The sequence below is a fragment of the Bos taurus genome, chromosome 18 (genome assembly GCF_002263795.3).
Source record: "Bos taurus isolate L1 Dominette 01449 registration number 42190680 breed Hereford chromosome 18, ARS-UCD2.0, whole genome shotgun sequence".
NCBI lineage: Eukaryota > Metazoa > Chordata > Mammalia > Artiodactyla > Bovidae > Bos > Bos taurus.
The window spans coordinates 59,313,062-59,434,983 of NC_037345.1; the positions used below are offsets into that span (position 1 = coordinate 59,313,062).

General features: G+C 43.6%; 4 protein-coding genes across 23 annotated transcripts in view; all 4 read right to left on the reverse strand.

The window, feature by feature from the left end:
• The window catches only part of LOC100139996 (zinc finger protein 701), a 15,231-nt gene extending 8,205 nt beyond the window's left edge, over positions 1 to 7,026 (reverse strand). The window contains exons 1-2 of the mRNA XM_024979470.1: positions 6,813 to 7,026; positions 3,613 to 3,721 (exon numbers count right to left, since the gene is read on the reverse strand). Coding sequence (XP_024835238.1) covers positions 3,613 to 3,721; positions 6,813 to 7,026 — 323 coding nt within the window. The remainder of the gene's footprint in view (positions 1 to 3,612; positions 3,722 to 6,812) is intronic.
• A 33,162-nt stretch (positions 7,027 to 40,188) lies between these two features.
• LOC100335553 (zinc finger protein 415) lies at positions 40,189 to 52,897 on the reverse strand. 10 transcript variants are annotated; one of them, XM_059877198.1, is made up of 6 exons: positions 52,857 to 52,897; positions 52,000 to 52,204; positions 49,939 to 50,011; positions 46,284 to 46,410; positions 44,938 to 45,048; positions 40,189 to 43,183 (listed from the first exon to the last, which is right to left on the reverse strand). In XM_059877198.1, the coding sequence occupies exon 6, from the start codon at positions 42,991 to 42,993 to the stop codon at positions 41,734 to 41,736; it is 1,260 nt and encodes a 419-aa protein (XP_059733181.1). In that variant the 5' UTR covers positions 42,994 to 43,183; positions 44,938 to 45,048; positions 46,284 to 46,410; positions 49,939 to 50,011; positions 52,000 to 52,204; positions 52,857 to 52,897; the 3' UTR covers positions 40,189 to 41,733. The 10 variants fall into 10 exon arrangements, with proteins under 10 accessions (XP_059733181.1, XP_059733177.1, XP_059733176.1 ...); XM_059877194.1 differs by having other exon boundaries at positions 44,918 to 45,048; XM_059877193.1 differs by lacking the exon at positions 44,938 to 45,048 and adding an exon at positions 47,818 to 47,926.
• A 1,491-nt stretch (positions 52,898 to 54,388) lies between these two features.
• LOC101902926 (zinc finger protein 665) lies at positions 54,389 to 101,144 on the reverse strand. Of its 11 annotated transcripts, XM_059877189.1 has the most exons (7): positions 101,043 to 101,144; positions 92,897 to 93,193; positions 79,039 to 79,109; positions 75,677 to 75,803; positions 68,420 to 73,929; positions 67,925 to 68,022; positions 59,723 to 65,060 (listed from the first exon to the last, which is right to left on the reverse strand). In XM_059877189.1, the coding sequence occupies exons 6-7, from the start codon at positions 68,001 to 68,003 to the stop codon at positions 62,704 to 62,706; spliced, it is 2,436 nt and encodes an 811-aa protein (XP_059733172.1). In that variant the 5' UTR covers positions 68,004 to 68,022; positions 68,420 to 73,929; positions 75,677 to 75,803; positions 79,039 to 79,109; positions 92,897 to 93,193; positions 101,043 to 101,144; the 3' UTR covers positions 59,723 to 62,703. The 11 variants fall into 11 exon arrangements, 10 of the variants coding, with proteins under 10 accessions (XP_059733172.1, XP_059733171.1, XP_024835057.1 ...); XM_059877188.1 differs by having other exon boundaries at positions 67,925 to 73,929; XM_024979289.2 differs by lacking the exons at positions 67,925 to 68,022; positions 68,420 to 73,929.
• A 2,191-nt stretch (positions 101,145 to 103,335) lies between these two features.
• On the reverse strand, positions 103,336 to 113,106 carry LOC101907570 (zinc finger protein 616-like). Its single transcript, XM_024979314.2, has 2 exons — positions 112,617 to 113,106; positions 103,336 to 106,612 (listed from the first exon to the last, which is right to left on the reverse strand). The coding sequence occupies exons 1-2, from the start codon at positions 112,651 to 112,653 to the stop codon at positions 105,735 to 105,737; spliced, it is 915 nt and encodes a 304-aa protein (XP_024835082.2). The 5' UTR covers positions 112,654 to 113,106; the 3' UTR covers positions 103,336 to 105,734.
• Positions 113,107 to 121,922: the final 8,816 nt, after the last annotated feature.

Below are 121,922 nucleotides of genomic sequence, written 5' to 3' on the forward strand. Positions count from 1 at the left end.
GCGTGCCCAGCCCACAGTCCTAGTGCCCATTGCACAGTCCTAGTCCTCACCCCGAGAGTGAAATGCTGAAAGCATCCTGGGAGGAACAGAAACACGGTGCACCCTCCATGAAGGGAAAACAGGAACCACTCCAAATAATTAAAGGAGAAGGGCATGCTTGATGAAGGTGATACAGAGGCAGTAAACATGGCTAACTTGACAGTGAATATCAGAAGGAGATGCGGAGACCTCGCTAGCCTAGAGCTGAAGGAACAGAAAGAGAAAGAGCCACGGTCACAATTTAATGACCAAAGGTAGGAGAAAAACCTAAGATCCGAGACAGAGAAGGTTTTGGTGTCTATGAACAAGGACTACATAAATGTGACCAGGACAGACTGACCATGAGAACAGGGTCAGCTCCCAGGATGAGGCTGGAGACCCTGGCAGCGACCTGAGGATGACAAAGGGCTGTGGAGCCACCTGAGGAGTCAAGATGCTGCTCTGAGGACACCGGGAAGCCAGTGGAGGTGGGAGGCCTCCCTTCACATCGACCTTTATTCACAGAAGACAGCTCATGATTCTCTCTGACTCTGAGCCTATGCTCCCATCTCCATCCTACAGTTGTCCTTTGCATTGTGGAAAACTGGGATTCATTTCAAATTCTAATAACAAGTGGGAACTCCCTCCAAGAAAAACTGCCACACACAGTCACACACCCAATTTGGCCAATCATTTCAGGAGTCACTTTTGCTCAGCTTCTGGGCCTGAGTAAATATCAGATGAACTCATAGCTCACTAGTCACCAGACCACATGAAAGAGAGGAAAACAGACCATCATACTAACTGGTTAAATTTGGTCCTGATTCAAGGAAAAAGATCACTGACATCCTTATTAAGTACTCATCAAAATAGTTTACAATTATTTACTAGTTACCAAAAAAATGTTTCCAAGATAGAATGTAAAGAGAAGACAGGAAATGGGCTTCAAATAAATGTGAAGCAAACCTAAGTTAATCGGCTTATTAAAAATTTTTTCATTGAAAAACTCTGGTGCAAAGTGGAGAAAAATAAAAACCAATTGATAAGACAGCATATTTACAAAAGAATAACATGAACTAATTTCAGGAGACCACGAAATCTTTTCAGATGTGAATACTTGTTTACAACAAAGTAGATATTGAAATGAACTAATCTTTAACCCAAGCTAAAAAAGAATTAAATGTAAACAAAGGAGAAAGCAAAAAGGAGAGCCATTACTAAGAACATGTTTAAAGTTCCTTGAAAAGGTACCATGCCGTAACAGTCTGTCAATTCTTTAACCACTTCTCCTCTCCCACAACCTCTACTCCACACCAGGAAAAGGGAAGTGAGTGACCCACCTCTGTGAGTCAAGTCACTGCCTTACTCCCCAATTCAACCGACTCTGCACATGGATATTATCTTTCAATACAAATAATTACAACAACCACAAGCCTTACAGACAGAAGTATTGCAATTCCCATCCTCCTCTGTATAATTCAAAGGAGCAAGATTTAAATTTATTAGATTGTAAAGCTAGAAATCAAGATATCATGACTTAATTCTTTATTCAATTGATTCAGCACTCTTCTGGATTTAGTCTGCACCACCACCTGCACACTACTTATTTTCACTTCATTTGGTTTATCTGTTTCCCTATTTCTTTCTCTGTCTCCCTTTGTCTTCTCCTCGGTTCTCCTGCTGTGCCTGGCCTCTTCTCTACTTCTTCCCTGACTCCCATCTGGCCTCTCTCTGCCATCTGTTCCCCATAAAGATGCTTTCTCTCCAACCTCCCTGATAATCCAAAATCTCCCTGTATTTCTGCCTTTCTTCCTCCACGTCTGCCCTCCGCTTCTCCCAACTCTTTGGCACCTCCAAGTGCAATGCTTCCTTTCAGCTCACTTTCTTTCTCAGCTCCTCCAATCACTCAGTTCAGTTGCTCAGTCGAGTCGGATTCTGGGACCCCATGGACTGCAGCATGCCAGGCTTCCCTGTCCATCACCAACTCCCGGAGTTTGCTCAAACTCATGTCCATCCAGTCGGTGATGCCGGCCCTTTCTCCTCCCACCTTCAATCTTATCCAGCAACAGTCTTTTCCAGTGACTCAGTTCTTCTCATCAGGAGCCGAAAGTATTGAACCTTCAGCTTGAGCATCAGCCCTTCCAATGAATATTCATGACACATTTCCATTAGGATTGAGCCGTTTGGTCTCCCTGCAGTCTAAGGGACTCTCTAGAGTCTTCTCCAACACTACAGTTCAAAACCATCAACCCTTCGGCGCTCAGCTTTCTTTATGGTCCAACTCTCATAACCACACGTAACTATTGGAAAAACCACAGCTTTGACTATAGACTTTTGTCCGCAAAGTAATGTCTCTGCTTTTTAATACGCTGTCTAGGTTGGTCATAGTTTTTCTATCAAGGAGTAAGCATCTTTTAATTTCATAGTTGCAGTCACCATCTACAGTGATTTTGGAGCCCAGGAAAATAAAGTCTGTCACTGTTTCTGTTCACTAGTACTCTGCCAGCATGATATTGTCTGTAGATCAAGGTTCCAACTCTTGTATCCCCTTTTCCGGCTCTCTGTGTGAACTGCCTCTCCCCTGTCGCCCTCTTTAGGATACGTGATTTACAGCCCGTCTCCCTTGAAGGTTATGGAAGGAGCCGGCAGAGGGTCAGATAGGTTACACAGCATCCCTGGACATGAATTTGAGCAGACTCTGGGAGATACAGGGGTCGCAAAGACTCACACTCAACACCACCATCTCCATATGTTGCTCACCTTTAACTTTCTGGAGATGCTGCTTTTCTTATCTAAACTTCTCTCCTTTACCCACCGTTACCGTCAAGGCTCTTTCATGTGCTATCTCTTCGCAAGTCCCTCACCAATCCTCTTCATTGCCATCGCTTTTCCCTCATGATATTTTCAATTTTCTATTTCCCTCGAGGTCGCCGTCTGCTTCTCCTGACCCACCCTGGCCTATTTGCAGGGATGGCAACTGAATAAGAAGCCCCCTCCCGCAAGAGCCAAATTCCAGCGGGTTTTATTTGGGACACAGAACCATGGGTGTCACGTGGCTGGCCCAGGAACCTCCCCACACGGGGTCGGGGGAAACGGTCTAAGAAACGAATGCCTGAGGGACAGAACTACCGGCCAGATGAGACGCGACGGCTGAGCGGCTGGGAGTTTCAGGAGCGGGGCGGGCTCTCCAGAATCCCGGGACCTGGGAGAGAACCGGGCCTCTCCGGGAGCAGGGGCCGGCGCGGCCTCTTGGGAGCGACAGCGCGAGCCTGGGGACCGCAGAGCGAATAAACCCACATCGCCCAAGAGAATTTCACGCGGTGCAGGAAGGGCAGAGGAGTCACTGAGATCAGAAATTAGTTTTAAGCAGCAAAGAGTTGCGAAATGAGACGTCTCAGGGAACAAACGCCGGCATCCGCTTCAGAGCGAGTTTAAAGCAAAATGGAGGCGCCTCTTCGCCACACAGGGAAATCTGAATTTGCTGGGGGTGGTGGGACGGAAGCGGAGATTTAGATGCAGCAGCGACCCTCAACCCACGGTACAGAAGAAAGACAACTGCGAGAGGAAGTCTTGACTAGAAAAAGAGAAACTCACTTTGCGCTGAGACCTCTGCTCGCTGCACTCCGCTTCCGGGTGTGTGACGTTGTGCGCACGCGCAGTGAAAAGGCGGAGCGGCCTGGAGGCGGGGCCGAGCGGAGCCTGGCTGTCAGGGGCGCGGGGCCGGTGAGAAGTCAGGCCTGTGTGGGGACAGTGGCAGGGTGAGGCGGCCAGGGCCTCACTGCTGAAGGTGGCTGCAGTCAGGAAATGAAAAGACGGCCTGCTCCTTGAAAGGAAAGGTATCATAAAAGTAGACAGTGTATTTTAAAGCAAAGGCATCACTTTGCCAACGAAGATTACTAATGCCAAAGCTGTTGTTTTTCCAGTAACAGGTAGAGATGGGAGAGTCCGTCCATAAACAAAGTTGACCAAAGAATTGATGCTTTTGGATTGTGGTGATAGAGAAGAATCTTGAGAGTCCCTTGGACAACAAGGGGATCAACCAGTCAGTCCTAAAGTAAATCAACCCTGAATATTCACTGGAAGGATTGATGCTGATGCTGAAGCTCCAATACTTTGGCCAATTGATGCAAATATCGGACTCACTGGAAAAGACAATGATCTGGAAAGACTGAGGGCAAGAGGTGAAGGGGGTGACACAGGATGGTTAGACAGCATCACTGACAAAATGGACATGAATTTGAGCAAACTCCAGGAGACAGCGAAGGACAGGGAAGCCTGGCATGCTGCAGTCCATCGGGTTGTAAACTCTGGACACCACTGAGCGAGGGAACAACAGAACACATATACATATATCCATTCTTTTTAAGGTTTTTTCCTCCGTATAGCTCATTACAGAGTATTTAGTAGAATTCCCTGTGGTATATAGTAGGTTCTCATTCCTTATTCACTTTATGCATAGTAGCGAGATGAAGTGAAAGGTCTGTTAATCCACATCTCCCAATTTATTCCTTCACCTCTCACGCCCTGATAACCATACCTTGTTTTGTATGTCAGCACGTCTATTCCTGTTTTGTAGAGAAGTTCATTTGTACCCTTTGTTTAGATTCCACAGATAAGTGATACCATGTGATATATGTCTTTCTCTTCTGCCTCTTGTTGACAGAAAAGCTGAAGTCTCCCAGAACCCAGTGACACACAAGAGAAAGGCTCAAGCACCTACTGGTTAGAACAAAAGAACCACAGACTCAGCGTCTAATAAACACTTCTGAGTTCTTTTTTAAGACATTTGTTGATTTCGCTGCATCAGGTCCCATGACTTCATGGCAAATAAACGGGGAAACAGTGGAGTGACAGACTTTATTTTCTTGGCTCCAAAATCACTGTAGATGGTGACCACAGCCATGAAATTCAAACACGTCTGCTCACCTGAAGAAAAGCTATACAAACCTAGACAGAATATTAAAAAGCAGAGTCATTATATTGCTGACAAAGGTCAGTATAGTCACAGATATAGTTTTTCCAGTAGTCACACGTAGATGTGAGAGTTGAAATATACAGAAAGATAAGCACCAAGGAATTGATGCTTTTGAACTGTGTGTTGGAGAGTACCTTGGACGCAAGAAGATCCAACCAGTCCATCCTAAAGGAAATCAGTCCTGAATATTCATTGGAAGGATTGATGCTGAAGCTGAAACTCCAATACTTTAGCCACTTGATGCAAAGAGCTGACTCATTAGGAAAGACCCTGATGCTGGGAAAGACTGAAGGCAGGAGGAGAAGGAGACAACAGAGGATGAGATGGTTGGATGGCAAGACTGACTCAATGGACAAGAGTTTGAGCAAGTTCTGGGTCATGGTGGAGGACAGGGAAACCTGGCTTGTTGCACTCCATGGGGTTGCAAAGTGTGGGCCATGACTGAGCAACTGAACAACAACAGCATCATAAGCAATCACCTAATGCTACCATTCCAGTAGGAATTTTCTCTTAGGCTATAAAACTTGGCTGCAAGCCTGGGAAAGTGTTCCACTCTCCCTTGAGCTGACCTTCTGTGCTAACATTGTCATCCAGTCTAATAAACTTTATTCTCCTGCCTTTCGGCCTCATGTCTGGAAATCCTTTTTCAAGCTGTGCACGGACCGTGACAATCACTCTGAAGCACTGGCCTGTCTTACGGGGGACAGAGTCACCTTGAACTTGGTCACACCACTAATCTTGGAACATACCCACTGCCACGCATGGGGCTCAACCAGAGGCTCACACTTGCTTCTTCCCACAGCTCTCCTGCAGACCCCAACACTCCCCTCTACTTTCTCCCATTTTTCACCAGTTTTCATGCACAGCTGAGCAACAGGGCTACACGGCAGAGACCACTGGGCATGGGCATTGCAACAGAAACACACAAGCTGCAACTCCGAGGACACTGGGCACTCAGTATGGAGACCAAGAAGCTGGTCCTCCGGGGAAAACCTGCCAGCAACTGGGGATATCTCAAAGTTTAGCTCCCTGAGATTTGGTTGGATTGAGCTCAGTGAAGAAGTCACAAAGATAGAGAGGCCCCAATGTCACTGCCCAGTGTCCTCCCCCACTTAGACCTAAATGGAAGATACTCCAGCTCTTGAAGGACAGGGGGGCCTCCTTCATAGCCCCTTAGATTCTAAAGCTTCTGGCCACTCTAACCACAGTAAAATCAGTATCCTCCGCTCTGAGCAGATAAACTGCTGGAAGCAATGCGTGCAACAGCCCTCATATGAAGTCTCCCATTAACAGGAATACCATTCCTCAACAGGCTTCTACTCTACAGATCTTTTATTCAATCCGCCAACATGTTGCACACCAAGACCTGAGTCTATTAATAACCCTGTCTCTACATCCCGCACAACTATGTACAGCACTCCTGTTATCATCTTCCCAATTCTAGAACAATCTCCCTTCTCCAATTAATTTTAATTAATGAAGACAACCCACTCCTACTCAACTCCATCAAAGCTCTATTAGCTGGAAGCATTTTCAACGATTTCTTATCTCTGATAGAACGGGTGGGGGAACAAGGAGGTCCGAGGTGACCCAAGACCACGGATATGGAGGAGAGGGGGATACCGCAGGCGCAAGTTAAGAAAAATAAAACATAAAACTACCTCACGATTCCTGGGGCGACCGCACCTACCAATAGCTGGCTTCAGAATTTGCTGTAAACTCAGCAAACTCTACACCCTGCGTCGTGTAGAGACGCCAAAATCTCCTCCTGCCTTGTTATCAAGACTAAAGCCTCAGCGAGGGGCGGAGCGTACGGCACTGGCCTGCCTCTGGGCGTATGAGGGACGGAAGTAGGACAGGCTTGCGTCTAGATCGTGAGGGGCGGGGCATAGGACCCCCACCCTGCGTCTGGGGTTGCGAGGGGCGGAGCCGAGCGGGGCCGAAGTGGCCCGAAATGAACCGAGCGGGGACCAGCCGGACCGAGCGGGGCCTAGAGGACACCAGTACGGTTCTACATTCGGTTCCCGAGGCATCTTATCAGTGTTGAGAAGTACCTGAGGGCTTCCTGGTGGCTCAGACTGGAAAAGAATCTGGCTGCAATGCGGGAGACCTGGGTTCCATCGCCGGGTTGGGAAGATCCCCTGAAGGAGGACGTGGTCATCCACTTATGTTCTTGCCTGGAGAATCCCGATAGACAGGAGCATGGCTGGCTAGAGTCCGTAGCGTCCCAAGGAGGCGGGCATGACTGAGCGACTAAGAACTCACACGTACACAGAGGATTTTAAACGTCTTGGGTTGCACCATAGATTCTTCATTAGTTTAAATAACTGTAACAGTTTTAAAGTAAAAGCGTAAAATTCTGTGGGATAATTACGTTTGAAACGAAGAAGGTTGTCTCTTAACAATAGGATTCCTGCGGATGAGGCTGAAGCGATTCAGAGGTCAGGGAACTGAAACCTGCTGTGGCCGCACGGCTGAGGGTGCGTGAGGGTTGATGTGAGGCGGTTGTGGGGGTGGGGTGGGGGTTGATGTGGGGTGGTGGCTGGACCCAGGAATATTCCTGCTATTAGAATTAATGTAAGCAGTTTAAGTAAAGAAGAACTGGATTTGTGTGGGAATGACAAGCTAGAATATAAACCACACAACTCTTAAAATGGGCTGGCTGCTTCATACTAACACTTCTAGGGAGAAAAATGTCTTGACATACCACTTATCCAAGGATCAAGTTTAGTAGTCACTGCAGTGGCCCAGCGACAGTGCACCCTGACGGAAATGCAAGATTGAGAAAAGCAGGCACCATTCTGTGCTTCGGACATTCTGGCCTTGGCAGACCTGGAAGGGCCGCTTGGGCCCATCCTCCGCCTCAGCAGGTCCAGATAAGTTTAGAGAATTGTCTCCTGGTTTTTAGATCACCCAGTTATTGGTTGAGGACACCAAATTTTATATGGCAATGTATTAACTTTGGCACCCCACTCCAGTGTTTTTGCCTGGAGAATCCCAGGGATGGGGAGCCTGGTGGGCTGCTGTCTCTGGGGTTGCACAGAGTCGGACACGACTGAAGCGACTTAGCAGCAGCAGCAGCAGTATTAACTTACATCAGTTCAGTTCAGTTCAGTCGCTCAGTCGTGTCCGACTCTTTGCGACCCCATGAATCGCAGCACGCCAGGCCTCCTTGTCCATCACCAATTCCCGGAGTTCACTCAGACTCACGTCCATCGAGTCAGTGATGCCATCTAGCCATCTCATCCTCTGTCATCCCCTTCTCCTCCCGCCCCCAATCCCTCCCAGCATCAGAGTCTTTTCCATTGAGTCAACTCTTCGCATGAGGTGGCCAAAGTACTGGAGTTTCAGCTTTAGCATCATTCCCTCCAAAGAAATCCCAGGGCTGATCTCCTTCAGAATGGACTGGTTGGATCTCCTTGCAGTCCAAGGGACTCTCAAGAGTCTTCTCCAACACCACAGTTCAAAAGCATCAATTCTTCAGTGCTCAGCCTTCTTCACAGTCCAACTCTCACATCCATACATGACCACAGGAAAAACCATAGCCTTGACTAGACGGTCCTTTGTTGGCAGAGTAATGTCTCTGCTTTTGAATATGCTATCTAGGTTGGTCCTAACTTTCCTTCCAAGGAGTAAGCGTCTTTTAATTTCATGGCTGCAGTCACCATCTGCAGTGATTTTGGAGCCCAACAAAACAAAGTCTGACACTGTTTCCACTGTTTCCCCATCTATTTCCCATGAAGTGATGGGACCGGATGCCATGATCTTCGTTTTCTGAATGTTGAGCTTTAAGCCAACTTTTTCACTCTCCACTTTCACTTTCATCAAGAGGCTTTTGAGTTCCTCTTCACTTTCTGCCATAAGGGTGGTGTCATCTGCATATCTGAGGTTATTGGTATTTCTCCCGGCAATCTTGATTCCAGCACTCCTGCAAATTCCCTTAACCCTTCAAATTCGTCTGATAGGACAAAGACCTCACTTCCCACCAGAGGGACAATTCAAGATTTTTATCAGCTGATCTGCTCCTGATATCAGAGTCAATTTGAGCACTATTTGGTCTATATTTTAGCTATAAAATTATGACTACAGAAATGAAAGATAACTTTGACACAGGATGGCAATGATATTCTTTAGACTCCGGAGAAAACTGGTTAAAATGAAATTTTTTTTTTCTTGGAAACTGCAAAACCGGTTCTTTTTGTGTATGCAATTAAAAACAAATAGCTTGTTAAAATGCCTTCCTAGGGAAAAGCTTGATGTTAACCTTTTCCATGTCCTTGAAATACATTGCCCACTTTTCCTGAGACCTCCGCTTAGGGCAGATTAGAACTTTAAGCCAAAAAAAAGAGAAGGTGAGCGGGCATATCAAACATTTTAAATCTCAATCGGAAAACTATTAGATCTGTCCGTCTGTCTGGATTTGTGTATGTCTCAGTGTGTGTCTTTGTTTGTTTTTTTTTTTTTTTTATTGCTGAAATTCTAAATGAGTTCAAATTTAGTTGGCCTAAAGACAACTAAGTGCTTACAAATCAGACAATTCTAAATACAAGAGAAATTAACCTAAATGAATATCATGTGAACTGGGAAATATTCAATATTAAATATCTAGTATTAATGTTTGTTTGCTAATCTAATATAGACATGTCTAAGAGTCATTAACATTAAGCATAATATTTTCATTGTGCCTAGGTTTATTATAAGTTAAATACTGTTATATTGTTATATGTGTTACAAGTTTCTCAGAAAGGAAAGTACCTCGAGTGAAGACACTTCAAAAAAAAATGTAAATGAGATATGAGTGTTAGGCAGGTAGAATAGGGAAAAGGAGTCCAAAATGGCGGTGGTTAAAAGACAAGGAAGGTCCGAGGACCAGAGTGAAGACCTCAGGCAGAACAAACAGAACAAACAGCACTCCTGGCTAAGCCCAATTGGCATAGGGCAGGCCCAGGTGGAGGAAAAAACATATAAAAGGAGGAGCCAAAGCGCTTTCTCTCGGACTCTCTCTCCCACATGCATGCGCGCTCTCTCTCTCTCTCTTTCTCTCTCTCTCTCTCACTCTCTTGCTATCTTCTAAATAAAATAGAGCTGTAACACTGATTTGCCTAAGAGCTGTAGCACGGTTTGTCCAAGACCCAAGAGCTGTGACGTGCTGAGGGCTTTAATGTCCGTTGCTCCAAATCTTTGTTGTGACGAGACAAAGAACCGAGGAACACACACTCTCGTGACATGAGCATTTAGATAAACTCTATTAAGAATATTAGACTTTAGAAATGTCTGTCTAAAACAGCCTCTCTAGATTTTGATAACCTGAAATTTCTAGGGTTGTGCTAAACTAAGTGACAAAGTTTATTAGAAGTTTAATAGCTAGATCATATTCAATTAAAATAAGGTTTTGAAACATTAATTACTAAACACTAACTTCCTCTTACAGAGAAACTAAAGATTTTGGACTATTCATGAATAATGTTTGATGCCAACCTGAGATGTTCTCTATAAGAAAGCAATTTTTTTTTTTTTTTTAGAAATTATCACTGGTATTTATGTTCACCAATCTATAGAATGCTAATATAAGGGTCAGTTCTTGGTTGCTTAAGGAAAATATGATGTGTGTTTTCAGTAAAGAAGGTATGAGGAATGAAATTACATTTTATGAAGGGAAAAGGAAGTAGGTCTGACTTATAGGTGGCTCTTTCAAGATGGGAGAACAACGTCATGGGTACAGAAAGTGATAAGAAGGTTTGACAGAAAGTGTACCCCAAGGGAAGAGTTTTGTGCATAAATACAAGTTTTCTTGAGATGTTGAGCTGCCTTTGATAATGGATTGTAAGTTTCTTTACCTCTGAAGTGATCTGTTCTATGTTTACTTTTGAAATCTTCTTTGTTACTTTGGCTAAGTGAATATATTGTTTCACAGTGATCTATATGATTCTATCTGACTGAGTGTTATAAACCCTTTTGATATTTATTGAAAACACTTCCTAAATCATTTTCCTTCTAGCTAACTTTGGGATGCTTCAGAGGGCCCCTGAAACATCCCAAAGAGAGATATTAAATTACCTGAGTTCATTTGACATGTTAAATTACATGGGAAGTATTGTTGGAGGAGTGATGAATCTTCTCAGGTTATATTGTATGGCTGATGTTACTTACATAGATATCCTAGAAATTACAAAAAATAAGCCCTCATGGTTAGACTTTTGCTATCCTGATGTCCTTAAAACATGGCAACAGTCTACTCCTAGGTCGGGCATTAAAAATGGGTGAACAATAGCTATAATCAAAGAGTCAGGGCTATGGAAAATCCAAAGATGGCCGCTTGGATTTTCCCAGTTCCCTGACAAACCTCATTTTTTTTTTTTTTGATGGGTTAAAGCCTTCCCTGGCCACAGGGTTAATGCTCTCATAATGAAAAAATTATGTTTCACTGAATATTAAGCTTTGTTAATTGTTAAACTAAGTTTCTAGTTTTGTTAATCAAGGTATTAGTGTTTACTAAGACTCACTTCTGAGATAGTTCATTGTTATGTTACATTGCTAAAAGATTTAATTAAGTTATTAAAACGGACACTCTATGTTTCTAAAGCTTATCTCAGTAAGCAATCTTCGGATAAACATCCGATGCTCCATGATGTACAACCAGGAGATTAACACCAGTTCAGTTCAGTTCAGTCACTCAGTCGTGTCCGACTCTTTGTGACCCCATGAATTGCAGCACGCCAGGCCTCCCTGTCCATCACCAACTCCCAGAGCATACCCAAACTCATGTCCATTGAGTCAGTGATGCCATCCAACCATCTCATCCTCTGTCGTCCCCTTCTCCTCTTGCCCCCAATCCCTCCCAGCATCAGAGTCTTTTCCAATGAGTCAACTCTTTGCATGAGGTGGCCAAAGTACTGGAGTTTCAGCTTTAGCATCATTCCTTCCAAAGAAATCCCAGGGCTGATCTCCTTCAGAATGGACTGGTTGGATCTCCTTGCAGTCCAAGGGACTCTCAAGAGGCTTCTCCAACACCACAGTTTGAACACCAGGGTATAGTCATTTAACAAATGAAGTCAGATGACCTAGAGTATACTGGGCTATACCTAATGAAAATCCTTGACTTATAATTCTTACTTATGGCCTTACTAATAACTGCTAGCTATAGCTATATTATTTTCTATGTCACTTGTTTCAGAAGATTGTTTCTTACGTTACTAAATGTGTGACTGAGTCTGTGATAAAATGTTGATATGCAGTTCCATATGGTATCAATGATTGTAATAAAGTAACTCTAGATATGGGAAGAAGCAACAAGAGGGAATATTTTCCTGAACCAAGAGGCTAGTAAGACAGGTATGGTCCAGAGACTTCTGCTACTCGCAAGGCCTGGTCCAATAATAGCACACTGAGTGGCCTGTCAATGGAATCTTCGTTAGACCTGTGAATGAGCCTTCCCAGCACCGTGGGACACAATGGCCATGAAATGCCCCCAAAGCATGGTCAAATATGTGGACCCTGCTGACTGGAAGCTGGCACTTGCCAGCTGCCTCTACAAGAATTACATTGTGACCACTGCAAGCTGCTGACCTTCAACATCCCCTGAAAGGAGTTCAGGGTGGAGATCAGAGCACTGTGATCTGGGAAAAACCCACAAGAACCGGCCTTCAGATAGTCAGATGTTTTCAAGTAAAGGTTTTATGAGCCCAAATTCTTGCATCTTCTCAAACCTAGACAAACATTAACATCACAAACCAATGTCTAGTCCTGATTCTCCTGACTAGCCCCTGAGCAGCTTTTCTATTTCTATTAATCTTTGGGCCATGTACCTTTAAATTTCTTGTTAAGTTTCTTTCTTCTAGAATACAGCAAATCTCCAAGTGATAGTTTGACAGGAATATTCCCTGGCCAACACCCAGACAGTGCTGGAACAAGCCACCTTATCATTCCATGGACTCTCATCTTCCTCCATAAATGTACCCTGAGAGAGAGCAGGCAATGAGAATCCAGAGCCCCATGACACCCCTGTACAGCCTGAAGAAGCCAGAGTGGTCATGGCCCCCTTTTCCCTGAGACTGGGTTCCCAAATGCTTGAGAAGGGAAATAGGTAGACAGTTAGATGAGCAGGGTATCAAAAGGGGCCAAAGAATTGGCCCTAAACATAGAGAGAGGGACGAATGTGGTGACCCAAGGACAAAAGAGCAGATAACCAAGGAGGGTCTTGGAATGCAGGAATGGAGAAACCAGACCCTTGTCGTCCTTCCCTTCTCCACTGTAACTATTAATAGAACAGTATAAACTGTCTCCCCTCCTACCCCATAGGGAGGAGGTATTTTGCCTTACTCTTCCCCCTACCCAGTATGCGTGCGTGCCTCATCCAATCAGCAAATGACCTGCAAGACCCCTATCCCACTCATTGTACCCTAGGTATAAAAGTGGACTAAGGACCCCCATTCAACATTCAACGTAGGTTCTCCTTTGAGCTGTCCTGCTGTTCTAACAGCGTCTCCCACTCTAATAAACTTTATTCTTCTTTCATTCTGTCTCATGTCTGGAAATTCTTTTCCAAACCACTCCCAGACCACCACAACTATCCAGCCAGGGGGAAGCCACGCCCATTCGTAAAAGCCACATATCCAGTAGGTCCTGTTTGGTGCAAGACAGCATGGCTGAGGGATCCAGTCCCAATCAGTGCCTGGCCAGGCAAAAGGAGGGCCTGAACTGAGACTGGAAAACACAGGAATGATTACATTGCATATTTCTTGAGAAAAAATCCCAATTGTTTCTAATCATTATAATCGGTTGTCAGCTAACTTCTGGGGTTGGTTCTATTTGTTCCCTGCATATGGGAGCATTAGATAGTAGGCGTCCCTTTTTAGGAGTTAGCCATATGACCTCATCCCATATTTGATAAACACGAAGTAGAAAACCACCAGATCTAGAGCCATTTACTTTCTTAGGTGCAGCAAAATAATCATTAAACCAAGGTAATGCATAATCAAAGTTGAAAGCCACATTATCTCCATAGTTAAGATACAGTATGTTATACCAGTCCATCTTAGGCTTCTTAAATGTTATCGCAGAGTTGAAGAAAGTCCTTTCCTTAAAGTAGAGAAACGCACCATGGGAAATCTTCAATTGATGAAGAGGGAAGTGCTCTGCAGACCCAGCAATTAGACAGATTGTGGAATGCAACATAAGAATGAGTCCAGGACAGGAAGGCGTTGTCTTGAGGGTCAAAGGCAGACTCAGGATTTTTGGAGTCAGCAAAAGCAAGCCCACCTAGATTCTCAGGCCCATCTTGGTTCCTGGCTCAAACAGTGGCTGCTCCTGCTGCTGCAGCTAAGTCACTTCAGTTGTGTACGACTCTGTGCGACCCCAGAGACGGCAGCCCACCAGGCTCCCCAGCCCCTGGCATTCTCCAAGTAAGAACACTGGAGTGGGTTGCCATTTCCTTCTCCAATGCATGAAAGTGAAAAGTGAAAGTGAAGTCGCTCAGCCGTGTCCGACTCTTAGCGACCCCATGGACTGCAGCCTACCAGGCTCCTCCGTCCATGGGATTTTCCAGGCAAGAGTACTGGAGTGGGTTGCCATTGCATTCTCCCAAACAGTGGCTAGTTTTACTAAAAGGCTAAGTCAGGAGTTAACCTCCTGGTAATGTCTGTTGAAAAGCTAAAAGCTGAGTCACATAGTTAATTTTAAAGCTTCAGGATCTGTGCATAAAAACAGTCTGTCATAGACAGAATACGTTCTTAGTGGCAGTTCAAGTCCTCATTAAAGCTACGGGTAGAACTTTAAACCAACTGTCATGTGTTTCCTGAGTTACCTTACACAGATGCCTCTTAATAATGCCATTAGCCTTTTCAACTTCTGAAGATTGGGGTCTTCAGGAACTGTGTAAGTGATATTCTATTCCTAGAATTTTTGACAACCTTGAGTTATGGAAGCTTTAAAAACGGAGCATTGTTGCTCTGAACTTTAGAGTTTAAGATCCCACTTACATCATGAGAAGTCAGTCCAGTAAAATTTCACCCATTAGTAAACTTTTGAGCTTTATGAATTAGCAAAACAATAGTAACAATTACTGTTAATGTGGCCATAACCTGGTTTTCTTCAGTAACAAACTTTGATCCTATGGGCAAGCTCAAAGTCAGGGCCTGCAAGAGAGCAGTTTAAAGAGACTTAAAAGCCTTTTGAGTCTCTAGGGACCAAACCAGCTTGTTGGTTTGGGCCTGCTGAATCCCAGTTATAAGTTTATGTAAAGGACGGGTAAGTCCCCATAACCTGGAATCCAAATCTGGCAGTAGCCTGTAATGCCCAAGAATCCTCTCAATTGTCTTAAAGTCATAGATAGAGGATGATCTAATATAGGTTTAACTCTAGAAAGCATCCTTCAAATCCATGGTTGAAATAGATTTGGCCCGTCCAGACAGCCCCATTACTGTAGTAGATCAGGAGGAAAGCAGATCAGGGGCTTTAAGGAGCAGAAAGTTGCCCTGGTGTCCAAAAGAAAATCGACTGATTGGCCCTCCAGTTATTAATACCTGGGGTTCCTCAGGAGTTAAAAATTGGGAGCTTGTGTGGGGACCCCTGGACACCTTCAGTCCCGGTTGTCTTGAGAGTCCGACCCCTGGGACCTAAACCTCAAAGGGCAGTCTCTTCTCCAATTTGGTCCCTTGCAGACTGGACATGGAGCTGGGGGCAATTCTGCTTGAGATGCCCTTCCTTCCCACAGTAATAACAAGCTCATCCCTTTTCACCTGGGTCCCTCTGGGCATTTTTCTCAGGCTATTTCAGAGCAGGTCTAACAGCCATTGTTGGGGCTTCAATCTTTTGCCTGGTTCTTTTTTTTTCTCCTATTTTCCTCCTTGTATTCTCTACCATAATATACCATCTGACCCAGTTGCAACAGATTATCTAAAGACTGATTTGGTCCATACCCTGTTTTCATAAATTATGGCAGATATCTGGAGCCGACTGAGAAATCGATCTTTTAAGATCATTTCCCCCTCTGTAATTTCGAGATCAACATCAGTAAACTTGCGGAGAGCCTCCTGTTAGTCTATCTAGGAATTTACCATGACTTTCTCTCCCTCCCTGTTCTATGTCTCCCTGTTCTTTCTCTCCCTGTTCTATGTCAAACAACTTAGCATATGTCAGTCTTAGCACATGCTCGCTTGAGTCCTTCAAGAATACATCTGACAAAGTGGCTCTGTTATAGGAACTGCTTGGCTCCTAATAGGAAGGAGGGCTATTTCATGTTCCCTCTTTCCCTTGTTTTATGTTCAAGCCATTCATCTCCAAAAGTAGCATCTTCTCCAAAACTCAAGTTTTCGAGTCAGGAGTTAGCGTCTGTCCCAAGACATACATTACATCTCTCCAAGTAAGCTCATAAAGTAAAGTTAGTCCCTTAAAGTCTTATGTGTATTTTTTGGATCCTCTCGATAGTCTCGACTGCAATTGGTACTATTTGAATTTCTACCGAGACTGAGGCAACCCCTCCTGGAAGGGTGCCCTGACTCTCAGCCTGTTCAGTTGGGAGTCCCAGATACAGGAGGAAAGTAAGAAGACGGGAGGGAGCTGAAGGTTTTACACCCAAATCTGCACCCTTAGGGCACAAGTCTGGAATGTCTCGCAGAAAAATAAAGCAACACATATGGCACTTCTACCCATTTCTCTAGTTTTCCACGGAACCGGTCTAGTAAAACAGTATCGTAATTAAGCGACCCTTCAACAAGCCAGCGTCCCCAGTTTTCCAAAGGATACTATGGCCATTCAGTATCACAGAAGAAGATCAGGCATGTCTATTTAAACTCTGGGGATCAAACTTGTCCCACTTTTAAAAATACATTTTAAATGAGTGGTTATGGAACTGTTAGCTCCCATCTGTGAGAGAGAGAAAAGCAGCATCCAGAGCCATGGCTTCTTTCCACCGGAAGCGTCCCTCCCTACTCTAGATGGGGGTGTAAAGAGACTCTCCACTGAAGCTTTCCTTCCCTGGTCGGACATAGTCTGTCCCTGACGCAGGCATCTTACTCGTCCCTCCCAGTTCTACCACCGAGGCAGACTGGAGATGCACCAAGGGTAGACCTGATGGCATCCCAGATTGATTTTCAGTTCCTTACCACCAAGACTTTTATTTGCCAGAGTAGTTTCCCAGAATGTTTCCCAAGCTAGGACTACTAGGGAAAGCATCCGTCTTACGTGTGCCCGGGCACATTCCCGAATACAGTCCTGACCGCAGTAGAAGCCATGAGTCATAAAGGGATGAACAACAACCAAGATGTCCCTTCTGAGTGTCACCACTCCAGTATATTTGATACAAAAGAGGTGGTGGAGGGTTTGCCGGTGAGTAAAAAGTGATTTTTGTCCTCAAGCTACTAGGGCCAATCCTTCCAGTTCATTCCCAGATTCCACAAAAAGAATATCTAGGGAGTTGAGACAAAAGCCACCAGAGAGCCTCCTCTGATCCACTAACAGTTACCACTACCAAAGGAAGAAGCCCACTGTACTTCCAATCTCTTCAGATCCTGCAACTACCGATCTGCATCCTCAAAAACCTCACGGTCACCAGCAGTGCTTCTATCCATACAGATAGGAGGCACAGCCATGACAAAGACTCATTTTCAGGTCGCTGGCCCCTTAGGCAGGCAGGCAAGAGAGACCTCTAGCCTGAGAGACATTCCTGGAGCTCTAGTTCCACCTTGCTCCATATGTGCTCCTAGTAATTTTTGGCTCCTAGCAAGGCTAGGCGCTTCCATACTTGGGGGTCTAAGTAAAAGTACATAGTAACAGCATGGATCACAAGTCCCTTGGAAGTCTATGATCCGACAGTTGTTCTAATTCCCCAAGCAATTACAAAATGGTCAAAGAGACCAGGAAAAGACTGAGAAAGGAAAGTTCAGTCCACACGCTGTGCCCATCTCTGGCCTCTCCCCTCCCAGGGATGTTGGTTGTCTCTTGGCATTGGCAGGTCGATACAAACCCCCGACAAGGCTTCCCTTTTGGGGGCTGCCTTCAGTCATTACGAGGCATGCAAAACCACAGAGCAGGGCTCATCACTCTTCGTGCAGGGTGTGTCATTCATTCACACAGTACACGGTAGAATTAGTAAGGTAAGGCAGAAAATGTGTATACTGAGAAAGCAGAGAGTCTAAAGCTCTGAACGTTCTTACCTTTTCCTGAAGATCCAGGACAAGCCTGCAGGATGATAGCTTACTGTGAACTGTGTCGGATTTTCGATCTCTGAAGAAGATTTAGCTTTGAGAACAGGGACCAGGCTTATTCATTCAAGAGCTTTTGTGCAGCAGAGTTTTATTAAAGGATAAACAGGGACAGAGAAAGCCTCTGACATAGACATCGGAAGAGGGTACAGAGTGTCCCCCTTGATAGTCTTTAGCAAGGAAATTATTTACTTTTTCGGTACAGTTCAGTCGCTCAGTTGTGTCCAACTCTTTGCAACCCCGTGGACTGCAGAACGCCAGGCTTCCCTGTCCATCACCAACTCCTGGAGCTTACCCAAACTCATGTGAATCAAGTCGGTGATACCATCCAACCAATTCATCCTCCGTCGTCCCATTCTCCTCCCGCCTTCAATCTTTCCGACCATCAGGGTATTCTCCAATGAGTCAGTTATTCTCAACAGGTGCCCAAAGTATTGGAGTTTCAGCTTCAGCATCAGTCCTTCCAATGAATATTCAGGACTGATTTCCCATAGGATGGACTGGTTGGATCTCCTTGCAGTCCAAGGGTCTCTCAAGAGAATTCTCCAACATCACAGTTCAAAACCATCAATTCTTTGACACTCAGCTCACATCCATACATGACTACTGCAAAAATCATAGCTTTGACTAGACAGACTTTTGTTGGCAAAATAATGTCTCTGCTTTTTAATAAGCTGTCTAAGTTGGTCATAGCTTTTTTTCCAAGAAGCAAGCGTCTTTTAATTTCATGGCTGCAGTCACCATCTGCAGTGGTTTTGGAGCCCAAAAACATAAAGTCTGTCACTAATTCCATTGTTTCCCCATCTATTTGAGATGAAGTGATGGTACCGGATGCCATGATCTTAGTTTTCTGAATGTTGAGCTTTAAGCCAACTTTTTCACTCTCCTCTTTCACTTTCATCAAGAGACTCTTTAGTTCTTCTTCACTTTTTGCCATAAGGGTTGTGTTATCTGCATATCTAAGGGTATTGATATTTCTCCTGGCAATCTTGATTCCAGCTTGTGCTTCATCCAGCCTGGCATTTCACATGATGTACTCTGCACATACGTTAAATGACCAGGGTGACAATATGCAGCCTTGATGTACTCCTTTCCCAATTTGGAACAGTCTTTTGTTCCATGTCCAGTTCTAACTGTTGCTTCTTAACCTGCATACAGATTTCTCAGGAGGCAGGTCAGGTGGTTTGGTAGTCCCATCTCTTGAAGAATTTTCCAGTTTGTTGTGATCCATACAGTCAAAGGCCTTGGCATTGTCAATAAAGCAAAAGTAAGTGTTTTTCTGGAACTGTCTTGCTTTTTCCATGATCCAACAGATATTAGCAATTTGACCTCTGGTTCCTCTGCCTTTTCTAAATCCAGCTTGAACGTCTGGAAGTTCACGGTTCACGTACTGTTGAAGCCTGGCTAGGAGAATTTTGAGCATTACTTTGCTAGCATGTGAGATGAAATAAATTGTGCGGTAGTTTTGAGCATTCTTTGGCATTGCCTTTCTTTGGGATTGGAATGAGAACAAATCTTTTTCAGTCCTGTGGCCACTGCTGAGTTTTCCAAGTTTGCTGGCATGTTGAGTGCAGCACTTTCACAGCATCGTCTTTTAGAACTTGAACTAGCTCAACTGGAATTCCATCACCTCCACTAGCTTTGTTTGTAGTGATGCCTCCTAAGGCCCATGTGACTTTACATTCCAGGATGTCTGGCTCTAGATGAGTGATCACACCATCGTGGTTATCTGGGTCATGAAGATCTTTTTTGTATACTTCTGTGTATTCTTGCCACTTCTTAATATCTTCTGCATCTGTTAGGTCCATATCATTTCTGTCTTTATTGTGCCCATCTTTGCATGAAAATATTCCTTGATATCTCTAATTTTCTTGAAAAGATCTCTAGTCTTTCCCATTCTATTGTTTTCCTCTATTTCTTTGCATTGATCACTGAGGATGGCTTCCTTATCTTGTTATTCTTTCAAACTTGCATTCAAATGGGTATATCTTTCCTTTTCTCCTTTGCCTTTTGCTTCTTTTCTTTTAATAGCTGTTTGTAAGGCCTCCTCAGACAACCATTTTGGCTTTTCGCATTTCTTTTTCTTGGGGATGGTCCTGATACCTGCCTCCAGTTCAATGTTACGAACCTCCATCCATAAATCTTCAGGCACTCTATTAGATCTAGTCCCTTAAAACTATTTCTCACTTCCACTGTATAATCATAAGGGATTTTATTTAGGTCATACCTGAAGGCTCTAATGGTTTTCCCTACTTTTTTTCAATTTCAGTCTGAATTTGGCAATAAGGAATTCTTAATCTGAGCCACAGTCAGATCCTGGTCTTGTTTTTGCTGACTGTATAGAGCTTCTCCATCTTTGGTTGCACAAGAATATAATCAACCTGATTTTGGTATTGACCATCTGGTGATGTCCATGTCTAGAGTCTTCTCTTGTGTTTTTAGAAGAGGGTGTTTGCTATGACCAGTGTGTTCTCTTGGCAAAACTCTGTTAGCCTTTGCCCTGCTTTATTCTGTACTCCAAGTCCAAATTTGCCTGTTACTCCAGGTATTTCTTGACTTTCTATTTTTGCATTCCAGTCCCCTATAATGAAAAGGACATCTTTTTTGGGTGTTAGTTCTAGAAGGTCTTTTAGGTCTTCATAGAACTGTTCATCTTCAGCTTCTTCAACATTATTCATCAGGGCACAGACTTGGATTACTGTGATATTGAAGGGTTGCCTTAGAAACGAACAGAGAAGATCATTATGTCTTTTTTGAGACTGCATCCAAGTACTGCATTTTGGAGTCTTTTGTTGATTATGATGGCTACTCCATTTCTTCTAAGGGATTCCTGCCCACAGTAGTAGATATAATGGTCATCTGAGTTAATTTCACCCATCCCCGTCTATTTTAGTTCACTGATACCTAAAATATCAATGCTCACTCTGGCCATCTCCCATTTGACCACTTCCAATTTGCCTTGATTCATGGACTCACTGCAGGTTAATTCCTTGATTCATTCCAGGTTCCTCTGCAATATTGCTCTTTACAGCCTCGGACTTTACTTCCATCATCAGTCACATCCACAACTTGGTGTTGTATTTGCTTTGGTTCCATCTCTTCATTCTTTCTGGAGTTAGTTCTCCACTGATCTCTAGTAGCATATTGGGTACCTACCAACCTGGGGAGTTCAACTTTCAGTGTCCTATCTTTTTGCCTTTTCATATGGTTCATGTGGTTCTCAAGGCAAGAATACTGAAGTGGTTTGCCATTCCTTTATCCATTGGACCACGATTTGTCAGAACTCTCCACCATTACCCGTCCATTTTGGGTGGCCCTACACAGGATGGCTCATAGTTTCATTGAGTTAGACAAGGCTGTGGTCCATGTGATCAGATTGGTTAGTTTTCTGTGATTGTGGTTTTCAGTCTGTCTGCCTTCTGATGGAGAAGGATAAGAGGCTTATGGAATATTCCTGATAGGAGAGAATGAGGGGGAAACTGGGTGTTTTTAATTAGTTATTACAATAAATAAAAAACCAAGTTTGTGAAAATTTCACCAGAACCACACCCACAATTTACATTTTAGGATAATAGGATTAGAATTTAACAATAGAAAGATCCTACCAGACCCACTCGCATAATATATATTCTAAGATATCAGGATTAGTCAGAAGGTTTTCAGGAAGAAGAAACTGTCCTCAAGCCGGATACTTTGTTGTTATATAATCCCTAGGACAGAGTTTAAACTGAGTTGTATGATCATCAGTTCCAGGCTTGAAGAAGAAGAAGAAGAAAAAAAACAAAACTGTTTTATGTGACTAAGACTGAAGAAAGCAGAGAGGAAAAAAAAAAAGTTTGTCCTTTCCTCCTCCTTGAGAATTCCAGATTCCTAGCTCCTCGTTGAGAACCCCAGATCCCTTTCTCCTCCTGGACCCCAGACTTCTTATCAACCTGCCTAGGAACTGACTCTCTCAATAACATGTGGACAGAAAGAGAAAGGTAAGGAAAAACTTTTTTTCACTCTCCTCTTTCATTTTCATCAAGAGGCTCTTTAGTTCTTCTTCACTTTCTGCCATAGGGTGGTGTCATCTGCATATCTGAGGTTATTGAGATTTCTCCCAGCAAATCTTGATTCCAGCTTGTGCTTCTTCCAGACCAGCGTTTCTCATGACATGCGCTGCATATAAGTTAAATAAGCACGGTGACAATACACAGCCTTGACGTACTCCTTTTCCTATTTGGAACCAGTCTGTTGTTCCATGTCTGGTTCTAACTGTTGCTTCTTGACCTGCATACAGGTTTCTCAGGCAGGTCAGGTGGTCTGGTATTCCCATCTCTTGAAGAACTTTCCACAGTTTATTGTGACCCACACAGTCACAGGCTTTGGCATAGTCAATAAAGCAGAAATAGATGTTTTTCTGAAACTCTCTTGCTTTTTCAATGATCCAGTGGATGTTGGCAATTTGATCTCTGGTTCCTCTGTCTTTCCTAAAATCAGCTTGAACATCTGGAAGTTCACGGTTCACATATTGCTGAAGCCTGGCTTGGAGAATTTTGAGTATTACTTTACTAGCGTGTGAGATGAGTGCAATTGTGTGGTAGTTCGATCACTCTTTGGCATTGCCTTTCTTTGGGGTTGGAATGAAAACTGACCTTTTCCAGTCCTGTGGCCACTGCTGAGTTTTCCAAATTTGCTGACATATAAAGTGCAGCACTTTCACAGTATCATCTTTCAGGATTTGAAATAGCTCAACAGGAATTCCATCACCTCCATTAGCTTTGTTCATAGTGATGCTTGCTAAGGCCCACTTGACTTCACATTCTAGGATGTCTGGCTCTAGGTGAGTGTCAGTGATCACACTATCATGATTATCTGGGTCGGTAAAATCTTTTTTTGTACAGTTCTGTGTATTCTCGCCACCTCTTCTTAATATCTTCTGCTTCTGTTAGGTCCAGACCATTTCTGTCCTTTATTGAGCCCATCTTTACATGAAATCTTCCCTTGGTATCTAATTTTCTTGAAGAGATCTCTAGTCTTTCCTATTCTATTGTTTTCCTCTATTTCTTTGCATTGATCGCTGAGGAAGGCTTTCTTATTTCTCCTTGCTATTCTTTGGAACAATGCATTCAAATGGGTATATCTTTCCTTTTCTCCTTTGCTTTTTGTTTCTCTTCTTTTCACAGCTATTTGTCAGGCCTCCTCAGACAGCCATTTTGCTTTTTGCATTTTTTTCCCTTGGGGATGGTCTTGATTCCTGTCTCCTGTACAATGTCATGAACCTCCATCCATAGTTCATCAGGTACTCTGTCTATCAGATCTAGTCCCTTAAAACTATTTCTCACTTCCACTGTATAGTCATAAGGGATTTGATTGAGGTCATATCTGAATGGTGTCTAGTGGTTTTCCCACATTCTTCTGTCACGCGAGTGTATGTTCCTCGGTTCTTTGTCTCGTCACAACAAAGATTTGGAGCAACGGACATTAAAGCCCTTGGCACGTCACAGTTCTTGGGTCTTGGACAAACCATGCTACAGCTCTTAGGCAAATCAGTGTTACAGCTCTATTTTATTTAGAAGATAGCAGGATAATCCAAGACTTGAAGAGAAGAGAGTGGAGGAGTGCGTGGGGAGGGAGGGAGAGAGAGTGAGAGAGAGAGTGAGAGAGAGAGAGAAAGAGAGATAGAGCACATGCACGCTGGAGAGAGAGTCTGAGAGAAAGCGCTTTGGCTCCTCCTTTTATATGTTTTTTCCTCCACCTGGGCCTGCCCTATGCAAATTGGGCTTAGCCAAGAGTGCTGTTTGCTCTGTTTGTTCTGCCTGAAGTCTTCACTCTGGTCCTCGGACCTTCCTTGTCTTTTAACCACCGCCATTTTGGACTCCCTTTCCCTATTCTACCTACCTAACACTTCAATTTAAGTCTGAATTTGGCAATAAGGAGTTCATAATCTGAGCCACAGTCAGATCCTGGTCTTGTTTTTGCTGACCGTATAGAGCTTCTCCATCTTTGGCTGCAAAGAATATAATCAAACTGATTTCAATGTTGACCATCTGGTGATGTCCATGCGTAGAGTCTTCTCTTGTGTTGTTGGAAAAGGGTGTTTGCTATGACCATTCAGAAATCTAAGATCACGGCATCTGGTCCCACCACTTTATGGCAAATAGATGAGGAAACAGTGGAAACAGCAGCTGACTTTATTTTTTGGGGCTCCCAAATCATTGCAGATGGTGGCTGCAGCCATGAAATTAAAAGATGCTTACTCCTTGGAAGAAAAGTTATGACCAACCTTAGACAGCATATTAAAAAGCAGAGATATTACTTTGTCAACAAAGGTCCGTCTGGTCAAGGCTATGGTTTTTGCAGTAGTCATGTATGGATGTGAGAGTTGGACTATAAAGAAAGCTGAGCGCTGACGAATTGATGCTTTTGAACTGTGGTGTTGGAGAAGACTTTTGAGAGTCCCTTGGACTGCAAGGAGATCCAACCAGTCCATCCTAAAGGAAATCAGTCCTGGGTGCTCATTGGAAGGACTGATGTTGAAGCTGAAACTCCAATACTTTGGGCACCTGATGCGAAGAGCTTACTCATTTGAGAAGACCCTGATGCTGGAAAAGATTGAGGGCAGGAGGAGAAGGGGACAGGATGAGATGGTTGGATGGCATCACCGACTCAATGGACATGGGTTTGAGCAGTCTCTGGCAGTTGGGATGGACAGGGAGGCTTGGCATGCTGCAATTCATGGGATCCCAAAGAGCAGGACACGACTAAGTGACTGAACTGAACTGAACTGAACTGAAAGAAAAACTATTGAAAAAAAAAAAGAAATAGGGTGACATGATTTGAGAGAATAGCACTGGAACGTGTATTTTACCATATGTAAAATAGCCAGAGGGAGTTTGATGTATGACACAGGGCACTGAGAGCCACTGGTCTATGAAGACCTGGAGGGATAGGGTGGGGAGGGAGGTGGGTTCAGGTGCGAGGGAACATATGTATGCCTATGGCCGATTCATAGGCATATGTTCCTGTACAGCAAAACCATCATAACATTTTAAAAAAAAAGAAAGAAAATTTATTACAACTGACAATGAACCAAGGAACATCTTTATTTCTATAATGTGACATCAACACTTTAGTATCCTCTGGAAAACTAGACTTCTATTTAGTATTTATTATCTAATAAACACGACTGAGCGACTGATCTGATCTGATCTGATCTGAAACATTTCCAAACATATAATGTTCATTCAGTTTCAGTTCATTCACTTAATGATCTCTGACTTTCTGCGACCCCATGGACTGCAGAATGCCAGGCTTCGCTGTCCATCATCAACGCCCAGAGTTTCATTCAAATTCAATGTGTATAGAGTCGGTAATGCCATCCAACCTCTGTCGTCCCCTTCTCCTCCTGCCTTCAATCTTTCCCAGCAACAGGGTCTTTTCAAATGAGTCAGTTCTTTGCATCAGGTGGCCAAAGCATTGGAGTTTCAGCTTCAGCATCAGTCCTTCCAATGCATATTCAGGATTGATTTCCTTAATAGATTGGTTGGATCTCCTTGCAGTCCAAGGGACTCTCTTTTTCAACACCACAGTTCAAAAGTATGAATTCTTTGGCGCTCAGCTTTCTTTATAGTCCAACTCTCACATCCATACATGACCACTGGAAAAACCATAGCTTTGATTAGATGGACTGTTGTTGGAAAAGTAATGTCTTTGCTGTTTAATATGCTGTCTAGGTTGGTCATACCTTTTCTTCGAAGGAGCAAGCATCTTTCAATTTGATGGCTGCAATCACCGTATGTAGTGATTCTGGAACCGCCAAAAAATAAAGTCTGTCACTGTTTCCATTGTTTCCCCTTCTAATTGCCATGAAGTGATGGGACCAGATGCCATGATCTTAGTTTTCTGAATGTTGAGTTTTAAGCCAACTTTTTCACTCTACTCTTTCACTTTCATCAAGAAACTCTTTAGTTCTTCGCTTTCTGTTATAAGGGTGGTGTCATCTGCATATATGAGATTGTTGATATTTCTCCCAGCAATCTTGATTCCAGCTTGTGCTTCATCCAGCCTGGCATTTTGCATGATGTATCTGCATATACATTAAATAAGCAGGGTGACAATATGAAGCCTTAATGTACTTCTTTCCCGATTTGGAACCAGTCTGTTGTTCCATGTCCAGTTCTAACTGTTGCTTCTTAACCTGCATACAGATTTCTCAGGAGGCAGGTCAGGTGTTTTGGTATTCCCATCTCTTGAAGAATTTTCCACTTTGATGTGATCCACACAGTCAAAGGCTTTCTCATTGTCAATAAAGCAAAAGTAGATGATTTTCTGGAACTGTCTTGCTTCTTCCATGATCCAACAGATATTGGCAATTTGATCTCTGGTACCTCTGCCTTTGCTAAATCCAGCTTGAACATCTTGAAATTCACATACTGTTGAAGCCTGACTTCAAGAATTTTGAGCATTTCTTTTCTAGCCTGTGAGATGAGAGAAATTTTGCGGTATTTTGAGCATTCTTTGGTATTGCCTTTCTTTTGGGGTTGGAATGAAAACTGACCTTTTCCAGTCCTGTGGCCACTGCTGAGTTTCCCAAATTTCCTGGCATATTGAGTGCAACACTATAACAGCATAGTCTTTTTTTTTTAATATAAATTTATTTATTTTAATTGTGGGCTAATTACAATATTGTATTGGTTTTGCCATACATCAACATGAATCCGCCACGGGTGTACACGTGTTCCCCATTTTGAACCCCCCTCCCATCTCCCTCTCCATACCATCCCTCTGGGTCATCCCAGTGCACCAGGCCCGAGCATCCTGTATCATGAGTCGAACCTGGACTGGCGATCTGTTTCACATATGATATTATACATGTTTCAATGCCATTCTCCCAAATCATCCCACCCTCGCCCTTTCCCACAGAGTTAACAGCATCATCTTTTAGAATTTGAAACAGCTCAACCAGAATTCCATCACATCTGCCAGCTTTATTCATAGTGATGCTTCCTAAGGCCCACTTGACTTTGCATTCCAGGATGTCTGGCTGTAGGTGAGTGATCACACCATCGTGGTTTTATGGGTCATGAAGATCTTTTTTATAGAGATATATAATGTTCATTAGGCTACTGTAAAAATACCTTAGGCAATAGATAGTAAATAGTAATTTATCTATTTAGTAAGATAGATAAATATTAAGCCACTACCATTTTCAACAACCGTATGAACAATGGAACATATGTGTACCATAAGGGAATGTTATAAATTCATAGCATGAGTAAACATTCAGTGTTTTCTTACACAGTCTCACTGTGGTTTTTCCATGTTTGACTCCTGACTCCTTTAGACTTCAAAAACAACCACTTGCTGTGCTGCCTCTCTGGGCAGGCTGAGACAAAAGACTAAGTCCCCCTTCCTTTGATATCAACTAGTAGTTCACCAGAGCAGGAACCCTCCCCTCCTTGCCATCCAGTAATCATCTTAGCACTCTGAGAATGTCACCATTCCTCATTAGTCAAGTTTTTTTTCCCAACAGCTTGGAAGTCTACTGTGCTCCCATTGGAAATCTTCAGCAGTTAACAAACCTTCTTATCACATTTCAGCATATGCCTTCATCTGTCTCAATATCCAAACCAAACTTTGGGTTTGGTTTCATTTTCTTCTTTTGGTGACTGCAAAGTAACAAGAACCAACATGTTGGGGACTGAATATATGAAATTTCTAGTTTATCAAGCAAAAAGATTTCCCATCATATAGTGCGGATTCTAAACTATTTCTGGGGCTTCCCTGGTGGCTCAGTGGTAAGGAATCCGCCTGCTAAGAAGGAGGCATGGGAGAGACCCCTGGTCTGGGAAATTCCTACATCCTGTGGCATTATCCTGTGAGCTACAACTATTCGACCAATAATGAGTGAATAATAAAAGAATAAATAATTTATTTCAGAATGCTCCAAGTTCAAAAAGAGATATCACTTAAATCTATTCAGGGTTATGGAAACATGATACAAATTTTATTAGGGCACAAGACTTAAGCTACATTCTGAACAAAACAGAGGCACAACATAAATGGCAGCAGTTAATGATGAAGCAGATACACACTCATATTTTTCTGTTTGTTTTGACTCAATTTTTTTCAAAAAAACTTCTCTCTTCAATTTCCAAGAATCAGTTCAGTTCAGTTCAGTCGCTCAGTCGTGTCTGACTCTTTGTGACCCCATGAATTGCAGCACGCCATGCCTCCCTGTCTATCACCAACTCCAAGAGTTCACTCAAACTCACGTCCATCGAGTTGGTGATGCCATCCAGCCATCTCATCTTCTGTCGTCCCCTTCTCCTCCTGCCCCCAATCCCTCCCAGGATCAGAGTCTTTTCCAATGAGTCAACACTTGGCATGAGGTGGACAAAGTATCGGAGTTTCAGCTTCAGCATCAGTCCTTCCAACGAACACCCAGGACTGATCTCCTTTAGGATGGACTGGTTGGATCTTCTTGCAGTCCAAGGGACTCTCAAGAGGCTTCTCCAACACCACAGTTCAAAAGCATCAATTCTTCGGCGCTCAGCTTTTTTCACAGTCCAACTTTCACATCCATACATGACCACTGGAAAAACCATAGCCTTGACTAGATGAACCTTTGTTGGCAAAGTAATGTCTCTGCTTTTGAATATGCTATCTAGGTTGGTCATAACTTTCCTTCCAAGGAGTAAGCGTCTTTTAATTTCATGGCTGCAATCACCATCTACAGTGATTTTGGAGCCCCCCAAAATAAAGTCTGACACTGTTTCTACTGTTTGCCCATCTATTTCCCATGAAGTGATGGGACGGGATGCCATGATCTTTGTTTTCTGAATGTTGAGCTTTAAACCAACTTTTTCACTCTCCACTTTCACTTTCATCAAGAGGCTTTTTAGTTCCTCTTCATTTTCTGCCATAAGGGTGGTGTCATCTGCATATCTGAAGTTATTGCTATTTCTCCCGGAAATCTTGATTCCAAGAATAAGTTTCCATTAATTATTTATATTCAACAGCAATTGCCAGTCAAGGGAGAAAATGACCAACATTTCCCTGGTACAATTTCTCCCATGTAATCAGTCTCCACTAAGCTGTCAACTCTCCTCCCATGAAAAGCCGAACTCCCTTAATGTACAGTGTGCTCTTTACATGGTACAGCACTCAGTCCTATAACCATGGTGGCCTGTGTACAGAAGGGCATCCTGAACATAATGAGCATGCTGAGTCATGTCATGGTTTGACATGGTTCACTGTCCCTCACTGATCCTAATTCACACTCCATTGAATTTGACATTTTAGTGTCCCTGTTTACCCATGAAAGATGGATATTAATGATCCACATCTAATGAAGTCTGCCTCTCATTTTACTGATTTATTTGCAGAAACCATCGTGAAATTCTCTAAGTTTTCAAACCTTGTTGAAATGGCATGAAAAATAATGCTGCCTTCTCAAGAAAACGCAAGTAATTAAATACATACTAAAGATTAAGGGTCATTTCCACAGGTCATGAAGTTTCAACATACTTAACATAATTATACTGCCAGAACACAGTAGGTTAATTGTTGGAAAATTAGATTTATTTATTCCTAAAATGAATCATCTCGTGTGATCTGTTGTAAGAACTGTACCAAAATTTTACAAAAGTCATTACAATTCTAAGGATTCTCCCCAATATGAATCTTGAGTGGAATCTTGAGGAAGTACATTTTCTTAAATGTGTTTCCAAATTCAGTGTATCTGTAATTTCTGACCTGCATAAATCACCTCATTATGCCCAAGGCGTGAATATCTCATGAAAAAATTCATTACCTGTGTAAGCTTGCCCTCCATATAAAACCTCTCATGTTCCATCATTTTGATCTTTGTGTTACAGCTTTAGTGTGCACATTACTTCTGTGTGGTTTGTCTGAAAGACATACATTCTGAAGTCTAGTGCACTCTGAAGCCTGCAGAAAGCCCTTCCCCATCCAATTCCAAGACTCCTCTTTACTATGGAGTCTTGTTGTCTAATACTTCAACTCAAGCTGAAAGTTTCTCCACCTCCATTGCATTTGTAAAGCATTGTTCCAGAATCTTTTCCAACTTTGATGTTTGGGTAAAATTCTTTCCACAAATATTGTATTAGTGTGGTTTATCTCCAGGATATATATTCTTAGATGCCTAAAGACTGAGCAGTAATTGTGACAACTGCTATAATAGTAGCATTTCTAAGTATACGGTATTTGGTGAACACTGAGATACAGGGAGCACCTAAAAGCCTTGCCACATATTCTACACTGGTAAGGTTCTCTGTAGCATGGATGATCTGATGGATGGTGAGACGTGATCCCGAGTAAAGGTTTACGTACTCATGTCACTTGTAAGCTTTCTCTGCAAAATGATTTCTTTACTGAAGCCTGACTTCAGATTGTTGCCTAAAAACCCTGACACAATTATTACATTGATACAAGTTTTATCTAGTGTGAATATTCTCAAGAAGCCTAAGTTGTAAACAAGAAACCTGGCCACACTGATTACATTTGAAAGGTCTCTGGAGTATGGGTCACCTGATGTCTTTTTAGGCCTGAATGCCACCTGAAGGATTTGCCACACTCTTATATTTTTAAGGTTTCTTTGCATTATTAATTCTCTGATGATGGGAATGATTAGCCCATTACTGAAATCCTGGCCACACACATTATATGATTTCCTCCACTGGAGTAATTGACTGTGCTCTGAATGTATGGATTCTCACCAGTATGTATTTTCTCATGTTTTGTAAAAAACTGAATGCCCTCCAAAAGCCTTACTACATGCATTATGAGGGTAAGATTTCAATTCAGAACTATCTGAGGATTAGTTAGGTCTGAATACAGAATCAAGGCTTTGCCAAATCTACCACAGTTTTCCTCCAGTTTGACTTTTCTAAAGGCCAAAAACTTCATATACCTTACTGTATTCACTACATTTATAAGTTTTCACTGCAGTATTGATTTTCAGATAATCTGCAAAGTCATTCTTTGTGACTGCAGGCTTTGTCATATAAATTCCATTTGTGTGGTTTTGTTGCAGAAACCAGTACTCAAGATACCAAGCACCACATTCAGAGAGTTGGAGAACTCAAGTTTATTACTTTGGCAGGCCCGGAAGTTGTAACACTCTAAGCTCTGAGCCCTGAACAAAGGGGTTAGAGTTTTTCTACACGGACAGGCATGATTAAGTAGGTTTGCAGGGGCTACGGCAATTGCAAAGAGCAGGACAAGGATGAGAGAGATAAGCTCCAGTTCCTAGAACTGTGAGTCCCCCCTTTCTGAGACCTACATGATGTAGACTTTGCAAGGAGCAAGCTGAGTTACAAAGGCAGGAGGAGAAAGGGGTAAAATTTTAACTTTTCCTCTTCATTGCCCCTTCTTGATGCTTCTATCACTCATTGTACAAAGCATCATCTCATGTTTGGTAGGGCATTCAGAGCTCTCCATTGTTTAGGGGGGCTATATCGAGCTATTGCTATTTGTGACTTTATGGATTCTTTCTGAGAGGCTATGAACTGTGTAATTGCATTGAGAATACAAGGGCCAAACAAGGGCACCACAAAGAACATGAAGAGAGGACTGGGTAAAGGGAGAAGCCATGATGCCCCAGCTCCAGATACTGTTCCAGTTAGCCTAAGAATTCGCTAGTTCCTGTCTCCTTTTTTGATTCATTCCCTTAGCCGTTGGGCTATGTCCCTGACCATTCCTGATTGGTTTACATAAAAGCAGCATTCTTCATTCAAGAAGAGGCAGAGTCCTCCCTGTTCGGCTGTCAGTAGGTCAAGCCCTCTCCTATTCTGTAAAACCACCTCAGCCAGGGAATCTAGTTGGTCTTGTAAAGCCACTAAAGATGTGGCTACTCTCTCAATGTCTTCTGTGAAATCCTTGGTCAGTGTATGGTAGAAGGTGGTTGATGAAGCAATTCCTCCTATTCTTATAACTATCCCAGCCATAATTTCCCAACCAACTAGTAGGGGTATAAACTGGATGGCTCTTTTTGACCACGGATGTGCTGTCAGAGGTACGACGAGAGTCTGGTTGTTAGGGACAATATTCATCTGGGGAGTGAGGTAAGCTAAGGTGCAGATACCCGTCCAATTGATTGGTAGACATAAGTAAGCATCTGTCCCACAAACAAAGAAAAGGCCTTGATGGGGCGGCACCATATTGTGTCTGTGGGAGGACGAGTTGGCCACTCATCCATGATTACATTGGTCCCTGGCTAAACTGCCTACAGGTTCAATTCCCCCATCATTTAAAGCATTCTGGAACCTTTTGAGTTAACTCCATTGCCCTTAATGATAACCCCTGTATGCGAGGCAGCAAAAGAGACACAGATGTATAGAACAGTCTTTTGGACTCTGTGGGAGAGGGCGAGGTTGGGATGATTTGGGAGAATGGCATTGAAACATGTATAATATCATATATGAAATGAATCACCAGTCGAGGTGCGATGCATGATACGGGATGCTTGGGGCTGGTGCACTGGGATGACCCAGAGGGATGGTACGGGGAGGGAAGATGGTGGGGGGTTCAGGATGGGGAACACATGTACACCCATGGTGGATTCATGTTGATGTATGGCAAAACCAATACAATATTGTAAAGTAATTAGCCTCCAATTAAAATAAATAAATTTATATTAAAAAAAAAAAAAGACTGGCCCTTGTAAGGGTGGATCTATAGGAGTTCCAATGGCTGTTGCAATATTCAATGGTACTGGTTTAGCTAAATACCGTGGAGCTCCTAAGGACGAGCAAAGCCAGCAATCCCTGGCCAGCTGGGGGTTGGTGTCATTTAGAAGGTGATGAGTTGCATTGAGAACCTGGTACAGACAAGGGTCTAAGGGGGAGTTAACTCTGTAACCTCGGTCATACTACTGCCAACTGGCAGAGGCTGATTTTTAGGGCAAAGTTGGTCCGTGATTTCATTTGTCTGCATTATTGTCCTTGTCCAGTAGGTTTTTCCATTTATTTGGCAGACAGAGAGCTGTTCTGTGTGTAACATCTTAGTGGCATTTGGGGGTAGATGGAGGTGTGGGGGCATGGTGGCAATGCCATGGTGTCAGAATACCACCCAGGGTTTGGATCCTCTAGTGGGGGAAAGGTAGCAGCAGTGGTGGCATAACTGGAAAACATTTTTGGCACCAGGGCCCTGGATAAACATCACATGGTTATGAAGGCAGTAGGTGATCAGCCTATGGGATTGGCTATCTATACATTGTTTTAGCTGATCGTTAAGTAAGCGATTTTCCAAGGGTTGTCTGTAATGTTGACAGGTGCATGATGGATAAGGAACGGCACCATCTGTTACAGCAAGGGACATCAAAAGGCTGCAAAACAACCTGCACATAACAGATAACTGAACATGAGAAAAAGGTTTTCTCTGCATCTTTGGGTTGTCATGGCTATAGCAACTGAACCTATTGTGAAGGGGGTCAGTTATACCGTGGAGCAATTTAGTTTGGAGAATTGATCATAAGAGACATCTAATAAGAATGAGGCTTCCCACTATGATGAGATAACAGAGCGCTAACTGCAGCTTCTGACCCAAATCCCAGTCCTGGGCTGTGACTGAAGCCAGTCCTGTAGCAAAGAGCACAGCAATAATACCAATCAGAGATAGAGGCCAGGGTTGACAATAAATATCCATTGATATTTTGATAGCCAGATCCTTAAGCTTCTGCCATGCGTTGACCAAACAGCTGCTGGAGTGTGGCTGGAGCAAGGCTGAAGAAGCCTCAAGCTTCTGCCTTGCGTGGACTAGTCAGCTTCTGGAGTGACTAGAGCAGGGATCAGCATCTTTCATAAGTGAGGACCATTGCTTTTGGAACCAGACCTTGAGGGGATTTTCAGGGTCCCGAACTGTTTTCTAGGTGTCCTCATTACAGGAAGCCGCTGCCTTCTTGACTCTGGTGTGGTGGATCCAAGGGATGATGCCTGTAACTTTAACAGCAGTAGGGCTTGCCAGGACAACCGTGTGAGGGCCTGTCCCAACTTGCTGACGTGGTTGTTTTTTCCTATCTTTAACCCATACCTCATCTCCTGGGTGATTGGGATGAACCCAGTTGCCCCAAGGAATGGGTGTCCTTTCTAAGGTTTCTCAGGCAACACGGTGGAAGACTTTTCCCAGGATCCGGAGGTGTTGGGACATTTCCAGGTCAGCTAGTTGTTGGGGGTTTCCCTTGAGTTTTCCTATCCCTGGGGGTTTTCTCCCATATAAGATCTCAAAGGGAGAATAGCCTGAGGACTCAGGGTGTATCGGGCTTGGAGTAAGGCTGGGGGGTAACATGTCGATCCAAGATAACTGGTCTCCTGAAAGAGTTTAGGTAATGTAGTTCTGAGGGTGTAATTCATGCATTCAACTTTCCCTGAGCTTTGTGGCCTGTAAGCAGTGTGAAGCTTCCATTTGATTCCCAGTGTCCTGGATAGAGTTTGGATTATCCCAGACACAAAAACTGGCCGATTGTCAGACTCTGTGGAGAGAGGCAGCCCATACCTTGGGATCATGTCTCTTCACAGGGCCTTGGCCACTTCTCGTGCCCGTTCAGTGCACGTGGGGAAGGCTTCAGCCAATCCCAAGTAGGTGCAGACTACCACAAGGAAATACTTATGGCCCCTGCAGGGCTTGACTTCAGTAAAGTCCACTTCTAGATCTTCAAAGGGCAGTGTCCCAATGGTCAGCACCCCAGGGCTGGGTCTTGGTTGTTGCCTGGTGTTGTTTTGCACACAAGCCACACATCTAGCACTGATCTGGGCACACAGGGTTGGGAGCTTAGGAAAGAAATAGTGGCTCAGTAAGCTCTCCAGCACAGTTTTTCCTAAACGAGTTTTCTCATGATGTTTCTCCAGCTGGATTTCTGTATTGCTGGAGACAGAGTCTTTGGTGTGGGAGCTTCCATCAGCCCTCCTTTTCTTTTATTCCTCCCTCATTTAGAGCCCATTGATGTTCTTTCTTGGTATATCTCGGGGATGGAGGCAATTCTGGTGCCAAGAGGACCTTAAAGATTGACTCGGGGCCCACTGTGGGGCTCGGATGGGTTGCTGCCTCCTTGGCTGCCTGGTCGCCAACCGATTCCCATTGCTGATTGGATCAGTTCCTCGCTGATGGCCTTTACAATGGATGACTGCCACTTGGGAAGGCTTCCAAACTACTTCTAACAGCTGAAGGATTTCTTTTTTTTTAAATCTCCTTTCCTCCCGCTGTCAATAGTCCCCTTTCTTTATAAATGGCTCCATGTACATGTAAAGTAGCAAAGGCATACCTTGCCTCAGTATAGAAGTTGACTCCTTTCCCTTCGGCGTGCCATAGTGCCTGGGAGAGTGCCCATAGCTCAGCCCGCAGCGGTGACCACCCTTGTGGAAAGGCCTCGGCCTTCACTACCTCGTCAGTTGTTGTTATGGCAGAGCCTGCTTTGTGCTGCCCGTCTTGGATGAAACTGCTTCCGTCAGTGAACTGTTCCAGTTCTGGGTTCTGGAGGGGTGTCCGTCAGGTCCGGCCTGCTCGAGTAAATTTCATCTATGAGCTCCTCACAGTTATGATTGAGAATCCCCGCTTCTGTAGGTAAAAAGGTGACGGGGTTCAGTGTCCGCACAGTCTCGAGTTGGACCTGTGGGTTTTTGCAAAGCATTTCTTCATAGTGAGTCATCCTGGAGTTGGTCAGCCACTTATGCCCCTGGCTATTCATCAGGGCAGTAACAGCATGAGGAACCTTTACATTTATATTTTGTCCTAGAGTAAGCTTATCTGCTTCTCTGATCAAAACCACAGTGACAGCTAATGCCCAGAGGCATAGCGGCCATCCTGCAGCCACTGGATCCAGTGGTTTGGACAGGTATGTGACTGGGCATTGCCATGGCCCAACTGTTTGTGTGAGGACCCCCCAGTGCAGTGTGACTTTTTCATGTACAAAGAGGGTAAAGTCCTGTGTCACATCCGGTAGCCCTAATGCTGGAGCACTGGTCAAGACTCTCTTTATCTTCTTAAAGGCCTTTTCCTGTTCAGGTCCCCACTCCAGGGGGTCCATATCAGACCCTGCTGTGGCTTTAAACAAAGGCTTGGCAATTTCAGAGAAACCCAGTATCCAGACCTGGCAGAATCCAGCAGTCCCAAGGAACTCACTGATTTCTTTCTTGGTGTTTGGCCGAGCTATTGAACAGATGGCTTGCTTCCTCTCATGTCCGAGGGCCCGATGCCCTTTTCCCATGATACCTTGTACCCTGTGGTGGAGAGTAGAGCCAGGGGGCCTTTGGTGCCTCCAGCAGTTCCCTGGGTGGGACTGGCTAGCAACGGCTCATCGACATACTGGAGTGGGGTGCAGTTGAAAGTTTTTCCGAGAAATGCAGCAAGGTCCACAGCCAGAGCTTCACCAAATAGGGTAGGTGAGTTTTTGAAGCCTTGTGGCAGTCGGGTCCAAGTCAGCTGTGTCTTTCTCCCAGTGTGTGGATCTTCCCATTCAAAGGCAAACAAGGGCTGATTGGTTGGTTGGTCGGAGCCAGAAGAATGCATCCTTGAGATCCAGGCAGGGGAACCAGCTTGTCTGAGCCTGTAAGAGACTCAGGAGAGTGTATCGATTTGGTGATGACTGCATTGTTGACAGCGCAAAGGTCAACAGTGGGGGTGGGGGTGGGGGTGGGGGTGGGGTGGGGTGGGGGGCGGTAGTCGTTCTCTCCAGACTTTTTGACTGGTAAGAGCAGAGTGTTCCAGGGAGACTGACATTCGATTAGGATCTTGGCATCTCATAGGCGCTGGATGTGGTGCTGAATTCCCAGGCGTGCCTCCCGTGGTACTGGATATTGTTTCTAACAGGAGTGGCTCCTGGCCTCAGGTCCACTACAATGTGCATATACTTTCTGGCCAAACCTGAGCCCCTGCTGCCCAGACATCACGGAATTCTTTTAGCAGTCGGGGGATTTATTTGTTCCCTCCCTGAGCAATAGAGATGCCATTCATCTTCCCTGGGCATGGTCACAGCCATCATCAGAGCCGACTGTCTCCCCAAGGTCAGGCTTGCAGGCTTTCTGGAGGCAAAGGTGATTTCTGCCCTCAGTTTTGTCAGTAAGTCTCTACCCAGCAGGGGAATGGGGCATTCCGGGAAGTAGAGAAATTCATGAGTCACCAGATGGCCCCCTACCTGACACGAACAGGCCCTGCAAAATGAGCAGGCTGCTATGTTCCCTGTGGTCCCAACAATAGTTGCTGTTTGGCCTGTGAGGGGAACCACAGGTGTGATTACCACAGTGTTCAGCTCTGGTATCCACCATAAAAGTCATTGATTGGCCCCCTAATTGCATTGTGACCGTGGGCTCCCGGGGGCCCAGGATAAGAGAGCCCGGTCTTCCCTGGTCTGATTCTGCTTCAGCCAGGCCGAAAAGGTTTTGGACAGTTGGCTCAGGCTGGTACCTCTCTGTGCTGGGTCGACTGAACTTCTTCGACCCTTTAGATGTCCCTCTGCTATGGGGGCACTCATTCCTCCAGTGTCTGGTCTCTTTGCAATAGGCACACTGGTCGTGGCATAGAGGTAGTCTCTTCTTAGTTTCCCCTTTCCATGAGGAAACTGTCTGTTTCACTTGATCTGAGCTCCTCAGTGCCACTGCTAGCAGGGCTGCTTTCTGTTTCATTCTTTTATCTGCTTCTTGTTGGGCTTCACAGTCTGGATTCACAAAGACTTTATTTGTTACCTCCAGGAGCTGTATGGCATTCATACCAGCCAAACTCTTCCAGTTTTTGGAGCTTTCGTTGGATGTCTGCACAGGATTGAGCCACAAAGCCAGGGTCAATCATTCATTGATTCTCAGCTGTCTCAGCGTCGAACGGGGTCTATGTCTGGAACACTTCACACAGTCTTTCACAGAAATCTGTGGGGGTCTCATCCACTTTTAGGATTATCGTTGTAATTTTGGACATATTGGTGGGCTTTTTGACTCCCGCTTGAAGTCCATGTAGAAGGGCATCACAGTAGCAACCCAGGGTTTCTTGTCCTTCTCTGGTATTGAAATCCCAATAAAGCCTCATCTCTGGCATCACTTCTTATGCCCATCCTTCTACATCTAAGCCCTCTGCGGGGGCTTGTCTTTGGAGCCATTTTCGGGCTTCTGTCAAAATGCACCACCTTTCCTCAGTGGTGGAGAGACATAAGGAGCTGATAACAGTCGTCCTATGTAGACTGATTAGTGTGGAAAATGGACTCCAGGAGGTCAATCATAGCCTGTGGTTTATCAGAGTACACTGGGTTATGGTGTTTCCAGTTTAGGAGATCAGTAGTGCTGAAGGGCTGGTAATAGAAGATGGAGCGGCCAGGCTGGACTAAGCCATCCTTGTTCACTTGTTGAGGACATTGAGTTTCTCGCAGCAGCATCTGACGGGCCGTGGCCAGCTGGTTAGATTGTTCGGCTGAGCAGAGCTGCTTCCCTGCTGGCTCGGGGCTGGAGTCTTGCTCATGAGGTGATGCAGGGGGACACGGAGGGAGGTGGACTGTCTGGCAATGGGCCCGGCACTAGCTGTGCCAGGGCTTGTGGAGTCAGGGGAATGCATGGTGGGGGCAGTAGTGGGTGTTCCACTGGATCTCCCTGGAATATAGGGTTTTTTGCTGCTTCTTTTTTCTGAGTGGTTGGGCCACAAATATCCTACTCTATTCCTGTACGTTTGTGCAAAATCTTGCCCATGGGGCCAGGGTCTGTGCTATTAGAAGCCAGGAGTCTGTGTATGGAAACTGATCTGGATGTCCTGGAGTCCCAGTGACTACCTGGTGCACTGCTTAGACAGTGGGCAGGTCGAGAGTGTTCTCTGGCAGCCATCCAATGTCAAAGGATGGTCAATCAAGCTCACATGTTATTGAGCTTCCTGAGGGTCATCTTGACTCCGTAATCTCCTAAGAAGCCCTTCTTAAAATTCTTTATCATGCAACCTAAAACAGTTGGCTTATAGGAACTTCCATCCATGTTGACAAATCTAATCTACCTGGCAGTGTTTTGAGGAAAATCTAATCTCTTAGATGTTGGCTCAAGGAGTCAGTCGACAGAATAACCGGTAACCAATAATTTTTTCCTCCCTGTGTATCCCACCCTGAGTCGGTGGCACAGAGACAAACAAGGGTGGGTGCCCCCTCAAAAGAGACCATTCGGATGCCCATTTGGCTGCGTCCCCAGGGGGAACTTAGGTGCCTCTTAGCATTGGCGGATCAGTATAAACCCCTGATCTGGATGTGTCTCGCAGGCTGACACACTCTTGAGCCATATGAGGTCGCCATGAAACTGCAAGCTAGGGCCCACTTGGACTCCACAGCCATGAAGTCCATGAAGCCACACAATCGAGCCTGAAGTACCAGCAAATCAGGTCGCACAGTCGTTCACCTTCATTTTTTGTCCACCTGGCCGCTCTCCTGAGGGAGACTTAAGACGCCTCTTATCACTGGCAGGTCGGTATAAATCCCTGACCTAGACCAGCCTCACAGGGAGGGATCAAATCCCCCAGAGACTGGCACCACCTTTCAGCCTTTTGAGGTCGTCATGGAACCACAGGTTTTGGACCCTCTCAGACTCCATACTCTGAGGACAGTGGAACTCACTTTTACTTCCTTCAGTCAGCAATCATGCATACACAATCACTCAGTTTATCACAATATGTCCCTTTTCCCAAGTCCCCAGGTCTCCCTATCTGATGCTCCCTTCCCAAGGATGTGACCAGTCTCCTCTTCTACCCATTGGGGTAGGACCTCCTAACTGGGGACCGGCCCTGAGGCCTTACCTTACCCTGTGGCCATTCCTGGTGAGTCTGGTTGGGGTTTGGCCATCTGGAGAGTCGGAATGCCCATCTGAAAGAGAACCTGGAATACTATCGGGTGGTGCACCTCCTCATTTGACTCGGGGCTCCTCTACTCTGACTCAACCAAGCCACCAGTCCAGCAACTCATGGGGCCAATGTGGGTGGAATCTAGCTAGGGCCTCCAGAAATGCTGCACAAACCAGTACTCGAGAAACCAAGCACCACACTTTGGGGTTGGAGAACTCAGGTTTATTTTGCTGCTGTGCCCACTCTAAGCTCTGAGCCCCGAACAAAGAGGTTAGTTTTTCTACATGGACAGGCATGATTAAGCTGGTTTGCAGGGGCTAGGGTGATTGCAAAGAGCAGGACAAGGGTGAATGGGATAAGCTCCAGTTACTAGTATTGTGAGTCCCCACTTTCTGAGACCTACGTGATTTAGACTTTGCAAGAAGCAAGCTGAATTACAGAGGCAGAAGGAGAAGGAGGTAAAATTTTAACTTTTCCCTCTTCAGTTTCTCTCCTGTATGAACTGCCCAATGGTCAGTTAAGGCTGAACATGAAATAGAAGCTTTGCCACATTCATTTCATTTGTATGCTTTCTATACAGTATGAATACTCTGATGAATTATAAGGCCTGAACTCTAAAGTCTTTGCCACACTCATTACATTTGCACTATTTCTCACAGTTATTCCATATGTAATGTTTTTCTCTACTATGAATTATCTGATGCTTCCTATGATGGTCATTTCAAGCACCAGCCATACATCACATTTCTATGCTTTCTCTCCTGGATGAACTGCCTGATGGTGAGTTAAGGCTGGCTGTGCACTAAAACCTTTGTCACAATTCTAACATTTGTAAGGTTCTGATATCATGAATAGTGTGGGATTTGTGATCTCTGAAGATTTAGCTTTGGGACCAGGGACCAGGCTTGATCAATCAAGAGCTTTTGTGTAGCAGAGTTTTATTAAAGTGAAAAAGGGACAGAGAAAGCTTCTGATATAGACATCAGAAGGGGGATGGAAAGTGCCCCCCTGCTAGTTTTAGCAAGCTGTTTTATGTCGGTTAGAAAGTTATTCATCAGATAAGAGAGATACCTCAAGGCTGAGGGAGTTTCAGTAGGCCCCTCTCCCACAATATGCATTTTTGAGATAGGATGGCAAGAGGTGTGTCATCCCCTAGCCATAAAACTGATATGAATACTGTTTTGTTGAGCTATCATCAGCCCATGGTTTGATGATAGTCTTAGGAGGAATCATTTTGAAGAAAGGCCAATTCCAAAGCAAATATATAGTTTAATTAACATAGCTTAAGAAAAACATTTCTGTAAGAAAAATGCTTGAGGTTTAGCTAGAGGTTAGAGAAAAGTTAAGTTCAGGTGGAACCAGGTGTCATCATAGCAACACAGAATTTTAAGAGACACTTGCAGCCTATTTCCTCTGTTTGGAAACCCCTGTCCTTCCTGCATGTTACCCTCTCAGTTTCTCTCCAGAATGAATTCTTCGATGAACTGCAAAGGATGCAGTTTGTCTAAAGGCCTTTCCACACACAACACACTTATATGGTTTCTCTCCAGTATGAATTCTTCGATGAACTGCAAGGCTTGCATTGAAACTAAAGGCCTTGCCACATACATCACATTTATATGGTTTCTGTCCAGAATGAATTTTCCGATGATATGTAAGGGCTTCCATTTACCTTAAAGGCCTTACTACATACATCACATTTATATGGTTTCTCTCCAGTACGAATATTCCGATGAGATGTAAGGCTTCCATTTACACTAAAGGCCTTGCCACATACATCACATTTATATGGTTTCTCTCCAGTATGAACCCTCTGATGAATTGCAAGATGTGTGCTTCGAGTATAGCCACGGCCACATACTTCACATTTATATGGTTTCTCTCCAGTATGAAGGATCTGATGAACTGCACGGCTTTCTTTGCGAGTAAAGGCCATTCCACACACATCACATTTATATGGTTTCTCTCCAGTATGAACCCTGTGATGAATTGCAAGATGTGTGCTTCGAGTATAGCCACGGCCACATACTTCACATTTATATGGTTTCTCTCCAGTACGAGTTCTCTGATGAACTGCAAAGTTACCCTGGAACTGAATATTTTACCACATAAATTACATTTACATGCTTTCTCACCTGTATGAACTGCCTGATGTATATTTAAGGATGACAGTGTAAAAAAACGTTTGTCACAGCTATTACATTTGTAAGGTTTCTCTTCAGTATGAATTCTCCGATGAGTTCCAAGATGTCTCTTTCCAGTAAAGCCACCGCCACATACATCACATTTATAAGAATTCTCTCCAGTATGAATTCTCTGATGAATTTCAAGTTTTGACTTTCGAGTATAGCCACGGCCACATACATCACATTTATATGGTTTCTCTCCAGTATGAAGGGTCTGATGAAGTGCATGGCTTTTTTTGTAAGTAAAGGCCTTTCCACACACATCACATTTATATGGTTTCTCACCAGTATGAAGGATCTGATGAAATGCACAGCTTTCTCTGCGAGTAAAGGCCTTTCCACACACATCACATGTATATGGCTTCACTCCAGTATGATTTCTCTGATGAACTGCAAGGCTCACATTATCATTAAGGGCCTTGCCACACACATCACCTTTATATGGTTTCCTTCCTGTATGGATTCTTTGATGTCTAGTGAGTTCTGAGTCCTGAAGAAACATTATATCACACTCATTACATTTGTAAGATTTTTTCTTGTGTGATTCCTGGTCTGGTGCCAGTTCCGAGGAATGCATAACAGCACTCTCATGTTTATGAGAAATGCCTTTATGGACACGACACATTCTCTGAGGTGGCAAACCTGAGGCACTACTGTTGATATTCATCACAACTTGACTACATTCAAAAAGTGTCCCTTCAGACTGAAGCATCTGCAATTCATCATGAAAGCTTGATATGTGCATTTTAATAGGCTTATCTCCTACATCATTTCTACTCTGATGATCTCTTCCACCAGTGAGGTTTCTGTTATGGGATATAGACATTCCTTTGTCATTTCTTTCAGCAGCTGTCCAGAGACTCTCAAAACCATGCACAGTTTCCTGTTCTTCCTGAGGAAAAAATCTTTTGTTTCATAGGTTTCAGCTCTTCCAAACATCACTCTTTGCAAAATTTCTCCTTTCCCACTGTTTCCTTTTGCTTGTAATTTCTTGGTCATATGTATACGAGACAAACCTACAAGATATAAAGAACCATAGGTATCCTATTAATTACAATTCATAAATAAATTCTTTTATGTTGAGCACATGATATTATACCAAAAGTCATACCCATCCTGAACAGAATTATTAATCTTCCCAATTATTAACTTAAAAATATAAGGAACACTAAAGGAATAGAATTCTTTAAAAAAAAACAAAAACAAAAACAGCAATCACATAGAATTCAAATTAATTTTAGGGTAGCCAAGTTTCAAAGACAGAATCAGGAAAACATTCATTTTATGCAAACTCATGTCAGGCCTCAAAGAAAAAGGTATTTTCCCACCATGACCTCAAAGCTCATTCTACTTGGTAGTAAATACACTTCTGTCTCATAACTGAGGAGAAAAAACAGTAAAAATCCATGGACAGGGAGACTGGAGGGCTACAGTCCATGAGATCACAAAGAGTCAGACAGGACTGAGTAAGCAAGGATCAAAGAGGAAATACAGTGTAATGGTAAATAATCCAAAAGAAATATTCTAATGAATATTGTAAAACATAAATGGCAGTTGACAACATAAAATAAAGAATTTGTTAAAAAAGTCTCCCTGCCCCCCTACATCATGGGGCTTATGAGATCTTAGTTCCCTGACCATGGATTAAAACCAAAATCATTGCAGTGAAAGTGCTGAATCCTATCCACTGGAATGTCAGGTAATTCCCAATTAAAAAAAAAAAAAAAAGAAAGAAAGAACACTTTTCTAAATACCTCCTATAAATCTATCAGTAGATACACATACAGGCATTTTATAACTAGAAGCGTTTCATGTAAGTTATACTGTGTAAAACATAAAGACCGTCATCTTTAAATAACAAAGAATTAATAAATGAAACATTATCTGCTTAAATAATGGCCATTCAATATTGCAATTGCTGTTCTATACAGTAACTTTAATTTACTCAGTTCATTGGCTCCAAGATACATGTAAAGGAACAAGTTTTGGGGCCTCCCTGTGGCTCAGAGGTGAATAATCTGCCTGCTGATGCAGGGCACACACCTAATCCAGGAAGTTCCCACATGCCTCGGAGCAACTAAGCCCGTGGGCCCCAACTGAAGATCCTGTACTCTCAAGTTCAGGATTCACAACTACTGAGCACACGCACAGAGCCCACATACCACAAAAAGAGAAAGCACTGACATGAGGGGCCCACGTGTGCAACTAGAGAGTAGCCCTTATAACTTATGCCGAAGCTGAAATTCCAATACTTTGGCCACCTGATGCAAACAACCGACTCATTGGAAAAGACCCTGACGTTGGGAAAGATTGAAGGTAGGAGGAGAAGGGGATGACAGAGGCTCAGCTGGTAAAGAATCCTCCTGCAATTTGGAAGTCTGGGTTCGATTCCTGGGTTGGGAAGATCCCATAGAGAAGGGAAAGGTGACTCATTCCAGTATTCTGGCCTGGAGAATTCCATGGACTCTATAGTCCATGGGGTCGCAAGGAGTCCAACACGACTGAGTGACTTTCACTTTCATTTTATGTACCTCATGGTAGGAGAGAGAAGGATTTAGCCTCTCATCCAGCAAAGCAGATTCTTATCTTTTCTCAACGAGTGAGAATCACAAACATTCAGTAACTTCTAAGGGTACAGCCCTCTTTAATTTAAGGTTCCAATTCTCACACCATCCAGTGAGGACGTCCCATGTATTAGATAACTAGTAGAAAGGCAAATCTTTGCATTAGGGAATAAAAACTTCATCAACCTTAACCTCTTTCTTCTTACAGAGTGGCATTTTGTCTCACAAATACTGCTCACAGGGCCAATCAAAGTTTTGCAGAAGTTGTCACTTTCGTCTCAGGTTCAAAGATTTGTTAACAAAATAAGCCATTCATTCTGTAGAAATAAATAACACAAATTCTTATTATAGAATTATCTAGCTAACTTTCAATATGCTAACAATAAAAGCAAAGAGAAGTAGAAACAGCAAGATACAACACCAAATTGGGTTCTGACCAACATCCAGACTCAAACAGCAGTGGGAAGTCCTGCGGTACAGCGCAACTAGAGACCAAGTGAAGAAAAGATCCCAGGCAGCCTGTTACAGCCGTGGGTGAGACTTCAAAGATTGCAGTTTTGGGTTCCCATTTATAATCCCAGGACACTAACTGATATCATCAGGAACCTGTGAGCAAATAGCAGCTCTGGTTGCATGTTAATGCTATTTGTTTGTCTTACAAAACTTACAATATTGCTAAGCCTGCAGCTAAGTAGGCCAGGGCCCCCCAAGGGCTCGACAATCTCAATATTCGTCCCCTGTCTTATCTCTGGTGCTGCAAGCCTTGCACTCACAGCAGGCAGTCAGGGCACTCACAGTCAGGGCAATGTCCAGCCAAACTAGAAGCAAGCTCAGAGGCCTGCTTTAGAGAGGACCTAGACCCTGTGCCTCCTGCATTGCTAGGTGTAGAATCCCACCTCTTTCGTCAGCCAAGAAGTGATGGACATTACAGATGGACAGAAAAATATTCACAAATTAATTTACTATCAGTGTCCTTCTGAATGCACAGGAAACAGTATAATATAAAGTATAATATGCAGATACCTGGGCTTCCCTGAGGCTCAAAGGTAAAGTGTCCACCTGCCATGCAGGAGATGTGGGTTCTATCCCCATGTGGGGAAGATTCCCTGGAAGAGGGCATGGCAACTCACTCCAGCATTCTTGCTGGGAGAATCTCATGGACATAGGATCCTGGAGGGCTACAGTCCACTGGGTTGCAAAGAGTCAGGCACGACTGTACCAACTGAGCACACAGGCATCCATGTATCTAGTTCCTTTCCAGGAACTACTGAACCAAGAACACAGGAGTAGAAAATAGGGAATTGGATATTTCAAAGATCGAAATCAGCTTTATAAATACTCAAGCTGTGGAAGACTGTGTATCATACAGTGGGTAGATTACCTGAAGAAAGGACAAGCTTAAATTCCTGATGCCAATCAGGAAATTTTTTGAAGTCTGAATCAACAAGGCTACGAACTCAGTCAAGCAAAACAGGGGCTCCCAAGAGACACAGAGGGAAAATGCAGAGATACCCCAAACCAGATTCCAACTTCACAGGGAAGTGATCCTCACCCACAGACAGCAGGTTCCTGTAGGTCTCCACCATCATGTCCCAGTACAAGGCCCTCTGAGCAGGGTCCAGGCATTCCCACTCTTCTGGAGTGAACTTGATGTCTACATCCTTGATGGTCAACTGTGTCTGAAATGAAAGCACATTTCACTAACAGGCGCTGAGGAGGATTCTTATTTTCACATGAAATGAGAAAAGGTGAGAGGGATAAGGATCAATTCAGGTAATGTAATATTATGACAGATCCATTAAAAGCTATTTGGAACAAACTGTCGGTCTCTAATTTCCTGTTGTTGCATAAGAGTATGACATCTTCCAATCAATATGAATTTGTCACTTGTGTGGACAATACATGAAGAATATACAAATAAAATTCAATCAGTGAGTTGTCTAGGCAGAATTGTTACACTCTACACACTAAGTGATATTCACTATCTAGATGAGTTATAACAAGACTGGTGTCTTCAGAGACGACAAAGTCCACAGTGGCTTTAAAAGAACACACACTGTGATGATTATGACATCATTACACTGATGACAGGTGTTTCAACACTTTCTACACACTAAGCATTACTCTAAAGACTTTACACGGACGAACTTATCAACATGACAGCACATTAGAGAAAGATCCGTGTCCATCTTACTGGGGAGAAAACTTTGTCATTCTAAGGAATTGCTCAGATCAAACAGTTAAGAAATGAGGCAACAGCACCTGAGGTCAGGTGGTTGGGAGAGACAACTGAATCTAAGGAACCAATGAGTCAAGTACTAGAGCAGGAAAGTGCATCCACAGAGAGTTTTCTGAGAATACCTGAAACAAGTTCAAGAAAGCTGAACAGCAATGAAGGTGTAGAATCCTAGATCTTTTGTCAGCCAAGAAATGATGGACATTGTATACAGAGAGAAAAATATTCACAAATTAATTTACTATATGCCTTCTTCTGAATGCCAGGGAAGAGTATAATATACAGTATAATATGTAGGTATCTGGGCTTCCCCAGAGGCTCAGCAGTAAAGAATCTGCCTGCAATGGAAGTGACATGCGGCTGATATCTGCATGGGGAAGATCCCCCTGGAGGAGGGCATTGCAATCCACTCCTGTATTCTTGCCTGGAGAATTTCAGGGGCAGAGGAGCCTGAAGGGCTATGGTCTACTGGGTCGCAAAGAGGCAGACACGACTATCAGATAAATGGTTACTGTATAGGGTCACCCCCTCTCCCCACCAACCCACACAATGTCAATAATCTTACCACTATTTCCATCAGTCATGTGCTGAGGCAGAAAAAACTTAAGGCCGTGGAAAACACTTAAGATACAATTTCAACCGCTACAAAGCATAAAACGTACTTATGAGATGATGTTCTGTAATAAAACCATGCAATTACAGATCCATGCACTCACACATGCACACATAAACACACAACTGGTTGAAACAAGGAAGAGTTGTCTTTACTTTTTTCTTTCAATCAAAATTTACTGAGCGTCAACTCTGGGCCCCAAAGTGGGAATATAGCAGTGAACATGATGGAGCTTACCATCTAGCAGCCAGCCGGCCAATTACATCCATAATTTTAACATCACTATCGTTATATGTGCTCTGAAACAGGCCTGGTGCTGAGAGAAGATTTAACAGAAAGTCTTGACCTACATCAATAAATCAGACAAGGTATCCGTGAGGGAGAAACACTTGGATTGGCAAGGTGGGAAGTGGAAGACTGATGCAACCAGGGAGTACAGCCTGAGTGCTGGCTCTGAGGCAGGAAGGTATTCAGTGAACAGAAAGCCAGTCAGTCTGACTGGGACACAGCAAAAAGAGCGGTGATGCCAGGTAGAGGCTGCTTTCTACAAGGTCTTTGGATTTAGGACTTTATTCCAAGAGTACCTGGAAGTCACTGAAGAACCTGCAGGAGGTAAATCAGAGGTTTAGATTTGTTTTTCAGAGCTCACTCTCCAGTGTGTGGAGGTTTTTGTTGTTTAGATACTCAGTCATGTCAGACTCTTTGCGACCTCATGGTAGCCTGCTATGCTCCTCTGTTCATGGGATTTTCAGGCAAGAATACTGGAGTGGGTGGCCGTTCCCTTCTCCAGAAAGATGCCTTTTGACACATTCTGGGATGATACTCCTGTCTTCTTTTATTCATGTGTATTTCAGCATCTTTGGGACATTAAAAAGGAATCAATTAAACTTCAGTAATTTGTCAGCATTCTCTGTCTTTTTTAAAGCTTACTTATTTTGGTTTTGCTGGGTCTTTGTTGCTGTGAGCACACTTTCTGTACTTATGGCTGCAATGCCCGGACTTCTCATTGCAGTGGCTTCTCTTGTTTTTGAGCACATGCTCTAGAGTGTGCAGGCTTCAGGAGTTATGGCTCCCGGGCTCTAGAGCACAGGCTCAGCAGTTGTGGCGCATGGGGTTAGTTGCTCTGAGGCATCTTCCTGGCCCTGGGGTGGAATCCATGCACCCTACACTGGCAGGCACATTCTTAGTCACTGTACCACCAGGGAAGTCCTCGACATTATCTTATGCTAGCTCAAAAAAAAAAAAAAAAAAATACAAGCAGAAAATAATATACAGATTTAAAAAATAATATGAGTGGCCCCTGATCCGATAAGATCCCACATGCTGAGGGGCAACTAAGCCCATGAGCCTCAATTTCTGAGCAAGAGCTGTAGAGCCCAGCTGGTGAAATTACTGAAGCCAGCACGCTCTACAGTCTGTGTTGCAAGATAAGAAAAGCCACCGTAATGAGAAACTCATACACTACAACTAAAGAGTGGCCACCACACACCAGAACTAGATAAAAGCCACTGCTGCAATGAAGATCAGTACAGCCGATATATATTTTTTAAATATATTAAAAAAAATAGTAATATGGTTTTATCCTTAACGTAAGGGATGTAGTTATTAACAAAATCCAATGTTTATCTTTTTACTCCATGACCAAATATTGCGTGAAGACTGGGAAAGTTGGGGGAATTCCCTGTCAGTTCACTGGTTAAGATCCCACACTTCCACCACTGGGTTTCGGGTTTAATGCCTCCTCAGGGAACTAAGACCCTGCATCATATGGCCAAAAAAGAAGAAAAAAAAATTAGCAAACTATATTTCATAGTTTAAAGTAGACGCTGTAATAAAACACTCTCTACATCTGAGGTTTGTTTCTGAACTTTCCATTCCATTTCCAAACACTTCAGATTTTCAAGGAGGTCCTCATTTAGTTTTAAATGTCCTATAAAAATTCAGATCTGATTTCCCCTTGTTGGCCTCTTTTCCAGATTTTAGCAGGTACTGTGCATGTTAATACCTTACGTCTAGCGTGCAGCTTCCTTATCCTGGTTGACAGAAGGCAGACAAGGAATCGAGATGGACCCTAAGCAATCGCTGCTGCCCAACAGCACTGAAACTCCATCTCCAACCCGTGGGTGAGAAGCCCTGCCCAGGACAGCGCCCAGGGGAGCCTCCTCACAAGGGCCAGGTCACCGGGTCATGGGGAGACGAGATCTAAGTGGAGACGACAAAGCCTGAGGGAAAGGCCCCGGGTGAGTGTGCATGTATAGGACTCAAACAGGACACTTCAGAGTCAGACACGATTAGCGAGTCCAGGGAAGGGCATTTCAGGAAGGACAGACTGAGAATCCACTGAGAATACAACCTTACCTGAGAAAGAGCCATGCCTGACTCCTATTCTTTCCTCTTCCTCCTCTTCTGGGCTTCCTCAAGTAACAGGAGTCTTCATGGGGTATCAAGAAGGTGGAAAACATGCTATTTAATGTTTAGACCCAACCACACACACAGGGAAGCCCCCACCATGGGGAACAGACAGTCCTCTGTGCCCACTGTCTCAGGAGGTACTCAGGACAGCCAACTCCCGCACAGAGACCAACACGGGACTTTCCCACACTTTCCCTCGGATAACACTCGCCTCCTGGTGAGGCATCATGCACACAGCAGCACGGTCACCTCCGATGACCACATGATGCCCTTCAGGTCACACAACAGGCCCTGGTCCAGCCCCACTGAGAGCAGAGCGCCCTCCCCTCTCCCAGGGCATGATCTGAGTCTCAGAAGTGGAGGCTAAGAGCCCTGGTGCTCAATGCAGGATCCAGATCGGAATCATCTGCGGCCTGTGCACATTCTTGGGGCGAGGCCCCACACGAGAACCTGAGGAGCATGTCTGATGGGGGAGGAGAGTATCTGATAGGGGAGAAGCATGTCTGATGGGGGAGAAACGACTAATGAAAGGGTTATGTGTACATATACCATACACCCTGTGACACGTGTACACCATGAAATATTTATAACAAACCACTAAGCAACACATCCATCACGTCCAAATCCCCATGTTCTATCTGTGGTGACAACACTGACGAGGTACTCTCCTGACAAATTCCCAGCATGCAGTAACAGAACAGGATTAACTATGGTCAGCGTGCTGCACACACCTCCCCAGGACGCACTCATTTCACAACTCAAAGTCTGTAGCTTTTGACCAACATCTTGCCATCTTCCCGACCTTCCAGCCCCAGATGACCACCATCCTACCCTCTGGTACTAGTGAGTTTCATTTTTTTTACATTCCATATAATGGAAGGACATATAATACCAGTCTTTCCCTGTCTATCTTAATTCACTTACCATAATATTCTCTACATTCATCCAAGTTATCCCAAGTGAGACAAATCTCCAAAATTGTTTACAAGAAAGTTGCTATTGAACGAACAAGTCTTTATCCCAAGCTACAAAAATAATTAAATGTAAAGAAAGCAGAAAGCCAAAAGTAAAACCATCACAAAGAACATGTTTAAAGTTCCTTGAAAAGGCATCATGTAGTAAGAGTCAGTCAGTTCTTGCCCCATTTCTTCTCTCACATAACCTCTACTCCTCACCAGGAATAGTGAAGGGGGTGACCCACACCTGAGAGAATCAAGTTACTGCCGCAGCCCGCACCTCAACAGGCTCTACACATGCATGCTCTTTTAATACAAATAATTACAAAATACACATGCCTCACAGACAGAAGTTTTGCAATTCTCATTCTTATCTGTATAATTTAAAGAAGCAAGACTTAATAATTCTTACCCAACTGATTGAGCACTCTTCTGGATCTAGTCCCCATCATCACCTGCACACTAGCTGTTTCCACTCCATTTGGTTGATCTGTTTCCCTACTTCTTTCTACGTCTCCCTTTCTCTGCTCTCCTGCTGTGCCCGTTCTCCTCTCTACTTCTTCCCTGCCTCCTATCCCCCCTCTCTCTGCCATATGTTCGCCTTCAAGTTACTTTCTATCCAACCTCCCTGGTGATCCTCGGTCTCCCTGTATTTCTGCCTTTCTTCCTCCATCTCTGCCCTCCCTTCCTTCCAACTCTCTGGCACTCCCAAGTGGCTATGCTTCCTTTCGGCTCGCTTTTTTTCTCAGCTCCTCCAATCTCTAGGAGTCCCCTTTCTCTCCCACCAGGATATTGTTGCTCTGTAAGCCAAGGTCCCAACTCTTGTATCCCCTTTGCGGGCTGTTTGTGAGAACTGCCTCTCCACTGTCGCCCTCTTTGGGACCCCTGATTTACAGACCCTCTCCCTTGAAGGCTATAGAAGGGGGCGGCAGGGGATGAGATGGTGAGATACCATCCCTGGACTCAACAGACAGGGATTTGAGAAAACTCTGGGAGATACAGGGGTCGCAAAGAGTAGGAATGAACAACCACACCTCCCTATGTTGCTCACCCTTAACTCTCCGGAGACCATGCTTTTCTCTGAAGTTCTCTCCTTTCCTCACCCGCTCCCTTCAAGGCTCATTCTCTTTCATGAAGCTGTCTCTTCCAAGTTCCTCACAATCCTCTTCACTGCCATCGCTTGTCCATGCTTTTCTCAATTTTCCATTTCTCTAGGAGTCGCTGTCTCTGCTTCTCCTGATCCCGCCTTCCGCCCACTATTTACAGGGTAGGAGACTGAATAAGAAAGGCCCTCCCGCAAGAGCCAAATTCCAGCGGGTGGTATTTGGGGCCGAAGAACCATGGGTGTCACGTGGCTGGCTCAGGTCACCTCCCCCGACCAGGGATCAGGGGAAAGGTCACTCTGAAGGGCAGAAGGACCGGCCTTAGGAGACGTGAGTATAGAGCGCTGGGAGAGAGGGTGTCTCAGGAGCGGCGCGGGCTCTCCAGAATCCCAGGACCCGGGAGAGAACGCGACCTCTCCCGGAGAGGGGCGGCCGGCGAGGCCTCCAGGGCCCGAGAAGGAGGGGCTGAAGAACGCGGAGCGAATAAACCACCTCGCCTAATGGAATTGTATGTGGTGCAGAAAGGGTAGAGGGGTCCGTGAGGTCAGTAAACGGTTTTAAGCCGGAAAAAGGTGCGAAACGCAGAGTTTCGTGTTTCAAAAGCAGGAACCGGCTTAAGTGCGGACTTTAAACCAAAAGCCAGGCGCCCCTTCCCCGCTTCCGGAGACGTCTGAATTTGCTGGGGGTGGTGGGGCGGGAGCGGCGATTTAGATTTAGATTTAGAGTCAATAGCAACCCTCAGACCCGGATTACAAAGAAAAGGAGACTGCGAGAGGCAGGTTTGACGCCAAAGACAGAAACTCACGCTGCGCTGGGACCTCCACTCGCCGCTCTCCGCTTCCGCGTGGGTCACGGTGCGCGCACGCGCAGACAAATAGCTGAACGGCCTGCAGGCGGGGTCAGGCCGTCAGGGGGTCGTTGGTGAAGGGAAGCCGGACCAGCATAGGGCCTTTGAAAGGTGAGGCCGAACCTCGCTGCGCGGAGGGGCGGGGCGCCCCGGCGCGGCGGGAGGGGTGCGGCGTCGCGGCGCAGCGAGCGGAGGAAACAGTTTAATACTGGAATCACTGCTAAAGGTGACTGCAGCCAGGAAATAAAAAAAAACTGCTCCTTGGAAGGAGAGTTATGGTAGAACTAGATGGTGTATTAAAAAGCAAAGGAATCACGTTGCCAACAAAGGTCCCTATAAACAAACTATGGTTTTTCCAGTAGTCAGCTAGGGATGTGATTAAAAATGTGATGTGAGAGTTGGTCCATAAAGAAGGCTTGTTGCAGGAAAGGGGACCCCTTCCAGGGCCTGAAACTGGGCTCTTGTCTAACACTCGGAAATGAATTGTCCTAGGAGACACATGTGCTGACAAAGCAAGAGATTTTATTGGGAAAGGCCACCCGGGTGGAGAGCAGCAGGGTAAGGGAACCCAGAACTGCTCTGCCGCGTGGCTCGAAGTCTTGGGTTTTATGGTGATGGGATTAGTTTCCGGGTGGTCTTTGGCCAATCATTCTAATTCAGTCTTTCCTGGTGGCCCACGCATCACTCAGCCAAGATGGATGCTAGCGAGAGGGATTCTGGGAACTGGACGGACATGCAGTGTCTCCTTTAGACCTTTCCTGAACTCTTCCGGTTGGTGGTGGCTTATTAGTTCTGTATTAAGGCATTGGCACCCCACTCCAGTACTCTTGCCTGGAAAATCCCATGGATGGAGGAGTCTGGTAGGTTGCAGTCCATGGGGTCGCCAAAAGTCGGACACGACTGAGCGACTTCACTTTCACTTTTCACTTTCATGCACTGGAGAAGGAAATGGCAACCCACTCCAGTGTTCTTGCCTGGAGAATCCCAGGAACAGGGGAGCCTGGTGGGCTGCCAGATGTCTATGGGGTCGCACAGAGTTGGACGCGACTGAAGCGACTTAGCAGCAGCAGCAGCAGCATTCCTTATCAGGATCTCTTGTCATAAAACAACTCATGCAAATAGTTACTGTGGTGCCTGGCCAGGGTGGGCAGTTTCAGTGTGCTTCCCCTAACAGGCTGAGCATAGAAAAATCGATGCTTTTGGATTCTGGTGCTGGAGATCAGTTTTGAGAGTCCCTTGGAGAACAAGGAGATCAAACCAGTGAATCCGAAAGGAGACCAACCGTGAATATTCATTGGAAGGACTGATGCTGAAGCTGAGGCTCCAATACTTTGGCCACATGATGCAAATATCGGATTCACTGGAAAAGACCTCGAGGCTGGGAAAGATTGAAGGCAGGAGGAGAATGGAATGATAGAGGATGAGACGGTTAGATGGCATTACCAACTCAATGAGTCTGAACCAACTCCAGGAGATGGTGAAAGACAGGGAATCCTGGCGTCCACGAGGTTGCAGTGAGTCAGTCGTGATTGAGCGACTAAAGAACAGCCACAACAACACATCACTGATAGGGCATAGACTGGGAATTTGTGGAGGGTATGTCTGGTTTTTTCCTAGGCAAACAGGGGGCCTAGTGGGGGTCTCAAATCAGTGATAATGGGGAAGGGTGGCTCTTGGCAGTAAGCCTTTTCCTGGAAGTGAAGTGGGAGAATTCTTTAATCTTTGCTTTTTTCCATAATTATAGGATCTGAAGTAAGCTTCAACTCTGTCATCATAAGTTATAATACCAAGAAAAGTCAAAGAAGATAAATACACATGTAATAGTTTAAAAATGGAACCTTAGGAATATTAACCCAATAATACTAAAAAAACAACAAAAGCCTGAGAACCTCGGTGTATGTACCTTAGAATGTCGGTGAGGGGCGCTGCGTGTTCCTTTGGGCTGTGTTGTGTCCAGTCCTGTCACATCTTAGAGACATCAGTACATGTTGAAAGACATTCCTCTGAATCAACAAGTCAGAGGTCTGGGTTGAACCAGAACCCAGAGGTTATACTGATGCCAAAATCTTGGCTCTCTCTGCGCAAATGCCAAACTGAAATACTTGAAATACAAAAACAGAGACAGAGTTATGGAGGAGTAAGAGTGGCTTTCTATATGTGCGAAGCTAAAAGGGAACACTTTCGGCCCCCTCCTTGGTGAGTAGGGAGAGGTTATATTGTCCACTAGGGATATATGCTAAGGATCAAGGCAGTAACAGTCTTGTATTCTTGTTTCCTCCGCAAAGTTCTAAAAGGATGGGGTTGGTGACAAGATTAAGTTGTGTGCAGGGTCTTTCTTAGGTGGTCTGGTCTCCTAATCAGTGCAGTGGTAAAGAATCCACCTGCCAGTACAGGAGACTTGGGTTTGATTCCTGGGTCGGGAAGATCCCCTGGAGGAAGAAATGGCAACCCATTTTGTGTCCAATGGGTCACAAGAGAGTTGGACACAACTGACCCAGCGTGAGCATCCTTCTTTGATTAGCAACTGTTCTGCCCCTTGGAACTCACAGAAGGTCATGAAGGCTGCAGTCCTGCCTATAAGAAATGGGAACCAAAAAGGCCTCTGTGCCTGGGACCCCCACAGGGCCCTGCTCTGCAGCTTCAATACTAGGAAAAATATTTTCCATTTTGCTATTTCTCTGGTGATCACGGAAAAAAAAGTCTTTGCACAGCATCCTGGATATTATGTGTATGATTAGACGATAATGAACTATCATACTGATGTAACTAAATTATCCCCTCATCTCCTCTTTTACCACCTGTGCTCTGGTGAAGAAATAGCTGGTGAGAATAAGCCTTTCTTCATTAATAAAGTGAAAAAGCAGTCAGTTGTTTTCTGTGCCCTGAGAAAGAAAGCTGCATGTGAATTGTCAACGTTCCACATGCATACAGTACACACGGATGTGGACAGATGTGGTGTGACCTTAAAACGGTTTGACCCAGACACCTGGGGGAAAGTCTTCACCAAATTCTAAGAGTAGGTGTACTGACGATTTAGCACATATGAAGTAGTAAACACAAACTGAACTGAATTATCCAAGAAATACTCAACATTGTTGGGAAAACAAAATTAAACACCAAAGTGAATGGGCCTGAAAATTATCATACTGAGAGGGTAACACACAGGAAGGTCAGGGGTCCCCAAAAGGAGGATATAGGCTGCAAGTGTCAACGTTTTTTATCTTTCTCTAAGAGGCAGGAGGAGGAAACAAACTACAACTGTCAGATATTTTTCCCTTCTCTATTCAAAATTTTAATTTTATACAGGAGGTTTCTCTTAAAATTCTGTGTTGCTATGATGACACCTGGTTCCACCTGAAGTTTTCTCAAACCTTGAGCTAACCAACTGTTTTTCTTACGGAAATGTTTTTATTAAGCTATGTTAATGAACTATGTATTTACCCTAGACTGTTTCTCCAAGTCGGTTTGCTAAAGAGACTCAGAACCGATAACGGCTCAACAAACCAGTATGTTTTACTCCTACAATTGTTCTCCTAATCATATGTTAATGAAACACTTTATTTGCTTGGAAACCTGCCTTTCTTCAAGATTCATGTCAATCGTTTTATGGCCCAGGACAACTCACCTTGTGCCAATGTTATCTCAAAATGCATGTTGTGGGTGAGGGGCCTGGTGCCAATCTCTGAGTTCTGAGACATTTCCTTTCTCCAATTAGCAGCCTGCTAGTAGCTATATAACATTCCGCTAAAGACTAGCAGGGGGGCACTCTTTCTGTCCCCTTCTGATGTCTATGTCAGAAACTTTGTCTCTTCTATACTTTAATAAAGCTTTATTACACAAAAGCTCTAAGTGATCAAACCTTATCATTGGCCCCGGATTGAATTCCTCTCCTCCAGATGCCAAGAATCCCAGACTCTTTCATGGTTCAGCAACAACCTTTCAATACTAAGTGAATAAGTCAGAGAAAGACAAAGATTAGACATCACTTATATTTGGAATCTGAAAAAAGATACCAGTGAACTCATTTACAAAACAGGAACATCTGATTGTATAGCACAGGGAGCTGTGTTCAATGTTATGTGGCAGCCTGGATGGGACAGGAGTTTGGGGGAGAATGGACACATGTATATGTGTGGCTGAGTCCCTCGACTGTCATTTATCCCGACCCCTTGAAAGAGCTGATCCTCTTGGGACCCAGCAGTACCCTATACCCATACCCACCTCACCCCCTAGTATAAATCCACCTCACCCCGCCTCGTCTTTGCTCTTTTATTAAAATTTGAAAGGAGTTCACTTTCCTGCATTGGAGAAGGAAATGGCAACCCACTCCAGTGTTCTTGCCTGGAGAATCCCAGGGACGGGAGAGCCTGGTGGGCTGCCGTCTATGGGATCGCACAGAGTCAGACACGACTGAAGTGACTCAGCAGCAGCAGCAGCAGCAGAGTAGGTTCACAATGTTGTGTTAGTATCAGGCATAGAGCGAATTGAATCAGTTACATTTAAAACATTATTAGAGAAAAAAATCTCCTTTAATGAGAACTGCATTCTTTATCAAGTGTTTGTTTCATGCTTGTGATGACATAGCTTCAAATACTTGAGAAAAACTTGTATAATAATATATATAATATATAATTATATATTATGTATAATAATTACATATAGTAATTATAGTTATATAACAATGATATAATAATATATAGTTGTCAATATTTCCTCAATGTACCAGTGCCAGTAAAGTCGCTCAGTCATGTCTGACTCTTTGTGATCCATGGACTGTAGCCTACCAAGCTCCTCCATCTATGGAATTTTCCAGGCAAGAGTACCGGAGTCGGTTGCCATTTCCTTCTCCAGGGGATCTTCCTTACCTAGGAATCGAACCCAGGTCTCCCACATTGCAGGCAGACAATTTACTGTCTGAGATACCAGAGAAGCCCAATGTAATGGAACATCAAATTACTGTATGACCTTTTGAGGGTAATTAGGCAATTTACGGAGACGGCAATGGCACTCCACTCCAGTACTCTTGCCTGGAAAATCCCATGGATGGAGTCGCTAAGAGTTGGACACGACTGAGCGACTTCCCTTTGACTTTTCACTTTCATGCATTGGAGAAGGAAATGGCAACCCACTCCAGTGTTCTTGCCTGGAGAATCCCAGGGGCGGGAGAGCCTGGTGGGCTGACGTCTATGGGGTCACACAGAGTCCGAGACGACTGAAGTGATTTAGCAGCAGCAGCAGCAGGCAATTTACTTTAAAAAAAAAAAAAAAAAATTGTAATCTATTTTTCTCTTTTCTTTGTTGTCTGTTTGGAAGCACTGCCACATGTGAACAACAAAGCAGAGTATAAAATATAACGTTTTCAGAAGACATTAGAATTTTCGGCAAAATTATCAACTATACACTATTTGTAAATATTTCTGTGGATTAACTAAACATTAAATCTTGGTCACAACATGTGGACAGAAAAAATTACGCTAAGGAAAAACTATTGAAAAAACAAATACTGTGGTGTGATTTGAACAATACCACTGAAACATATGTTGCCATATGTAAAGCAGATAGCCAGTGGCAGTTTGATATATGAAGCAGGACACCCAGAGCCAGTGCTTTGTGAAGACCTGGACAGATAGGATGTGGAGGGAGGTGGGTTAGGAAAGGAGGGGACATATGTATGTCTATGGCCAATTCGTGTTGATGCAGAGCAAAAACCATAACAATATTGTAAAAAAAAAAAAAAGTTTTTAAATACATCTAAGAATAAACAATGGAGTATATTACTTAATTCTATAATGTGACATCAAGACTTTAATATCCTCTGGACTTCTATTTCTTACCTAATATTTCCAAACATTAATGTTCCTAATGTTCTTAGGCTAGTGTAAACATGTCACAGGCAATGGACAGTAAATAGCAATTTATCTGCCTAGTAAAATAGACTAATAGTAATTTATACCATCTTCAACATCATATAGAACAATAGAAAATATGTGTACAGCAGGAAAAGGAATGTAATAAACTCAAAGCACGATTAAACATTCAGTGTTTTGTGAAACAGTCTCACGATGTTTTTTTGATGTTTGACTACTGACATCTTTAGACTTTATTTGGCGCCATCCTGTTCCAGTGGGTGACTGCAAAGTAACAAGAACGAAAACGTTGGGGTCTGCATATATGAAATTTCTAGTTTAGCAAACAAAAAAGTTCTCATCATATAGTGTGCTTTCTAAATTATTTCCAGGGCTTCCCTGGTCGCTTAGAAGTAAGGAATTCGCCTGCCAATGCAACAGACAAGGGACTGATAATTCCTGGTCTGGAAAATTCCCATATGCTGTAGAGCTCCTGACCCCATGAGCCACAATTATTCAGCCAACAATAAGCAAAAAAAAACAAAAAAAATTTTTTTTCCAGAATGCTCCAAGCTGCAAAAGACATATCACCTTTACCCTTATTTCCAAGGTTTTTTATTTCCTAATTTTTGCATGCTTATTATTCCTATTTTCACTTCATGTAAATCAGGCACATACTTTTTAGTTTTATTTGGGCACAAAAGATAACATTGGGAAATATCACGTAGTGCACATATAAACAGGGGGTAGGTTTTACAGGGCCAGAATCCATAACTGCTCTGCTAAGGACAAAGTGTGGAGAGAATAACTCAAGTGTATATTGTTAGTATATAATCCCAAAATTGTCTATTTGATTTCACTATGCAAAGAAACTCTTAAGAGATTCTTTCAACCTTGACAGTCTTTGGTGCATTGCTAGTTTCTGTTATGAAGTACTGAGGTGTATTAAAATTGTGTTATTGAAAGAAACATGATCCATTCAGAGTTATGGAAAAAATGATACAAATTTTATTAGTGCACAAGACTTATGATACATTCTGAATAAAACAGAGGCACACTGTAAATGGCAGCAGGTAATGACGAAGCAGATATATGGCCATCCTCTTTCTGGTTCTTTTGATGAACATTTTTCAAGAAAACGGCTCTTTTCAATTTCCAAGAATAAGTTTCCATTAATCATTTACACACAATAGCAATTGCTAGTTAAGGGAGAAAAGGACCACCATTTCCCTGGTACTATTTGTCCCACACAATCAGTCCCCAGTAACCTGTCAACTCCCCTCCCATGAAAAGCCCAAGTCCCTCAATGTCCAGCCTGCTCTTTGCATGGTCAGATGGTAGAGCCTTCAGTTCTTTAACCACGGTGACCTGTGTACAGAAGGGCACCCTGAACATAATGAGCATGCTGAGTCATCTCATGGTTTTACATGGTTCTCTGTCCCTTGCTGATCCTAATTCACACACCACTGAATTTGATATCTCAGTGTCCCTGTTTTACCAGGATAGATATAAATGAACCACACCTAATGAAGTCAGTCCCTTCATCTTACTCATTTCTTTGCAGAGACCATCATGAAAGTCTCTAAGAAAGCTATAAGAATTTAAAACTTTAAGGAAATAAAGAAAAATAATGTAACGTTCTCAAGAAAATTCAAGTAATTAAACACACACTGAAGATAACGGGCCATTTCCACAAAAGTGGTTAAGTTTCAACATACTTAATTATTCTGCAGTAACATCATAGGTTAGTGCTGGAGAACTGAAGATTTATTTATTCCTCAAATGAATTCTCTCTTCTGTGATCTGCTGTGAGAACTGTCCCAAAAGATGACCAAATTCATTACAATTTTAAGGATTCTCTTCAATATGAATTTTTGGGGGGAATCTTGAGGAAATAGTTTTCTTAAACATGTTTCCAAATTCGGTATAGCATAGTTTCTGACACACATGAATCATTTCATTATGCCCATGGTGTGAATAGTTCATGGAACAGACTACACAATATACATTACCTGCCCAAGTTTGATCTCCATACATATCCTCTCACGTTCCACAGTTTTGATCTTTGAGTTAAAGCTTCAGCGTGCACATTACTTTTATGTGGTTTCTCAGAAAGACATATATTCTGAAGTCTAGTGTACTCTGAACCCTCCAGAAAGCCCTTGCCCGTCCATTTCCAAGACTCCTCTTCACTGTGGAGTCTTGTCTAACATTTCAACTCAAGGTGAAAAATTTCCCACTCCAACTCAAGGTGAAAAATTTCCCACTCCCATTGCATTTGAGCATTGCTCCAGAATGTTCCCGAACTTGGACGTTTGGTAAAATCCTTCTCACAAATATTACATTTGTGTGGTTTAACTCCAGGATATATATTCTTACACACCTAAAGAGTGAGCAGTAACTGTGAAAACTTCCATAAAGCATAAAGTATAAAACTGCCAAAGTGTAAAGTATTTGGTGAATCCTAAGTTTAAGGTAGTACCTAAAGGTCATGCCATATTCTGTACACTGGTAAGGTTCTCTCTAGTATGGATCATCTGATGGCTAGTGCAGTGTGAGCCCCAAGTAAAGGTTTTACACACTCATGTCACTTGTAAGCTTTCTCTCCAGAATGACTTCTTTACTGAATCCTGACTTAGGACTGTTGTCCAAAAGCCTTGACACACTCATTACATTGATATAGTTTCTATCCAGTGTGAATATTCTCAAGAAGCCTAAGGTGTAAACACCTGACAAAAGCCTGGACACACTGATTGCATTCGGATGGTCTCTCTAGTCCATCACCTGATGTCTTTTGAGGGCTGAATACCACCTGAAGGGTTTGCCACACACACTCTTACATTTGTGTCTCTGCATTATGAATTCTCTGCTGATGGGAAAGATGAAACCTGTTATTGAAGCCCTGGCCACACATTATATTTACATGATTTCCTCCTTAAGATTGGAGAAACGGACTGTGCTTTAAATGTATGGATTCTCACCAGTATGAATTTTCTCATGTGTTGTAAATAACTGAATGCCTTCCAAAAGACACCACATGCACTATGTGGGTAAGATTTCCATTCAGAATTAATTACGTGATGGTTAGTTACGTCTCAACACAGAACCAAAGCTTTGTGCCACCTACCACATTTGTGAGGTTTCCTCGTTTGACTTTTCTGAGGGTCAAAAAGTTGATATACCTTATGACTGAAGGGTTTGTCATATAAATTCCATTTATGTGGTTTCCCTCCTGTATGAACTGCCCAATGGTCAGCTGAGGCTGAATATGCACTAGAAGCTTTACCATATTTCTTTCATTTGTATGCTTTTTATACAATATTAATTCTTTGATTAATTATAAGGCCTGAGCTCTGACTAAAGGCTTTGCTACATTCATTACATCTGCACTAAAATGTTTCTCATAATTGTTGTAACATTTTTCTCCACTATGAATTATCTGATTTCTTAGATGGTCATTTCAAGCACTGCCCACATACATCACATTTCTATGCTGTCTCTCCTGAATGAACTGCATGATGGTGAGGCTAGCTGTGCAGTAAAATGTTTGTCAGAATGGCTACATTTGTAAGGTTTCTCTCCAGTATGAATTCTCCAACAAACTGCAAGGTTTGCATTTAAAGGCCTTGCCACTGAGATCACATTTATATGGTTTCTCTCCAGTATGAATTCTCTGATGAATTCCAAGCTGTGAGTTTCCAGTAAAGCATCAGCCACACACAACACATTTACACGGCTTCTCTCCAGTATGAATTCTCTGATGAAATGCAAGGTTTGCCGTTTGACTAAAGGTCTTGCCACATACATCATTATTTATATGGTTTCTCTCCAATGTTTCCAATGAACTGCAAAGACCTGCAACTGAAGACTTCGCCACATAAACTACCTTTCTACACTTTTCCTCCCATATAAACTGTCTGATGGCAATTTAAGGGTGACTGTGCACTAAAATGTTTGTCCTAATTGTTACATTTGTAAGGTTTCTCTCCAGTATGAATTCTCTTATGAATTGAAAGGATTGAATTTTGACCAAAGGCCTGTCCACATACATCACATTTACATGGTTTCTCTCCAGTATGAACTCTCTGATGAACTACAAGGCCTGAATTTCGACTGAAGGCCTTTCCACACATATCACATTTATATGGTTTCTCTCCAGTATGAACTCTCCGATGAACTACAAGCCTTGCATTTACACTAAAGGCCTTGCCACACACATCACATTTATATGGTTTCTCTCCAGTATGAAGTCTCCGATGAATTACAAGCCTTGCATTTACACTAAAGGCCTTGCCACATACATCACATTTAAATGGCTTCTCTCCGGTATGAATTCTCCCATGAACTACAAGTTTTGACTTTTGAGTATAGCCACGGCCACATACTTCACATGTATATGGTTTCTCTCCAGTATGAAGGGTCTGATGAACTGTACACCTTGCTTTTTGACTAAAGGCCTTTCCACACACATCACATTTATATGGTTTCTCTCCAGTATGTACTCTCTGATGAACTACAAGCCTTGAATTTAGACTAAAGGCCTTGCCACATACATCACATTTATATGGTTTCTCTCCAGTATGTACTCTCCGATGAACTACAAGCCTTGAATTTAGACTAAAGGCCTTGCCACATAGATCACATTTATATGGTTTCTCTCCAGTATGAACTCTCCGATGAACTACAAGTCTTGCATTTAGACTAAAGGCCTTGCCACATAGATCACATTTATATGGTTTCTCTCCAGTATGTACTCTCCGATGAACTACAAGCCTTGAATTTAGACTAAAGGCCTTGCCACATACATCACATTTATATGGTTTCTCTCCGGTATGCATTCTCCAATGAATTACAAGTATTGACTTTCGAGTATAGCCACGGCCGCATACTTCACATGTATATGGTTTCTCTCCAGTATGAAGGGTCTGATGAACTGTACACCTTGCTTTTCGACTAAAGGCCTTTCCACACACATTACATTTATATGGTTTCTCTCCAGTATGTACTCTCTGATGAACTACAAGCCTTGAATTTACACTAAAGGCCTTGCCACATACATCACATTTATATGGTTTCTCTTCAGTATGAATTCTCTGATGAATTAAAAATATTGACTTTTGAGTATAGCCACAACCACATACTTCACATGTATACGGTTTCTCTCCAGTATGTACTCTCTGATGAACTACAAGCCTTACATTTACACTAAAGGCCTTGCCACACACATCACATTTATATGGTTTCTCTCCAGTATGTACTCTCCGATGAACTACAAGCCTTACATTTACACTAAAGGCCTTGCCACACACATCACATTTATATGGTTTCTCTCCAGTATGAACTCTCCGATGAACTACAAGCCTTTCATTTACACTAAAGGCCTTGCCACATACATCACATTTATATGGTTTCTCTCCAGTATGAACTCTCCAATGAATTCCAAGGTGTGACTTTCGAGTATAGCCACGGCCACATACTTCACATGTATACGGTTTCTCTCCAGTATGAAGGGTCTGATGAACTGTACGCCTTGCTTTTCGACTAAAGGCCTTTCCACACACATCACATTTATATGGTTTCTCTCCAGTATGAACTCGCCGATGATGTTGAAGGTGTGTATGCTGTTTAAAGCAATGGCCACATACATCACATTTATATGGTTTTTCTCCAGTATGATTTCTCTGATGAACTATAAGGGTCGATTTATCATTAAAAGCCTTACAACATATGTTACATTTATATGCTTTTCTTCCTGTATGGATTCTTTGATGTCTAGAGAGTTCTGAGTCCTGAAGAAAAGTTATGTTACACTCATTACAACTGTAAGTGTTTTTCTTGTGTGCTTCCTGGTCTGGTACCAGTTCTGAGGGATGTATAACACCACTCTCATGTTTATGAGAATTGCCTTTATGGACACTACGAGTTCTCTGAGGTGGTAAACCTGAGGCGCTACTGTTGATATTCACCACAACCTGACTACATTCAGAAACTGTCCCTTCAGATTCAAGTATCTGCAACTGATCCTGAAAGCTTGATCCATGCCTTTCAACAGGCTTATTTCCTGCATCACTTCTACTATCATGATCTCTTCTATCGGTGAGATTGTTGTTATGGGATATAGATGTTCCTCTGTCATTTCTTTCATCATCTGTCCACAGACACTCAAAATCATACATATTTTCCTGTATCTTTCTGAGGAAAAAATCTTCAATTTCATGGCTTTCAGCTCTTCCAAACACTACTCTTTGAAAAATTTCTTCTTTACCACTGTTTCCTTTTGCCTGTAATTTCTTGATCATACGTATTTGAGACACATCTACAAAATATAAAAACCATATGCATTCTATCAATTACAATTCATAAATAAATTGTTTCATGCTGAATACATGGTATTATACCAAAAGGCATATCCATGCTGAACAGAATTATGCATCTTCCCAATGATGATCTTAAAAATATTTGAAACACTAAACGAATAGAACTCTTTAAAAATGAAAGAGCAATCACATGTAATCCAAATTAATTTTAGGGTAGCCTAGCTTCAAAGATACAGTCAGAACATATTAATTTTTTCCAAACTCATGTCAGTTCTCAAAGAAAAGGGTATTTTCACACCATGACTTCTAAACTCATTCTACGTGGTAGTAAACACACTGCTGTCTCATAATTGAGGAGAAAATATAGCATATTGTACACACTTTATGCATACTTATACATAAGTAAACGGTAAAGAACAGACAGTGCTACATAGGTGATTTGGTAGTAAAGAATTAGCCTGCCAATGCAGGAGACATAGGATAGGGAGCTTCAATCCCTAGGTGGGGGAGATCTCCTGGAGGAGGAAATGGCAGCCACTGAACTATCTTTGCCTGAAAAAAAATTTCATGGATAAGGAACTTAGCAGGCTACTGTCCATGAGATCACAAAGAGTCAGACAGAACGATCGACTGAACAAGCATTCATTAACACGCAATACACTGCAATGGTAAATAATCCCAAAGAAGCACTATAATGAGTAATGGAAAACATAAATAGCAGTTGACAACTGTTCAGGAAATTCCCTAAAATAATGGGGAAAAAAAAAAACAAAAAACTTTTCTAAATACCTCTTATAAATCTATCAGTAGATAGACGTATAGGCATTTTATGACATTGACAAGTTGTTCACGTCAGTAACACTGTGTAATACATACAGACCATCTCATCTATAAATAACAAAATATTAATAAATGAAACATTCTGTACTTGAAGAACAGTCATTCAGTACAGCGATTCCCTATCTATAAAGTAACTTTAACTTACTCAGTTCATTGGTTCCAAGATACATGTCAAGGAACAAGCTTTGGGGCCTCCCTTCTGGCTCAGAGGTAAAGAATCCACTTGGTAATTAATGCACAAGAGTTCCATCCCTCATCCAGGAAGTTGCCTCATACCTTGGAAGCAACTAAGCCTGTAGGCCACAACTCCGTGTTCCAGAGTTTGGGAGTCACAACTATTATGCACAGGCATAGAGCCCATACACTGTAACAAGAGAAGGCATTAGAATGAGAAGTCCATGCACTGCAAGTAGAGAGTAGCCCTTGCCTGCCACAAGTAACCAAAAGCCCCTAAAGCAACAAAAACCCAGTGCAACCAAAAATAAAAAACATTTAAAAAATGCAATGTATTGGTATGAAGAAAACCAATGTTATTTGAAAACTTATTAACCAGAGTCAGAGACAACTCATAAAAATGAAAAGTAAAATAAAAACATACAAGATGTAAAGTAGACAAAGAGATGTCACAATAAGCAAGTAAATATATAAAGGAAGTAAATATATTCTTTAAGCAAAAGTAATCTTTGAGGCAAATTCCCTGGTGGTCCAGTCGTTAGGACTACGCACATACACTGGAGGGGGCACAGATTCCATCCAGGAATGGGGAACTAAGATACCATCTGCCACATGGCACAGCAAAAAACCAAAAAAACCCCAGTAACTTCTGACCTTTTCTGTAAAACAGGCAACATTCTATACAACCTAACAGCCCTAATTACCTCGATTTTACAAATAAAGGTAGTGGATTCACAGGGTTCCTGTACACAACTCCATGGAACATGAAAGTAAATGAGCAAAAGCAGGACTGACACCGAGACTTACAGATTCACACATGCTCTGAACCACCAGGGCCCACTTGGGCAGAACAGAGGACAAAAAGTTACAATGAACTCCAGGAGTGTAAAAAGGAAACTTCAGATCAGACACAAGAACTGACCTGTGTAATTGTGTTACTTAGCCATACCTCTTGGAAATTGTTTTCAAGGCACCAACAAGATATCAATTCAGGTCCTGTCTAAGAGAGGACCTTAATCAATATCCACTGTCCTTACAGGTTTCCTGAGTTACAATCACAGAAGATCCAAACCACATTGCGGTTACACACACCCCTGAAGGATGTGGCAAAATAGTAACAGGAACAGCTGAGGGCTCTGAACAGGAAGACAGGCTGAAGGCAGCTCTGTGTAGGATCTGAGACACCAAATGCAATTGAAGAGCTGCCAGTCTTTCCCTTCTTCCAAAGAGGTCTCCCAAGTGTAGCAAATAGGAAGACAAACAGGCTGGGTCCGAAATAATCTCTGGAGGTGACAGCGCTGTTCTACACGGACCAAAAAGCAGGCATCCGATGGAATCCAGCATAGAAGGGGGACAAAGAGGAAATAGATCCCTTTGAAACACCTCATTACATGCTTCCCATAGTCAAGCAACAACATTGACAGGAGTCAAATGACAGATTGTTACAGATCATATAAAGACTTTGCCTTTTGGGACCTCTTTTCTTGGAGGTCCATTTTGCATAAAAACCTTTTTTTTTTTCTAATTAAATCATTTTCTTCATTTAGCAACAGCCACCTGTAAGTCAGACCTACTTTTTTTCTCCCTAATAAAATGTAATTTTCTGGTAGGAGACTGATGGGCTCCATGTTAAATGCCTTAAATGTGTCATCTTCCCCTTTGCATTCCCTGAGATGAGAAATACGTGGGCTTCAGTTGAGGAATTTACACCCAACAAAAACAGGGTAAATAGACAGTCATTCTCTAATCTCAGGGAATAATTATGGCAAGGACAAAGAAAGGAACAAACCCTGTTTGTTAAGGAAGACACTACACATGCCCAGAAAGGCTGCTTGGAGTCAAAACTCACAGGATAATTCCAGGCCATAATGAATCTTGCTCCTCCCAGAAGCCTTCACTTTGAGGTCCAACTTGGCTAAGATGTGCATGCACACTCCAGGGAGGGTCCTGAGACAAATTAACCAGGGCAAATAAACAAGGTGATTGGCCTGAGGGAAGATGAAGACCTGGAAAACTGCCCCTTTGTAAAGAATTTACACTTCCCAAAGGTGTCTCTCTCTCTCTGAGGTTGCCCATGTGCCTTGTCACATGTACTTTTCCTTTCAATAAACTTTGTCCTTTACTCTTTATCATCTGCCTCATCATCTGAATTTGTTCTTGACTAGGCAGGTCAGACTAGGGACCTTAGCCCTAAATGTTGGCTCCTGTGGTCCAGGGGTTAGGAGTCTCAATCTGGGAAATTAAGAACTTGCTTCCAGCTTTCGCTCACTCCCACTCACTGCTATGGGCATCCCAAATCAATTTCATTGTTCATACCTTTTGTTACTAAAAACACAGATCTTACCTTCCTTAAGCAACGATGAACTGTCCTTTGTATTAGCATTTTATAGAATGGTGACCATAAATACCAGTGATAACTTCTAAAAACATTTGCTTCTTATGGAGAACATCTCAGGGTAGCAACACACATATTAATAATCCAAAATCTCTGTAGTTTCTCTATGAGAGGAAATAACCAGTAATCAGTGCCTATGTGTGTGCTAAGTCGCTTTAGGCATGTACGACTCTTTGCAAACCCATGGACTGTAGCCTGCCAGCTCCTCCATGGTCTTCTCCAGGCAAGAATACTGAATTGGGTTGCCATTTACTACTCCAGGGATCTTTCCGACGCAGGGATTGAACTCTCAGTAATCAGTGTAATACAATAAAAGCATTACACAGTTTGATGACTCAACTCATGTCTTTCTTAGATGAGCAAACAAGCGTTTTTACTAGATATTTAATGGTGAATATTTCCCAGTTCATGTGCATCTGAAATTCATTTAGGTTAATTTCTCATAACTGTTTGATTTGTAAGTGCTTAGTTTTTCTTTTTTAAAGCCAACTGAATTAGATCTCACTTACAAACTAACCTCAGCAATATTATCCAAAAACAAAGACACACAGTATGACATGCATAAATCCAGACACACAGATGGACAGACAGAGACCATAGTTTTCTGCTTGAGATTTAAAATGTCTCTTTGACCTTTTTCTTTCCCCTTGGTTTGAAATTCTAATTTGCCCAAGGTTGAGGCCTCAGGCAAAGTGGGTTATGTATTTCAAGGACTTGGTAAAGGTTGCCTGCTGTGCTAAACTGCTTCAATCAGGTCCGATTATCTGTGATCCCATGGACTGTATCCTGCCAGGCTGCTCCTCCCATGGGACTGTCCAGGCAAGAACACTCTGGTGGGTTGCTATTCCCACCTCCAGGGCATCTTCCTAATCCAGGGATCAAATCTACCTTTCCCATACTTGCAGGCAGGTTCTATACAATTAGAGTCATCTGGGATGCCCTGGTAGAGGTTAACTTCAAGCTTTTTTCTAGGCTAGCTGTCTCAACGGGTTAGTTGCTTTTAACTCCATATGCAAAAAGAACCGGTTGTGCACTTTCAAAGAGAAAAAAAAAATTCATTTCAACCAGTTTTCTCCAGAGTCTAGAGAATAGCAGTTATCCTATGTCAAAAAACTTACCTTCCCTTTCCATAGTCATAGTTTTGTAGCTAAAACACAGATCAAATAGTGCTCAAATTGACAGTGGAAACAACAGCAGATGGGGTGATAAAAATCTTGGATTGTCCCTCTGGGGAGTTGGGGGTCTTGGATTGTTCAGAAGAAACTGAAGGGGTAAAGAAACTTCCTAGAGTGGGGGGCAGGAGTAGGGGAAGCTGGGCTCATCCTCCCCCTTGAGAGACAGGGGAAGTTAGAAGGGGACCAGCTGATGGAGAGGGAGACAGAGGGGTTGGGATGGGTTTAAGGACACAACAGGACAAAGAATGGAGAGAGAAAGGGCAGTGGGGGACACTACTGGAGCTGTGGGCCAGCTCAATAGAGAGCTGACTTAAAAAGTGAGGATTTGATCAGCCAAAATATAATTTTGACACTGTAATATGGACAAACATCTTCACTAATCATATAATTATTTTTCCAGTAACTTCTCTAAGACAGTTTTAAGAAGTACAGTTTATGTACTTCATGGTAGGAGAGAGGAGGATCCAGCCTCTCATCCAGCAGGGCAGATTATTATCCTTTCTCAAGGGGCAAGAATCACGAACATTCAGTAACTTCTAAGGGTTCAGCCCTGTTTAATTTACGGTTCCACTTCTCACACAACCCAGAGAAGATGTTCCATGTATTAGCTAATGAGTAATAAGGTGAATTTTCCCATCTGGAAATAAAAACGTCATAAACCTTAATCTCTTGCTTCTTAAGGAATGGCGTTTTGTCTCACAAATCCTGCTCATAGCGCCAATTAATGCCTTGCCAAAAGTTTTCACTTTTGTCTCAGGTTCCAAGCATTTGTTAATAGGCCACTCATTCTATACAAATAAATATTTCAATGTTTATTAGAGAATTATCTAGGTGACTTTCAAGATACTAAGTAATCCAACCAGTCCATCCTAAAGGAGATCAGCCCTGGGTGTTCATTGGAAGGACTGACGTTAGCTTTGTCTAACTCAATGAAACTAAGCCATGTTGTGTGGGGCCACCCAAGACGGGCAGGTCATGGTGGAGACGTCTGACAGAATGTGGTCCACTGGAGAAGGGAATGGCAAACCACTTCAGTATTCTTGCCTTGAGCACCTCATGAACAGTATGAAAAGGCAAAATGATAGGACACTGAAAGAGGAACTCCCCAGGTCGGTAGGTGCCCAATATGCTACTGGAGATCAGTAGAGAAATAACTTCCAGAAAGAATGAAGGGATGGAGCCAAAGAAAAAACAACACCCAGTTGTGGATGGGACTGGTGATAGAAGCAAGGTTTGATGCTGTAAAGAGCAATATTGCACAGGAACCTGGAATGTTAGGTCCATGAATCAAGGCAAATTGGAAGTGGTCAAATAGGAGATGGCAAGGGTGAATGTTGACATTCTAGGAATCACTGAACTAAAATGGACGGGAATGGGTGAATTTAACTCAGATGACCATTATATCTACTACTGTGGGCAGGAATCCCTTAGAAGAAATGGAGTAGCCATCATAGTCAACAAGAGTCCAAAATGCAGTACTTGGATGTAATCTCAAAAACGACAGAATGATCTCTCTTTGTTTCCAAGGCAAACCATTCAGTATCCCAGTAATCCAAGTCTATGCCCCAACCAGTAACACTGAAGAAGCTGAAGTGGCATGCTTCAATGAAGACCTACAAGACCTTTTAGAACACCCAAAAAAGATCTCCTTTTAATTATAGGGGACTGGAATGCAAAAGTACGAAGTCAAGAAACACCTGAGGTAACAGGCAAATTTGGAATATGGAATGAAGCAGGACAAAGGCTAATAGAGTTTTGCCAAGAGAATGCATTGGTCATAGCAAACACCCTCTTCCAACAACACAAGAGAAGACTCTACACATGGATATCACCAGATGGTCAACACCGAAATCAGACTGATTATATTCTTTGCAGCCAAAGATGGAGAAGCTCTATACAGTCAGCAAAAACAAGACAGGGAGCTGATTGTGGCTCAGATCATGAACTCCTTATTGCCAAATTCAGACTTAAATTGAAGAAAGTAGGGAAAACCACTAGACCATTCAGATATGACCTAAATCAAATCCCTTATGATTATACAGTGGAAGTGAGAAATAGATTTAAGGGCCTAGATCTGATAGATAGAGTGCCTGATGAACTACGGATGGAGGTTCGTGACAGTGTACAGGAGACAGGGATCAAGACCATCCCCATGGTAAAGAAATGCAAAAAAGCAAAATCGCTGTTTGGGGAGGTCTTAGAAATAGCTGTGAAAAGAAGAGAAGCGAAAAGCAAAGGAGAAAAGGAAAGATATAAGCATCTGAATGGAAAGTTCCAAAGAATAGCAAGGAAAGATAGAAAGCCTTCCTCAGTGATCAATGCAAAGAAATAGAGGAAAACAACAGAATGGGAAAGACAAGAGATCTGTTCAAGAAAATTAGAGACACCAAGGGAACATTTTATGCAAAGATGGGCAAAATAAAGGACAGAAATGGTATGGACCTAACAGAAGCAGAAGATATTAAGAAGAGGTGGCAAGAATACACAGAAGAACTATACAAAAAAGATCTTCACGACCAAGATAATCACCATGGTGTGATCACGCACCTAGAGCCAGACATCCTGGAATGTAAAGTCAAGTGGGCCTTAGAAAGCATCACTATGAACAAAGCTAGTGGAGGTGATGGAATTCCAGTTGAGCTATTTCAAATCCTAGAAGATGACGATGTGAAATTGCTGCACTGAATATGCCAGTAAATTTGGAAAACACAGCAGTGGCCACAGGACTGGAAAAGGTCAGTTTTCATTCCAATCCCAAAGAAAGGCAATGCCAAAGAGTGCTCAAACTACCGCAGAATTGCACTCACCTACTAGTAAAGTAATGCTCAAAATTCTCCAAGCCAGTCTTCAGCAATATGTGAACCATGAACTTCCAGATGTTCATGATGGTTTTAGAAAAGGCAGAGGAACTAGAGATCAAATTGCCAACATCCGCTGGATCACTGAAAAAGCAAGAGTTCCAGAAAAACATCTATTTCTGCTTTATTGACTATGCCAAAGCCTTTGACTGTGTGGATCACAATAAACCGTGGAAAATTCTGAAAGAGATGGGAATACCAGACTACCTGACTTGCCTTTTGAGAAACCTGTATGCAGGTCAGGAAGCAACAGTTAGAACTGGACATGGAACAACAGACTGGTTCCAAATAGCAAACGCAGTATGTCAAGGCTATATATTGTCACCCTGCTTATTTAACTTATATGCAGAGTACATCATGAGAAACACTGGGCTGGAAGAAACACAAGCTGGAATCAAGATTGCCGGGAGAAATATCAATAACCTCAGATAAGCAGATGACACCACCCTTATGGCAGAAAGTGAAGAGGAACAAAAAAGCCTCTTGGTGTAAGTGAAAGAGGAGAATGAAAAAGTTGGCTTAAAGCTCAACATTCAGAAAACGAAGATCATGGCATCTGGTCCCATTACTTCCTGGGAAATAGATAGGGAAACAGTGGAAACAGTGTCAGACTTTATTTTTGGGGGCTCCAAAATCACTGCAGATGGTGACTGCAGCCATGAAATTAAAAGACGCTTACTCCTTGGAAGGAAAGTTATGACCAACCTATAGCATATTCAAAAGCAGAGACATTACTTTGCCAACAAAGGTCTGTCTAGTTAAGGCTATGGTTTCTCCAGTAGTCATGTATGGATGTGAGAGTTGGACTGTGAGTAAAGCTGAGCACTGAAGAATTGATGCTTTTGAACTGTGGTGTTGGAGAAGACTCTTGAGAGTCCCTTGGACTGCAAGGAGATCCAACCAGTCCATTCTAAAGGAGATCAGTCCTGGGTATTCTTTGGAAGGACTGATGCTAAAGCTGAAACTCCAATACTTTGGCCACCTGATGCAAAGAGTTGACTCATTGGAAAAGACTCTGATGCTGGGAGGGATTGGGGACAGAAGGAGAAGGTGAGGACAGAGGATGAGATGGCTGGATGGAATCACCGACTCAATGGACATGAGTTTGGATGAACTCTGGAAGTTGGTGATGGACATGGAGGCCTGGCATGCTGCGGTTCATGGGGTCGCAAAGAGTTGGACATGACTGAGCGACTGAACTGAACTGAAAAGACAAGGAAATAAAAACAGCAGAGGATACATCACCAAATTGGCTTCTGACCCAAGTGCAGACTGGAGCAGCCCTGGGAAGTACCAGGACACAGCACATCCGGAGTCTCAACTGGGTAAAGGTCCCCGGCAGCCTGTCCACTCCATGAGTTAGGCTTTAACACTGCAGTTCGGGGTTCCTGCTTATCATCCCAGGATGCAAACTGATATCATCAATCTGTGAGCAAACAGAAGCTCTGGTTTCATCTTAATGCTGTTTGTCTTATGAAACTTGGATGTTCCTAAGCCTGGGGCTGGGTTTGTCAGAGTCTCTTTGAACAATCTCAAGGGTGAACAATCTCAAGATTTGTGTCCTAACTTATCTATGTTGCTGCAATCCTTGCACTCACAGCAGGCAGTCAGGGTACTCACAGTCAGGGTGTGTCCAGGCAGGTTGGAGGCAAGCACAGAGGAATGCACTGCTTTGTCTTAAAGCCTAAACAGGATTATTTATTTAATTTCCCTAACACCCTGGTGGCCACATGGTAAAAAGTTAGCTTGCCGATGCGGGAGACATGGGTTCGATCTTTGTTCTGGGAAGATCTCGCATGCCAGGGAGCAACTAAGTTGAAGGACAGATTCTGAGCCTGGGTAGCGAAACTACTGAAGCACGCGTGCCTAGAGCTGGTGCTCCACAACAAAAGAAGCCACCGTGATGAGAAGCCATGCACCCTGCAAGCAGAGAGTAGCCCCCACTTGTCTCAAATAGAGAAATGGCCATACAGGAAATACACCCAGTACAGCCAAAAAAAAGAAAAACCAAAAAGTCTTGCCTTTGTCTCTGTGGGCACTAAAGCACCACTGGAGGGTGATGTACATTTCACAGGTCAACGAACAGAGCAGGAAGTTGAAGAAAAATCTCCTGTGAGAGTTCACAAACACTAAATATCTGTTTTCTCACAGAACTCTCGCACTTCAAGAGTTTCCCAAACACGATGAATGGTGTGGCTTCCTCTCTGCCTTGTGACAGCTGACCTGAAGTCACACTGTTGATCCTTTCCCATTCATCTGATTTTCTGCTAATTAGCACCTCTTTCTCCACAATCCAGGGATCTTTCTTGCGCTATGAAAATAGAGTTATGATTCAGGTCAGAATCAGAAATTCCTGCTCAGAAGAAATCTCATATTTGGCTTCTTCCAGAATCCAAACTTTGTTTTTTTTAAATAAATGCATTTGCTATCTTTAATAATTTTGTTTATTCATTTACTTTGGCTGGAGTGAGTGATCCTTGCTGCTTGGACTTTTCCCCAAGTTGGGCAAGTAGGGGTTACTCTCCAGTTGCAGTGTATTGGCTTCTCATTTGCTTTGCCTTCTCCTGGGTCCACAGGCTTCAGTAGTTGTCCCATGTGGGCTCAGTAATTACAGCTTCCAGGTCTAGAATGCTGCTTTAGTAGTTCAGGCCCACAGGCTTAGCTGCTCTGTGTTGTGGGATCTTCCAGACCAGGGATCGAACCTGTGTCTCCTGCATTGGCAGGTGGAAAATCCCAGCTCTTTTGTCCGTCAAGAAATGAGGACATTATGATGGACAGAAAATATTTCACAAATTACTTTACTATCTGCCTCCTTCTGAATGCACAGGGAACAGTATACTATACAGTACAGTATATATCAGTTATCTAGTTCCTTTCCAAGAGTTACTGAACCAAGAATACAGGGGTATAAAACAGGCAACTGGATATTTCAAAGTTTGAAATCAGCTTTATAAACACTCAAGCTCTGGAAAAACTCCTTGTGTATCACACAGTGGGCAGGTCATCAGAAGGAAAGACAAGTTTGAACTCCCGATGCTAAACATGAAGCCTTACATGTCCGAGTGACAAGGTTTTCAGCTCAGTCAAGAAAAACAGGGCTCCTAAGAGACAGCAAGGGAAAATGCAGAGATACCGCAAAGTAGATCCCTACTTCAGAGGGAAGTGATCCTCACCCACAGACAGCAGGTTCCTGAGGGTCTCCACCATCACGTCCTTGTACAAGGTCCTCTGGGCAGGGTCCAGAGAGTCCCACTCCTTGAGAGTGAAATCTATGAACACATCCTTGAAGGTCAACTGTGCCTGAAATGAAAACACATTTAACCAACGGGCCCTGAGGAGGGTTCTTATTTTCACAGAAAAGGATAAGAAGTGAGACAGGTAAGGTCAATTCAACTGAAGTAATATTCTGATATGTTCATGCAAATCTATATGGAGCAAATTGTTGCTCTCTAACTTAATCTCCTATTTTTTCATAAGATGATGATATCCTCCAATCAACATGAATTCATCATGAGTGTGGACAAGACATGAAAAATATATAAATTACAATTAACAGTGGGTCGCTGATGCAGAAGTGTTGCGTTCAACACACTGAGTGACATTCACTATCTAGATGAGTTACAGCAAGACTGCTGTCTTCAGAGAGGACAAAGTCCACAGTGGCTTTAAAAGAACACAGACTGTGATGAAGATGTCATCATCACACTGATGAGAGGTGTCTCAACACTTCATACACACTAAGCATTACTCTAAAGACTTTACCCATATGAACTTGTCATCAACATAACAACAACAGTAGAGAAAGATCTGTGTCCATCTTACTGGGGAGAAGACTCTGTCACTCTAATAAATAGCTCTGATCAAACAGTTAAGAAATGAGGCAATAGCACCTGAGCTCAGGTGGTTGGGAGAGACAACTGAACCTAAGGAATCAAAGAGTTAAGTAACAGTATAAAAGACCATCCCCAGAGAGTCCCCTGAGAATACCTGAAACAAGTTCAAGGGAGCTGAAGGGCAATGGAACAGCATGAATAGTCACTGTACAAGTCACCCCCTCTACCCCCCAACCCACACAATGTCAATAATCTGACTACTATTGACATTACTCATGTGATGAGGTAGAAACTATTAAAGGCATGGAATACACATTTAAGATACAACTGCAACTGCTCTAAGCATAAACCGTATTTATGAGATGGTTTTGTAATAAAATCATGGAGTTACACATCCATGCACTCATGCATGCACATGGAAACACACAATTGATTGAAACAAGAAGCGTTGTCTTTATTTTTTTCTTTCGTTCAATCAAAACTTAGTGAGTATCAACTCTGTGTCCCTAACTGGGAGTACAGCAGTGAACACGACGGAGCTTACCATCCAGCGGCCAGCCAGCCAATTACATCCATAGTTTTAACATCACTATTTTTATATGTGCTCTGAAACAGGCCTGGTGCTAAGAGAAGATTCAACAGAAAGTCTTGACCTACATCGAGAAGTCAGACAAGGTCTCTGTGAGGAAGAAACGCTTAGGATTGGCAAGGTGGGAAAAGGAAGAGTTTTGTAAGCAGACAGAAGAGCCTGAGTGCTCTGACACAGGAAGATATTTACTGAACAGAAAACCAGCCAGTCTGACTGCAACATAGGAATGAAGACAGGGTAATGCCAGGAAAAGGCTGATTTCTGCAAGGCATATAAATTGAGGACGTTATTTCAAAAGCAACTGGACGTGACTTAAGAATCTGCAGGAGGAAAGTTAGAGATTTAGGTTTGTTTTTCAGCACTCACTTTGCTATGTGAGGAGGTTGTTGTTCAGTTGGCTCAGTCATGTCAGACTCTATGGGACTCCATGGACTGTAGCCTGCCAGGCTCCTCTGTCCATGGGATTCTCCAGGCAAGAAAACTGGAGTGGGTGGCCATTCCCTTCTCCTACATTTTGGCATCTTTGGCACATTAAAAGTGAGTCAAATGTAAGTTTGATTCAGTAAGTCTGTTAACATTCTATTTCCTTTTTACAGCTTATCTGGTTTGGTTATGCTGGGCCTTCGTTGCTGTGACCCAGCTGTCTCTACTTGTGGCTGCACTGCATGGAGTTGTGCCTAAAGTGCCGAGGCTCTCATTGCAGTGGCTTCTCTTGTTTCAGAAGACAAGCTCAAGCGTGCGGGCTTCGGTAGTTAAGGATTCCGGGCTCCAGAGCACAGCCACAGCAGTTGTTGGGCATGGGCTTAGTTGCTCTGCGGCATCTTCCAGGAATTGGGATGGAACCTGTGTCCCCTACACTGGCAGACACATTGCTATCCACTTTATCACCAGAGAAGTCCTCAACATTATCTTATACTATTAAAAACATAAAAAGCAGTACAAGCAGAAAATAATACAGAAAATACTTAAACGCCAATCTGTATAAAATACCTGTACTGAAAAATAATATGATGGCGTACCTGGTGGCTCAGTGGTAAAGAGTCCACTGACCAATGTAAGAAACACAGGTTGTTGCCTGGCCCATTAAGATCCCACATGCTGAGGGGCAACTAAGCCTGTGAGTCTCAATTCCTGAGCCAGAGCTGTAGAGCCCAGGAGGTGAAACTACTGAAGCCAGCACGCTCTAGAGCCTGGGCTGCAAGACAAGAGAAGCCACCACAATGGGAAGTGTGCACACCGCTACCAGAGTGGTCACCGCTCTCCAGAACTAGGGAAAAGACACTGAAGCAAGGAAGTCAGAGTACAGGAAATAAATATATTTTAAAAGTAATAATGTGATTTTTATCATTAATTTTAGGTATGTACTTATTAACAAACTCCAAAATTTATGATTTTATTCCACTAAGAAAATACTGAATCAAGATTAGTAAAGTTGGAGAATTCCCTCATGGTCCAGTGGTTAAGATCCCTCACATCCACTGCAGGGTTTCAGGTTCGAGCCCTACTCAGCGAACTAAGACCCTAGAAGCTGAATCATGTGGTCAAAAAAGAAAGAAAAAAAAATTAGTAAGCCCGATTTCACAGTTTAAATTAGATGGTGTAATGAAACACTCCCTAGCCCTGACATCTCTTTCTGAACATTGTATTCCATTCCCAAACACTTAAGTTTTCAGGGAGGTGCTCATTTAGTTTTAAATGTACCATAAAAAGTCAGAACTGATTTCCCCTCATTGGCCTCTTTGGCAGATTTTAACATATACCGTACATGTTAATACCTGAGGTCCACCTACAGCTTCTTTACCCTGATTGACAGAGAGCAGACAGAGCATCCACATGGGCCATAAGCAACCCCTGCTGCCCAACAGCACTGAGACCCTGTCTTCAAACCGTGGATGATAAGCCCTGCCCAGGGGAGCCCCCTCACAAGGTCCAGGTCACTGGGTCATGGGGAGACAGGATCTAAGTGGAGACGCCAGGCCTTGAGGGAAGGCCCCAGCTGAGTATGCATGTACAAGAGTCAGACAGGATACTTCAGAGTCAGACACGATTAGCGAGTCCAGAGAAGGGCATTTCAGGAAGGCAGTGTGAGAATCCACTGAGAATATGACCTTACAGGAGAAAGAGCCATGCCTGACTCCTGTTCTTTCCTCTTCTGTGCTTCTTCGTCCATGAGTCTTCACAGTTCTATCATGAAAGTGGAAAACATGCTGTTTAGTGCTTAGAGTCAACACATTCCCTTCCTGAGCCCCAACCACACACGCAGGGAAGCCCTCACTGTGTGGAACGGACAGTTTTCTGGGCCCATTGTTTCAGGAGGGACTCAAGATAGTCAACTCCCACAGAGAGACCAACACGGGACTTTCCCACACTTTCCCTCGGATCACATTGCCCTCCTGGTGAGGCCTTATGTACACAGAAGCAGGGGGCACCTCCGCTGACCCCACAATCCCCTTCAGGTCACACAGCAGGCCCTGGTCCAGCCCCACTCAGAGGAGAGTGCCCTCCCCTCCCCCAGGGCTTGATCTCAGTCTCAGAAGTGGAGGCTAAGAGCCCTGGTGTTCAATGCAGGATCCAGATCGGAATCATCCTCGGCCTGTGCCCATTCCTGGGGCGAGGCCCCACTTGAGATCTTGAGAGGCGTGTCTTTTGGGGGAGGGGTACAAAACATGCCCGGGCAAATGCCTCATGATCTCATGTGAAGCCTGGGTTGATCACTAGTGAAGGATTAAGGCCAGGCCACCTCCCACTTTCTTCTTTTCCAGCTTTACTGAGACTAACGAGAAGGATTATGTGTGCATATACCATACACCATGTGATCATGTGACACGTGTCCACTGTGAAATATTTATCACAATCTACAAATCAACACATCCATCACCTCCAAATTCCGATGTTCTGTGTGCGGTGAAAACACTGACGACATACTCTGATGACAAATTCCCAGCAGGCAGTAACAGAATAGAATTAACTATGGTCAGCGTGCTGTACACACCTCCCCAGGACGCATTCATTTTACAACCCAAAGTCTATACCACCCTTCGACCAACATCTCCCCAACCTCCCCACCTCCCAGCCCCAGATAACCACCATCCCACTGTCTGGTACTAGTGAGTTTCACTTTTTTACATTCTACATATAAGCGAGCACATACAATATCAGTCTTACCCTGTCTGTCCTAATTCACTTAGCATAATATTCTCTACATTCATCTAAGCTGTCCCAAGTGACAAAAATCTCCATCTACACAGGAAGGGATAAAAAAACCTTCCTTAGTGATCAACGCAAAGAAATAGAGGAAAACAATAGAATGGGAAAGACTAGAGATCTCCTGAAGAAAATTAGATATCAAGGGAACATTTCAAGCAAAGATGGGCACAAAAAAGGACAGAAATGGTATGGACCTAGCAGAAGCAGAAGATATTAAGAAGACGTGGCAAGAATACACAGGAGAACTGTACAAAAAAGATCTTCATGACCCAGATAACCACAATGGTGTGATCACTCACCCAGAGTGAGACATCCTGGAATGCAAATTCAAGTGGGCCTTAGGAAGCACCACTATGAACAAAGCTAGTGGAGGTGATGGAATTCCAGCTGAGCTATTTCAAATCCTAAAAGATGATGCTGTGGAAGTGTTGCACTCAATACGATAGCCAATCTGGAAAACTCAGCAGTGGCCACAGGACTGGAAAAGGTCAAGTTTTCATTCCAATCCCAAAGAAAGGCAATGCCAAAGAATGTTCAAACTACCACACAATTGCACTCAGCTCACATGCTAGCAAAGTAATGATAAAAGTTCTCCAAGCCAGGCTTCAACAATATGTGAACTGGGAACTTCCAGATGTTCAAGTTGGATTCAGAAAAGGCAGAGGAACCAGAGATCAAATTGCCAACATCCACTGGATCATCAAAAACGGCAAGAGAATGCCACAAAAACATCTACTTTTGCTTTATTGAATATGCCAAACCCTTTGACTGTGTGGATCACAACAAACTGTGGGAAAAATCTTAAAGAGATGGGACTACCAGACCACCTGACCTGCCTCTTGAGAAATCTGCATGCAGGTCAAGAGGCAACAGTTAGAACTGGACATGGAATAACAGACTGGTTCCAAATTTGGAAAGGAGTTCATCAAGGCTGCATATTATTACCCTGCTTACTTAACTTACATGCAGAGCACATCATGCGAAATGCTGGGCTGGATGAAGCACAAGCTGGAATCAAGATTGCCAGGGAAAAATATCAGTAACCTCAGATATGCATATGACACCACTCTTATGGCAGAAAGTGAAGAAGAACTAAAGAGCCTCTTGATGAAAGTGACAGAGTGAAAAAGTTGGCTTAAAACCCAACATTCAGAAAACTAAGATCATGGCATCTGGTCCCATCACTTCATGGCAAATAGCTGGGGAAACAGTGGAAACAGTGACAGACTTTATTTTGGGGTCTCCAAGATCACTGCTTATGATGACTGCACAAATGAAATTAAAAGATGCTTGCTCCTTGGAAGAAAAGCTATGTCTATGACCAACCTAGATAGGATATTGAAAAGCAGAGACATTACTTTACCAACAAAGGTCTAGTCAAAGCTATGGTTTTTCCAGTAGTCATGTATGGATGTGAGAGTTGGAGTATAAAGAAAGCTGAGTGGCGAAGAATTGATGCTTTTGAACCATGGTGTTGGAGAAGACTCTTGAGAGTCCCTTGGACAGCAAAGAAATCCAACTGGTCAATCCTAAACAAAATCATTCCTGACTATTCATTGGAAGTATTGATGCTGAAGCTGAAACTTCAATACTTTGGCCACCTGATGCAAAGAACTGAGTCACTGGCAAAAACCCTGAAGCTCGGAAAGATTGAAGGTGGGAGAAAGGGATGACAGAGGGTGAGATGGTTGGATGGCATCACCGATGTGATGGACATGAGTTTGAGTAAGTTCCGGGAGTTGGTGATGGACAGGGAAGCCTGGCGTGCTGCAGTCCATGAGCTGGCAGAGTCAGACATGGCTGAGCAACTAAACTGAACTGAATATGCCATTACAAATATGTGTGTATATTTGCCTGGGTTACCAATGAGGACTTCCCTGGGAGCTCAGAAGGTAAAGAATCTGCCAGCAATGCAGAAGACCCAGATTTGACCCCTTGAATGGAAAGATCCCCTGAAGAAGAGAATGGCAATCCACTGCAGTAATCTTGCCTAGAGAATTCCATGGACAGAGAAGTCTGGCAGGGTACAGTCCCTGGGGTCACAAAGAGTATGACATGACTGAGTGACTAACACTTACATTTACATGTTTTCAACCTGGATCCTGGGGCTCTTTAATCAATAGAAATAGTTATGAGACCAGAGGGGAATTTCAAGAAAGGCTTTATTGGGACCCTTGCTGCAGTAAGGAGAGACAGAAAAAGAAGTGTGTGCCCCTGCTCCTCCCAAAAAGCGGGGTGAGTTGATCCCTTTGGTTAAGCCTGGAAGGAAGCTGAGGTGACCTGCTCCGCCTCGGGCCCCCCGGTGGTGCTGTGAGCAGGGATCAGGGGAAGTGACCTGATTTTGCTTTTGGAGCCTCAGAAATCAAGCTTGGTTTGTGGTACTTTTACTTATTGTTCAGAATTGCTGTCCGCTCATGAATGTGGTTATAGTTTCTTTGTTCAATTACACTTTCTTTGTGGTCTGTTGCCCGAGAAGACATTCGTCCAGGTGCAAGAACTGCAGTAAAACGTCCCAGGACCCAGCCTGTCTCATACACACATCACGGTTTCATCATCCACTCGGCTGAGCACAGACATTCAGGTTGTTTCTACAACACATGGTTGTTGTGAATCATACAGTATGGGTTACGGGAGTGCTGGTTACTCCTTCAAAATACTGATTTTTGCACAGAACTTCCCTGATGGTCCAGTGGTGAAGAACCTGCCTAGCTCTGTGGGGGATGTGGGTTCAATCGCTGGTGGGGGAACTAAGATCCCAAAGGCAGCGGAGGGACTAAGCCCGAGCACCACACTAGAATTTCAGTGCACTGAAACCAAAGATCCTGGAGGATGCAGGCAAAGACAAATACATAAACAGTTTTTAAAATTTTGCTTTTCTCAGCTATATAATTAGAAGTGAGATTGCGCGATCCTATGCATGTTCTATGTTTAATCTTTGGGTAACTCCGTACTGTTTTCCATGTACCATTTACTTGCCTTCAACCGTTTACAACCATTAACTCTGTACTGTGCATGTACATGGCAGACGCCCGAGACCTGTAAAGACGATGAGAGAGCAGTAGAGGAATCCACTGCGCTGGCAGCAACAAGTAGCAGCTGCGTCATCTCCAGAATAAGCCTCTGTACTACAGGTTGCTGTGGAGCTGATAACCCTCGGATTCTAAGAACAAGCCTTCAGTGCATCATGCGAAACTTCTGCCATCAAAGCTGAGGCCCAACCATTACCCTTTGAGGCTGAGAGAAACTTCCAAATCTGCATCTGGGCTAACACACTCCCCAGAGACCTAGTAACAATCCACCCATCCTGCTAGGCAATCCCCAGAAGGTTCCAAGCCTTAACAACTCCTGTGTTAATGATGGAATAATACACACGAAGAAGCCCAAACACCAACCAGACTCAAGACATCTTATCAGTCACAGTGACCCCAGCAGCCCCAAACTGTCATCACCAAAATCTAATAATACAAGACAGATGTGTAGGCTGATGCACACGCCCCAATGCAACTTCAACATCTTCCAAGGAACACGCCAACTTCTCTTTTTTTACCTTCCATCTGAAATCTTCATTAGCAACTCAAACTAACAGAAAATCTATAGGTAATCCGCAAAGTGATCTCTAGAATTTTAATGACAGTTATTCTAAGGGCCTGATTCTCGCCCTCCCTAAAGACTCTACAGAATGCACTGTGTGGAGGGGGTGCTGTGGGGCACCTCCTGGATCCCCTCCCCCTTCTCTGTGACCACTGTGCCCATCCTCCTGCACCCAGACCTCCCTGTGGGCTCAGCTCAGGCCTTGATTCTAACACACTGCAGGGTAACAGTCCTCAACCCAATTCCACTTCCTTCCTTCCTTCAGAGGTGTGACCATGTGTTTCCCAACGAAACCCAGTCATGCAAACCTCAGTCACAGCATCTGTGTCCCAGGGAAACTGAGCTAAGACACTATGGCACGCCCACCATTCCACGCAGCCCACAATTGGCCATGAGCCCACATCTAGGTCCTCCAGGTAGAACTGAGACCACCTTTGTCAAGAGTTCCACACACCCCATGATCCCACAAGTATGAATGTCTCTCTCTCTCACACACATACACACACACACACACCCCCCATTCATTGGGTTCATCCACAGGCCTACTCTTGCTGCCACAATCCTCCTGGAGACTCTGACAAGCTCCCCTTCACTTTCCCCCATTTTTCTACCTCTTCATGCATGCTTGAACAAGAGGGATAAACAGCAGAGACAAGGGCATGAGCATTGCAACAGAGTTGCACCAACCTGCAAATCCAAGGACACTCAGCACTCAGTACAGAGACGAAGGAAGTGGCCCTTCTGGGAAAACCTGCCAGCAACTTGGAACATCAGAAAGTTTTACAGGCCCTTGAGATTTGGTTGGATTGAGGGCAGTGAAGAATTAACAAACATAGAGAGACCCAGTCTCACTGACCCCTGTTCTCCCCAGTGAGAGCTAACTGGAAGATATCCCAGATCTTTAAGGAGGGCGGGGGACACGGACTCCCTCATATCCCCTTGGATTCCAAACCTTCTGGCCACTCTAACCACAGTAAACTCAGCATCCCCTGATCTGAGCAGATAAACTGCTGGAAGGCAGAGCTGCTGTCTAAGATGGCAACTGGTCCCTGGGTGGACAGAGCTTAGAAGACCTGGGGGCTGCAGTGAGCAGTGACACAGCAGACTAAAACATGGGGACACCTCAAGACACTAGACCTATTGGGCTCATTAGGACTCCCCATATCTTTTTGCTTTTCAGTGATTAAGTGTCCACATGGGGTAAGGATCAATTAGAGTTGAAATGTCCAGAACAGATACAGGAACCATCACCACCTACCCTGTCCCCTCTGTCTCCCCTGAGAATTCTTCAGCCCAACCCACATTCCCAGTCCTCACCCCCAGAGTGAGATGCTGTGAGCATCCATGGAGGAAGAGGAACATGGTGCATCCTTCAATGGAGGGAAAAGAGGAAAGACTCCAAACAGTCAAAGGCCAAGGGCATTTCTGATGAAGGTGATTAATATAGAGGCAGTAAACCTGGTTAATGTGACAGAGAATATGGAAAGAGACGGGGAGACCTCGCTGGCCTAGACCTGAAAGAACAGAAAGAGCAAGGGCCACAGTGATTAATGACCAAAGACAGGTGTAGAAACTAAGATCCAAGACAGTGAAGGTTTTGGTGTCTATGAGCAAGGACTAAGTGGATATGACCAGGACAGACTGACCATGAGAATGGGTTCAGCTCCCTGGATGAGGCTGGAGACACTGGCAGTGACCTGAGGGTGACAAACGGCTGTGGAGCCACCTGAGGAGTCAGCATGCTGCCCTGAGGACACGGGGAAGCCAGTGAAGGTGGGAGGCCTCCCTGCAGATTGACCCTTATTCATAGAAGACATTTGCTGATAATCTGTCTCACTCTAAGCATATGTTCCCGCCTCCATCCTACTGTTGTCCTTTTTCACTTTGCAAAATTGGGACCCGTTTTAAATTCTAGTAACAACTGGGCTCTCCCTCCAAGAAGAACTGTCACACACAGTCACACACCTGATTTGGCCAATCATTTCAGTGGTCACTGTTGCTCAGATTCTGGACCAGAGGGAAACATCATCAGATCACCTCCTTGCTCACTAGTTACCAGATCACATAAAAGAGAGGAAAATGGAATATCAGACGAACTGCTTAAATTAGGTCGTGACTCTTTAATATAAAAGATCACTGACATTCTTCCTAAGTACTCGTCAAAACAGTCTACTTCTCTTTACTAGTTGCCAGAAAAATGCTTCAAAAATTTAACATTAAGAAGAAACAGCAAATGGGCCTCAAATAAACATGAAACAGAGCTAAAGTGAATCAGCTTGTTAAAAATTTTTCTACTGAAGAATTATGGTGTCAAGTGAAAACAAAAAACTCTTGAGAACACAGCATACTTAGAAAACAATGACATGAACTATTTACAGGAGGGTAACAAATCTTATTTCAGAAGCGAATAATTCTTTACAAGAAAGTCGGTATTGAATGATCTAATCTATCCCAAGCTACAAAAAGAATTAAATGTACAGAAAGGAGAAAGCAAAAAGGAAAATGATCACAAAGAACATATTTAATGTTCCTGGAAAAGGCATTATGTAGTAAGAGAGTCAGTCAGTTCTGCATATGGATGTTATCTTTTAATACAAATAATTACAAAAGGCACAAGCCTTACAGACAGAAGTTTTGCACTTCTCATCTGTATAATGTAAAGAAACAAGTTTTAAATTTATTAGATCCTAAAGCCAAAAATCAATGTGGTGGTTTTGTTACTAAGTCGTGTCAGACTCTTGCGATCCCATGGACTGTAGCCCGAGAGGCTCTTCTGTCCATGGGATTCTCCAGGCAAGAATACTGGAGTGGGTTGCCATTTCCTTCTCCAGAGGATCTTCCCCACCCAGAAACTGAACTTGGGTCTCCTGCATTGCAGGCAGATTCTTTACTGACTGAGCTATGAGGTAAGGCAAAAATCAATGTATCATAACTTCATAATCCTTATCCAACCAATTCAACACTCTCCTGGATCTAGTCCTCTCCCCCACCTGCACACTACTTGTTTCCACTTCATTTAGTTGATCTGTGTCCCTACTTCTTTCTCCGTCTCCCTCTCTCTTCCCCTCTGCTCTCCAGCTGTCCTCCTCTCTACTTCTTCCCTGACTCCCATCTGGCCTCTCGCTGCCATCTGTTCCCTGTAAAATGCTTCTAATCCAACCTCCTTGATGATCCTAAATCTCCATGAATTTCTGCCTTTCTTCCTCCATCTCTGCCCTCCCTTCCTCCCAACTCTCTGGCACCCCCAAGTGGCTACGCTTCCTTTCACCTTGCTTGCTTTCTCAGCTCCTCCAGTTACTGGATGTGAGTCAAAGTCGCTCAGTCCTGTCTGACTCTTGCAACCCCATGGCTGTAGTCCATGGAATTCTCCAGGTCAGAATACTGGAGTGGGTAGCTGTTCCCTTATCCAGGGGATCTTCCCAACCCAGGGATTGAACCCAGGTCTCCCGCATCACCAGCGGGTTCTTTAGTAGCTGAGCCACGAGGGAAGCCCGATCACTACGGGTCCCCTTTCTCTCCCAGCAGGATATTGCTCTTTAAGCCAAGGTTCTAACTCTTGTATCCCCTTTGCGGGCTCTCTGTGTGAACCGCCTCTCCACTGTCGCCCTCTTTGGGACCCCTGATTCCTAGCCCCTCTACCTGAAGGCTATAGAAGGGGTTGGCAGAGGATCAGATGGTTAGATAGCATCCCTGGACTCAATGATTACACAGTGGAAGTGAGAAATAGGTTTAAGGGCCTAGATCTGATAGATAGAGTGCCTGATGAACTATGGACGGAGGTTTGTGACACTGTACAGGAGACAGGGATCAAGACCATCCCCATGGAAAAGAAATGCAAAAAAGCAAAATGGCTGTCTGGGGAGGCCTTACAAATAGCTGTGAAAAGAAAAGTGAAAAGCAAAGGAGAAAAGGAAAGATATAAACATCTGAATGCAGAGTTCCAAAGAATAGCAAGAAGAGATAAGAAAGCCTTCCTCAGCGATCAATGCAAAGAAATAGAGGAAAACAACAGAATGGGAAAAACTAGAGATCTCTTCAAGAAAATTAGAGATACCAAGGGAACATTTCATGCAAAGATGGGCTCAATAAAGGACAGAAATGGTATGGACCTAACAGAAGCAGAAGATATTAAGAAGAGGTGGCAAGAATACACAGAAGAACTATACAAAAAAGATCTTCACGACCAAGATAATCACTCATCTATAGCCAGACATCCTGGAATGTGAAGTCAAGTAGGCCTTAGAAAGCATCACTATGAACAAAGCTAGTGGAGGTGATGGAATTCCAGCTGAGCTGTTTTAAATCCTGGAAGATGATGCTGTGAAAGTGCTGCACTCAATATGCCAGCAAATTTGGAAAACTCAGCAGTGGCCACAGGACTGAAAAGGTCAGTTTTCATTCCAATCCCAAAGAAAGGCAATGCCAAAGAATGCTCAAACTACCGCACAATTGCACTCAGCTCACATGCTAGTAAAGTAATGCTGAAAATGCTCCAAGCCAGACTTCAGCAATATGTGAACCATGAACTTCCAGATGTTCAAGCTGGTTTTAGAAAAGGCAGGGAACCAGAGATCAAATTGCCAACATCCACTGGATCATTGAAAACGCAAGAGAGTTCCAGAAAAACATCTATTTCTGCTTTATTGACTATGCCAAAGCCTTTGACTGTGTGGATCACAATTAACTGTGGAAAGTTCTGAAAGAGATGGGAATACCAGACCACCTGACCTGCCTCTTGAGAAATCTGTATGCAGGTCAGGAAGCAACAGTTAGAACTGGACATGGAACAACAGACTGGTTCCAAATAGGAAAAGGAGTACGTTAAGGCTGTATAGTCACCCTGTTTATTTAACTTATATGCAGAGTACATCACGAGAAACGCTGGACTGGGAGAAACGCTGGACTGGAAGAAACGCAAGCTGGAATCAAGATTGCCGGGAGAAATATCAATAACCTCAGATATGCAGATGACACCACCCTTATGGCAGAAAGTGAAGAGGAACTCAAAAGCCTCTTGATGAAAGTGAAAGTGGAGAGTGAAAAAGTTGGGCTTAAAGCTCAACATTCAGAAAACAAAGATCATGGCACCCGGTCCCATCACTTCATGGGAAATAGATGGGGAAACAGTGGAAACAGTGTCAGACTTTATTTTTTGGGGCTCCAAAATCACTGCAGATGGTGATTGCTGCCATGAAATTAAAAGACACTTACTCCTTGGAAGGAAAGTTATGACCAACCTAGATAGCATATTCAAAAGCAAAGACATTACTTTGCCAACAAAGGTTCATCTAGTCAAGGCTATGGTTTTTCCTGTGGTCATGTATGGATGTGAGAGTTGGACTGTGAAGAAGGCCGAGCGCCGAAGAATTGATGCTTTTGAGCTGTGGTGTTGGAGAAGACTCTTGAGAGTTCCTTGGACTGCAAGGAGATCCAACCAGTCCATTCTGAAGGAGATCAGCCCTGGGATTTCTTCGGAAGGAATGATGCTGAAGCTGAAACTCCAGGACTTTGGCCACCTCATGTGAAGAGGTGACTCATTGGAAAAGACTCTGATCCTGGGAGGGATTGGGGGCAGGAGGAGAAGGGGACGACAGAGGATGCTGAGATGGCTGGATGGCATCACTGACTCGATGGACCTGGGTCTGAGTGAACTCCGGGAGTTGGTGATGGACAGGGAGGCCTGGTGTGCTGCGATTCATGGGTTCGAAAAGAGTCGGACATGACTGAGCGACAACTGAACTGAACTGGACTCAATGAACAAGAATTTGAGCAAACTCTGAGAGATACAGGGGTCGCAAAGACTCGGACTGAACAACACCTTCCTATTTTGCTCACCTTTAACTCTGGAGATCTTGCTTTTTTCTAAACTTCTGTCCTTGCCTACCTGCAACCTTCAAGAATTCCTCTTTCATGTTTCCGTTCTTTGCAAGTTCCTCACCAATTCTCTTGTCATCGATTCTTCCTCAGGCTTTTTTCAGTTTTCTATTTCTCTCGAAGTCGATGTCTTTGCTTCTCATGACACCCCACCCCACCCCACCCCCACTATTTACGGGAATGGCAGCTGAATAAGAAGCCCTCCTCCTGCAAGAGTCAAATTCCAGCTGGTGGAATTTGGGATGGAAGAAACACGAGGGTCAAGTGGCTGGCCCAGGTCACCCACCCCGACACAGGATCAGGGGAAAGGTCATTATGAAGACCGAGAAGATATGGGCGCTGAGAGGGAGTGGGTCTCAGGAGCGGGGCGCGCTCCCCAGAATCCCAGGACCTGGGAAGGGGACGTGGCTTCCAGGGGCCGAGAAGGCGAGGCTGAGGACCGCGGAGCATAAATACCCACCTCGTGGAAGAGAATTTTATGCGGTGCAGGAAGTGCAGAGGGGACAGTAAATGGTTTTAAGACTGGAAGGAGGTGCGAAACGCAGCGTTTCAGAGTTCCAAAAGCAGGAACGGGCTTCAGTGCAGACTTTAAACCAAAAGGGAGGTGCCCCTTCACCGCTCAAGGCGACGTCTGAATTTGCTGGGGTTGGTGGGGCGGGCGCGAGGATTTAGAATCAGCAGAGACCCTCAGACCCGGGGTACCAAGGGAAGCCGAATGAGAGCGGCACCTGCGACTAAGAGAGAAACTCACGCCGCGCTGCTGAGACAGCTGCACCGCCGGCTCTCCACTTCCGGATGTGGGAAGCTGCGCGGGCCGGCAGTGAAACGGTGGGGGCGGCCTGGGGAAGCGGAGACAAGCTGTCGTGGAGGGAAGGAAGTCGGGTCTGCCCTGCACCTTGGGAAGGTGAGGCGGGCGGGGCCGAACAATTCAATAGTGTAATCTCTGAAGAAGGTCGCGACTGCAGGAAATTAAAAGACATCTGCTTCCTAGAAGTTAAAAAGCAAAGGCATCACACTGACAACAAAGGTCCCTATACTCAAAATAACGTAATGTTAGTAGCTCAGTCGTGTCCGACTCTTTGCAACCCCATGGAGTCAGACTCCTCTGTCCGCCAGGCTCCTCTGTACCGGGAATTCTCCAGGCAAGAATACTGGAGTGGGTGGCTATTTCCTTCTCCAGGGGATCTTCCTGACCTACGTATCAAACCATGTCTCCTGCAATGCAGGCACATTTTTTACTGTCTGAGCCACCAGGGAAGCTCAGATATAATACAAGTGCTACGGAAATAGTTGAGATGAGTGGCAAATTCAAGTTGTGTTTTTTGGAATATCATGGAATTTTTTTCCCCAAATATTTTCCATGCTTTGATTGAATCCATGGATATGCAGATACGAAGGGTCGACTGTATTTTCTTCTCTCCAAATATCAAATTCCTAGCAAATATGTAATATCATATACAGTTTCAAATTAAATTCATGGGTTTTTTGATTTTGCTTTAACCTGTCACGTAACATACTGCCGTTGAGTCTTTGGATGTGGCATCTAACCAAAAACAGCTGCATGTGGTAACCCTCTGTATGAGAGGTGTAAATAGGTAAGACGACATTTTTGTGGACTATTTTTAAAACAAGATAAATGGCATTATCAACATTATTCACGACTTAAATATTATGTATACATTACAGATCATCTCCATTTCAACAATTATGTAAGGGGAACACTAGAAAATAAAAATTTTATAATGTTCTTATGCAGTGCTTAAGCAACTGAATGTTTTATCTGAAGAGCCTATGATATAAAAATTAGAATCAAAGTTTTGCTTTTTGAATGCTGGTCCATAAAGAAGGCTGAACATAGAAGAATTCATGTTTTTGGACTGTGGTGCTGAAGAAGACTCTCAAGAGTCCCTTGGACAGCAAGGCAAGCCCTCTAGGACCATCAATCTCTTGGGGCTGCTTTGAGGAAGGCAGGAAGAACTCCATCTTGAGGCCTGTCAGCCATCTTAAGAAAACAGGTGAACTGGGCTTGAACTTTGCCCAAGAATGAGGAAACCATCCTTAAAGTAAAACCAGGTCTCCTTGGAGACCTCTCTCCCCACAGATGGCAAAGATTGGAGTTAAGGTCAGGCTGCCCTGGTTAGATTAACAATGAAGATATCCCCCTTGAAGTATAATTACTGTTCCCCTTTAACCTTGTTAGTTCTCCCTACACCTACAGGTTGTAAAACTAAATCATATACATCAAAAAAAGTTGCGAACATGTAAACACTCACTTAGTGAGGGGTATAAAACCGAGTCTCTCGAAAATGTCGGGGTCCTTGTTCGGAACGGATTCCCCTGGGACGTGCTGGGGTAATAAAAGGTACTCCACTGTCTTGAGTGTCTTCCGAGGTGTGCTTTGTGACTCTGGATTCTCATTTTTCCATAACAAATCCTAAAGGAAATCAACCCTGAATATTCACTGGAAGGACTGATGCTGAATCTGAAGCTCCAATACTTTGGCTACCTGATGTGAAGAGCCGACTCATTGGAAAAGACCCTGATGCTGGGAAAGATGGAAAGCAGGTGGAAAAGAGGATGGAATTGTTGGATGTCATCACGGACTCGATAGACAGGAGTTTGAGCAAGTTCCGGAGATGGTGAAGGGCAGAGAACCCTGCCTGCTGCAGTCCATAGGGTTGCCAAGAGTCCAACAGGACTGAGCGACTTAACAACGACCCACTCTAGTATTCTTGCCTGGGAAATCCCATGGACACAGGAGCCTGGTGGGCTACAGTCCCTGGGGATCTCAAAGAGATCTGACTGAGCACTGCGACCATTTTATATTTCTCTTTGATTCTAATGCTCATACAAGTAACCAGCATCACTGAAAATAATCTCCTAAAATGAAGTCTTTGTAGTCAATTTACTACCATGCTCATATAAAACAGAAAAGGACAGTATACGCCTCCCTAACACTCGAGAAAGAACTTCAGGTCAAGCACCAGTCCCAAAGCTGATATTCTACACTAGTTCTTGAACACGTGATTTGATACTTATAAAATTATCAAGTGCCACGTCATAATTAAAATGACTTTTTCCTTATAAATTACTACGTATTTTGTGCACTGTATGTGTTACCTCAGGATCTTACATCGAGAGGAAATCAGACTATGGGCCTCTCACAGCTAACAGCTGAATTTATTTGGGCTAGAGGAAGGGGTCGGGGAATAGGGAGGTGATAAGTGACTGTAGACTACAAATAGGGAGAAGAGGGGACCCCACAGGCGCAGCTTAACAACAAAAACAAAAACAAGTACCTGACGTTTCCAATGGTCGACCGCGTCTACCAAGTCTCAGCTTCCGGAATTGGCTGTAGAATCCCTTGCGCGAGACTCCTCAGCCATTGGTATGAGAGGAATGCCACAGCGAAGGGCGGGGCGTAGGACACACGCATGCGCCTGGCTTGGGCGTGTGAGGGGCGGAGGCAGCGGGGCCGAGCAGGGCCAAGAGGACACCTGCTGTGTTCTTCCTTTCGGTTCCCAGGTTATCTTGTCAGGGTTTAGAAGTACATGATGGTCTTTCCCGTCTTGTGTTGCATCATTGATTCCTCATAACTGTAACAGTTTTAAAGTAAAAACGTAAAATTCCGTGGGATAATTGCATTGGAGAGTAAGGTTTCCTCTTAACAGGATTCCTGCTGATGAGGCTGAAGCAGTTCAGTATAGGAACTGAAACCTGGTGTGGTGCCCGGGCTGGGGGTGGGTAGGGGTTGATGTGGGGTGGCGGCTGGACCCAGAAATATTCCTCCAATTAGAATTAATTTAAGCGGTTTAAGTAAACAAGAACTGGCTTTGTGTAGGGATGACAAGCTGGAATGTGAAACACACAGCTCTTAATAAACACCTATAAGGAGAAAAATATCTTGACATTCCACTTCTTCAAAGATCAAGCTTATTAGTCACTGCAGCAGCCCAACGACAATGCACCCTGAGGGGAATGCAGGCTGGAGCAAAACAGGTACCATTCTGAGCTTCCGACATAGTAGCCTTGGGAAATCAGTAACAGCCTCTTGGGCCCATCGTCCTTCTCAGGAAGTCCAGGTAAGTTTAGGGGAGTCTCTCCTGGTTTTCAGATCTCCCAGTTATGCGGTGATGACCCCAAATTTTATTTCGCAAGGTATTAACGGTTAAAAGACACAGGAGTATCCTGGTTGAAAGATACTGGGATTTGCTCAGTTGAAAGCCACTCAGTGACACTTCCCTGGTGGTCCAGTGATAAAGAATCCACCTGCCAATGCATGGGACACAGGTTTGATCCCTGGTCTGGGAGGATACCACGTGCCTTGGAGCAACTAAGCCCAAGCAACACAAGTACTGAGCCTGTGTTCTTTTTTTTTTTTGAGCCTGTGTTCTAAAGCCTGTGCTCCGCAAGAAGAGTAGCTATAGCAGTGAGAAACCAGCACAGCAATTAAGAGTAGTTCCTGCTTGCTGCAACTAGAGAAAGCCCACGTGCAGTTTTCTCTGCTGCACAGAGAAAGGCTCAGCACAGCGGAAAGAAAAAAAAGACACTGAGTGATCTGGACTGACCAAAACAAGGAGATTCAGAATGCCAGTCTCCAACCAAACACCAGCCACGTTTACGTATTTTATGTACAGAATTTATAGCCCCTGCTCGCCGCAAGGATAGAAAAGCCAGGAGCACAGTGAAGACCCAGCACGGCCAAAAATAAATTTTAAAAGTTATTAAAGAAGAGAGAAAAACTTTCCTGTAATGAGAACTGCATTCTTCTTTATAGAAACTGTTTATTTTCCATGCTTATGATGACATAGCTTCAAATACTTTTGAGAAAAACTTGTTTACATCATAATATACGTCATATACATATAACATCATAAGTGAATACTTCCTGAACGTAATGGAATGTCAAAAATTACTAAAAGATCACTTGACAGTAATTAGGCAGTTTTAATTTTAAAAAATTATATATTCTCTCTTTTCTTTGCTGTTTCTAAAACCTCTGTCAGATGTGGACAACAGAGCAGAGTACAAAATAACATCTTGAGAAGACATTACAATTTACTTTCACCAAAATTATCACCAACTTTGCACTATTTATAAATATTTCTATGTGTATTAACTGACTGAACTCAAGTCCTAAACGAACTTTCTTCATGTTTATAGGGCAGCTACTATGTTCCCTGTCATTGTCTTATGTGCATTTTCACATTACAAAAGTCTCAAAATAACCCACTGACTTATGTATTTGTTAGTGTAAGGCAGAGAAGAAATGTAAATTAAACTTTAAATCTCAGTCACAACATGTGGACAGAAAAAATAACGCTAAGGAAAAACTTATAAAAACAAAAGAAATAGGGTAGCATGATTTTAGAGAATCGCATTGAAACATGTATATTACCACATGTAAAATAGATAGCCAGTGGGAGTTTGATATATGACTGAGCATCCAGAGCCACTGCTCTGTGACAACTTGAAGGGATAGGGTGGGAAAGGAGGGAGGGGACACATGAATGCCTATGGCTGATTCATGTTGAGGTATGGTAAAACCCATCACAAAATTAAAAAAAAAATCCCTCAAGAAAAAGGAAATTCTACTACAGCTGACAATGAACTATGGAACATATTTATTAGTTCTATAATGTTACATCATTTTAATATGCTTTGGAAAACTGGACTTCTATTTAGGATTAATATTAAATATTTCTAAACATTACTGTTCATTAGGCTAGTGTAAAAATGTCTTAAGCAACAGATAGTAAATAGTAATTTTTCTGTTTAGTAAAACAGATAAATAGTAATTTACTACCATCTTCAACAACCATATAGAACAATGGAACATATCTGTACAGCAGGAAAAGGAATGTAACAAATTCATAGCATGAGTAAACATTTAGTGTTTTGTTAAACAGTCTCACTGTGGTTTCTCCATGTTTGACAACTGATACCTTTAGACTTTAAACCAACTGCTTCCTATGCTGCCTATCTGGGCAGGCTGAGAAATTCCCATCGGTTGGAAGTCTATAGTGCTCCAACTAGAAAGCTTCATCAGTTAACAAACATTCTCATAACATATCATCTGTGCCAGTATCCAAACTAAACTTTGGGTTTGGTTCATTCTTGTGCTTTCGGTGACTTCAAAGTAACAAGAACAAAAATGTTGGGGATTGAATGTATGAAATTTCTAGTTTATCAAACAAACAAAAAAATGCCACCATGTAGTCTGCATTCTCAATGATTTCTGGGACTTCCCTGGTGACTCAGGGATAAGGAATCAGCCTGCCAATGCAGGAGACAAGGGGTCAATGCCTGGTCCAGGAAATTCCCACATTCTGTGGAGCCACTGACTCCTCTGCCCATGGAGTAGGTTGCCATGCCCTCCTCCTGACTCAGGGATCAAACCCATGTCTCTTATGTCTCCTGCATTGGCAGGTGATTCTTTATTACTAGCACCACCGGGGAGCCCAATCTTTCCTTACATCCAATAATAAATAAATAATCACAAATAAATAATTTCAGAATTCTCCAAGGTCAAATAGAGAAAGCACTTTTAACCTTAGTTCTGAAGTTTATTTCCTAATAGTTTACATGTTTATTTTTCTATTTTCACTTCATGTAAATCAGGCGCATACTAATGGTTTTATTTGGGAACAAAAGAGGACATTGGGAAATATACAGGAACATCCATAAACAGGGGAGTAGGTTTTAGGGGGCCAGAGTCTATAAAAGCTCTATGCAAATTATTAGTATATAATTCCCAAATTAACTATTCTTTGATTTCACCATGAAAAGAAACTCTAATAGATTCTTTCAACCTTGAGAGCCTTTGGGGCATTCCTAGGTTCTGTTATGAAGAACTGAAATCAGATAAAACTGTGTTATTTGAAGCAAAATGATTGTTGTGAATAAAGAAATATTGATTATACGAATGCAGTGCTGCTGCTGCGTCGTTTCAGTCGTGTCCGACTCTGTGCGACCCCATGGACTGCAGCCTACCAGACTCCTCTGTCCATGGGATTTTCCAGGCAAGAGTAATGGAGTGGGGTGCCATTGCCTTCTCCGATACGAATGCAGTTAACTCCTTCAAAATACTGATTTTTCACAGGACATTCCTGGTGGTCACAGGAATTCCAGGTTAAGAACCTGCCTTGCAACAAAGGGGACTCAGTCCTTGTTCAATCCTTGGTTGGGGATGTAAGATCCCACATGCAGCAGAGCAACTAAGCCCAGGTACCGCAAAGACAGAGCCGGCATACTCCAGAGCCCCCCTGCCAGGATGAAAGGTCCTGCGAGATGCAAAAAGGATCTCGTGATCCACAACTAAGGCCCACTGGAGTCAAATAAATAAATATTTTTTAAAATACACTGATTCTGCTTCTTTGGGTATATAATCAGAAGTGAGACTCTGAGATCCTATGCATGTTCTTTTTAATATTTGAGGAACCTCCGTACTGTTTTCCATGTACTATTTACATTCCCACCAACCACTCACAAGAGTTCCTGTTTATCTGTATTGTGCAAGTATGCGGCACATGCACGTGGTTTGGAAAGACATGGAGAGAACCCCACTGCACTGGCAGCAAGAAATAGCAGCTGCATCATCTCCAGAAGAAGCCTTTGTACTACAGGTTGCTATGGAGCTGATGGTCCTCGGAGTCTACGAATCATCCTTCCCTGTGCCCGTGAGCTAAGTCACTTCAGTCATGTCTGGCTCTTTGCGACCCTATGGACTGTAGTCCACCAGACTCCTCTGCCCATGGAGTAGGTTGCCATGCCCTCCTCCCGACTCAGGGATCAAACCCATGTCTCTTATGTCTCCTGCATTGGCAGGTGATTCTTTATCACTAGCACCACCTGGGGAGCCCGATCTTTCCTTACATCCTGAGATTTAATGGCCCCTCCCTAATGAAATCCCTCTGCCATCAAAGTTTAGCACCATTTTCCTTCTAGGTTGAAAGACCCTTATGAAATTTCATCTGGTTCAACACACTCTCCACACATTCAGTAATAATCCATCCATCGTGCTGTGCAATCCCCAGAAAGATGCCAAGGCTTAACAACTCATGCATTTATGATGGAATAATACACATGAAGGCGCCCGAGAAGCAAACCGGATTCAAGACAGCTTCTTATCAGTCACAGTGACCTCTGCTGCTGCTGCTGCTGCTGCTAAATCACTTCAGTCATTTCCGACTCTGTGCGACCCCATAGATGGCAGCCCACCAGGCTCCTCCATCCCTGGGATTCTCCAGGCAAGAACACTAGAGTGGGTTGCCATTTCCTTCTCCAATGCATAAAAGTGAAAAGTGAAAGTGAAGTCGCTCAGTCGTGTCCAACTCTTCGCGACCCCATGGACTGCAGCCTACCAGGCTCCTCTGTCCATGGGATTTTTCAGTACTCCAGGCAAGAGTACTGGAGTAGGGTGCCATTGCTTTCTCCCACAGTGACCTCAGCCAGCTCAAAAACTGTCATCTCCGAACTCTAATAATAAAAAGAAGATGTGTAGGCTGATGCACATGTCCCAGTGAGACTTCAACAACTTCCAGAGATACACTCCAAGGTCTTTTTTCCCTTCCAAATCCATCGGAAATCTTCTTCATTACAACTCAAAATAACAGAAAATACTAAAAGTAACCAACAATATCATCTCCGGGATTTTACCAACAGTATTTTAAGCTATAGTGATTCTCGCCCTTCCAAAAGACATCACAAAATCCACTCCATGGAGTTGATGCTGTAGGGAACCTTCTGGATCCCACCTCCAGGACCAATGCACCCAACCCTCCCTGTGGGCTCAGCTCAGGCCTTGATTCTAACACACTGCAAGGTAACAGTCCTCTTCCCAATTCCACTTCCTTCCTTCCTCCACAGGTGTGATCATGACCTTCCCAATCAACCAACGCAGACAAACCTCAGTCACAGTATCTGTGTCCCAAGGAAACTGAGCTAAGACACTATGGCGTGCCCACCCTTCCAGGCAACCCACAATTAGCCATCAGCCCACATCCAGGTCCTCCAGTCAAAACTGAGACCACCCTTGTCAACAGTTCCACACAACGTGATCCCACAACTGTTGCAGGGAAGAGCCAATTCTGATTCCAAATTGGAACGGTTTCTTTGCCTTGCTTCTCACTGCTGTGGTTATTGTAAACATCCATGATGGCTGGCCTCAGAGGACACTACCTCTTGGCCTGACTGTTAAACTAAAGTGCCTTTGTTGAGCTCACAGGGAGATACTCTGACCTCCCAAACTGTGAATGGCGTCAGGAAAGAAGAGATGAACACAGAAGGCTGGCTGTCCCCGGGATGTACTGCAAGACTGATGGCCCTTTACTGATGGCCCTTTTTACCTTCCCCACTGCCTCTCCCTCTCGCTCCTCCCTTCTGACTTTATTTCCTCACTGCTTCTTTCTCTAGTTTCAGAAAAGAATCTGGCATCCAGACACCAACAAGATGGCTATTCTGAGATATTAGTTAGCCATCTTTTTGGTCGGCTGGTTTTCAAAATGAAGTCCCATTGTTTGCCTCAAGAAGTCGTCTCCCCCAAGCACTGGCCTCTCTCACAGAACGAGCTTGAACTGGGTCACACCACTGTGCTTGCAACACACGCATACACCATTCATAGGGCTCATCCAGAGGCCGAAACCTGCCTCCTCTCACAACTCTCCTAGACCCCTGATAGCTTCCTCTCCGCTTTCCCACATGTTTTCACCACTTTTCTGTGCTCTATTGAGCAACAGGGCTAAACAGTAGAGACCACGGGGCCTGGGCAACACACAAAAACACACAAGCCACAAATGCAAGGGCACTGGGCACTCAGTATGGAGACCAAGAAACTGGCCCTCCTGGGAAAGCATGCCAGGAACTGGAGATATCACAAAGTTTTAAAGGTCCTTGAGATTTGGCTCGATTGAGCTCAGTGAAGAAGTCTCAGAGAAAGGCCCCAATCTCACTGCCGCCTGTTGTCTCTGACTGACCTAACTGGAAGATACCCCAGCTCTTTAAAGAAGCGGGGCCTCCTTCATAGCCCCTTAGATTCCAAAGCTTCTGGCCACAGTAAAACCAGTATCCCCCACTCTGAGTAGATAAACCGCTGAAAGCAATGAGTTTCCCTACTACAGCCCTCATTATGAAGTCTCCCATTAACAGGATTACCAATCCTCACAGGCTTCCATTCTTAAGATCTTATTATCCAATCAGCCCACATGTTGCACACCAAGACCTGAGCCTATTAATAACCCTGATTACACCCACACAGCTGCGTACAGCACTGGTGTCACTGGCTTCACAATTCTAGGACAACCTCCCTTCTCCAGTTAATTTTAATTAATGAAAACAACCCACTCCTACTCAACTCTATCAAAGGTCTGTTAGCTAGAAGCATTTTCAACCAGTTTTTTTTATCTCTGACAATATTCCACCAACAACATTCCCACAAATAACCAGGCCTCATTACTTGAAGCTAACTGCTCCTTGTCCACCTGCCCCACATAATCATAGGTTTAGTGTAGCACTGACAGTCAACCTTGATGCACAAAATCTAAAACTATCCCTCAAATGTCTTCAGATTCTCCGATCTCTTAAGATATTTCCCCACTATTATACACCCCTTTCCACTGCACTTGTCAGCAGTCCATAATTAGCATTATCCACACTGGGTCTCACTGACTGGAAAACTACCAACCAAAACTCACTCCTTTAATTCAAATAAAACACTAGTATCAGACCAAAGAGGCTTCCCAGGTGGCTCAGTGGTAACAATCCTCCTGCCAATGGAGATGCAAGAAATGGGGGTTTTATCCCTGAGTCAGAAGATCCCCAGGATTAGGAAATGGCAACCCACTCCAGTATTCTTGCCTGGGAAATCCCATGGACACAGGAGCCTGGCGGGCTACACTCCATGGGGTCTCAAAGAGTCGGAAATGTCTGAGGATAGAGACCATTTTATATTTTTCTTTGATTCTGGAGCTCATACCAGTAACCAGCATCACTGAAAATAATCTCCTAAAGTGAAGAGCCTCTGTAGTCAATTTATTACCCTGGTCATATAAACCAGAAAAGGACAGTAATACGCCTCCCTAACACTCGAGAAAGAACTTCAGCGCCACCACCAGTTGCAAAGATGAAATTCTAAGCTAGCTCCTGAACAAGTGTTTTGGTATATTTACAAAATTATCAAGGGCCATGTCTCAATTATAATGACTTTCCCCCTATAAATTACTATATATTTCGTGCACGGTATATTTTACCTCAGGATTTTACACTGAAAGGAAATTAGACCACGGGCCTCTCAAGGTAACAACTGAATTTACTTGGGGAGGAAAGGCTGGGGGATTAGGAAGGTCCGAAGTGACCCGAGACCACAGATACAGAGTAGAGGGGACCCTACGAGCGGAGCTTAACAAGACTAAAAAGCAAAAACCAGTATTCCCGGGAGCCCGCACCTACCAACTCTCGGCTTCAGGAATTGCTGTAAACTCACGTCCTTCGAGTGGAGACACGAGAGACTCCCAAGCGTTAGATTCCAGAGGAAAGAGACAACGAGAGGCCGAGCGGGGCCGAGCGGGGCCGAGCGGGGCCGAGCGGGGCCGAGCGGGGCCGAGCGGGGCCGAGCGGGGCCGAGCGGGGCCGAGCGGGGCCGAGCGGGGCCGAGCGGGCCGAGCGGGGCCGAGCGGGGCCGAGCGGGGCCGAGCGGGGCGAGCGGGGCCGAGCGGGGCCGAGCGGGGCCGAGCGGGGCCGAGCGGGGCCGAGCGGGGCCGAGCGGGGCCGAGCGGGGCCGAGCGGGGCCGAGCGGGGCCGAGCGGGGCCGAGCGGGGCCGAGCGGGGCCGAGCGGGGCCGAGCGGGGCCGAGCGGGGCCGAGCGGGGCCGAGCGGGGCCGAGCGGGGCCGAGCGGGGCCGAGCGGGGCCGAGCGGGGCCGAGCGGGGCCGAGCGGGGCCGAGCGGGGCCGAGCGGGGCCGAGCGGGGCCGAGCGGGGCCGAGCGGGGCCGAGCGGGGCCGAGCGGGGCCGAGCGGGGCCGAGCGGGGCCGAGCGGGGGCCGAGCGGGGCCGAGCGGGGCCAGAGCGGGGCCGAGCGGGGCCGAGCGGGGCCGAGCGGGGCCGAGCGGGGCCGAGCGGGGCCGAGCGGGGCCGAGCGGGGCCGAGCGGGGCCGAGCGGGGCCGAGCGGGGCCGAGCGGGGCCGAGCGGGGCCGAGCGGGGCCGAGCGGGGCCGAGCGGGGCCGAGCGGGGCCGAGCGGGGCCGAGCGGGGCCGAGCGGGGCCGAGCGGGGCGAGCGGGGCCGAGCGGGCCGAGCGGGCCGAGCCGGGGCCGAGCGGGCCGAGCGGGGCCGAGCGGGGCCGAGCGGGGCCGAGCGGGGCCGAGCGGGGCCGAGCGGGGCCGAGCGGGGCCGAGCGGGGCCGAGCGGGGCCGTCCCTCACTCCTCGTATTGCACCATTGATTGCTCATTGGTTCAACTGTAACACTTTTAATAAAACCTTAAAATTCGGTGGGATAATCACAATGGAAAGAAAGGTTTTGGCATAACATTGGAGTCCTGCATGTCCGACGACAGAGGATGAGATGGTTGGATGGGATCACCGACACAATGAGTTTGAGTAAACTGGGAGTTGGTGATGGACAGGGAGGGCTGGCGTGCTGCAGTCCATGGGGTCACAAAGAGTCGGACATGACTGAGCGACTGAACCAAACTGTACGTGGAGTCCTGCTGTTGAGGCGGAAGTGATTCAGAGGCCTGGGAACTGAAACCTGGTCTGGTGGCCAGGTTGGGGTTGGGTGGGGGTTGATGTGGGGTGCTGGTGGGTGCTGGTGGGGTGGGGCTGGATGTGGGGTGCTGGCTGGACCCAGGAATATTCCTGCAATTAGAATTTAAGCAGTTTAAGTAAACAAGAACTGGCTGTATGTAGGGATGACAAGCTAGAATGTGAAACACACAACTCTTAGAAAGGGCTACTTCATACTAACACTTCTAAGGAGAAAAATGTCTCGACATTCCACTTCTTCAAGGATCAAGCTTATTAGTCACTGCAGTGACCCAGCGAAAGGGCACCCTGAGGGCAAAGCAGGATTGAGAAAAGCAGGCACCATACTGTGCTTTGGACATTCTGGCCTTGGTATTTCAGGAAGGGTCTCTTGGGTCCATCCACCTCTTCAGCAAGTCCAGAGAAGTTTGGGGGAGTCTCTCCTGGTTTTCAGGTTATTGTTTGATGACCCCAATTTTGTTTGGCAGTGTTTTAACATGCATAGCACCCAGTTAAAAGACACTGAGTAGAACTTCCCTGGTGGTCTAGTGGTAAATAATCCACCTCCCAATGCATAGGACCCGGGTTTGATCCCTGATCTGGGAGGATACCACGTGCCTCGGAGCAACTAAGCCCGTGCAACACAAGTACTGCGCCTGTGCTCTACAGCCTGTGCTCTGCAACAACAAACAGTAGCCACAGCAAAGAGAAGCCTGCACACAAGAAACTAGAAAGTTGCTTCTCCTTGCTACAACTAGAGAAAGCCCACATGCAGCAAAAAGAGGCTCAGCACAGCCAAAAAAAAAAGACTGAGTCCTCTGGACTGACCAAAAGAAGCATCAAAACGCCAGTCTCCAAACATACCCCAGCCAAGTTTCTGTGGAGAATTCATAGCCCGATTGCTGCAAAAAGAGAAAGAACCCAGCACAATGAAGACTTAGCATAGCAAAAATAAATTTTAAAGATTATTAAAGAGAGAAAAAAACTTTTAATGAGGAATGAACTCTTCTTTATAAAAGTTTCTGTTCCATGCTTATGATGACAAAGCGTCAAATATTTGTATAAGAAAAACTTGTTTACATCATAATATATAATACTTAAGTCAGTACTTCAATGTAATGGAATGTCAGATTACTATATGATCACTTCATGGTAATTAGCAATTTACTTCTTGTTGAAAAGTTGTAATATATTTTCTCTCATTTCTTTGTTGTCTGTTTCTGAAAGATCTGTCAGTTGCGGACAGCAAGGCACATTGTAAAATATAAAGTCTTAAGAAGACATTAGAATTTATTTTCACCAAAATTATCAACTTGGCACTATTTATGAATCTTTCTATGTGTATTATCTGACTGAACTCATGTGCTAAAGGAACTGTCTTTCTTTACATTTACAGGGCACCTACTATGTTCCCTGTCATTGTCTACGTGCATTTTAATGTTACAAAAGTCTCAAAATAACCCACTGACTTATGTATTTGTTAGTGTAAGGCAGGAAAAAAATGTAAATTAAACATTAAATCTGGGTCATAACATATGGATAGAAAGAGTAATGCTAAGGAAAAACTATTGAAAAAAACAAAAGAAATAGGATGGCAGGATTTAAGAGATTAGCACTGAAACATATATAGTACCATATGTAAAAGAGCCAGTGGGAGTTTGATGTAAGAGCGAGTGCTCTCGGATAATCTGCAGGAATACGGTGGTGAGAGAGGTGGGTTCAGGAGGGAGGGGACATATGTACGCCTATGGCCTATTCATGATAATGTACAGCAAAAACCATCACAATATTGAAAAAAAATAAAAAATTAAGTGATGGTGAGTTAGGCCTGAACACAGAATCAAAGCTTTCCCACACCTAACACATTTGTGTAGTTTTCCTCCAGTTTGAATTTTCTGAGGGTCAAAAAGTTGATATATTTTACCACATTCTCTACATGTCTAAGTTTTCACTGTCGTATGGATTCTCAGATGATCTGCAACGTCATTCCTTGTGATTGAAGGGTTTGCCACATAAATAACATTTATGTGGTTTCTCTCCTGTATGAACTGCCTAATGGGCATTTCATGCTGAACATGCACTAGAAACTGCCACATTCATTTTACTTGTATCTTTTCTATACAGTATGAATTCTCTGAATTATACGGCCTGAACACTGACTAAAGGCTTTGTCACACTCACGACATTTGCACTAAAATGTTTCTCACAACTGTCACATTTCTAATGTTTCTCTCTAGTGTGAATTCTCTGATGGTTTCTAAGTTCATCATTTCAAATAAAGCACTGGCCATATATATCATATTTATATGGTTTCTCTCCTGTCTGAACTGCCTGATGATGAGTTATGGATGACTGTGCCTAAATGGTTTGTCAAAATTTTTATATTTGTAAGGTTCTCTCCAGTATGAATTCTCTGATGAACTGCAAGGTTTGCATTCACACTGAAAGCCCTGCCACATATACCTCATTTATATGGTTTCTCTCCAGTATCAACTCTGATGAACAGCAAGGTTTCCAGTATGACTAAACACCTTGCCACACACATCACATTTATGTGGTTTCTCTCCAGTATGAATTCTCTGATGAAGTTCAAGTCTTGTCTTGTAGTTTGATTAAAGGCCTTGCCACATACATCACATTTATATGGTTTCTCTCCAGTACGAATTATCTGATGAACTGCAAGGCCTGTAGTTTGACTAAAGGCCTTGCCACACACATCACATTTGTATGGTTTCTCTCCAGTATGAACACTCCGATGAACAGCAAGGTTTGAACTTACTCTGAAAGCCTTGCCACATATATTACATTTCTATGGTTTCTCTCCAGTATGAAGTCTCCGATGAACAGTAAGGTTTCCAGTATGACTAAATGCCTTGCCACACACATCATTTATAAGGTTTCTCTCCAGTATGAATTCTCCGATGAAGTCCAAGTTTTGCACTCTGATTAAAGGCCTTGCCACATACATCACATTTATATGGTTTCTCTCCAGTATGAACTCTCTGATGAACAGCAAGGCTTGAACTTACACTGAAAGCCTTGGCACATATACCACAATTACATGGTTTCTCTCTAGTATGAACTCTCCAATGAACAGAAAAGTTTCCAGTACGACTAAATGCCTTGCCACACACATCACATTTATATGTTTTCTCTCCAGTATGAACTCTCCGATGAACAGAAAGGTTTCCAGTATGACTAAATGCCTTGCCACACACATTACATTTATATGGTTTCTCTCCAGTATGAATTCGCCAATGAACTGCAAGCTTTGCAGTTTGACTAAAGGCTCTGCCACAAATATGATATTTATGTGGTTTCTCTCCTGTATGGAATCTCTGATGAACTGCAAGCTTTGCAGCTTCATTAAAGTCCATGCCACATATATCACATTTATATGCTTTCAATCCAGTATGAAGTCTCTGATGAACAGTAAGGTTTGCAGTATGACTAAACGCCTTATCACATACATTGCATTTGTATGGCTTCTTTTCAGTATGATTCTCTGATGAACTGCAAGGTTTGAAGTTTGACTAAAGGCCTTGCCACATACATCACATTTATATGGTTTTTCTCTCATATGGTATCTCCAATGAATTACAATTTTTGCAGCTTGATTAAAGGCCTTGCCACATACATCACATTTATGTGGTTTCTCTCCAGTATGAATTCTCCAATGCATTGCAAGTTTTGTAGTTTGATTAAAAGCCTTGTCACACATGTCGCATTTATATGGTTTTCCTCCTGTATGGATTCTTTGATGTCTAGTGAGTTCTGAGTCCTGAAGAAAGGTTATGTCACACTCATTACATTTGCCAGGTCTTTTCTTTTGTGGTTCATGGTCTGGTAACAGTTCTGAAGGGTGCATAGCAGCATTCTCATGTTTATGAGAAAAGCCTTTGCAGACATTACAAGTTCTCTGAGCCAATAAACCTGAGGCACTGACGTTTGTCACAACTTGACTACATTCAAAAATTATCCCTTCACACTGTACCATCTGCAGTTCATCCTGAGGTTGATCCGTGCCTTTCAAAAGGTCTATTTCCTGCATCACTTCTACTATGATGATCTCTTCCATCAGTGAGGTTTTGTTATGGGATGTAGACAATCCTTTGTCATTTCTTTCGTCATCTGTCCACAGAAAATCCTGGATCTTCCTGAGGCGAAAATCTTTGATTTCAGGGCTTTCAGCTCTTCCAAACATCACTCGTTGAAAAATTTCCCCTTTACCACTGCTTGCTTTTGTCTGTAATTTCTTGGTCATATGTATATGAGACATATCTACAAGACATAAAGAACCACAGGTATTCTATTAGTTACAATTCATAAATAAATTATTTCTTGTCAAACACACAATATTATGCCAAAAGTCATATCCATCCTGAACAGAATTACAAATCTTCGCAATGATGATCTTAAAACTATAGAACACTAAAGGAATAGAACTCTTTATTAAGAGTGACCATAGGTAATTCAAATTAACTTTAGGGTAGTGTAGTTTCAAACACAATCAGAAAACATTCATTTTATGCAAACTCATGTCAGTTCACAAAGAAAACTTATTTTCCCACCATGACCTCAAAGCTCATCCTACTTTGTACTAAACACACTGCTGTCTCATAATTGAGGAGACACTAATGGTATATTGTACACACTTTTTGCATACTTGTACATATTTAAAAGGTAAAGAACATACAGGACTATAGAGGTGACTCAGTGGTAAAGAAACTGCCTGCCAGTGCAGAAGACACGGCACAGGGGGATACAATCCCTGGGAAGAAAAGATCCCCTGGAGCAGGAAATCACAACGCAGTGCACTATTCTTGCCTTAAAAAAATTCCATGGATAGGAAAGCTTGGTGGGCTACAGTTCATGAGATCACAAAGAGACACACAGGACTGAGCAACTGAGCAAACAAGCATCAAACAGGCAATGCATTGGAATGGTAAATAATGCAAAAGAAGCATTCTAATGAATAATGTAAAAAATAAATGGCAGTTAGTAACTGTTCAACAAATATGGCATTGAGAAAATAAAGAATTCTGTAAACTATATATATATATATTTGCTGGACCATGTGGCTTATGAGATCTTGGTTCCCTGACCATGGATTAAATCCATGCTCGCTGCAGTGAAACTCCTGAATCCTATCTACTGGACTGTCAGGGAATTCCCTAAAATAATTTAAAAAATAAAAAAATAAACACTTTTCTAAATACCTGTTAGAAATCTATCAGTAGATAGACATATAGGCATTTTATGACATTAATGAGTGGTTCATGTCAGTTCTATTGTGTAATACAAAAAGACCGTCATTTTTAAAAAACAAAAAATGAGCGAAACATTCTCTGCTTACACAATAATCATTCAATACATCAACTCCCTATCTACACAGTAACCTAAACTCACCCAGTTCATTGGCTCCAAGATATATGTAAAGGAACAAGCTTTGGGGCTTCCCTTGTGTCTCAGAGGTAAAGAATCCACCTGCTAGTGCAGGGCACACAGGTTTGATCCCTGATCTGGGAAATTCCCACATGCTTGAGAACAACTAAGCCTGTAGGCCACACGTGATGATTCTGTGCTCTAGAGCTGGGGAGTCACAACTTCTGCGCAAACACACAGAGACCACGCATTGCAACAAGAGAATCCACTAGAATGAGAAGTCCATGCACCGTAACTAGAGGGTAGCCCTTGCTCGCTGCAAGCAGAGAAAAGACCCTGAAGCAACAAAGACCCAATGCAGCCAAAAACAAATTTTAAATAAAATTTTAACATACTGTTATGAAGATAAAGGAATGTGATTGGAAAACCTAGTTAACTAGAGTCAGAGACAACTCTCTGGGAACGAAATGTAAAATAACAACATACAAGATGTAATGTAGACAGAGAGACATGTCACAATAAGCATGACAGGAAGTAAATATATCTTTTAGGCAAAAGTAACCTTTAAGGCAAACTCCCTGTGGTCCAGTAGTTAGGACCATGTGCTTCCACTGTAGGGGGCACAGATTCCATCCATGAATGGGGAACTAAGAGCCAGACTGCATGTGGCACAGCAAAAAAATAATAATAGTAATAACCTAATTTTTTCTATAAAACACGCAAGAGTCTATGCCCCCTAACAGCACTAATTACCACAGGAGGGGGACAAGGGCAAGTAAGTCCCTTTGAAATAGCTCATCACATGCTACCCAAAGTCAAGCAACAAAATTGACAGGAGTCAAATGACAGATTGTTGCAGAACATATACAGACCTTGCCTTTTGGGACCTCTTTTCTTGGAGTCCACTTTCCATGAAACCTCTCTCTTTTAAAAAAAAAATCACTTTGTTCATTTAGAAACAGCCATCTGTAGGTCAGAAGTACTTTCCATTTTCCTTAATAAAAAGTAATTTTGAGGTAGGAGTTGGAAGGCCTGCAGGTTGGACATCTACAGTCAGCTACCCTCCTCTTGCATGCCCTGAGATAAGAGATAGGTCGGCTCCGGTTGAGGAATTTACAGCCAACAAAAACAGGGTAAACAGGCAGTTTGTCTCTTAATTCAAGGGAACAGTCATGGCAAGGACAAAGAAAGGAAAAAACCCTGTCTGATGAAGGAGACAGTACACAAGTGCAGAAAGGTGCCTTGGAGTCAAAAGTGAGAGGATCAGTCCAGGCCATAATGAGTTTTGCTCCTCTGAGAAGCCTTTACTTCAAGATCCAGGGTGTGCCTGTGTACCCAAGGGGAGGGTCCTGAGACAAATTAACCAGGAGGGACAAAGCAAGGTGATTGGCCCACATTCCTCATACCTTTCTTTCTAAAAACACACATCTTACTTTCCTTAAGCAACCATGAGCTGTCCGTTATATTAGCATTTTGTAGACTGGTGAACATAAATACCAGTGATAATGTCTAAGAATATTTGCTTTCTTATAGAGAACATCTCAGGGTGGCACCAAATGTATTCATTAATAGGCCCAAATCTCTTTAGTTTGTCTGTAAAAGGAAATGAGTTTTCAATAATCTGTATTTCAGAATCTTATTTTATTTAGAAATGACCTAGATATTCAACGAACTTTCATCACTTAGTTTAGCACAACCCTAGAAATTCAGGTTATTCAAATCTGGAGAGATTATTTTAGACAGACATTTCTAAGTATAATCATTCCTAACAGAGTTTATCTAAAAGCTCCAATCGCATTTGCATTCTTTCTTTAAAAGTTTCTTCACTCGAGTTACTTTAAGTGTTGACAAACTTACTTAACATTAAACCTAGGTACAATAAAAGTATTAGACAATGTTCAGAATGCAAAACATGTCTTAATTAGATTAGCAAACAAACATTAATACTAGATATTTAATACTGAATATTTCCCAGTTCACACGAACCTGAAATTCATTTAGGTTAACTTCTCTTGTAATTTTTTGATTTGTAAGTGCTTACTTTTTTTATTTTTTTAACAAACAATTGAATTAGAGCTCATTTACAAATTAACCTCAGCAATATTATCTAAAAACAAAGACACATGCTGAGACAAACATAAATGCAGATGGACAGACATGAGAGCTCTCATAATTTCCTGCTTGAGATTTAAAATGTCTCTTTCACCTTTTTCTTCCCACCCCTCGCCCCATGGTTTAAAATTCTAATTTACCCAAGACTGAAATCCCTGGGAAAATGGGTTACGTACTTCAAGGACATGGCGTAGGTTGCATGCTATGCAGGGCTACTTCAGTCCTATCCAACCCCCTGCAACCCTATGGACTCTAGCCCACCAGGCTCCTCTGTCCATGATGGGACTCTCCAGGCAAAAATACTGGAGTGGGTTGCCACTCACTCCTCCAGGGGATCTTCCCTACCCAGGGGTCAAATCCACATCTCCTGTGTCTCCCCCAGGGGCTGGCAGGTTCTTTACCACTAGAGTCATCTGGGAAGCCCTGGCAAAGGTTAACCTTAAGCTTTTTTTTTGGCATGCCTTTTTAACAAGCTTGCTGGTTTTAATTCTACATTTAAAAAAAACGGTTTTTCACTTTCAAAGAAAAAAAAATCATCTTAACCAGTTTTCTCCAGAGTCTAAACAGTATCACGGCCATGCTGTATCAAACAAGTTATCCTTCCTTTCCATAGTAATAGCTTTTCAGCTAAAATACAGATCAAATAGTGCTCAAATTGACTGTGATAACAGGGTCAGAAGGACTGATAAAAATCTTGGAACGTCCCTCCAGGGAGATGGGGGTCTTTAATCAGAAGAATCTAAAGGGGTAAACAAACTTGCTAGAGTGGGGGAACCTGAGCTCCCCCTCCCCGCTCAGAGACTGGGGCAGTTAGAAGGGGACCAGCTGATGGAGAAGAGACAGAGGGGTTGGGAGGGGTGTAAGGCCACAACAGGACAAAGAATGGAGAGAGAAATGCAGTAGGGGACACTATTGGAGCTGTGGGCTGACTAAAGAGAGTCGACTTAAAAAGTGAAGATTTGATCAACCAAAATATAATGTGACATTGTAATATGGGTGATCATCCTCACAAATCGCGTGGTTCTTTCCGCAGTTGTAACTTCTCTTTAGACAGTTTTAAGTTACCTTTATTTACCTCACGGTAGGCAGAGAGGAGGATCCAGGAGCCAACTTGGATGGTGCTAAGCCTGGGCCTTGGTTGGCAAGGGCCCCTGCAAAGGCTGAACAATTCACGATTTGTCCCCTAACTTATCTATGGTGCTGCAAGCCTGGCATTCACAGGAGACAGTCAGACATTCACACTCAGGGCAGTTTCCATGCAGGTTAGAAGCAAGGTCAGAAGAATGCACTGCTTTGTCTTGAAGCCTAAACAAGACTATTTATTTAATTTCGCTAACAACCTGGTGGCTCCATGGTAAGAATCTGTTTAGTAATGCAGGAGACATGGGTTCGATTCTTATTCTGGGAAGATCTCACATGTCACAGAGAATAAGTTGATGAACCACAGATACTGAGCTTGTATGGTAGAACTACTCAAGCCCATGTGCCTAGGGCCTGTGCTTCACAACAAAAGAAGCCACCACAATGAGTGACCGTGCTCCCCCCAACTAGAGAGTAGCCCTTTCTCATCTCAAATAGACAAAAGTCCACACAGCACAAAAGACCCAGTACAGGCCAAAAAAAAAAAAAAAAGTCCTTGCCTTCATCTCTGTGGGTGCTACAGCACCACTGGAGGGTACTGTACATTTCACATGTCAAAGAACAGAGCCATAAATTAGGGAGACGAAAAATATCCTGTGAGTGTTCACAAACATTAAACATCTGTTTTCTCACAGAACTCTCCCAGTTGGAGAGTTTCCCAAACACCATGAACGGTGTGGCTTCCTCTCTGTCCTTGTGACAGTTGACCTGTGATTGTACTGTGGATACTTTCCCACTCATCTGGATGTTTGCTATCAGCATCTCATTCTCCACAATCCAGGGGTCTTCTTTATTGTGCCACAAGAATGGAGATAATGTTCAAATCAGAAACAGAAATTCCTACTCAGAAGTAATGCCACATACTGTGGCTTCTTCCAGAATCTAACCTGTCTCTCTTTTTTTTAATAAACATATCTGTCATTTTTAATACATTGGTGTATTCATTTCTTTGGCTCGGGTGAGTGTTCGTTGCTGCTTGGCCTTTTCCCCAAGTTCAGCAAGTAGGGGCTACGCTCCAGTTGCAGTGCTCGTGCTCCTCACTTGCTGCGGCTTCTCCTGGGTGCACGGGCTTCAGTAGTTGCAGCTTCCAGGCTCTAGAGTGCTGGCTCGTAGTTGAGGCACAGAGGCGTAGCTGCTCTGTGATGTGTGGATCTTCCCAGACCAAGGATCCAACCCGTGTCTCCTGCATTGGCAGGTGTAGAATCCAGCTCTTTTGTCAGCCAAGGAGTGAGGACATTATAAACCGACAGAAAAATACTTTTCAAATGAATTTATGATCTGCCTCCTTCTCAATGCACAGGGAACAGTATAATATACAGTACAACATGCAGCAGGTATCTAGTTCCTATCTAAGAACTACTGAACCAAGAACACAGGGCTAGAAAACAGGCAACTGGATATTTCAAAGTTTGAAATCAGCTTTATAAACACTCGCGCTGTGGAGAAACTCCTTGTATATCACACATTGGGCAGGTTACCTGAAGGAAAGACAAGTTTAACCTTCTGATGCCAATCAGGAAGCTTTACATGTATGAGTCAGCAATGTTTTGAGCTTAGTTAACAAAAACAGGGGATCTCTAAAGGTAAAGAGGGAACATGCAGAGGTACCCCAGGGCAGATCCCCATGCTGGAGGGAAATGATCCTCACCCACAGACAGCAGGTTCCTGAGGGTCTCCACCATCATATCCTTGTACAAAGACCTCTGGGCAGGGTCAAGGCATTCCCACTCCTCAGGAGTGAAATCTATGAACACATCCTTGAAGCTCAACTGTGCCTGAAATGAAAACACATTTCACCAACGGGCCCTGATGATGATTCTTAGTTTCACACAAAATGAGAAGAGGTGAGAGGGGTAAAGCTCAATTCAGTTGAAGTAATATTCTGATAGATCCATTAAAAGCTGCTTGAAGCCAACTGTTGCTCTCTAATATAATTTATAATTTCCTCTTTTTTCCTAAGATTATGATATCCTGCAATCAACATGAATTTGTCATGTATGTGGAAAATACATGAAAAATACACAAATTAAAACCAGCACTGGGTTGTCTACGCAGAAGTGTTACATTCAACACAGTGAGTGACATAGTGTCACTATCTAGACGAGTTACAGCAACACTGGTGTCTTCAGAGATGACAAAGTCCACAGTGACTTTAAAAGAACACACATTGTGATGATGACAACATCATCACACTGACGACAGGTGTTTCAGCACATCCTACACACTAAGCATTACTCTAAAGACTTCACACGGATGAACTTGTCATCAACATAACAGCACGTTAGAGAAAGATCTGTGTCCACCTTACTGGGGAGAAAACTCTGTCACTCTAAGAAATCGCTCAGATCAAACAGTTAAGAAATGAGGCTACAGCACCTGAGCTCAGGTGGTAGGGAGAGACAACTGAACCCAAAGAATCAACCAGTTAACTACCTGAGAAGGAAAGAGCATCCACAGAGAGTTCCCTGAGACACCTGAAACAAGCTCAAGGAAGCCGAAATACAATAGAACAGCATAAATGGTCATGATACAGGGTCACACCCTCTCCATGGCAACCCACACAATGTCAATAATCTTACTACAATTTACATCATTCGTGTGATGATGTAGAAAGAACTTAACGCCATGAAATACACTTAAGATACAACTGAAACTGCTACAAAGCATACACCATTATTTATGAGATGGTGTTTTTGTAATAAAACCATGGAGTTACATATCCATGCATTCATGCATGCATGTGTAAACACACAATTGATTGAAACAAAAAGAGTTGTCTTTATTTTTTTTTTCCTTCTATCAAAATTTATTCTGCATCAGCTTTGAGCCTCAAACTTGAAATACAGCAGTAAACATGATGGAGCTTACAATCTAGCAGCCAGCCAGCCAATATCATCATCTAGCAGCCAGCCAGACAATTTCATCCACAATTTTAATGTTACTACTGAAATAAGTGCTCTGACACAGGCCTGGTGCTAGGACAAGATAAAACAGAAAATCTTAATCTACACTGAGAAATCAGACAAGGTCTCTGTGGGGAAGAAACACGTAGGATTGGTAAGGCGGGAAATGGAAGAGTGTTGCAAGCAGAGAGAAAAGCCTGAGTGCCGGCTCTGAGGCAGGAAGATATTTACTGAACAGAAAATCAGCCAGTATGACTGGCACACAGCAAATGTATATGGGGTGATGCCAGGCAGAGGCTAATTTATGCAAAATCTATGGATTTAGGACTTGATTCCAAAAGCTACAGGAAGTCACTGAAGAATCAGCAAGAGGAAAGTTAGACGCTTAGATCTGTTTTTCAGAGCTCAATCTGCTGTGGGCAGAAGTTGTTGTTTACCTGCTTACTCATGCCAGACTCTTTGCAACCCCCCTGATGGCAGCCCCGCCAGCTGCTCTATCCATGGAATTCTCCAGGCAAGAATATTGGAGTGGGTTCCCATTTTCTTCTTTCATTTTACTTCTTCATTCAGTAACTATGTCAACATTCTATTTCTTTTTCAAAGCGTATTTATTTTGCTTATGTTGGGTCTTCGTTGCTGTGAGTGGGCTTTCTCTAGTTACAGCTGCAGTGCAGGGGCTTCTCATTGCAGTGACTTCTCTTGTTTTGGAGCACACACTCTAGAGTGTGGGGGCTCCCGGGCTCTATAGCACAGGCTCAGTAGTTGTGGCCCATGGGCTTAGTTGCTCTGAGGCATCTTCCTGGACCTAGGATGGAACCTGTGCATCCTATATTGGCAGGCACATTGGTAGTTACTGTACTACCAGGAAGTCCTCAACATTATCTTACTCTAGTTCAAAAAAAATAAAAAGTAACACAAGCAGAAAATAACATACAGAAGATTTCTTCCAATCTTTATAAAATACCTGTATTTAAAAATATGTGGCCCTCCCTACAGGTAAGTGGTAAAGAACCCACTGGACAATACAAGAAGTGTGGGTTGTTGCCTGGTCTGAGATCCCACATGCTGAGGGGCAACTAAGCCCGTGAGTCTCAATTCCTGAGCCAGAGATCTAGAGCCCAGGAAGTGAAACGACTGAAGCCAGCGGGCTCTAGAGCCTGGGCTGCAAGACAAGAGAAGCCACCACAATGAGAAGTGTGTGCACTGTACCAGAGAGTGGCCACCACTTGTCAGAACTAGGGAAAAGACACTGAAGCAATAAAGATACAGTGTAGGAAATAAATATATTTTAAAAATCATAATGTGATTTTTATCATTAATTTTAGGTATATTTAATTTTAATATTAACAAAATCCAAAATTTATTATTTTATTTCATTAGGAAAATACTGAATCAAGATTAGAAAAGTTGGAGAATTCCCTCATGGTCCAGTGGTTAAGATCCCTCACTTCCACTGCAGGGTTTCAGGTTCGATCCCTACTCAGCAAACTAAGACCCTGGAGAATGCATCATGTGGTCAAAAAAGAAAGAAAAAAATCTTAGTAAGCCTGATTTCACAGTTTAAATTAGATGGTGTAATGAAACACTCCCTAGCCCTGACATCTCTTTATGAACGTTCCATTCCATTCCCAAACACTTAAGTTTTCAAGGAGGTGCTCATTTAGTTTTAAATGTACTATAAAAAGTGAGAACTGATTTGCACTCATTGGCCTCTTTTGCAGATTTTACTGTGTCCTGTATGTGTTAATACCTGAGGTCCACGTACAGCTTCTTTACCCTGGTTGACAGAGGGCAGACAGCACATCCAGATGGGCCCTAAACAGTCCCTGCTGCCCAACAGCACTGAGACTCCATCTCCAACTCGTGTGTGAAAAGCCCTGCCCAGGATGGTGCTCAGGGGAGCCTCGTCACAAGCTTCGCATCACCGGGTCATGGGGAGACGGGATCTAAGTGGAGACGACAGGCCCTGAAGGAAGGCCCCCGGGTGAGTGTGCGTGTACAGGAGTCAGACAGGACACTCAAGAGTCAGACATGATTAGCAATCCTGAGAAGGGCATTTCAGGAAGGCAGTATGAGAATCCACTGAGAATATGACACTACCTGAGAAAGAGCCATGCCTGACTCCTATTCTTTCTTCTTCTGGGCCTCTTCGTCCATGAGTCTTCACAGTTCTACCATGAAAGTTGAAAACATGCTGCTTAAGGCTTAGAGTCAACACCTCCCTTTCCTGAGTCCCAACCACACACACAGGGAAGCCCTCACCCTGTGGAACAGACTGTCCTCTGTGGCCACTGTCTCAGGAGGGACTCAGGACAGTCAAGTGCCGCAGAGAGACCAACAGGGGCCTTTCCCACACTTTCCTTGGCCACACTCCCCTCCTGCTGAGGCCTCATGCACACAGCAGCAGGGGGCACCTCTGCTGACCCCATGATACCCTTCATGTCACACAGCAGGCCCTGGTCCAGCCCCACTCGCAGCAGAGCGCCCTCCCCTGCCCCAGGGCCCTACCTCAGTCTCAGAAGTGGAGGCTAGGAGCCCTGGTGCACAATGCAGGATCCAGATCGGAATCATCTGTGGCTCTGTGCACATTCCTGGGGCGAGGCCCCACACGAGATCCTCAGGAGCATGTCTGATGGGGGAGAACCGACTAACCAAAGGAGTATGTGTATACACACCATACACCCTGTGAGCATGTGACACATGTGTACACTGTGAAACATTTATCACAATCCACGAACCAACACATACATCACCTCCAAATTCCCATGTTCTGTGTGTGGTGACAACACTGACAAGGTACTCTCCTGACAAATTCCCAGCAGGCAGTAACAGAACAGGATTAACTATGGTCAGCATGCTGCACATACTTCCCCAGGACGCACTCATTTCACAACTGAAAGTCTGTACCTTTTGTCCAACATCTCCCCATCTTCCCCACCTCCCAGCCCCAGATGACCACCATCCTACCCTCTGGTACTAGTGAGTCTCATTTTTTTTTACATTCCATATAATGGAAGGACATATAATACCAGTCTTTCCCTGTCTGTCTTAATTCACTTACTATAATATTCTCTACATTTATCCAAGCTGTCCCAAGTGAGACAAATCTCCACAATTGTTTACAAGAAAGTCGCAAGTGAACGAACAAATCTTTATCCCAAACTACAAAAATAATTAAATGTAAAGAAATCAGAAAGCCGAAAGCAAAACCATCACAAAGAACATGTTTAAAGTTCCTTGAAAAGGCATCATGTAGTAAGAGTCAGTCAGTTCTTGCCCCATTTCTTCTCTCACATAACCTCTACTCCTCACCAGGAATAGGGAAGGGGGTGACCCACACCTGAGAGAATCAAGTAACTGCCGCAGCCCCCACCTCAACAGGCTCTACACATGCATGCTCTTTTAATACAAATAATTACAAAATACACATGCCTCACAGACAGAAGTTTTGCAATTCTCATTCTTATTTGTATAATTTAAAGAAACAAGATTTGCATTAGATTTTAAAGCCAAAAATTAATGTATAACGACTTAATAATTATTACCCAACTGATTCAGCACTCTTCTGGATCTAGCCCCCACCATCACCTGCACACTAGCGGTTTCCACTCCATTTGGCTGATCTGTTTCCCTACTTCTTTCTATGTCTCCCTTTCTCTGCTCTCCTGCTGTGCCCGTCCTCCTCTCTACTTCTTCCCCGCCTCCCATTCCGCCTCTCTTTGCCAACTGTTTGCCTTCAAGTTGCTTTCTCTCCAACCTCCCTGGTGATCCTCAATCTCCTTATATTTCTGCTTTTCTTCTTCCATCTCTGCCTTCCCTCCCTCCCAACTCTCTGGCACTCCCAAATGGCTATGCTTCCTTTCAGCTCGCTCTTTTTCTCAGTTCCTTCAGTCACTGCTGCTGCTGCTGCTAAGTTGCTTCAGTTGTGTCCAGTTCTGTGTGACCTCATAGACGGCAGCCCACTAGGCTCCTCTGTCCCTGGGATTCTCCAGGCAAGAATACTGGAGTGGGTTGCCATTGTCATCTCCAAACCAAGTGTGTGAGCCTCCAACAAAAATAATGATGACTGGACTTCAAGCAGTTGATCAAGTGTATAACTCAATATGTGATCAGTGATTATAATAATGTTACTTTAGATATGGGAGTAATTTCCACTTCCAGATGTTCAAGCTGGATTTAGAAAAGGCAGAGGAACCAGAGATCAAATGGCCAACATCTGCTGGATCATCAAAAAAGCAAGCATTCCAGAAAACATCTACTGCTGCTTTATTGACTACGCCAAAGCCTTTGACTGTGTGGATCACAACAGACTGTGGAAAATTCATAAAGAGATGGGAATACCAGACCACCTGACCTGCCACCTGAGAAATCTGTATGCAGGTCAAGAAGCAAGTTAGAACCAGACATGGAACAAAAGACTAGTTCCAAATAGGAAAAGGAGTACATCAAGGCTGTGTATTGTCACCCTACTTATTTAACTTATATGCAGAGTACATCATGCCAAATGCCGGGTTGGATGAAGCACCAGCTGGAATTAAGATTGCTGGGAGAAATATCAATAACCTCACATATGCAGATGACACCAGCCTTATGGTAGAAAGTGAAGAAAAACTAAAGAGCCTCTTGATGAAAGTGAAAGAGGAGAGTGAAAAGGCTGGCTTAAAACTCAAAGTTCAGAAAACGAAGATCATGTCATCCGGTCCCATCACTCTTCATGGGAAATAGATGGGGAAACAATGGAAATGGTGACAAACTTTACCTTTTTGGGCTCCAAAATCACTGCAGATGGTGACTGCAGCCATGAAATTAAAAGACGCTTGCTCCTTGGAAGCAAACTTATGACCAACCTAGACAGCATATTAAAAAGCAGAGACATTACTTTGCCAACAAAGGCCCATCTAGTCAAAGCTTTGGTTTTTCAGTAGTCATGTATGGATGTGAGAGTTGAACTATAAAAAAAGCTGAGAGACAAAGAATTGAACTGTTTCATTGGAGGAGACTCTTGAGAGTCCTTTGGACTGCAAGAAGATCCAACCAGTCTATCCTAAAGGAAATCAGTCCTGAATATTCATTGGGAGGACTGATGCTAAAGCTGAAACTCCAATACCTTGGCCACCTGATGCAAAGCATTGCCTCATTGGAAAAGACCCTGATGCTGGGAATGACTGAAGGCGGGAGGAGAAGGGGACAACAGAGGATGAAATGGTTGGATGGCACCACCAACTCGATGGACATGATTTTGAATAAGCTCCGGGAGTTTGTGATGGACAGGGAAGCCTGGAGTACTGCAGTCCATGGGGTGGCAAAGAGTCGGACATGACTGAGCGACTGAACTGACTAACTGAACAAACATACAAAGAAGATTTAGCAGCAACTTGACATGATTTCTTTTAGACCAAAGAAAAGGAGGGAACACGTCCCAGCTCAATGTATGAGGCCAGTATTACCGTGAGACAATACGAGACAAAGCTTTCAGAAGAAAAGAAAAGATAAATATAACTACCAACTAAATCCCACATGAAGAAGCAAACATTGTTAACAAAATATTAGCAATAGAAATCAGCAAGAGACAAAAATAATTGTATGCCGTGATCCAGTGGGGGTATAGAATGAGGGATAGAAGGCTATCTCGAATTTCAATCAATGTCATCCAGACTGTTGACAGACAAAAGAAGGAAAAGCAAACTGTCTTGTCAATTGATTCAGAAACTGCATTTAACAAAAGTAAACAACCATTTATAATATAAACTTCAGAAAACAAAGAAGAGTGGGAACCTCCCTCAATTCAAGAAAGAACACCTGCAAAAACTTACATCAAACACCATACTCAATGGTGGAAGACTGGATGCTTTTCCCCAGAGATTAGGAAGCAGACCAATATGTCCATTCTCAGCACTGCTATTGACATTGTTTTAGACATTCTAGCCAGTAAATTAAGGGAGTAAAGTAAATAAAAGCTCTAAGGACTTCCCTGGTTGTCCAACCAGTGGATAAGACTCTGTGCTCCCAATGCAGAGGGTCTGGTTTTGATCACTGGTCGGGGAACTAGATTCCGCATGCCACAACTAAGACTTCACATGCTGCAAGGAAAAGATGCTACAAGGAAGACTGAAGATCTCAGGTGCCACAACCGAAGTCCAACATCGCCAAATTAATAAATACAAATCAATGTTTTAACAAAAAGTGATAAAAGCTATATGGAGAGAAAAGGATGTTAAAATTGTACACCCATCAGGAGAAGACAGTCTGGCTGTGGTAGGCTGAATAATGCACTCCCCCCTGCTCCAATACTGTCCACATCCTCTTATCTAGAACATGTTGAGTACTACTTTAAATGTCCAAGGGCAGTCTGCAAATGTGATCTAGTTATAATCTGCACACAGGAGATTAGATTGGATGAACAGGTAAATGAAATATCATTCCAAAGGTCCTTCTAAGAAAAATACAGATGGAGATAGATTCATCTTGAATCCGGTGATGTCATGGAAGGTAAAGAGATTTTAAGATACCTTGGGACTCCCCTGGTGGTCCAGTAGCTAGGACTCCACACTCCCAACATAGGGGACCCTGGTTCAATCCCTGGTCAGGGAACTAGATATATGACACAATTAAGAGCTTGAATGCTACAACTAAAGATTCCACGTGCTTAAAACAAGAACTGGTCAAAAAAATAAATATTAAAAAAAAATTTTTTAATGCCACCTTGCTGCCTTCAAATGTAGAGTAAGAAAACAATGAGTCAAAGGAAGAAAATAACATGCAGAAACAGGAAAGGCAAGGAAAAGTATTCTGACCTGGAGAATCCAGATGCACCACAGGGCTGTGGGTTCATTTTACAATTCTGGCGTCCAGAACTGCAAGAGAACAAATTTGTTGTTTTAATCCACTCAGTTGGTGGTGATTTGTTACATCAATAGGAAATTTAATGAAATGGAATATGTGAAAGGCAAAAGGATTTACAGGAATTTCTAGTAAACATATTAGGTGTCAGGATACAAGAAAAACATACAAAACACTACTGCAATTTTACACATTAGCGATATATCTGTAATTTTTTAGTATCTCTTTCCTTTTTTTTTTTTTTTTAATATATTTGTGTTGGGTATTAGCTGCAGTACAGACACTCTAGTTGCAGGACTCAAGCTTAGTTACTCTGCATGTGAGATCATAGTTTCCTGACCAGAGATAGAACCTGTGTCCCCTGCATTGCAAGGTGGATTCTTAACCACTGGACCAAAAGAAGTCCTGTCTTTCCATTGTTAATTGACATAACCTCTCATATAGTTGTGATTATGGTAACTTTCTAATAGTTTCTCTTTTCAGTTCAGTCGCTCAGTCACATCCGACACTTTGAGACCCCATGAACCGCAGCACAGGCCTCTGTGTCTATCACCAACTCCCAGAGTCCACCTAAACCCATGCCCATTGAGTTGGTGATGCCATCCAACCATCTCATCCTCTGTTGTCCCCTTGTCCTCCTGCCCTCAATCTTTCCCAGCATCAGGGTCTTTTGCAATAAGTCAGTTCTTCACATAAGGTGGCCAAAGTATAGGAGTTTCAGATTCAGCATCAGGCCGTCCAATGAACACCCAGGACTAATCTCCTTTAGGATGGACTGGTTGGATCTCCTTGCAATCCAAGGGACTCTCAAGAGTCTTCTTTAACACCACAGTTCAAAAGCATCAATTCTTCAGCGCTCAGCTTTCTTTTTTTTTCAGCTTTCTTTATAGTCCTACTCTCACATCCATACATAACCACTGGAAAAACCATAGGCTTGACTAGACATAGACCTTTGTTGACAAAGTAATGTCTGCTTTTTAATATGCTGTCTAGGTTGGTCATAACTTTCCTGCCAAGGAGTAAGCATTTTTTAATTTCATGGCTGCAATCACAAGCTGCAGTGATTTTGGAGCCCAGAAAAATAAAGCCAGCCACTATTTCCAGTTTCCCCATGAAGTGATGGGACCGGATGCCATGATCTTCGTTTTCTGAATGTTGAGCTTTAAGCCAACTTTTTCACTCTGCTCTTTCACTTTCATCAAGAGGCTTTT

Excerpts from the sequence above, each read along its gene's own strand:
- LOC100335553 (XM_024979285.2), bottom strand. The coding sequence starts at position 42,993 with ATGTCTATATCCCATAACAGAAACCTCACTGGTGGAAGAGATCATCAG.
- LOC101902926 (XM_024979291.2), bottom strand. The coding sequence starts at position 79,095 with ATGGACGAAGAAGCACAGAAGAGGAAAGAACAGGAGTCAGGCATGGCT. Across the intron at positions 75,804-79,038 it reads CAGGCATGGCTCTTTCTCCT|GCACAGTTGACCTTCAAGGA; the intron begins GTAAGGTCATAT and ends TTTTCATTTCAG. Across the intron at positions 65,061-75,676 it reads CAGGAACCTGCTGTCTGTGG|ATGTGTCTCAAATACGTATG; the intron begins GTGAGGATCACT and ends TATATTTTGTAG.
- LOC101907570 (XM_024979314.2), bottom strand. The coding sequence starts at position 112,653 with ATGATGGTGGAGACCCTCAGGAACCTGCTGTCTGTGG. Across the intron at positions 106,613-112,616 it reads CAGGAACCTGCTGTCTGTGG|ATATGTCTCATATACATATG; the intron begins GTGAGGATCATT and ends TATGTCTTGTAG.